General features: G+C 41.9%; 2 protein-coding genes across 4 annotated transcripts; one reads left to right on the top strand and one right to left on the bottom strand.

Moving 5' to 3' along the window:
- Window positions 1-26,141: 26,141 nt before the first annotated feature.
- RIBC2 (RIB43A domain with coiled-coils 2) lies at window positions 26,142-42,699 on the bottom strand. Its single transcript, XM_001488386.7, has 7 exons — window positions 42,214-42,699; window positions 41,397-41,478; window positions 39,099-39,443; window positions 35,451-35,569; window positions 32,133-32,360; window positions 27,513-27,679; window positions 26,142-26,319 (listed from the first exon to the last, which is right to left on the bottom strand). The coding sequence occupies exons 1-7, from the start codon at window positions 42,325-42,327 to the stop codon at window positions 26,241-26,243; spliced, it is 1,134 nt and encodes a 377-aa protein (XP_001488436.3). The 5' UTR covers window positions 42,328-42,699; the 3' UTR covers window positions 26,142-26,240.
- On the top strand, window positions 42,576-119,656 carry SMC1B (structural maintenance of chromosomes 1B). Of its 3 annotated transcripts, XM_023631544.2 has the most exons (25): window positions 42,605-42,775; window positions 55,462-55,650; window positions 58,851-58,963; window positions 59,053-59,256; window positions 61,721-61,959; window positions 63,275-63,533; window positions 64,740-64,880; window positions 69,416-69,498; window positions 70,112-70,319; window positions 73,157-73,342; window positions 75,015-75,194; window positions 89,607-89,753; window positions 99,041-99,178; window positions 99,483-99,599; window positions 101,008-101,114; window positions 102,393-102,534; window positions 103,573-103,718; window positions 105,071-105,224; window positions 108,773-108,871; window positions 110,699-110,855; window positions 111,351-111,505; window positions 112,493-112,644; window positions 114,538-114,607; window positions 117,329-117,439; window positions 119,029-119,656. In XM_023631544.2, exons 1-25 carry the CDS (start codon window positions 42,667-42,669, stop codon window positions 119,128-119,130), a joined length of 3,708 nt encoding a protein of 1,235 aa, XP_023487312.1. In that variant the 5' UTR covers window positions 42,605-42,666; the 3' UTR covers window positions 119,131-119,656. The 3 variants fall into 3 exon arrangements, 2 of the variants coding, with proteins under 2 accessions (XP_023487315.1, XP_023487312.1); XM_023631547.2 differs by lacking the exon at window positions 59,053-59,256 and having other exon boundaries at window positions 42,576-42,775; XR_011433695.1 differs by lacking the exon at window positions 111,351-111,505 and having other exon boundaries at window positions 42,607-42,775.
- The last annotated feature ends 1,390 nt before the right edge of the window (window positions 119,657-121,046 follow it).

The raw sequence follows: 121,046 nt of genomic DNA, 5'->3' as shown, positions 1-121,046 counted from the left end.
AGAGAGTGGGCGCCTTTTTCCAATTTGCCAAGCCCCACATGGGAGAGCGGGTTAGGGGGGCTTTTCCTAATTCACACCGAAGTTCTGAGGCCCCCAGGAGCAGTGAAGGGGAGTCATTCTCACTCCATTTTGGAGGGAGGGCTGGAAGCTAAGCAGACGCCTTGGAGTGGTGTTGGTGGGGGCAGGGGAGTGGATTAGGAGAGAAGTCCTCCCTTAGAGCCCCCAGGTCAGGGCCCCCTCGATACAACACACTTCCGGGAGCAGTTAGGTGCCCCATGGATTTCCGTGTTAAATTAAAATCTGCAGAACTTCGGAAGTGGATGTCCCACAGGTGTGTCTCCTCCAGCTCTAATCTGAGCATCGTGTTCAACACAGAACTTAGAGTCAAATAAACCTGGATTCTGATCTCCCCAGGCTCTGTGTCTTGACCGCCTAACGCTGGGTTTTCTCATCTAGAACATGGTGCGATGAGAACACATACACACAGCAGACAAGAGCCCACCGTGAACAAATGTGGGACAGCCACTAGCATGGTGCCTGGCACAGAGCAGACGCCCCAGAAATACCAGACTCTCCGTCCGAGGTGGGGAAAACACGCACGAATACTTTCCACTGACACCTAAAATACGTTAGAAGGTCGGATTTGTTTCAATTAGCTGCGGCAGGAAAAGTTGACTCAGCAATGAGAGGGCTTGACGATTTCCCCAGGTGGCAGGAAAAAACGCTAAATGACAAAAACAAACGAAGAAACATTCTTGGAAAAAAAAGAAAAGAGAGAGCGCCCTGTTACTAGCACTGCCTAAATATAGCAAAGTGTATTTTTGTAGACGGCAAAAATGGTGCCCAAGCTGTGGAAGAACATACTGCTTCTTCCCAAATTTTCCGTCTAGCAATTTCTCGAATCAAGGTGGCCAGCAACATCTGGAAGTGTCCAGCTGAGGGAGTATCAGTCCCGTAAACCTGGGTGCTCGGCACGGTCCAGTGCAGAGGGACAAGCCTTAACCATTTTCCAACCCACCCCGTACAGTCCAAGATAGCGGCCCAACTGCAAGGTCTCGCTCTTTCTCACCTTCAAGGGGCTTTTTTAGTCTGCAGTTTAAAGGAAGAGATGGACACGGCTGCACACAGGGCCCTCAGAGGCAGAATTTGGTCAAAGAGCTGTGCCAACAGACTCGAGGCCCCGAGCTCCTCAAGCGCCTAATTGGGAACAGGTTAGTGGAGGCGTCCGCAGGGAGTCAGCCATGTGGTCTCTGACAGCGGCCTTCCCACCGAATTCTTTTGTCCTGATTTCGACATAAACCAGAACAACACCATGCAGAACCAATTAAGCCATGCTCCGCAGAAGAGGCCGTGAATCCAGTCGGTGTGGCTGGGAGCGGGCGCTCTAGGATGGCCTCCTCTGTGCGAGGCTCACTCCACTGTCAGTTCTGTGATCTGCCTGTGCCCAGGGCCCATGCTTGCCTTCCCGAAGGAAAACCACGCATGATTTATCCCTAGTCTGCTGAAACGTTTGAACGACTCGTGGGTATTCAACAACTTGTTGGCCACGGAGCTGGCCTCTCGTAGGGAGGAGCAATAGACTCAGCCATTTGGAAAAGGGCGGGTGGGTCACTTTTTATATTAAACGAGTGAATAGTGAGGACTTCCCGTCCCAGAAATCAATTTACAGCTGCCCAAGGGCCTTTAGTACCAGAATCCAAAAGAGATGCTGCATGGAGAGGGCAGCAGTTGGAGGGGATGGGAGCTCTTGGGCGGTGGGGGCTGTTTGGTATCTAATTGAACGAGGCATCCATATGCTGTTCCAGCAAACATCTGTTGAGTGCCAATGTTGTCCAGACTTTGTTCTGGGCTCCGTGCACCACGGTCCCCTTAGTCTCTGCTCTGCAGGTGCTCACGGGCTCAGAGCAGGGTGGCCAGCTCATGTCTTTGCCCCAGCAGGGAGACGGCAGAGCAAGAGAATGTGCAACATGCAATGCGCTGTGCTGGAGCAGATGTGAAGGCAGCACCCATAACACTTCCCGTAGGTTCGAATCCAGGCTCCACCGTTGACTGAGCGTGCGGCCTTGGGCCTGTGACTTAGCTCACTGGGGCCTCAATTTCTCATCGGCAAATGAGCATAATCATAGTGTGTAGCTCACAGGTTGTTGTCAGGATTACGTGAAATAATTCAAGCAAAATGCTCAGGACACAGTAGGGACTCAGCAAGCATTAGCTATTATTATGATTCTTCTAGAGATACCGCCAAGTTGACAAAACCCGCATCGAGCTCTTGTTAGCTTTGCACTGTGGGGGTCTCAGGGCAGACTGGTAGCAGAGCTGTTTCAGGGAAATGGGGACTATGCATTCACCCAGCACATATTTATTTTCTGGCTGCTTCCTGAGAACAAAGCAAAGTGAAGCAAATGCATACAAATCTGTTCTTCATCAGAGCCCCCTGAGGCTGCGACAGGCAGGGCTCACAGCACCACAGAGACGCTGGCCCGGGCCCAAGCAGCCAAGCCCAGGTGAGAGGTGGTGGGGTCCAGGGTGGCCTTTGTCCCCATTGTGATTCCCAAGTACAAAGGCCAGGTGAAAGGCCACTAAAATTTGGAAAAGGGGTGTGGGAGAGCTCGTGGCCTACGTTATGGGTCTAACGCCCAGCTCTGCTCATCCATTGTCCTAATGCTCTGCCAACTTCTCCAGCCCACAGGCACCCGTCCAACCTTTTGACCTTCTCAAGGCTCAAGGTACTTCTCAAGGCCCTGCCCCTCCCTGACCCCTCCTTCCGGAAACTCTCCTTTCAATCTTTCCTAACTATCTATGCTTAGAGCCCCACCCAGCAGGAACTGCATCTGGGTCATCTCCATGTCTTGGGTCCTGCCAGAATCCTGCCACCAGACCATCAGTTCCATTACCCAAGATATGATGGGCATAGCCTCACCAGAGTGTCGCGGTTTCAGGGCTGTTCCCAGAAGGTCCCCCCTTGTACTAAATCCTAGACATGAGTTTATAATGTTGTTATTTATGTTTTTCTTGGAAGGTGGAGTTTAGGTGGAGAAACTGATGGATTCGGGTTGCAATTCAGTTCTTGAAAAGGACCATGGCCAAATGGGATCTGAGTTTTTCCAAAGATTACTTTGGTAGGAGGGTTGGGGAGTGGGCTGTCAGAGGCTGGCAAGAAGGGGCTGTTGCAGTGGTCCAGACTCTGCAGGATGACCCCAAACCAGGCCAAGGGCCAGGAGGTGGGGAAGGGGGACCAAATTAGAGAAAGAAGGGCCAGCACTTGACTGATGTGGGGGCGGCAGGGGCAGTGGAAGGGGAAGTTTGGGAGCGATTCCCAGAATCCCCACCCAGGACCAGGTGTGCCTTTCATCACTGTGGAATTTGCAGATAGAAGAGTGGGTCTGGGGAAAACAGTGAGTTTGCTTTGGGCATGTTGAGTTTGAGATGCCTGTGGGACATCCAGGTGGAGATGTCTAGTATCAGGAAAGGAAGGAGCTCAGAGAAGAGGTGAGGGCTGGAGGTTTAATTTGGGTTGTGGGATATTTACAAACTGGTGGACGCCTTCACCCAGGATGCTTCAGCCCAGTCTCCTGGATGTCTGGATAGAGGAGGAGGCAGGAGACCCAAGTGTTGCGACATCCAGAGGTGATTTATAGGGAAAACGTCTTACGTGTTTGTTTCTCAGTACTGCCTTCCAAGAGGGAATCTAAAACCTCACATTCTGATCCTCAGTGTAATTTCCAGTCATTTCCACTGACAACATTTGGTTCTTATTATCAAAAGATACTCACACAGATGTAGCATTAAAATCTTGGCTTCAATGGATAAAGAAAACAAGATAATCTAAAATATTGCAGCAACCCTCAGACATTTACGATTCCAAGAAATGGTTGTTGGATAACTCCTCTAGAATATCCATTTTCCAGTGTGTTTCTGGGTGGAAGAAAGCCAGCCTCTCGGTAAATTTCAGGCTCTTCATCTGAACTTTCAACCAGGAAGGCCCTAGGGCCTTGGGTGGTGAATTCCTGAGGAATAAAGACCTGGGCGTTTCCCTCTGGGGTCCCCAGCCAGGCACACAGACGGTGTTCACTAAGGGGTTGTTGACTGAAAAAAGAAACCTGAATGCCACAAGTCAGGACACACTAGGTTTTCTCATTTGACATTTCTTTCCAAAGATTCCAAGGGCTTATTACAGGGAGAAGTGGCTTCTCTAAGACAGAAATGGAAAAATATTTATATGAAACTAATGATTTGAACTTTAATGGAGAATTTTATCCTTCCCTCCGTCAAATCCTATATTAGTGGTTTTGGATCCTTTCAAATAACATTACTGGTATAGCATTCTTCACTCGTGAGCCCTGGATATCCCCAAAGGGTATTTTTTACATAACAATAACTGACATTTATGAAGTCATCCCATGTGCCAAGCACTTCAACGAATTATCTTAATTCTCACGACAATTCTGGGATGATGATATGCTTCTTACCCCATTTTATAGATGTGGAAATGCGGCCTTGGGAGATGCATTCCTCCATGGGTCCTTGGCTGGTGAGAGGCAGAGCTGGTGAGCCTAGGGAGTCTGTTCTCCAGTGCTTCCGAGCACCAACAGTGAGCCAGGGGTGAGTGGGATGGGCCCTTACGTACCTTCATCTACTTCCCCTCTTGGTAACCCTGAGAGATAGGTCGGTGTTATGAGCCCATTGTACAGCTGGGAAAACAGCCTCAGAAAGGTAGAGCCACTTGTTTGAAGTCACGTGAAGTGACAGAGCCTGAACTTGGGTCCGAGGGACACCAGCGTGCTCCTTTGCTCTTCCCTCCGCAGCCCCTGGTTCCCATCATTGCACGAGAACCACACGGGCTCCGTCAGACAAGAGGTCCCCATCAAGTCCACACAGGGGCGCCCAGGCTGAAAGGGGACAGCTTCAGTCCTGGGAACCTCCAGGACCCTCCCGGGCCTCTTTGCAATTGTGACCACACCAGGTGTGGCTCAGGGAACCCTGGAGAGGAGGCAAAAGAGAATGGACAGCGTGCAGCTAATTTCTCAAGAAGGAAGCCCAGATCCAAACACCAAAGCCTTCCTTTCCACGTCTCCAACACCATTCCTCTTGTGCGCACTGTCACATGAAAGAAATCGAGAGACTGGTTTGACTCTGTCCTTCTTCTGGGGCTTGCTTGCCTAGCAGATTTGAGTCAAGGTCAGGGAAGCCTCTCTCTTCCACCCTGCATGGTGCCTCTGTGACCAGCCAGCTCCCTGCCCCACCTCCCTGGGCCCAGCATGCAGCTTGCCAACTGGCAGCCCAGGGTCGAGGACTGGGCTCCCTGGAAACAGCCTCAAATCATCCAGGATGCTGCCAGCTGTGGAGCAAGTGCCCAGAGCCCATTCCTGCTCTCTGCCCTCGCCTCATCGTGGTGATCACGGGATCCAGGAGCTGTGGGTTATGGAGCCCCTCTGTGGACCGGGCCTCTGCCCATACATTGCACTGAATCCTCTCACAGGCCAGCCAGGCAAGCAGGCTGATCTCCAACTTACCGACAGAAGGCAGAGTCCAGAGAGGGCTTTGGGGCCAGATTCCCATCCCAGCTCAGTACAGCATGGTTTTGAGCAAATTTCTTCTCCTCTCTGAGCCTTGGTTTACTCATCTTATCAGCAAAATAGGTGCAACACAGGGCTTCTTCATCTTCTCAGGGTCCACAGGCTCCTGAGAGATCTGTGGTGGGTATTGGGGGGGGGGGTGCATGAAATAGGATAGGGAAAAGTCACCTCTTTATTGCAACCATCCTATAACCTAAATGTAGCATTTCCTTCCATTAGGAAGGTACAGAGCATTTCAGAGGCGCATTAGCAGCACCTGTGACATGTCATCTGTTAACAGCCATTGCTACTTCAAAATCACAGTAGTTATTAGACGTGTCCCCAGGTCTTGCTGCTCAATGCATTAATTTGTCAAAGCCCTTTCTAAAGTATATGTCCCAGAAGAGGAAGGGAGGCCTTGGCTGGGCGGTGGCGTCTGTCTCTACTCCTCAACTCCACCAAGTCCCTCGTGCACACAGCCCTGCCCGCCTGTCACTTGGTGTCTCTTGCACTGAGAGGAGCCACAGGGTCTGGAGAAAGGCTGACTCTTTAATGCCCAGTGCAGGCCCTGCCTGGTGGGCTCAGGCCAACATATCTTTTTGGAAAATGGCATCAATTTTTGTAACAGCAGAGAGAGATGTCAAGATGGCAGTGCAGGCAGACTCTGAACTCACCTCCTCCCACAGACACAACAAATTTACAACTACTCTGGGAACAATCACCCCTGAGAGAGAACTGAAAACTGGATAAAAAGAACCCCCACAGCCAGGGAGAGTCCTGACTGAGATGGAAGAGGCAGAAACTCCTTCCTGGAGAGAAAGAAGTCACCTTCACAGTCTGTGGCACCTCATGGCTGGCCAGGAGCAATCCTAAGGTACACAGCCTTCCCTGGAGGAGCAGGGAACCTGAGCAGGGGAGCGTTACTGCCATAGGCATATTTTGGATGCAGCACAACCAAGATGAATCTCATAATACCTGGCTTTGCTGGCTACTAACAACAAGGGGGAACACCCCCCAGAAAAGCTATCAGACATAAGGAAAAAAAGCCAGCTCTTAAAGGGCCCATGAACAGATTCACCTATTTCAGAAAACAACCTAAAATCACCTGAAAGAAAGGTACACAGTCCTTTGGTGAAAAAAGACTCATCTAATAGGCTCTGGGTGCATCTCGGTGAGAGGTGAGACGTCTCCAGTGATGGAGACATTGGCAGCAGCCGTTATTGTGACCTAGGGCTGGTGTGCTGACACAGACGCTGGCAGATTCCATTGGAGTTCTTCCCATGGCCAGTTAGTCCAGGGTCTGCCCCACCCACTAGAGCACTAATTTAATACAGCTCAACCAGGGCAAGCAGCCTGCCCTAGGGACTGGCCCCACCCAACGGCAGGCTCTTGGGCAACCTGTGGGCCTGTATAGGCTGGGTGCATAGACCCTCTGCAGCTGGGTGACTAGGTCTGCCTCTGTGGGGCAGGGTATGCACAAGGAGCGGGCAAAGTGTGTGCGGCATAGGTGGAGTATGTGGGGCCTCTGCAGTGAGGCAACTGGGTCTGCTTCAGGGGGTCAGGGTGCACACATGGGGCAGAACTGTGTTGACAGTGTGTGGGCCTGTGGGTGGTGGGACTAGTCAGCTTCAGAAGACTGGTGCTTCTCAAACAGCCACATAGGGGATTGGCCCCACCTTCCAAAGCCTGAAAAAATTGGGTGCTCCCATGCCTGGGGCCAGGCCCACTCAGCTACAATCCTGAGAGAGATAATAAAAGCCTTGCAGGCCAGAGGCCTACAGCAATTGTGAGCCCCCGAGCCTAGCAACCACACACGCTGGGGGCCTACTCACTTAACAGAAAAACTGCACCAGGAATGTGCTAGTAGACCTCAAAGTGAACTTTGCTGGGGCTCCCAACACCAATTAAAGTGACCGAAGGGTCCATAGCAGCCACCCATAGCTGAGCATTACAACCAGCCAGCCAGGGGGACAGCTAGCCTCCCTGGGCACCTGCAGCAAGAGGAGCCCTGCCACAACAGAAGGACACGTGTAGCCCACACAGGGGTCACTCCTGGAACATTTGGGACTGGTGACAAGAGGGAAGCACACTGTTGGGCCTCATAATGCATCTCTTACATAAGGATGCCTCTCCAAGATCAGGAGACGGAGATGAGACACCTAATACATAGACGTAAGCACAGAGAAAGAAGCAAAATAAATAGGCAAAGGAATACATTCTTAGTAAGAGAACAGGACAAAACCCCAGAAAAAGAACCAAATGAAACAGAAATGAACAGTTTACCTGACAAAGAGCTCAAACAAAAAGTCATGAGGATGCTCACTGATCTTGGGAGAAGAATGGATGAACTCAGTGAGAATGTCAGCAAAGAATTGGAAAATATTAAAAAAAAGGACCAATCAGAAATAAAGAATACAATACTGGAAATGAAAAATTCACTAGAGGGACTCAATAGCAGAGTGGGTGATACAGAAGAACACATCATCAAGCCGGGAAAAAAAGAGGAAAATCACCCAAAGAAATCACCCAAGCTGAACAGATGAAAAAAAAAAGGATAAAAAGAATGAGAACAGTCTAGGGGAACTTTGGGACAACATCAAGCACACTAACACTTCACGTTACAGGTGTCCCAGAAGGAGAAGGGAGAGACGAAGGGACAGAGAATCTGTTTGAAGAAATAATAGCTGGAAACTTTCCTAACCTAAGCAAGAAAACAGGCATCCAAGTACAGGAAGCACAGAGAGCACCAAACAAGAAAAAATCAAAGAGGCCCACACCGACACGTTATAATTAAAATGTCAAGAATTAAAGACAAAGAGAGAATCCTAAAACCTGCAAGAGAAAGGCAACAAGTTACATACAAAGGAAACCCCATAAGGCTATCAGCTCACTTCTCAGCAGAAACCATACAGGCTAGAAGGGAGTGGCATGGTATATTTAAAATGCTGAAAGGAAAAAGCATACATCCAAGAATACTCTACTTGGCAAGGTCATCATTCAGAATAGAAGGAGAAATAAATAGTTTCTCAGACAAGCAAAAATTAAAGGAGTGTATCACCAAGAAACGAGTTTTACAAGAAATACTAAAGGAACTTATTTAAGTGGGAAAGAGAGGACCACAAATAGGAATAAGAAAATTATCCAAAAAACAAAAAAGCAATAAAATCACTGGTAAAGGCAAAAATACAGTAAAGGTAGCAGATCAATCACCTATGAAGATAACATGAAAGTCAAAAGGCAGAAGGACTAAAACTACCAGTTCCCATGATAAGAGTGTAATGGATACACACACACACACACAAAAAGAGATTAGATATGATACCAACAGCATAAAATGTGGGAGGAGAGGAGTGAAAGAGTAGAGCTTTTAGAAAGAGGTCAAGCTACAGGGACCATCAACTTAATACAGATTGCTATATGCATAGGTTATTACATATGAACCTCACGGTAATCACAAACCAGAAACCTATAATTAATACACAAAAATTTGAGAGAAAGGAACCCAAACATAATACTAAAGAAAGTCATCAAACCATAAGGGAACAGAGCAAGAGAAGAAGAAAGGAACAGAGAACTATGAAAACACCCAGAAAAAAAGTAATAAAATGGCAGTAAGTACGGACTAATCATTAACTACTTTAAATGTCAATGGAATAAATGCTCCAATCAAAAGGCATAGGGTGGCTGATTGATAAAAAACAAGATGCATATATATGCTGCATACAAGAGACAGACTTCGGACCTAAAGACACTCACAAACTGAAAGTGAAGAGATAGAAAAAGATGCTGCATGCAAATGGCAATGAAAAGAAAGCTGAGGTAGCAATATTTTATCAGACAAAGTAGACTTTAAAATAAAAACTGTAACAAGACACAAAGAAGGGCACCCCCTAATGATAAAGGGAACAATCCAACAAGAGGATATGACACGTGTAAATATCTATGCACACAATATAAGAGCACCTAAGTATATAAAGCAATTATTAACAGACATAAGAGGAGAAAGAGACAGTAACACAATAACTGTAGGGGACTTTAACACTCCACTTACACCAAGGGATAGGTTATCCAAACAGAAGATCAATAAGGAAAAATTGGCCTTAAATGACAGTAGACCAGATGGAGGTAGTAGATATATACAGAGCATTCCATCCAAAACTGCAGAATACACATTCTTTTCAAATGCACATGGAACATTCTCCAGGATTGATCACATACTAGGCCACAAAACAAGTCTCAATAAATTTAAGAAGATTGAAATAATACCAAGCATCTTTTCTGACCACAAAGGTATGAAACTAGAAATCAACTACAGGAAGAAAATCAGAAAAGCCACAAATATGTGGAGATAAAAAAAAAAATGCTACTGAACAACTGTTGGATCAATGAAGAAATCAAATGAGAAATCAAAAAAAAACCTGGAGACAAATGAAAATGAAAATATGACATGCCAAAATTTATGGGATACAGCAAAAGTGGTTCTAAGAGGGAAGTTTATAGCAATACAGGTCTACCTCAACAAACAAGAAAGATCTCAAACAATCTAACAGTGCACCCAGAGGAACTGGAAAAAGAAGAACAAAGCCCTAAATCAGTAGAAGGAAGGAAATAATAAAAATCAGAGCAGAAATAAATGAAACAGAGACTAAAAAACAATAGAAAAAAGTCAATGAAACCAAGAGCTGGTTTTTTGAAAAGATGAACAAAATTGACAAACCTTTAGCTAGACTCACGAAGACAAAAAAGAGGGAAAGCTCAAACAAATAAATCAGAAATGAAAAAGGGGAAATTATAAGAGACATCTCAGAAATACAAAAGATTATAAGAGAATGCTATGAAAAGTTAAATACCAACAAATTGGATAATCTAGAGGAAATGGATAAATTCTTAGAATCATACAGCCTTCCAAAACTGAATCAGAAGAAGTAGAGAATTTGAATAGACCAATCACCAGTAAGGAGATCGAAACAGTAATCTAAAACCTCCCAAAAAATGAAAGTCTAGGACCAGAGGGCTTCCCTGGTGAATTCTACCAAACATTCAAAGACTTAATACCCATCCTTCTCAAACTCTTCCAAAAAATTGAAGAGGAGGGGAAGCTTCCTAACTCATTCTACGAAGCCAACATTACCCTGATACAAAAACCAGAGAAGGACAACACAAAAAAAGAAAATTACAGGCCAATATCACTGATGAACATGGATGCAAAAATCCTCAACAAAATACTAGCAAATTGAATACAAGAATACATTAAAAAGAACATACACCATGATCCAGTGGGATTGATTCCAGGGATGGTTCAACATCTGCAAATCAATCAACATGATACACCACATTAACAAAATGAAGAATAAAAATCACATGCTCATCTCAATAGATGCAGAGAAAGCATTTGACAAGATACAGCAACCATGTATGACAAAAACACTGAATAAAATGGGTATAGAAGGAAAGTACCTCAACATGATAAAGGCCTTATATGACAAACTCACGGCTAATATCATTCTCAATGGAGAAAAACTGAAAGCTATCCCTCTAAGAATAGGAGCCAGACAAGGATGCCCACTTTCGCCATTCTTATTTAACATAGTATTGGAAGTCCTAGCCAGAGCAATCAGGCAAGAAAAAGAAATAAAAGGGAGTCAAATTGGAAAGGAAGAAGTGAAACTGTCATTATTTGCAGATGACATGATTTTGTATATAGAAAACCCTAAAGAATCCACAAAATACTTTTATAAATAATGAATGAATACGGCAAAGTTGCAGGATACAAAATCAACATATAAAAATCAGCTGTGTTTCTATACGCTAACAATGAAGTAGCAGAAAGAGAAATTAAGAATACAATCCCATTTACAATTGCAACAAAAAGAATAAAACACCTAGGAAAAAACTTAACCAAAGAGGTAAAAGATCTATACACTGAAAACTATAAAACATTGTTGAAAGAAATTGAAGAAGACACAAAGAAATGGAAAGATATTCTGTGCTCTTGGATTGGAAGAATTAACATAGTTAAAATGGCCATGCTTCCTAAAGCAATCGACAGATTCAATGTAATCTGTATCAAATTTCCAACAACATTTTTCACAGAAATAGAACAAGGAATCCTAAAGTTTATATGGAACAACAAAAGACACTGAATAGCCAAAGGAACCCTGAGAAAAAAGAACAAAGCTGGAGGCATCACACTCCCTGATTTCAAAGTATACTGCAAAGCTATAGTAACCAAAACGGCATGGTACTGGCACAAAACAGATGCAAAGATCAATGAAACAGAATCTAGAGCCCAGAAATAAACCCACACATCTGTGGACAGCTAATTTTTGACAAGGGAGACCAGAACATACAATGGAGAAAGGAAAGCCTCTTCAATAAATGGTGCTGGGAAAACTGGGCAGCCACATGCGAAAGAATGAAAGTAGACGATTATCTTACACCACATGGAAAATTAACTCAAAATGGATTAAAGACTTGAATGTAAGATCTGAAACCATGAAACTTCTAGAAGAAGACATAGACAGTAGGCTCTTTGACATCAGCCTTAGCAGAATATTTTCAAGTACTGTGTCTGACTGGTCAAGGGAAACAATAGAAAAAATAAACAAATGGGACCACATCAAACTAAAAAGCTGCTGCACAGCAAAGGAAACAATCAACAAAATGAAAAGACAACCTAACAATTGGGAGAAGATAATTGCAAAGCATATACCGGATAAGGGGTTAATATCCAAAATATATAAAGAACTCATACATCTCAACAACTAAAAAACTAACAACCCGGGGCTGAGTGGTTAAGTTCACACGCTCTGCTTCAGCAGCCCAGGGTTTTGCCTGTTCATATCCTGGGTGTGGACATGACACTGCTCGTCCGGCCATGCAGAGGCTGTGTCTCACATAGCACAACCAGAAGCACTTGCAATTAATATACAACTATGTACTGGGTGGGGAGGGGGCCTTTGGGGAGAAGAAGAAGAAAACGGAAAAAAAAAAAAGATTGGCAACAGATGTTAGCTCAGGTGCCAATCTTAAAAAAAAAAAAACTAAACAAACAAATTAAAAAATTAAAAAATTAAAAAAAAATTAAAAAATGGGCAAAAGATCTGAACAGACATTTCTCCAAAGAAGATGTACAGATAGCCAACAGGCACCTGAAAGGATGTTTAACATCATTAACTATCAGGGAAATGCAAATCAAAACTACAATGAGATATCACCTCACTCCTATCAGAATGGCTGTCATTAACAAGACGGGAAACAAGAAGTGTTGGAGAGGATGTGGAGAGAAGGGAACCCTCGTATACTGCTAGTGGGAGTGCAAACTGGGGCAGCTACTATGGAAAACAGTACGGAGATTCCTCAAAAAATTAAGACTAGAACTACCATAAAATCCAGCAATTCCACTGCTGGATATTTATACAATCCAGCTATTCCACTCCTGGATATTTACCCAAAGAAGGTGAAAACACGAATGTGTAAAGATTCATGCACCCCTATTTTCACTGCAGCCTTATCCACAATAGCCAAGACGTGGAAGCAACCTAGGTGCCCATCAAGGGATGAATGGATAAAGAAAATGTGGTGTATATACACAATGGAATACTGCTCAGCCATAAGAAATGATGAAATCCAGCCATTTATGACAACATGGATGGAACTTGAGGGTATTATGCTGAGTGAAATAAGTCAGAGGGAGAAAATGAAATACTGCATGATCTCACTCATAAGTAGAAGATAAAGACAACGACAAACAGAGAGACAGAGACTGGATTGGTGGTTACCTGAGGGGAAGGGGGGAGGGAGGAGGGTGATGGGGTGACTAGGCACATGTGTGGTGATAAACCGTAATTAGTCTTTGGGTGGTGAACGTGATGTAATCTACACAGAAATCGAAATATAATGATGTACATCCGAAATTTATATAATGTCATAAACCAGTGTTACCACACAGACACACACAAACTTGGAACAGCAGCTCCATTCAAACAGTTGCTTGGTCTCCAAACCTTGGAGTCATCCTTGATGCCCCTTCACACCCCACACCCAGTCTGTCAGCATGTCTGCTCCATCCTTAACTTGGTCCTGAAGCTGATCACTGCTCCCTGCCTCTGATGCTTCGTCTGGGTCCGAGCCACCGTCGTCTCCCGCTGCATAACTCCCGCCGGCTCCCGCTACTCTCCCTGTTTTATCCTCACTCTGCTATGTCTAGTCTCACCACGGCAGTCAGAGGAGTCATTTCAATGTACAAGTCAAGTCATTCCTTACTCAAAACTCTCCAAAGGGACCCACCAGATTCCCCGTAAAAGTCAAAGTCCTTACAAAGGCCCAGATGGTCGCTGCCTCTCCAGCCTCCCTCCTACCTTCCGCCTCACGGCTCGGCTCCAGCCGCACTGGCCTCCTCACACTCCCAGGCATCATCCCTCCTCAGGCCCTTTGCACGTGCCGTTCCCTCTGCCTGGAAGAGTTTTTGCCCTCACGCCTTCAGGTTCTTATTCAACTTCTCCTTCTTGCTGAGGCCTTCCTCAGGGTGGTAGATGCTGTGCTGCCCACATCCTTCTTCAGGAATGAAGGACCCCTTCCCTCACCTGCTGGGAGGTGCCCTCAGCTCTCACCCTCTTTTTTTTTTTTTAACTTTTTTTTTTGGAGGAAGATTAGCCCTGAGCTAACTACTGTCAATCCTCCTCTTTTTGCTGAGGAAGACTGGCCCTGAGCTAACATCCATGCCCATCTTCCTCTACTTTATACGTGGGACGCCTGCCACAGCAGGGCTTTTGCCAAGCGGTGCCATGTCCGCACACGGGATCTGAACCGGCGAACCCCGGGCTGCCGAAGCGAACGTGTGAACCCAATCCCTGCGCCACCGGCCGGCCCTCTCTCACCCTCTTTGAGGACTGCCTCAGCAGAAGAAAACGACCTGTCCAAGGCCACACCTCCTTCCAGGGGCAGCCTCATCCAGGGGCTGCTCTGCACCGGGTATAAAGGTCTGATCTGAGCCCATTCTGATGGCTCATCTGTCTCCAGAGCCGCATGTCGGGCTGGCGGAGCCCTTTGTCAGGCCTTCGTGCATCTCTGCTCAGCTTCTCCTTCTGCCCAATCCTGCTCCCCAATCCTGATCCCAACTGCCCCTCCCAATCACAGCCCTGTGCGCTGATCTCAGAATCAGTCTCCTTCCCGGGGAACTCAGAGACGCCAGTCACCTGACCTACAGTGGCAGAACCCCCTCCTCAAACACGGGCTTGCTAACCACTTCCTGCCCGCTCGTCAGCACCCATCTCCGTCTACGTGCACGGATTTCCTTGTTCATCTTGTTTATTGTCTGTTCTCCCTGCAGAAGGTAAGGTCCCTAAGGAAAGGAGCATGTTTTGTTCCGCTTTGTTTTGTGATTCCGTTGCCCAGAACAGTACCTGGCACTTCGATTTGTTGAATGAATGAGCGACTGAACAGCCACGCCATCCTTGACTTGTGGTCTACGGAATCGTCCAAACGCTTTTCCCACGCTCTGTCAACTGACCTTCTGCGTTTGTGTCGTTGGTTCGGGGAACCTGATTCCAGATCTCGACAGCTTATACCATTCAATTCCAGTTTGCTGCACTCTAGACCGCGTGGTCCTAATTCTGGTTCTAGTCATCTGAGAATCCGAGGAGCATCGTTTTTAGAGCTTTCTCCGAGTCACCGTTAAAAAGATTGGAGAGAACAAAGTGGCTGTCATTTTCTTGGTAGCTGTTGTTTCCGTTTGAGTTGGTGTTGTCTATGCATTTATTTACCTCTTTATTTCTGTCACCCATAGCCTGCATGTCTTGTTAATTGCTGCAGCCCAGGGCCGAGCACTGTGCCTGGCACGTCATGGGTGCTCCTGTGTCAAATGAATGAATGGCTCTCCCCCTGACCCAGTGTGAGCTGTCTGGGGCAGAAGCCATGTCCCTGGATGTGACTCAGGTTGTGTGGCACTGGCCTCTTGACTCGGCCTCGCCCAGCTGGCCTCATCGCCCCTAGGAGGTGGACGTCATGCTCCCCACACCCAGGCCTGGATGGCCATGCTGACACCTCGGGTCACCTTTCAGGTACCACTGCAGGGTCTTGCTCCCTGGTGCCCCATGCCTCCCAGGGATGCTGGTCCCTGGACTTCCAGCCCCTCTCCTGCATCTCTGACAGGAGCCTCTTGGAGCTGAGCCACAGCGCTCTCTGTTCTCAACCAAGCCATTATAATTCAGACACACTGTGTGTGGACCATCATTTCCCCTAGGGTGAATTTTCCCCTGACATCTCCTCAATCATTGTACAAACAAGTTCCCAGCGGAATCATCCCACTTGCTCTCCTGACATGCCCTGAGTACGCCTGGACCCTGGGTGGACCGGCTCAGGCTCAGGAAATGAAGCTCATGCCACGTAGTTCATCATCTCATGCAATAAATATGTGTCATGCACTGTTCAAGGGTCCAGGAATAGCAGTGAATAAAGCAAAGTCCTTGCCTCATGGAACATACATTCTAGTGGCAGGGGATGACCAACGATAAACATACATATCAGGTGATGGATGCCAGGGAGAAAAATAGAGCAGAGTAGAAGAGTGCTGTGGAGGAGTGGTGTTGCCATTTTATGTAGGGATCAAGAAGGCCTCACTGAGAAGGTAACTTTTGAGCTGAGTCCCTAAGGAGGTGGCATAGTTGGTCACATGGATATCCAGAAAAAGAGCGTTTTAAGCTGAGGGAATAGCAAGTGCAAAAGTCCTGAGGCAGGAATGTGCTTGGCATGCTCAATGAATAGCAAAGAAGCGAGTATGATTGGAGCAGAGGGAGGGCAGGAGGAGAGGAGGCCAGGGAGACAATAGCAGGGAGTGAGGTCATATGGGCCTTGAAGGCAACTGGCTTTACTCCGAGTTAGTTGAGAGCCTCTGGAGGGTTTGAACAGAAAGACAGATAGTCTGACTTGCATTTTAACTTGGTCTCTGTGGCTACTATGTTGAGAAAGAATGTGGGCGAACAAGGAGAGATGCAGGGACACCGGTGAGGGGGCTAACGCCATAATCCAGGCAGGAGATGAGGGCTCGGACAAGGCGGTAGCCGTAAAGGTGGTGAGACTGGTTAGATGTTTCATATATTTTGAAGTCTAGCCAATAGGATTTACTGATGGATCGGATGTGGGATGTGCGAGAGAAACCCAGAAAGAATCCAAACTTTCGACCTGAGCAATCGGAAGAACGGGTTGCCCTTGACCGTGGTGAAGACGTTGGAGGAGCGGCTTTCGGGTGGAGCTCTGTTTAGACACAGCAGTTTCGACTGCCTGGCAGACATCCATGTGGAGCTCCCGAGGAGGCATTCGATGCTAAGCCTGGAATCCAGGGCGAAGGTCGGGCTTGAGAGAAACGCTGGAGAGTGGCCACCCACCTTCGCCACCTGGGGTTCTGCTGGCCTTTCCCTCTGGGCCCTCTGTCAGAGGTCAGTCTGCGGGACTGGGGCATCCACGCCTGGCTCCACCCTTAGCTCCAGGACCTTGCAAAAGTTGGTTCTTCTCTCATAGTCTCTGTTCCTCATCTGGGAATAAAACTGGCAGTAATACCTCACAGGTTTTAATCATATAATCACATGATGTATGCTGTGTCAGCTTTGTGCTCGGCTCGACGAGCAGTAGCTACAGACACTATTATATCTTGCCGGACCTGTTTATTGTTGCTGCAAGCCCACCACCCTTTCCGCCAGTGGTTACGCTCTGAGCCATATCCCCTGGGCCACAGCGGATGGGACCGAGGATGAGGCCTTCATGCACAAACTGCCCATTTTAAAGGATGACCTGGTCGAATCAGGAATTACGAGGAGCCTGGCCCATCAGCGGTGGGCCTGGAATTGAAAGGCCATTCTGGGCCACTTACCACGTGAGCAACCCAAGGACAGAGTGACCTTCAGTGAGAGACTTAAGGGTGACTGGCTTATCCCAGGGGGCCCAGATGGCCGTCAGTCCTGTCCTCAGGCTCTGTGAGGTCCCACTGGACATCCAGTCGACAAAGGCACATTTGTTGAGCCCAAGAGCCTCTGTGGGAACCTTCCATGGGTGATTAGTGCACAGCTCAGCCTGCTGTGGAGGACGGGCCTAGCCACTTCTTTCCCCAGTGGGCTTCAGAATGTTCTGTCCCCAATAATTGTGGATGATAAGGTTGGAAACCCTTCTGGCACTGTTAGAACAAGTGTGTTTGGAAAGCTTTCTAGAACTTCTGGTAAAAAGCAAAGACCCACTAAATCGCATATATTCCATCTATGTACATTCTCATCCATGGCCATATTCTGGGGCCGTAACCAGTATCAAGGATGGGTCTGGGGGCATCAGAGCCATCTTTCATTTGGTAAAGGAAAAGAAGGAAGGCAGACTGACCAGATGCACAATGGGAAAAACTGCCTTTGCCAGGTCTGGGCAGAGGGGTTGCTAGGTTCTAAGATGGGGCAGTGTGAGCCGAGGGGCAGAGTGAACAAGGCTGTGGGGCCATACCTGTGCCTTTGCTGCGTGGGGATTAAGCACAGAGCAAGGCCCCACCACGCAACTACTTTCTCCACGTAGCTCACGGTCCTGCTCTCACTTGGCTTCCTCCAGCTCCTTGTCATCGTTGTCTTAACATCATGGGGACACATTACACATGCTGGAGAAGATGCCTCTGTGGGAAATGTACTCAGGAGGCCCCTGCACCATTCTCTACCTTCCTCTCTGCTCTGACCTGTGACCAGGCAAGAAGGATAGGGACCAGTTCTCTCCCCACACTAACGCTCCAAGGTGACTGTCACAGTGGGTTTCACCCGCAGCCTCCTCCATCTGCCTAGAAGAGACCAGAGGCACACACAGAAACAAGACGGTCAGGGGCTCTGGGGCCCTGCAGAGGGCGGATGCCTGCGAGGCAGAAGTGCCACCTGCTGGTGGACATCGGCATGGCCGACAGCACCCCAGCTCACTCCCCACGAATCCAGGCATCTGCTAGCAGGTGTGTCAGGGCCCCTTCTTTGGGGCGGGGGTGGTTTCCATACATTTCCATCACTCCAAAAAAGTTGCCTCATGCCCTTTTGTGGTCAACCCCATCGCCCTGTTCCAGGCAAACGCTGATAGAATCGTTCCCTGATTCTGGAACTTCCCCCTATGTAGGATTGGATATGTGCCATCTTTTGGGTCTGAGACAATGTCTCTGATTCAACCCTTTTGGGGCGTATATTAGCGGTTTGTTTCTTTTCATTAGTAAGTGGTATGGGTCTAACGTTTGTTTATCTGATCGCTTGCTGAAAGATATTTCAGTTGATTCCAGTTTTGGGCTATTATGAATAAAGACGCTATGAACATTTCTATAAAGGTCTTTTGTGGACGTAGGTTTTCATTTCTCTTGGAATAGCTGGGTCCTAGGCAAATGTACGGTTAACTTTGTTAAATGTTAAAAGTATAGCTAAACATATGGTTAGGGATGCAGTTAACTTTGTCAAACCTGCCTCTTTCCCAAGGATGATGGACTGGCGTTCCAGGCGCTCTGCACCCTGCTCATGGCCTGATCTGGTTGCTCTTGTCAATCTTAGCCATTCGAGTGGCTGTGCAGTAGTGTCTCACGTGCTTTTTTAAAATTGAAGTATAATTCACATACTGTAATAATCACTCTTTCAAGGGGTACAATTCAGTTGTTTTTAATATATTTAGAGCTGTGCAACCATCACTACTATCTAATTTCAGAACATTTTCTTCACTCCCAAAAACACCCTGAAACTTTCAGTCCCTGGCAAAAGAATAACCTGCTTTCTGACTCTATGGATTTGCCTATTCTGGACATTTCATAGAAACGGAGTCATATAACAGGTGGTCTTTTGTGTCTGGCTTCTTGCACGTAGCAAAATGTTTTCAAGGTTCATCCCTGTGGTAGCATTTATCACTACTTGGTTCCTTTTTATAGCCAAATGAGATTCTGTTGTATGTACACACACACGCACACACACATTTTGTTTGTTCATTCACTTGTTGATGGACATTTGGGTTGTTTCCACCTTTTGGCCGTTATGAGTAATGCTGCTCTGAACACCCATGTACAAGTTTTTGTGTGCACCTAGGTTTGCAGGTGTCTTGGGTACACACCTAGGAGTGGAATTGCTGGGCCCTATGGGAACTCTGCTCCACAAATTCTGGCTGCCTCAGTTTCTCTGACTCTCAGCTCTTCCTCTTCAGCTCAGCGAGACCAGCGCACTGTGCTTGGGGTCCCGCCCTCTCCCAAGTACGTAATGCCTCCAGGAAGACGTCCTGGCTGGTAGGACAGCTCCGCTTGTGTCCCTTCTCTCAGAGATCACAGTCCTGAGCTGTCTGTTGTCTGATGTTTTGTTTATTTTGTCCAACTTTCTGTGGTTTCTAGCAAGAGAGATAGTCCCGTCCTAGTTCCTCTACTGAGGCTGGAAGCAGAAGGCCTATACACTTTAAAAAATACTGTTATATGGACACACAGGTATGGTGACGGATGGTAATTAGTCTTCGGGTGGTGAGCGTGACGTAGTCTACACAGAAATCAAAATATAGTGATGCGCACCTGAAATTTATATAACGTTATAAGCCAATGTTACCTCAATTTTAAAAAATTTAAAAACCCCTATATATGATAACTTCATTATCTAAAATTCTAGGGAGACTCAAATCTGGATGGTTGTTTCTACTGATAGAAACACAGAGTAAAAACACGGTTTCTACTGACAGAAATACTCACGGTGGCCTGTTTCCTTGTGTGTTTTGTGTGTTTGTGTGAGCTTGTCTTTGGTTGAATTTGACCTGGGAGAATCCTGAGGAGTCTAAATTGGGACTGATTTCATCCAGAGATTATCTGTGTTAGCTTCTACTAGGTACCATGGAGGCAAAATTAATCTGAGAACACTTAAATTTAATTTTCCTACTGGGATTTCCCTCACCTCTTTGAAAAAGTTGAAACTCTAGGGCTATATAAAAGTGAGAATAGGGCTGTGAATTCTCAAGGACCACTATCATCACCACCGCCATCATCACCATCATCACCATCACCGCCATCATCACCATCATCCATCACCATCAACACCATCATCACCACCATCATCACCATCATCCATCACCATCAACACCATCACCATCACCATGGTCACCATTATCGTCACCACTGTTACCACCATCATCATCGACTCTACCATCGTCATCACTAGCCCAGAGCCACAGGGAAGACTCACGGGTTTCCAGCAGTCTCTCCATCCCACCCTTTCACTAACAGCGTAGCCACATTCCAAGGTCCTGGATGAATGCAGAGCTCTAACATTTGATGCTCTGCCCTTTGAAGGGCCTCTCGTTTTTCTCCTGTTAATCCCCAAAGCTCCAGGTTCCTGCTGTCAGCCCATGCCTCCAGGGCAGCCCCAGCTTCTACTTCTTGTTACTGTTCACTGTTCTGGTTTCAATTCACTGTTCCTTCTTGCGTTAGTGTAACTTTCATGGTTTCCTTTGCTCCCTTGTGAGCTCAACAATGCACACAAAATGCTTGCTGTAATTTTTCCGGGATCTAGCTGAGTTGTAGGGGACAGACTATGTAGGAGATTCAATCTGCCATCTAGACCGTTCTGTTGGAAGCAAAAAGCCTCCACCTGGTGACTTCATCTGTGGAAAATGGAGACAATAATCCTGACTTCTGAGGATCGTTGCAAGGAACTGAGATATATGAAAGGAATGTACTTAGCATTGTGCTTGACCCGGATGGAGCAGGCACGCAGCATCCACTGTGATGCAGGAGGCAGAGAAAAGCACTAACTGTTACACAGAGCACCGCTTACTCCTTCGACAAACAGATATGCCACGTCAGGCCAGGTGCCCAGGGAAGAGCCCCGTCTCAGTGTGGGGTGTTCATGTGCCTGTGCTGGGCTCTGGGTGGGTCGATGGCCTGAGCACCAGAGTAGGAGTTAGCATGACCGGGTATGCATCCTTGCTCTGCTCTTCTTGTGCTGTGACAGCATGTTACCTCTCAAAGCCTCCATCTCCTTATCTGGAAGTCAGGCTAATAAGTAACCACCTGTCTATCCCACAGGGTTGTCGCAAGGATCCAACGGCATCATGTTGAGAGAATTCTGTCTACAATGACACAGCAGGTAGATGCCAGAGGTTATTAAGGATAGGACTTAGGCAGGGAGAATTGGAGAGAGGGAGATGGTTTCTGAGGGCACGCTCTGTGAACGGTGAGGTGTGTCCAAGAAATGGGGCTGGCTCATGGCAAGAACGGCAGGGACACTAGAGGGTTGGAGGAGGGGGTGATGGGGAAAAGCCAGGGCTGGGCTCAGATTATCTGGGTTTGAAACCAATTCCCCCATTACCAGCTGTGTGACTTTCAGCAAGTCGCTGACATCTCTGTGCTTCAGTTTCCTGATCTGTAAAATGGGGATAAATAGCAACCACAAGGCTGTTGTGTCGGGCTGATATCACTCCACGTAGCACACTTAACTGAGTTCCTGCCTGGCACACGGTAGGTGTTCAATGAGCAGGAACAGTTCCCATGACGGGGGACGTTTGAAAGCAGGAGGGATGTGGCACAAGCATCACTGGGCTGCCAAAGATTATGGAGAAGCATTTTACACGGTTTAAATGTGTGATCAGCATAACCTTGGAGACAGCGCTGCAATTTTAATATTTGGAAAACACACAAAGGCAAGAGAAAAACACTTAGAAGCAGCAAGATTCATTAAACGTTTTAAAAATAATTGCATGAAATGATTTCACACCAGACCCTTATGTTGAGAGTATGTGTTTTCCTCATTAAAAAATGCTCATTAAAAACTCTGGAGTGAGAATTTGGGGAGAGCAGATAATGTGAAAGGGCCAAGTTCTGCATGAAATGGTGTGGGCAAGAGCCGATGAAGTTTTAATTTTCCTTTAAGAGCACATTTGTTAGAGGGTACAGACAGGTGTACAGGTTCCACAGCTGAAGTCTGAACTCGAAGGAGGCACCAACACATAGAAAATGCTTCCAAATGATTTCTTTAGTCAATCTGCTCTTCAGCACAGCCAAAAATGCTGACCCCTGAGTAGTGACTAGTAATAGTAATGGAATTTTGCTAGGTTTTCCTAGAGGAGGGCAGTCCAAAGAAAACAGGCAGAGGAAGATACCAGCAAGAACATTGAGAACTAAAGCTCCTGGTGTGTGGAAAGACAACTAGTGAACACACAAACTATGCTGTGCTACATTCTGCTTCTATGACTTCGGTGGTAGGGATGTCCCTGGGGTGAGATAATGACCCAGGATTTAAACATCGTATTGGCCATTGAGACACTATGCAGTGGGTGGAGTCTTGCTCATACGAGGATCGCAACAGCCTCCACTACAGATAGGGGACAAAGCAGGGACAGAGCGGTGAAGCCCGGACAGGAACAAAGGTGCACATTTCACTTCTGTGTATTATGCACCCGTGAAACGCTGAATGGACCTTTTCCCGGCTGGGCCGTCTGTAAAGTAGGGATAAGAGGATGGAAACAAGGGAATTCAGCTTTAGGGTTATGCCCCAAGGCTGCAAATAAATGCATTTTGTACATCCTCAGCACTTTGTAACTACATAGGCTGAAGAACCACAAAGTCAGAGATATTACTCAACTAGAACCGGCTGGCGAGGCCAGGAGCCACTGGATACCTCAAGGGAGGATCTTTAAATTATGTAGTATAGGGATAATCCTTCATTTTTTGGGTTTTTTCCCTTCATTGTTCTGAATACTAGAACTTGAACTCATGATAAAAGTTATCTTCTTATTTTTAAACATTAGTAGACTTTATTTTTCAGAGCCGTGGTAGATTTACAGAAAAACTGAGGGGAAAGTACAGAGACTTCCCAAATAGCTCCCTCCCCAGTTTCCCCCAGTTTTAACATCTAGCATTAATGAGGTGCATTTGTCACAACTGACAAGCCAATACTGGTACATTCTTATCAACTATAGCCCACGGTTTACATAAGGGTTCGCTCTTTGTGTTGTACATTCTGTGGGTTTGGACAAAAGAATGATGACACCTATCCACAATTACAGTATCTTACAGAACAGCTTCATGGCCCTAAAAATCCTCTGTGTTCTGCCTGTTCATCCCTCCCTCCCTCCCTCCAGCCCCCGGCAACCACTGATCTTTTTAGTGTCTAAAAAGTTTGACCTTTCCCAGAATGTCGTAAAGTTGGATGGAGAGGGCCCCACATCTGGACCCTGGCTCTGCCTTCCAGCCAGGGGGAAATCACTTGAACTCTCCTCTCCTGTTTTCTCTCGGCAGGATGGCGATCATGACATCCAGCGACGTCATGGGCGTTTCCAGAAGCTGCCCAGCAGTGGGCCTGGGGCGCGGCAGCTTCATCACTGGGTTCATTTTCCCGCCTAACTACAGGGAGTGTGTTGTGCTGCTGGTCACCAGCAGAGGGCGCACCTAAAGCAAGCGAGGGCCGGAAGTTTTTGAGCCTGGCCTGCCTTTTGGAATATTTTTTATAACGATGCAAAATTCAGAATTAAAGCAAGCCTCTCCACGTTGGACCCGTGATTCCAGGCATATAAATGTATTACTGATGGCTGCAGCAGCCTCTGAGCGCTGTGTCCCTTCTCACCTGCGGCCATCAGCCCCATGTAGGATTCCACCTTGTGCTCCTTTGTGAGGATATAAAAGTTAGACCAGAGCCTACTAGACTGTGGGAGATCCTAGCACAGCACCCAGGGCTTGAAGAGCACTAAATGTGCCCTTCACCTCCCGTCTCTCCCTTTATCTCCCTGTCCAGTCACAGGAGGACTAACAATCTATATGGGCTGCCACTCATCCACCGCCAGGACCCTCTCCAAAGCATGGCTTCTACAGCCTGGGCACCAATGTTCCTAACAGGATTATCCTGGGAGGCAATGGAACCAGGTGCCCCTCTGTATTCCCCTTGTTATGGGTTGAAATATGTCCTCATCAAAACATATGTTGAAGTCCTAACCCCCGGCACCTCAGAATGTGACTTTATTGGGAAACGAGGTCATTGTAGATGTAATTAGTTAAAATAAGGTCACTAGGATGGGCTCTAATTCAATATGACTGGTGTCCCTATAAATTTGGACATAGACACACACAACTGGAGAATGCCATGAGAAGATGAAGGCATAATTTGGGGTGATGCATCTACAAGCCAAGGAACACCAAAGATCACCAGCAAACCCCCAGAAGCTGGGAGAGACACGTGGAACAGAATCTCCTTCAGCGCCCTCAGAAGGAACCAATCCTGCTGACACCTCGATCTTGGACCTCTGGCCTCCAGAACTGCGAGGAACTGTAAATGCCTGGTGTTTAAGCCCCCCAGTTTGGGGTACTTTGTTGGGCAGCACCAGGAAACGAACACACTCCCAACCTCCTTCCCCAGAGAGAATGTACTCATCGCTGTCAATCATTCAGGAACAGGCCACTCCTGCTCAAGAAACAGGGAGGTCCAGGAGGTTAGCAGCTGTGGCGATGGTGTAGCTTGGAGAACTGCATTTGTAATGCGTGAATATGGATGCCTCCACAAGAGCTGCCACTTGTGACTGGCCCTGTGCATATGGCCGCTCAGGAAACCTACACGGAGGAGGCAGAGGTAACTTGGCAGGAGCCACTCATCTTGGGCCTGGGAGCCCGAGACCCCAATACCGCTAGACATGGCCTCCCCGACTCCCTATAATAAAATGCCTCCCTTCGCCTCCCCTCTGGCAAATTTCAAGTCACTCTTCAAGGCTGCAGTAGACTACTAGTTGTCCCCCAATAGGTATTCTTCCATTTTTTATACCATTAGAGGATTATTGCCTGGTCACATGGTTAGCCAGCTCAGTTTCCAGCCTCCTTTGCAGCTAGGTGTGGTCACATGACTAAATTCTGGCCAATAGGATGTGAGCAGAGGTGAAATGTACAATTCTCATCTGTGTCCTTCAGGAAAGGAGCATGCTGTCTCTCCCTTCTTTTTCCCCTTTCTCCTTCCTGCTGGCTCGAATGTAACATGATGGTGGGGGCTGGAGCTGCACTCCTGAACCACAAGATGGGAGACGGCAGGGCAATGAAGTAGCACTGCTCAGTTTGGACTTTATCAGCACAAGAAATAAACTAGTGCTTTGTTGAAGTCGCTCTTGTTTGGGGTCTTTGTTACCAGGAGCCAGGGGTGTGAAGCGGTTGAGAACAGACTCCCCGGGTTCAACCCCAGCTCCACCACTGCCTATCAGCATGACCTTGGGCAAGTCACTTACTGTGTCTGAATCTCAGGCTCTCCACCTGGAGAACGTGAGTGATAAAAGTACCCACCACTGCTGTTGTGAGGATCAAAGTAGTTAATTCCACGTGAAGTGTTTAAACCGATGCTGTGCACATCGTGAGTGCTCATGAGCATTAGCCAGTGCAGCAGCTGAACCAGGGGCCCAGGCAACACACAGGCCCGCCTCGAACGTCATTCTCTCTCTAGAGTGGCCCTTAGCAGAGCCATGTCCGTTCCATCCCTGTATCCACAGTGCTCAGAGCTGCACTAGAGACATCACTGAGCTGTGCTGAGCAGAAACTAACGCTCCTCGTAGAAATACAAGGGAGAGGTTGAATTAATGTTTTGTCCACAGTGGAAAAATAAAGTTGAAGGGTACTTCTGGACCAAGGAGTGTATGTTTTTAATAAATGTGACTCTTGGAGATTCTCTTATCTTAAACATAAATGAGTCAGAGGAGAAGAAAATGTCCTTTTCATTAACGACTTCCTGTATTAAATTGTGCAAAATAATCTTCAGTGGGACGATTTGTATAGACTTCCTTCATGTATTTTTTCCTGATAATAAAACAAGGAGAAAAAATATCAGCAAACGCCTGACTTCCTAAATAGTCTAATCTTTTTCTACAGGAAAAAGGCTGCAAACGTTTTATCACTGTGTGATCCCCAGGAGACAGGATGCATTCCGGCCCCGTGAGCTCAAGGGCGGAGGAGAGGAGCATGTCATCATCCCACAGCGGTTAGACTGGGGACTGGCGCCGGCGAGATTTGGGTATATCTTAGAATTAAATCTCCATGGCATGACTTTAAAGACATTCACTCATCCCACTGGGTTTCCGTCAGATCGTCTCTTAACGCTCCATTTAGGCCCCCAACAGAAATGACCAACCACTGCCAGACCCAATGGTAAAGAGATGTCTCACTGGAGAAAACAGCAGCAGACCCTTCTGAGTTCAAGCCAAGAGTTTGATGAATAGAGACAAATAAGTAAATAAATGATGTGTATTTTAGCAACAAGTCTACCTACCGATCTGCATTTGGCATTTCCTGTAGCTGGAAGTCTGAGCTAATCTTGGGGCCTGTCTATATGAGGTCGAGACTCAGGCTTGTTCTTGGCAGACCAGGAGCCCCTCCCTCTGCCCGCAGAGTCCTGCCTGCAGTGGGAGGCTGGCACCATCCTCCTCCTCCACGTTCGAGCCACGCAGCCTCCTCGGGGAAGCTTTCCCAACTCCCCCAGGCCCAGTCAGTGCCCTTTGCCTACTCCATCACCTGCATCCATGCCTGAGCTCGCTGGGCACCCAGAGGAGGCCTGCCCACGGAAGGGGTGTTTACAGGATGAAGGCACAGTGGAATCTCAGATACCCAGCTTGTGTGGAGACCACGGGTTTCCAAGCACTTAACTTCTGGCTTCTTAGCTCTGAGCCCGTCTCCCCTTTCTCTTTGAATCCTTTGCCAGGAGGCTGTGTCATAGCCCAAACCACCGCTGCTATGGGGCCTCTGGTGAGATATGTTCTCACAGTCGTGGACACTTTGGGTAGGAAAGATTTGGGGAGGGTGGGCCAGGGCCCCAGGAAAGCTGGCTGCCTGCTCCAGAGGGGCTGCATGGCCTTCGCCCACCCTCCCCCCCACCAGCCTGATCTCCCCTCTGGTGCCTCCCAGCCCCATCTGCCCTCCCCTTGATCTTCCCCTGTATCCCCCATCCCCCTCCCTGACCCCTTCCCTCATCCCCCAACCCCCGCGCCCGCACTCACTGCAGAAGCTGCTCCTTGGCCAGGTTGAAGTTGCTGCAGTCCAGCGCCCTGCGCAGGTCGCGCTGCTGCCGCTGCTGCTCCCGTTCTAACAACAGGACGGAGCGAGCCTGCTGAACCCTCTGCTGGTCCCAGTCCAGGTCTCGCTGGCGCTCTTCTTCCTGAAGCCTCTGGAGAGAGGAGAGGGGACCCATCACCACCTGCCCCCAGCAGGAGAGCCCCAGGCGATCCACAGGGAGAAACAGCCTCTCCTTTTACAGATGGGGAAACTGAGGCTCAGAGAGGGGGCAGATAGGTGAGCAAGGCCACGAAGGAAATCAGAGGTGACCCCCTGCCTGCCGTCATTCCAGGTTGCCCAGCCACTTCCCACTCGGTTCCAACAGCGGCTCCCAGCCCTGAGGGGGCTCCGTGTGCAGAGCCAAATGTCAGGTCCTCTGCATCTGGGACGCTACCTGTGGGGCAGGCTGCTCCATGGGGCCCAACACCGGGATCACCTGGCAGCTTCTAGAATGTCCTGACACCGCAGCCCCACCCAGGGACAATGATGGGCTCACGGGTCTTGGGGGTGAATTTCTGCATCTCAGCTCCTTGCTCATTGCTTTCCAGACCCCTCTGTAAAGACCCCTGAGTCCTAGAAGAGGAAACTGGATGCATGCAGAGGGGAGGGGTCGCCGCCCCAAATGTGAGCGGTTTTGTCAGCTGTCCTGAGGGTGAATTACTTTGTCAGCTCACCCTGTCCCACAGGCAAAAGGAAGCAAAACTGGCGGGCTGGGCCTGAAGACGAGCACCCTGCTTCTTTCTGTGGGTTTTAGGGCTGAGCTTTCTCCCGCCCCGTGAGCAGGGGTACAGTGACGCTGGATCAGACCACCACCGGGGCAGACGGGCTGGCAGAGGCCCCGGCCCCCACCCAGGGACCGAAGGGCAGGCTGGGCCTGGCTTTGCCTCCTATAGGCAAGTCACTTGGCCCCTCTGAGCCTCAGTTTCCTCACCTGTAAGGAAGCGACTCACAGGTGCCGAGTCACGACACAAGATGCTTTGTCAAGAATAGTGAATGACATGGGGACAGACTTGCCTGGACTAAGAGAGGACAACCTAACTATTCTTTGCATGATCTCAACCGTCAAATTATCTCACACATAGAAAAGGAGGGGGGAAGAAAGGCCACCGAGAGGCATTCGGAGGCGAGAGGAGAGGAAGTATTCTGAGTGGTGAGATTTACTGTGGGATTTTTTTCCCCTTTGTGGTTTTCTGTCTTACTTTTCTATAAAGATTGAGAATCAGACAAAAATGCTGTTTTCAGGACAGACAGCCAACCTTCTTTGCCAGACGGTCGGGCTGAACTGCAGGAGTAAAGGACAGAGCAGGGCCTAGCAAGGTGACCGCATTCTCTATGTCACCACGCCAACCTCAGGGCTCCTCTCGCCTGGGGCTACTTCCTTGCCCACCCCCGGCTGCCCTCGGCTCCCAACGTCCCTGCAGCCTCTCACAGACGTTTGCGCCTCTGGACCTGGAGGTGAGCAGGCAGGTGAGCTGTGCCCGCTGCTCCCCATCTCATGGGCCATTGCCATTGCCCCGCCCCCTGCACCTCCCTGCTTGGAAGCTCACACTGACCACAGCACCCGCCACCCCACCTGTGCGGTCATCTGCCGAGCCTGGGGTGGCCCTGGCCACTCTTGGCAGGTTTGAGAACCCCTCTGAATCTCTCCTGCTGTCATCTTGAGCGATTTCAGTGCACAGAGACGACCCTTTCCTTTCTCTGACTTCTCTGCCTCCTGTGTAAAGACCTCATCCTGGGACCTGTCAGCTGTCACTCCCTGGGTACATCTACCAGTGGTCCTCAAACTCCAGAGGCATCAGAGCCCCTGGGGGCTTGCTAAGCACTGACCACAGCCCCACCGCAGGGTTTCTGATTCAGCAGGGCTGGGGCGGGGCCTGGGAGTCTGCATTTCTCTCAAGTTCCCAGGTGATGTGACGCTGCTGGTCCGAGAGCCCGCTTTGAGAACCTCCGCCCTCGTCCTGTCATTACCAACAATGCCACCCTCCCTCGTCTCACCCTCAAGGGTCCCCTTCACCACCATGCTGACCTGCCTCTTCTGCTCTCTCTCCAGCACCCTGATTCCAACAGCTATTCCACCCTGATGACATCAATCCACCGACAGCACACTTTTCCACTGTCCCTGGTGCTCCCGTGTCCTCATCGCCCTCCTTGTTCAGCCCAGCGTCCACACCTGACCCCGCCCCCCCGGCAGATTCCTTGCATCCTTGAGCTTCTCACTTGGTCAGACTTGCTGGCAAGCCCTGACCATGGCCCCAGCCAATTCTCCCCTTACAGTCAAGCGTGGCTGTGCTCAGGGGTCACTTCAAGTTCATGACCGCGAGCCTCCATTGGGCCCTTGGCACTGCCTGGCCATCCTGCCCCTTCCCCCAGGCCATTCCTTTCCAGCTACCCTAGATGACCATTTAGCACCTTGTTGTCTGTCCTCAAATCCCCAACCTGGACCCCTTAGCCTTCCCATTTCACCAGGAAATAGGGGCTCAGGAAGAGAAGCCCCACCAGCTGCCATGCCCACGTCCCTCCCCATCTCTGCTCGCCCCTGCTCCACCCCCACCGCCACGGCCACAGGTGATCAGTCTGAGCTCCTGTCCACGCCGAGCCTCAACTGGTGCTCTGAGTCCCTTGTTCTCCTGCCACCCCGGGGACGTGGCTGAAGCAAGTCTCTCCCCATCTACTGCATCCCTCTCGTGGAAGGACAAGCATGCTGTTATTTGTACAATCAGAAAAACAAACAACTTCCGCATGACCCACACCCCCCACCAGCTGCCACCCCATTCTCTGCACCCTTTATAGCAAAGTGCATTCAAAGCGTTGTCTGCATTTGCTGTCTCACTTCCTCCTGCCCCTTCTGTCTCGAGCCCATTACACAGGCTCCCACCTCCACCAAAGATGTGACTGCCACCGTGCTGGCTCCAGCGTCTAGTCGGCAGCCCAGCAGCGGTGTTTGACCCAGGGATCCCCACCCTCCTTCCAAAACGTTTCCCCTCGCTTGGCCTCCAGTCCCTCCCACCTCTCTGGCTGCTCCGTCTCAGGCTCCTTGGCTCTTTATAAATGGCAGGGGGTCCCAGGACTCAGTCCTCAGATCCCTTCTCCTCCGTCTGCACTCACTCCCTGTGTGTTCTCATCCAGACCTTGTTCTGAGCTCCAGACTGCATGTCCAGCTACTCACTGGGCTTTACTTGGAGGTTGTGGCAGAAAATATTACTTGTCCCCCAGTAGCCATTTTTCCTTCTTCCTTAATAAAAGAATCACTAGCACTTCAGAGCCTGGAATAAACACTACATTTGCCAGTCTTCCTTACAGTTAGGGGCAACCTTGTGACTAACTGTTGCCCAGTGGAATGTAGGTGGAAATGTCTTGTGAAACTTCTGGGAAGTGTCCTTAGTGTTCTTCCCCATTCCTTCTTCCTACTAGCTGCAGTATGCATGTGATGGCTGGAACTCAAGCAGCCATCTTGCACTAAGAGGTGGGAGCCAGGTGCTGAGAATGGCGGAACTTCAGTCAATGACCATGGAGCTGCCATACCAGCTCTGGACTGTTTTCTTAAGGATTTGGTCTACACACAGAGATAAAATTCTATTTTGTTTAAGATGCTGTTATGTGGGGTTTTCAACTGAATCCTAAGAGATATAGATGTCTAAAGAACATTGCACGCAGCATCCAAAATTGCACTTCTTTTCCCCTACCAACCTGCTTCTCCCACTGTCTTCCCACCTCTGTAAATGCCAACTCCATCCTTCTCATTGCTCAGCCAGAAGGCCTGGAGTAATCCTTAACTCCTCTGTCTTTCATATGCCACATCCAACCCTTCAACCAATCCTGTTGGCTCTACCTTCAAAACAGGTCCAGAATCCGACGACTTCTCAGCACCCCTGCTGCCAGCACCCTGGACCCAGCCAGCATCATCTCTTACTGGACCACTGCACCAGCCTCCCTGGTGATCTCTGTTTTTCCCCCTCGACCCTCTAGAGTCCACCCTCAACACAGTGGCAAGAGGAACACCAGTAAATGTAAGTCAGCTTGTGTCACTCCTCTGCTCAAAACCCTCCAGAGCTCCCTCTCTCAGTCACAGGAAAAGCCAAGGTCTTCCCCAGCAGCCCGCCAGCACCTCGACCCTCCCTCTCAGACCTCCTCCTGCCCCTCACTGCCCCAGGCTCCTCACTCTTCTCTGAACAGGTCAAGATGGTCCTGCCTCAAAGCCTTTGCCCCTTGCAGTCCACCCCACCTGGTCGTCCTTTCCTCAGATATCTGTGTGGCTGGCTCCCCCCCTCCTTCAGGTCTTTGTTGCAAGGTCACTTCTCAGTCCCCAGTGACCCTCCTCTGCCCAGCACTCTCCATGCCCTTTACCCGGCCTTCCTTTCCTCCCCAGCACTCACTATCCAGCTGCCTCATACACGGATGCGATTATCTGGCTCTTGTCATCTCCCCACTAGAACGTAAACTCCTAGAGGGCAGCTTCCAGGGCCGAATGTAACACTGGCTATAACTAGACGCGCTCGAGGAAGGCAGAGGAAGGTAGCAGGAAGCACACAGTCTGCAGGCTCTGTGAGGAGGGGTGGGGCAGGCACCAGCTTCTCCTGGACTTGCTGCTTCTGAACCAGGCGGATCTGCTCCAGCTGCTCCCGGGTCATGCCCTTCCAGCGGTCGGGGACCACGCGGTGCAGCCCGAAGGAGCTGGCTGCCTGCTGTGGGTTCTCGGAGAGCAGGTCCCCACGCAGGAGGTTGGAGATCTCAGCCAGGTTGTCCTCCTCTTCTTGTTTTTTCTCTTGAATTTTCCTTTCTGCTGACTCCAAGGCCTACGCAGGGGAAGACATTAAGGAAGATGCTCCAAGTGACCCCGGGGGGACTGAGGCACAGGCCGGCAAATCTCACTAGGGCCCTTGAAGGAAGAATGCCCTAAAGGACACCAGGGACAGGGTCAGGGGTGGTGGTAGACTTGTCAGACACGGATGTGGGGAAGCCCTTGGACCCCTGGCTGCTTGGATGATGCTGGGCTGAGGGAACTCCTACCTGTCGGTTGTGTGCATAGGAGCTGCAGCTCTTTGCACAGGCTTGGCAAAGCAGGGAGCTGCCTCCCCACCATTAGGCAGCCACCTCCCCTCAGCTGGACCTCACCCACCCCAAAGCAGTGCTCTATGCCCCTCCCTGCGGCCCTGGTCATCCTTGGACAGCTTCAGGCAACAAAGAACACCCGCAGAGTGATCCACAACAGTGGTAACTTCTAAAAGGTGAACAGGTGTTGTCGCCTCAGTGTTCCTGATGCCCATTAGCCACAGGCCCCAGGCACAAATAAATTCCTGGTCAAATCCCTGCTCAAGTGAGGGTGATGAGTGAAGGAAACGGGCCTTGGCTGTGTGACCTGCAGCAAGTCACCTCCCCTCTCTGGGCTACGGTAAAGTCAGGAGATAGAGTATAAGACATTTGTCGGGGTTCTCACTTCTCTATAGTAATGAACACACAGGGCTCTCTGCAAGGTGCTGGCCCCCTGCACGTGCTCGTGAGGAGGCCAGCTTGACTGTCACAGAAGCACCTGCTCTGCAGCTCGACAGGCCTAGAGTCACATACCAGATTTGCCAGTCAGTACTGGGGTGGCCTCAAGAGAGTGCCCCCTCTGAGCCCGTTTCTTCACCAGTTAATCATGCCCCTCTGGTAGGGTTGTCGAACACAGTGACTGATAAGAGCAGCCAATTGTTGCTAGGATTGAGAACAATGGCTGTCATTGATTGAGTCCTGATAACGTGCCGGATGTTCCAGCGTGTGTTTCGTGTATTACCTAGTTTAATCCCACAACAACCTTACGAGCGAGCGTGATAGCCATCACTGCTGGTCACTAAATGTGGCCAGAGCCACACTCTGCTGCCCACTTAGAGTGAGTGTGGCCATGAGGCTTACTCTGGCCAGTGAAATGTGAGCAGAGGCATTGGGACACTTCTGGGAGGACGCAGTGGGTGGGGGGGTTGGCCACATTCCTTCTCTGTTGTGGTGCTGGAGTCCTCCGGCTCGTGGCTGCTCTGTCCCAGGGCCTGGGCTCCAGGGTGAGCATGACGAGGAGCAGAGCCCCTCAGCCAACCCGTGATGGACCTGCAGCACGATGAACATCAACTTGGTGTTTTAAGCCACTGAGATTTGGGAGGTGTTTCCTACCCAGCACACGTTAGCTCATTCTGACTGTGACCACTACCCCTGCTCTGCAGGTGATAAAAGAGAGGCTCTCAAGGGGCTCTTCCAAGGCTGCAGACAAGAGCCTGGTCGCGCAGTCGGGCTCTAGAGCCCGCACAGAACCGCGACACCACAAGCCATCCCTAATGAATGAGTGCCCCTCGCCGAGAACCGGGGCCTCTCCAGTGGGTGTCTCCCCCTGCTGAGCCAGACTGACCTGCTTGGAATCTTCTTTCAAGGATAGTTATCAAGACCCTTGTCTTAACGTCCCAGGCTAATTAACAAAGCCTGTTTCCAGTCAGGAACAGGGCTGCAAAAGCCAGAGATGGCTTTCCCCAGGCAGAGGGCTCTCACAGCATCCTCATGAGGAGCTGGGGGACCCAAAAATGCTGGCACACAGTAGGTGCACACTAAAAATTTTATTGGGTGAATGAATAAATAAATCGATGAATGCAGTAACACAGCTTTGCAAAATACATACCAGTGCCCAGTGGGAGAGCTCAGTAAATATCTGTTGAATTGATAAATGAAAGAATGAATAAATGAATGAATGGATGACCAGCGACAGTGAGCAAAGGACCAAGAGCCTCATTCTGTCATTAATTTGCTGTGGGGCCTGAAGCAAAGGACCTCTCCTCTTGGGCCTCGTCTGTAAAGTGAAGGGAAAGGGCCAGATGACCTCTAAGACCTCCTGTCGCTTGCAGGTTGGTGACCTGGGCTCCAGGGGCCTCGGTCCTGCCCTTGGGTCACCCCTCCCCATCTCTGGCAATTTGCCCTCCTCGTTCCTCTCCCCTGCTGTTGAAGACCAACATTCTCCCTGGTCTCTGGGCCAGCTGCTCCAGGATTGTTGATTACAGACCCCCATCGGTAGAACATTTTTGAGGTTGTGTCTCCAATATATTAAGTTCACAATGTGGTACTATTAGACCATAAAAATAGCAGGTACCCCATAATACACACACACACACAAACATAGGAATTTAAAATGATGAGGTTAAAAATAAATATGAAGCAGAGTTCTAATCATCTTCCTGTTCTCCCATGGGTCCTCTTGCACACTCTCCTTTGCAGACCATGGTTCTGGACAACCAGCTAATCTGATCAATGAGTCAAGGCCAAGCCCTCACCCTGCCCAGGAAATATAACTACATTTGGAAAGAACACCTGGAGAGAGAGTCTAAACTCCAAAAGGAGTAGAGAACTTGAAGCGACTTCGGCACATGATTGCCAGAGAGAGCAGTGTTTGGAGGAAGTTGGGCAGAGTTTAAGGAGAAGGCAGCTGTCACAAGACTCTCAAAGTTTGTGTTATCATCATAGCAGTTGTTCCCTTTAATGGGTGCCTGTGGACCTGCTCTTGGTACGGAGGAACTCTGAGAGGCAGTAAAGGAGACTTCAAACTACGACCGGGCGTCAGAGCAGTGCTAGGTGGCATCCATCTAGGTAGACAGCACTGTCCTCGTGTTACAGAAGAACCCGAGGTTTGGAAAGGTGAACTGCCCCCCAGGTTGCAAGGCTAGTTTTGTCAGGCTTCACACCCAGATTCAGAGCTAAGGAGCAGGGGCTGGTTCTCATCCATCTCTGTAACTGGGCAGCCCCTGGCAGGGCCCCACTGGGGTTGGTGAAGTGACCTTGTGAATGGACTGAGCCCGGGACCCAGCAAGGCCGGGGCACCCCAAGGAAGCAGCTGTGTGCTTTCCTCCCCTCCAGACACTGAGCCCGGGGTATACCTGGCTCTTGTTGAATTCTTTCACAGCTGCACAAACCGCCTTTCTGGTGGCACTTTCCAGATTCTGTAAATGCATGGCTGTTTTGTCAAACTGCAGCCTTGTCTTCACATAGAGGTCCTCTGAAAGGAAGCAAAGCACAATCAAACCGAGTGTTCCCACCCAGAGCTCCTTCCCAGGCCTGCAGAGCACCCTGCAGGGTGTCCACTCACACATCTACGTATCACACTCTCATCCACAGCGTGGGGATGCCTTGGATGGCTGTTGGCAGACTCAGATGAGTTAATTCAAGTAAAGCTCTTAGATTGGTGCCTGGCACAGAGTGTGCGTGATCACTACCATGGATTGGTAATGTCTGCTTTAGATTAGTAATGTCTGCTGTGGTCCTGGGATGGGAGGCTGTGGGCTCCTTGCCATCCTTGATCTATCATCCTTATAGTGGGCAAGGGATGGTGGGAGCCCAGAAAAAAGAGAGCTCTGCCTTGGGAACCAGATGGGGCTCCCAGAGGAGCGGGTATCAGCTAGCAGATATTCATGGAGTGGCGGTAGGAATTTGCCAGGACAATGAGGAGGAGGAGAAGGGGACAAAGCAGTGGAGATGAACAGCAAAACACAAAGATTTGGAGTGAGACAGAGCAGCCTCCTATCCCAGCCCACACACTTCCCAGTTCTGCAAACCTGACCTATGACTCAACCTTTCTCAGCCTCCAGCCCTCACCTGTGGGGCAGGACAACACTTACTTTGCAGGCTGGTTACATTAAAAAAGTGTCATTGAGGGGCCAGCCCTATGGCCCAGTGGTTAAGTTCTGCTCTAGCAGCCCAGGGTTTTGCCGGTTCGGATCCTGGGTGCGGACCTAGCACTGCTTGTCAAGCCACGCTGAGGCAGTGTCCCATATAGAAGAACTAGAAGGACCTGCAACTAGAATATACTACTATGTACTGGGGGTGCTTTGGGGAGAAGAAGAAGAAGAAAAAAAAAGAAGACCGGCAACAGATGTTAGCTCAGGGCCAATCTTTAAAAAAAGTGTTACTGATCAGAGGTTCTTGTAGGGGGTTTGTGCCCTGTGGGTCTCTTCATTATCTCCAAAAACAAAGACCAAACTCTTGAGCAGTGAATTTCTGGCCTCTGCTCATCTTCAGCTGCATCTCCCACCTTTCCTTTATCCATCCACTCATTAAGCAGAGAGCTATCAAGAGCCTAACATGGGGGCCAGCCTGGTGGCACAGCAGTTAAGTTCGCACGTTCTGCTTCTTGGTGGCCCAGGGTTTGCCGGTTCGGATCCCGTGTGCAGACATGGCACCACTTGGCACACCGTGCTGTGGTAGGCGTCCCACATATAAAGTGGAGGAAGATGGGCACGATGTTAGCTCAGGGCCAGGCTTCCTCAGCGAAAAGAGGAGGAGTGGCAGTAGTTAGCTCAGGGCTAATCTTTCCCAAAAAAAAAAAAAAAAAGAGCCTAACGCGGGCTGCATGCTTTGCTGGGAACAGCCTACTTAGTGGTGGGTGAAACGCAAGGGGCCTTTCCTGCCTTCCTGGAACTTACTGTTTAGGAGATGAGACAGACAGTAAACAAACGAGGCCCGAAATAGTTACATTAACACAAATCATGACAGTGCTTGGAGGGAAGGATACTAAGAGCGAAAATGCTGGGAACACCTGACTTGGGTAGTGGGAGGTGGGTGTAAGAGAGAGCTTTTCCAGGAGGAAGCGACATTTAAGCTGAGGCCTGAAGGACAAGAGAGCAGGAGCAAAGGCTCTGAAGTGGGGAAGGACTGGTCGAGATCCAGAAGTGAAAGAAAGCCGGACTGGTGGGGACATGGTGAGTGGGGTGGGGGTGGGCGGCAGGTGACATTGGAGGGTTGAGCAGGGGCCCCAGTGTGCAGGGCCTTGTAGGCTGTGGGAGGCTTTTAATTTTATTCCAGATGTAACGGGAGGCCATTAGAGGGATCTAAGCTAGATGGAGGGAGCGGGGGTGACACTGCTCAACTCGACATTGTTTAAAATGTAGCACTCTGACTCCTATGTTGAGAATGAACCCTGGAGGGGCAAGAAAGAAAGTGGAAGTCAATTAGAAAGCCTTTGGCATGCTCCATCCAGGTGAAAAAGGGCAGTGGCTTGCATTACAGGGATGACAGTAGGGTTGGGAGAAGTGGACAGTTCGAAATATATGCAGGAGGTAGAAGGGATGGGAGTTGAGGATGGCCTGGAGACAAGTCGTCAAGAATGACTCCCACATTTCTGGCTTGATCAAGGGAAGGAGGTGCCATTTAGTGATGGGAGGAAAATAGAGGGAGGAGCAGATTCAGAGAGAAACACAGGCTAGTTTCCAGTGTGTGGTGAGATGTCTGGTTAGATGTCAAGGAGGCATCTCAAGGACCGAGTCTGAGGCTGAGACAGAGGCTCCCAGTCAGAGGTGGAAATGTGGAGCACCTGGGAGACGGATGAGATTTTTAAAGCCCTATGAGTGGATTATTTCAACAAATATTTATCTATGTGCCAGGAACTAAGGATACAGTGGTGAACAAGACAGATGAAACCTCCTGCCTTCATTGAGCTCAGGATATGATACTGGGGAGAGGGGTAAGAAATACACAACCACACAGGGTGTCAGTGATCAATGTTGTAAATAAAGCAAAGGAAGGGATGGGGGAGGGTAGAAGGTTGCAATTTAAAATACTGTGGTCATGGGAGGCCTCACTGATGACATTTTAGCAAAGACCTGCAGGAGGAGAGGGAGCCAGCTGTGCAGATATCTGGGGAAATATGTTTCCAGGCAGAGGGAACTGTAGGTGCAAAGGCCCTGAGGCAGATGTGAGCCTGACACACTCACCCTCTAGCAATAGTGAGGAAGCCAGTGTGACGATGATGAAATGAATGAAGGGCAGCAGCAGAGGAGGAGATAAAGTCAGACTGTGAAGGCCGTGTTGTTCCTTGAAATAAATTTGGTGTTTACTGAGTGAAATGAGGAGCTATTGGAAGGTTCTGAGTGAAGGATCTAGTTTAACTTTTAACAGCATCATTCTGGCTGCTGGGTTGAGAAGAGACTGTAGGGGGACAAGGGCAGGAACAAGGAAACTAGTTAGTGGCTACTGCAATCATCCAGTTGAGAGACGTTGATAGCTTAGTCCAGAGTGGTAAAGGCAGAGGTGGTGAAGGATAGCTGAAATTTGACATGACTTGCTTCTGGGCAGGACGTGGCGTTTGAGAGAAAGGAAGGAGTAAAGATGACTTGGGGTTGGGGCCTGGGCAACCAGAAGAATGGAGTTCCCATTGACGGAGGTGGAGGTCAGGCTTGGGGATGGTCAGAGCTTCTTACTGGACTCGTACTGTGGGCTAGACCTCTGTATTTCCAATTGTCTTCCCAGCAAACTGTGGGCACACTGAGGGCAGGGATCATCCTGAGTTACTCCGCGCTTCAGCACCCAACCGGAGCCCCGACACAGAGCACAAGCTCAGAAAACGTTCCCCGCACAACAGATGTGTGGCTGAGGATGTTTAAATCCTGGACTGCAGGCCCTGATGCCTCTCGCCCCACACGACCAAAGCAGCACGTTAGTAGGACTTAAAAGACAAAATGAAACAAGAAAAAAACTGGGGGTTGTTTGTTGAAGAAAGTATAGAGACCAATTTGTCTTCTTTGCCTTATTACCTGCACGTTTTTGTTCTTCGCGGGCATTCTTCCATTCACTTTGCTGTTGCAAGGACCATTCTCTGTTTTGTTCCTGTTGGAATTTCTTCCTCTCGCGGAAGTTTAAATCCTCTCCCATGAATTTCTGCATTCCTGAAACCGTATTCCGAGCATCATTATCTGACTGCCGGGCTGGAAGGTCTTTCTTAAGGGCAAGGGGGTCAGAGAGGTCAAATTCACGGCAAGTTTCTGGCTTCTGAAAGTTCTGCTGGAAGTCATTGATAGCTTTACACAGATCTCTCCTCTCTCTCCTTTCCCGCTCTTCTAATATGCATGCGATTTTGTCATTTTGCCTCATTTCAGCAGCTAGAAGAGACATAGCACATCCATAAGCTTCAGATTCAGTGGAAAAAAAAAATTTCAATCCACCTTAAAAAATAATTTTTTGATATTTTTGATTCTAAAAATAATTCGAAAGGTAATTAGAATGGCTAAAAGTAATTATGCACTTTCACCTTAGTAAAAGTGATTCTAAAAGTAATACCACCCTTCAAAAAGGTAACACAATCATTAAAGGATTAGTATCCTGAATATACAAAAAGCACCTACAAATCAATTTAAAGAAACCTGAATGATCAATAATCTTGTAAAAAGATGATCAGCCTCATAAGATGGGAAATATCCAAGGAATTGGCAAAATATTTAAAATGCTATTAACAGCACATTTTAGTAAGGATGTGGGGAAACAAGCGTTCTCATTCACTGCTTGTGGGAGTGTAACGTGGTATACTTATAATTTTGGAAAGCAATTTTCCAATATCTCATAAAACTAAAAACCTACAAATCCTATGACCTATCAATTCCACTTCTAGGGATCTCTCACTCACGTACACTGGGGACATAATGCATGGAGAATCATTGTAGCATTGTTTGTGGTTATAAAAAAACTGGAAAAAATCTAAATCAGCCATCAGTAGGGGAATGGATAAAGAAATTGTGGTTAAGTCATATAACAAAATATCATAAAACAATTAAAATTATATGTAGATCACTGAATAATTCCAAAAATACACTGGTGAATTTAAAAAAGTGTTATAAAAGGATCCATTCAATATGATACCGTTGATGTACAATTTTGAAACACATTGTCATGGATACACACACAAATAGTACAAGTACAAAAAACATGCAGGGGAGTGATGACAACACTGAGGAGGGAGGGCAAGGAAACTGATGAGGGCGGGGAGAGCTTTAGCTCTCTCTATATATAACATTTAATTCTCAAAAAGCATTCTTAAAATAAGATATCTAAAGCCAATTTGGCAAATGTTAACATCTAATCTGGTGGTGAGTATGTATGTGTCTGTCACATTGTTTTTGTTAAGTTTGAATTATTTTAAAACTAAAGTAAAAAAATGGTAAAAGGTTTAGAAAATATGGAACAGTCTAAGAAGAAAATAAACTTCACTCATCAGTCCATCACTTTAACATTACCACTGCTAACATTTTGGTGTATTTCCTTTCTGCCTTTTTTCTAAGCATATTTTTATAGTCATGTGAGGCATAATGACGTTTTGGTCAATGATGGAACACACATACGATGGTGGTCATAAGATTAGTACCATATAGCCTAGGTGTATAGTAAGCTATGCCGCCTAGTTTGTGTAAGTTCACTCTAGGACGTTCCTACAATGATGAAATCACCTAACAGTGCTTTTCTCAGAACCTATCCTCATTGTTAAGTGAGGCGTGACTGCATATATTTTTAAACTTAATCGATAACGCATTGCACAATTTTGTATCCTGCTTTTTTCTATTTTAAAAATCTTTGTTACTTAAAAAAAATAAGCTGAAATTGTTGAACATGACGGAGGAAAATGAAGCCTATTTGAAAATTTGATTTAAGAGCTCCAACACTATTATTTGAATCATATCCAGTCCTAAGTCCGCTCAGGGGGGTGAGCTCGGGAGAGTGCGTGGCATCTGTTGTACTCAGTTATCCCCACTAGCAGGTCTTGAACTTTTTGGGAGAAAATGTGTGTGTATTTAAGGTTTTTCATATCCAGTTTTTTTAAGAAAACAGAGAAAAACATACATTTAATCTCAATATATTTCCTACAACCCACATAGAATTCAATAGCTGTTTTGCTTTTAAGAGAAGATCCAGCGCATTGAGTTAATCGAGCACAAGAAATTGTGAAAATTTAAAAGAAGGAAGAGCATGAAAATGACAAGTTTTTACATAGGTGAAGAAATGAGGACTGGAGTCTAAAGGCACACAGCCCTAAATCGCTAGACAGGCAATCAGCAAACGCTCACCAAAGATTTCATCTCTAGCTTTTTCAGTTGCTTCTTTTATCTTCTGGTCGTGAACCTGAATATCCCAGGCTTTTGTGTCTCCCTTGGAATGGAAAACAAGAGGGGAGAGAGTTAGAGCCAGAGAGTTTTATTCAGTTGGTAACAATCCTACTTATCTTTTCGGCCTTGCCCCACTGTAAACGAATTGTCTTAGGTACACATCAGGTCTTTTCAGACTTGGATGCTTTTGCTTATAGTCGGTTCTTCAGCCTGTCCTCTTAACTTTCACCAGAGCTTCCTTCCCTTTTTCTCTGGGTCAACAGATACTCATCCTCAGAATGCTGCTTGGGCATCACCTCCTCTAGGAAGCCCTCTCTGATTTCCTTTCCTGGCCCCAGTCTGTGCTCCTCTCCCTCACAGAACTAACTCCACTGCATTTCAAGGTGACCATTTCAACGCCTGCCTCTCCGATGGGCCACCAGCTCTGCAAGGTCATTATTCTTCATCTCCTTATTCTCCATCTCCTGAGCTCAGCTCAGGCTTGCCACAGAATAGGAACTCCACTGGTGTTTGTCAAACGAATGGACTGGAAGGAACCCTTGGCAATGTAGAAAATCTGGCTCAGAGAGAGGAGGGTGCGTTATTTGGTCCGTTAGGGTCTCTCCCATCCGCAGCAAAGTCAACACATCGTGCTGGTTTTCCCCGCCAAAGCCTGGTGCCGTTCGCCGCTGTGCCTAGGTCAAAAGTTTCATTCCAAGGGCTCATCTCCTCCTCTCGCCCCCACCTGCGCCTCCACATTCCCTCCTGCCCCTTTCCCTTTCGGGCCCAAGGGTCTCACCCCGATGATCCTGTTCCTGGCGTTGAAGATCCGCTTCTGCCTGCACAGCTCCGCCTGTCTCCTCTTGGCCAAGCGAAAGTCCTGCTCCAGGTCCTTGGGCTGCACTATGTCCATGACTGGGAATCGCCAAGAGATTCTAAGAGGTTTTAAAACATGCGAGACAAAAAACAAAAGACAGCAACAGTGAAACAAGCTGAAGCCCAGGCGAGGCTGGCTCCTGGGGAGGCGGGGCCGGCGGGAAGCGAGGCCGCTCCGGGGCTTTCAGGCGGTCTCTCTCCCAACCGCCCCGGGTGCGGAGCCCGGTTTCCGCGGAAACGTAAACAACGCCGGTTGCTAAGGAACGGCGCTGCGCTCGCCGCGTTCTCACTCTCCTCTCGCGAGACGTCAAGAGGCACTTCCCGCGCTTTTCTCGCCGGCGTGTGAGGACGCGGCTGAGGCGCAGCGGGCGCCGCCATGGGCCGTTTGGAGCTGCTGCTCGTGGAGAACTTTAAGTCGTGGCGGGGCAGCCAGGTCATCGGCCCCTTCAGGAGGTTCACCTGCATCATCGGCCCCAACGGCTCCGGTAATGGGACCCAGACGCCTCGGCGTGCCTCGTTTTGCCTGAGGGGACGTGAGGGTGGCGGCCACGCGGCCCGGACTCCAGGCGGCTGCTGCCCGCGGCCTCGGCCTGCTCCTGGCCCGACCTCCGCCGCTGCCGCGCCGACCCTCTCACTGCACCCCCGGCCCTCTCGCCGCACCCCTGACCCTCTCCCCGCACCCCCAACCCTCTCCCCGCACCCCAGGCCGACCGTCTCCCCGCACCCCCAACCCTCTCGCCGCACCCCCGACCCTCTCGCCGCACCCCCGACCCTCTCCCCCCACCGCCGACCCTCTCCCCGCACCCCCGACCCTCTCCCCGCACCCCCGACCCTCTCCCCCCACCGCCGACCCTCTCCCCGCACCCCCGACCCTGTTGCCGCACCCCAGGCCAACCCTCTCGCCGCACCCCCGACCCTCTCCCCCCACCGCCAACCCTCTCCCCGCACCCCCGACCCTCTCGCCTCACCCCCGACCCTCTCGCCGCACCCCGGACCCTCTCGCCTCACCCCCGACCCTCTCGCCGCACCCCCGACCCTCTCGCCTCACCCCCGACCCTCTCGCCGCACCCCCGACCCTCTCCCCGCACCCCCGACCCTCTCCCCCCACCGCCGACCCTCTCCCCGCACCCCCGACCCTCTCCCCGCACCCCCGACCCTCTCCCCCCACCGCCGACCCTCTCCCCGCACCCCGACCCTCTCGCCGCACCCCCGACCCTCTCCCCCCACCGCCGACCCTCTCCGCGCACCGCAGGCCGACCGTCTCCCCGCACCCCCGACCCTCTCCCCGCACCCCAGGCCGACCCTCTCGCCGCACCCACGACCCTCTCCCCGCACCCCAGGCCGACCGTCTCCCCGCACCCCCGACCCTCTCGCCGCACCCCCGACCCTCTCGCCGCACCCCCGACCCTCTCGCCGCACCCCCGACCCTCTCCCCGCACCCCCGACCCTCTCCCCGCACCGCCGACCCTCTCCCCCCACCGCCGACCCTCTCCCCGCACCCCCGACCCTCTCGCCGCACCCCCGACCCTGTTGCCGCACCCCGGGCCCTCTCCCCGCACCCCCGACCCTCTCCCCGCACCCCAGGCCAACCCTCTCGCCGCACCCCCGACCCTCTCGCTGCACCCCGACCCTCTCCCCGCACCCCCGACCCTCTCCCCCCACCGCCGACCCTCTCCCCGCACCCCCGACCCTCTCGCCGCACCCCCGACCCTCTCGCCGCACCCACGACCCTCTCGCCTCACCGCCGACCCTCTCCCCCCACCGCCGACCCTCTCCCGCCACCGCAGGCCGACCGTCTCCCCGCACCCCCGACCCTCTCGCCTCACCCCGACCCTCTCGCCACACCCCGACCTTCTCCCTGCACCCCCGACCCTCTCACTGTACCCTGCCCGGCCGTCACACCGCACCCCCGACACGACCCTCTAGCTGCACCCCCGGCCCTCTCACTGTACCCCGCCCGGCCGTCACACCGCACCCCCGACCCTCTCCCCGCACCCCCGACCCTCTCCCTGCACCCCCGACCCTCTCACTGTACCCCGCCCAGCCCGGCCCTCACACCGCACTCCAGACCCTCACAGCGCACCCCCGACCCTCACAGCGCACCCCCGACCCTCACAGCGCACCCCCTAGGGCTGGACCCTTGCCGTCTCCTGGCTCCGTAACCTTCGGACAACACCCCCGGGCCGACCCTTCGCCTCCATCACCCCCTCCCTGGGGCTTGCCTCTTAGACCATACCCAGGGGAGGCCCCCGGGCCTCAGACTGCGCCTCGCGCTCCCCCGCACCCCAGGGTCCGCCCGCAGCCTCCTCCCCTTTGCCCTGGCTCCCCTGCTCCGCGGCTTCCCTGTCCTCGGGCCTAGTTGCCTCTTCCTCCCTTTCCCATCCGGAGATTGAGTGGGAGCGCAGTCTGGAGGAAGTAGTTGGTTCCAGGGATTCTGAACAACCATTTGGGTCCAAGGAACCTTCTACACAGGAATATTGTGATAACATCGTTCACTGAGCTTTTACCAAGTTTCTGGCACAGCTATTTTTGTTTAACTCTCACAAACGGGTGTTATCCCCACTTTATAGTTGAGGAAACTGAGGTTCAGAGGCACCTGATGACTTTCCAAGGTTGCCCCGTACTGGCGGGGCCTGGCCGGGCTGGCGGCTGCGCTGTGCGGGAAACCGGAGGGTGCCGACCCGCCGCGTGGAGCAGGGCCTCGAGTGAGGGTCGCCTTGAGATTTGTCCTAACTCTGCAGTCTTCCTTTTGGCTCCCTCAGCCCGGATTCTCTCTCGTAGCTCAGAAACCATATTTGAGTTGAAAGATAACTGTTGCCTCAATAAATTAATTTGTGTGACAGATGTGAATAGGACACTTAAATGTGTGCTTTCCTGGTATGCCAAATCTGGAGTATAATTGTAGAACTATTAGGAAATTTCTGTTGCCTTATCAAAATAGCTGCTGTTTAATGTTTTCTTTTGCTCTTAGTGTATGTGAAAGAATACCTGAGCTTAGAAATAGTCACGTATTTGGAAATTTCCTTGCCTCTTCTGTGTAATATATTTCCTCATTCACAATTTATTCTTTTATCAAAAAGACATTGAGAAGATAATTTCAATGTCTTTAATAAACACCTTTAAATAATAAACACTCTTACATTCTTACCCTAACTAATCTTCTCCACTCATTTGTCGGGAGGTTACTGTGCCCACCACCAGATGATTTTCACCTTTTAACTGGCGATTATATGAAGGGTTGCTCAATTATATATATATATATATTTTTTTTTTTTTTTTGAGGAAGATTAGCCCTGAGCTACCTACTGCCAATCCTCCTCTTTTTGCTGAGGAAGCCTGGCCCGGAGCTAACATCCATGCCTATCTTCCTCTACTTTATACGTGGGACGCCTGCCACAGCGTGGCGTGCCAAGTGGCACCATGTCCGCACCGGGGATCCTAACCAGCAGACCCTGGGCCGCGGAGAAACGGAATGTGCACGCTTAACCACTGTGCCACTGGGCCGGCCCCTCAGTTGTATCTTGTAACTCCAGCAGTGCAATACTTGGAATGACTATCCGCGGTCTTGAGCTTTGGTCAGCTTAAACTGCATGCCCATTACGTTCAAGATCCTGTCAAAATGGTGTTTTGAACTTTTTTAAACTAGTGCCAAGGTTAAGGTTCAAAATAATATTATTTATTTTCTTAAGTTAAAAATGCATACTGTGATTAACAGCGTATCTTAAGGTTACTGTGAAAATGCCTTGACAAATTCTCTTGCCCCTCCCTAGATCCGCAGGCCTGGAAGCTCAGTTCCCTTCTTGAGAGTCATTGGTGACCTAGAGACTGCTTGGTACCACATAAAGCCAGTCGTGGATTATTTCAGCATTGCCTTCAATACCATCTCTCCACAACAGAAATTTCTGGTTTACTTATTACTGCATTTTGCCTAAGCTGTTCACATTCTTCTTGCTATATAAAGGCCAGAACTCAATATGGTACTCATCCGTGACTAATTTAATGGGTGATATTTCATTTGTATTCATTTGAACGCTTGTTGGTAGATCATCATTTTTTCATCCTGCAGAATTACTGGCACATTCAGATAGACTTTGCTAAACCAATTGATAATTTCCTGCTGTCTCATTTCCTGTTTTACTTTAATTTAGTTAGCTGTTCATACTTTTTGTGATAATTTCCTATTGTCACTACCTGCCAAAACTTGACATGTTCTCATTTATTTGTTTTTAGTAAATCTAATTTTGGCTTTTTTTGTAGGTAACAGAACAATTTCATTTTTAATCTTAACCTTCTTGTTTTCCATTCAGATTCAGAAAACAGTTGTTGCATGTATATAGTATTGAGAGCAGAATATGTGCAGAATAAGACAACTCCTGCTCCAAAGGTGTAGGGAGTGTAAGAAAAGGACATACTAATTGAAACAGAAGGCCAAAAACACTTTATAAAACTTTAAACAAGGAAAATACTATATCGGATTTGGGGAGGCATGGACAGGAAGAGGTGAATATTAGGGAAAGTTTTCTAGAGGAGTTGAAATTTGAGCTGGGCTCAAAGAGTAAAGAGTATGTTTCCATAGTTTTATATATTTTTCCATGTAGTTCAAATTGACCAGAATATAGTGCCTCAGTTGGGAAGCAGTGGGATATAATTTTTGGAGTCCTATTGGGTAAGTCCTTGCCAGGGTGAAGAATTTGTATTTAACTTTCTGGAAAAAATGTTAGACTTTAAAGGACTTTTAGCAGGGAACTACCACAAATGTGCCTGAGTCTAAGACTCAGAGGCACACTCTCCACTTGTGCTTTGGATCCTGTCCCTTCCTCAATTCTTTGCTTTTGTAATTATCGTCTTTCTCTTTTGAGTTGTATCTTTCTCCCTTATTGGGTAATTTTCATTGGCATAAATACATACGTGCCTTACTAACATTCTTAGGATATTGAGGATAGATATGTGAAAAGCAAGTATAGTGCAAATAATTGTAGAATTTAGCGGTAAATGTATGGATTTTTACTATGAAATTCTTTAAACTTGTATGTTTGAAGATTTTATAATAAAATGCCTGGGGGAAAAATCCCTTGACCCTCACTGTCTCCTCAGGGTATTGCCCCATTTTTCTTATCAGTATAGTGAAACTCCTTGAAACAGTTGTCCATAGTTCCCTTCTTTTCCTAACCCTCTTGATTCAGTTCTCAGCCACAAACTCCACTGAAATGACACTTATCTAGGTCACTGTTGACTTATGTCTTATAAAAGTCAGTGGTCAGTTCCCTATGCTCGTCCTGTTTGACATTTCAGCAATATTTCATTCATTTAAAAATAATTGAGTGCCCACTCTGTGCCATGCACTTTTTTAGGTTGTTTGGGATTCATCAGTGAACATAACAGATAAAAATCCCTGCCTGTGTAGAACTTATATTTAAATGCAGAGAGACAGAAAACAAACTAAATATGAAAATTATATAGAATATTGAAGTGTTAAGGAGAAAAGTAGAAACAAGGGAGGGGAGTAAGAAATGCTGGGGTGTTTTTAAAGAAGTTGGTCAAGGGTAGGCCCTGCTGTGCAGTTGACAAGGTAGATCACATTTCATCTCTTCCTCCTTGAAACGCTTTGTTCTCTGGACTTTCTTGACTTCGCCAACCAGGTTTTCTCCTGCTTCTCTGGCCACCCCTCAGATGTTGCCTGTTTCTCCCCAAGATCTCTTAGGCACTGGAGTGCCCTCCGGGAATATGTCCTTTGTCTCCTCCCTTTGTTCTTTCCCCAGGTGATCTTATCCAGTCTCATAGCTTCAGATACCATCTTTATGCTACTTTCCAAGTTGTATTTCCAGCCTATAAAATCCAGTGTTTAGTTTGCTATTTCTAGTAGACATCTAAAACAGTATAATCAGAAAGAGTGGTTAATTTCCTCTCCCCCACCTCCACCAAACGACAAACATGTTCTTTCTTAGGTCTTTACCAACTCAGTTAAGGGGCACTGTTTACTCATTTATTCAGACCAGAAACCCAGAGTAATTCTTGATTCCATCTTTTACCTTCTACACCTCACTTCCTTCATCCACTCGTCTATAAATCCTAATGACTCTACCTCTGAAATACATCCCGAATCCAATTGTTTCTTGCCACTTTTTACTGCTATAAAGTAGTCGGAACTGCTAGAGTTCTCATTTGGACTATTCCTATCATCTCCTAACAGGTCCCTCATCTTCCTTTCTTGCCTTTCTGCAGTTCATTCTCAAAGCAGCCAGCGTAAGTGTTAAAAAAAAAAAAAAAAAAAAAAGTAAGTCTATAAATCAAAGCACTCCTCAGTTTAAAACTCTCCAATGGCTTTCCCCTGCACTTAGAATAAAATCTGTATTTCTTACCATGCTTCACAAAGCTCTTTATAGTCTGACTCCTGTATATTTCTCTAATATTCTCTTGCCCCACATTTACTGTGCTCAGGTCAAAATTGCCTTTTTTTTTGCTTTCCTTACATGGGCCAACCTCATTTCCATTTCAGGGTCTTAGCATTTGCTGTTCCTTGGATTTAGAATGCTTTTCTCCCAGGGTCATATGGCTGCCACCTTAAAGAGTTCTCCTTCATCCTTGATAAATTCTCCCCATCACAGCCAATACGTTACCAGTCATGCCAGTTCTGCCTCCTTAATAGCCTTGTCCTCTTCTCTCTATTCCCACTGCTATCACTTTATTTCAGATTCTCATCATTTCTTCCTTAGATTAATGCAGTAACCTTTTAGCTGAGTTCCCAGCCTTTGGTCTTACCCTGCTTAAATCCATGTGCCATACTGCTAACACAGTAATCTTCATTTGTTCCTGCAAGAAAGAAGATCCATTTTATTTTCTTGATAGATGAGGAAAAGGCATTTGACAAAATTCTTTATCCATTTCCATCAACAGTTTTCTCTGGATGATGTGATTTTTTAAAAATACTTTTCTTTGGGGGCCGGCCCGGTGGCGCAGAGGTTAAGTTCGCACGTTCCGCTTCTCGGCGGCCCGGGGTTCGCTGGTTCGGATCCTGGGTGCGGACATGGCACTGCTTGGCAGCCATGCTGTGGTAGGCGTCCCACATAGAAAGTAGAGGAAGATGGGCACGGATGTTAGCTCAGAGCCAGGCTTCCTCAGCAAAAAGAGGAGGACTGGCAGTGGTTAGCTGAGGGCTAATCTTCCTCCAAAAAAAAACAAAAAACAAACAAACAAAAAAATACTTTTGTTTGTTTTCCAAATTCCCTACATTGAACGGTTTACTGTTCTAATCAGAAAAAAAACGTTAGTTTTAAAAACCATTTTACATGATCCATAATGACTGCTAAATTCTTAAAAAATAGTATTTTATCACAAAAGCAGTATATATGTATTGTAAAAAATTAAAAATAAATAAGAGTAAAAAAGTAAAAACATATTCCCACAGTCCAGAGAGTACTGTTGTAATACCTTATGGCATGTCCATAGAGATCTTTTTCTATGAAAACTTTTTTTTAATGAAAGTGAGATCATACAGTACATAATGTTGATTAACTTATTGTTTTCAGACAATTATCGTCACCTTTCTTTTTCAGTTCACTTCGTCTGATGTACAGTTCAAATTCAGGTTTCCTCAATTGACTCTAAAATGTTCTTTGACCAAACCATTTTCCAACCCACAACTACATAAATCTGTATTAATTTAGCATAGAATAGTTCTTTTATTTATAACACTAACTTGTTGAAAAGACTGGAAAAATTTTCCTCCAAAATGTTTAAATGTGTCTCATTGCTTCCTTATGATGTCATTTAGTTTGTTCCTCCATCCCCTCTATTTTTGTGAACTGGAAGGTATATCTAAAAAGTTGACGTTTTCAAATTAAACATTTTGGCTAGACTCCGTCATAGGTGATGTTATGTACTTCTCATTGTGTTACATCACATAATGTCCGGTTGTTTTACCATTAATGATGCTAAGATTGATCCCTGGATTAGGGTGGTGACGGTGATCTCTGCATTGTACAGTTAGTTTTTCCCCTTCTAACTAATCTAGTGTTCTAGTGTTACTAGTGTTACTTTAGCATTACACAAATGTTCTTTGTCAACCATTTATCCAAATAGTTTTAATGCCAATTAATAATCTTACCTGAATCAGCATTTCATTAAGGTTTGCAAAACTAGATTTTTCTAATTCTGTCATGCTTTCTACACTTGTTGAATGGTATTTCCTGTGAAAAAAAAGAGTTTTCCTTCATTAACTGGGGCTATTTGATTAACCTGACATACAGTTGACTAGAAAAACAGGATAAATTCTTGCCCATTTTCTTTTAATTCGTATTTTCAAAGAAAAGAGTTTTAATAGCGCAAATGGTGAAAATGAGTTTTTCTTTCTATTGTTGTTAGTATCATTATAGACTCATGGATTTTCATTGATGCAGTGTGTTTTAACCTGCCAAAAACATTATTATTTTTGATGCTCAGATTGTCATAACTTTAGTCAGTGGGAGCTCCTTCAGGCTGCCTTCTGTGTCATTTGGACATGACTTCATTAATATTTGAAAGCTTCCTTGCTTTCTGACATAAGATGTTCCAGTTCCCAGGCTCATCTTCAGTTTTCCCTGCCTCAGACTTGGAGTTAGCCAGTTCTCCAGTGGTTTCTGGTTTATTTTAGAAGGGAAGGTATTAAAGACCGCTATCTGGGAACGAGAGAGACTCAAATGCATTTGGGTAACAGTGGTTCTGGGTCATTTCAGTGGACAGGCTAGAAAATATATGAAGTGCTTTTTCAGATTTGTTCTTTTTTCATAACAGCTGTATTAAGATATAATTTATGTACCATAAAATTCATCCTTTTAAAGTATATAATTCAGTGATGCTTAGTATACTCACAGAGTTGTGTAACCATCATCGCTATCTAATTCCAGAACATTTTCATTACCACGAAAAGAAACCTTATACCCATTATGTCCTCCCCCAGCTCCTGGCAAGCACTAATCTACTTTCTGCCTCCATGGATTTGCCTATTGTGGACATTTCATATAAATGGAATTGTGCAATAAGTGGCCTTTTGTGTCTGGCTTCCTTCACTTAACATAGTAGGTTCATCTATGTTGTAGCATGTATTAGTAGTTAATTCCTTTTTATTCCCGAATAATATTCCATTGTAAAGATTTACCACATTGTGTTTATTCATTTAGCTTTTGATAGACATTTGGGTTGTTGCCACTTTGTGGTTGTTTTGAGTAATGCTGCTATGGACATCTGTCTACAAGTTTTTCTGTGGATGTTTTCATTTATCTTGGGGATACACTTAGGAGGGGAATTGCTGGGTCATATGGTAACTCTCTGTTTAACATTTTGAGGAACTGCCAAGCTGTTTTCTAAAGCAACTGAACCATTTTACAGTCCCATTGACAATAAATGAGCGTTCAGATTTCTCTACATCTTCATCAACAGTTGTTATTGTCTTTTTCCTTTTAGCCAACATAGTCGGTTTGAAGTGGGATCTCATTGTGGTTTTGACTTGTGTTTCCCTAATGAGTAATATGATTTTAGCATCTTTTCATATTACAGTAATTTTTAAAAATTGAGCTCATGTTGATATTTTCCGTTCAGTTTGAACATAACTGTGTTTTCACTGTTCCTTGATTTTTGTCATTTTAAATATTTTTCTTACTCTGAAAGTCTTAATTCCTAACATCACTAATATAATTACTTATTTGCTTTAACCTACAATATAAAGAAAACTGTCTTAAACTACCAATACCAATAACATTATAAACATTATAAAGGTACTAAAGGAAATTTTAAATTCCTTTGTACTTCTTTTTGGTCCTTAGAATGAATCCCACTAAGAATGTACAGTCTGTGATCTGAAGTCCCTTGAAATAAATCGTTTCTCAATGTGGCTGTGTTACCAATTTAATATTCAATTAAGTTTACTTGTTTCTGATTGTTTTCATTTATGGGATTTTTAAAATTTAGGTTTTTTTAAAATTGGTAATGCATATGCATATTTCAAAGGTCAAAACTCTGTAGAGAGGTATACACCGAGAAATCTTGCTTCTACTCCTGCTCCCTGTGTCATTCAGGGTCCCAGCAAGAAACAAGTGGCACTCTCAAATTAGGACAATTTGAGGAAGATTTATTTACAAAGGGATTGATTTACCAAGGTGTGGGAGGGCTGTAGAGGAATCACAAGGCTGTCAGTCGAACTGTCACCACCCCAAGGCCCAGAGAAGAGGGAACCCAGAAGGAACTTTGAAAGGGCAGTGACCTGTGGAAGGGCACAGCCAGTCAGAAGCCCCCTCCCAGGGAGGGAAGTAGGGGAATAAATACCCTGACCTCACTCTTTTCCCTTCTTCCCTCCTGCCAGAGTTCCCCATTGGCCAAATCCAACTGGATGCCAAAAGGCATGAGAGTCTGTGGATATAGGGCCAAAGGCAGGGTGGAGAAGGGATCAGGAGAGGGAAACAGAAGGTGTCTAACTCAGTTTTCTATGTCCTGCTCTTCTTCGCCTTCTGTATATAAATATTAGTTTCTTGATTATCCTTCAGTGTTTCTTTTTGCAAATGCAAGTAAATATGTGTGTACTGTTCTTCCCAGCTCCTCACTTTTTCTTTAAATAAAAGTTTGTATTTAGTTTTGCTGTTATGCACTTTTCTTTTTTCATTTGCTACATCCTCTTTTGTTCTCTTCTGTGTAATTCTCTATTGTGTGGCTGTTGTATAATTATTTCAAGTAGTCCTTTAATTTTTGGACATGAGTTGTTTCCAGTCTTTTTCTCTTAGCAAGAACCTATAACAAATTGTGTAATTCTGTATTTGCCATTGTGTGATTGTGCAGATGTATCAGGGAGATAGATTCCTAGAAGTGAAATTGCTGACTCAGAAGGTAAATGGAGTTATAATTTGGTTAGCTATTGCCAAATTTCCCGTCTGTCACGGTGGATTCATTTTGTACTCCCAACAGCAATGAATGAGAGGGCCGGTTTCCCTCTTGCCTCATCAAAATGTGTTTTCAAAGTTTTGGATTTTTGCCAGTTTAGTAGGTGAGAAACAGTTGTCTAATACAGTTTTAATTTACATTTCTCTTATGACTGAGCTCATGTGTGTTTTCTTATGTTTAAGGGCCTTTTGTATTTCTTTTTTCTCTAATTTGCCTTTTCATGTCCTTTGCCCATTTTTATACTGGGCAAGCATTATTTCAATTATTCAATCTCCCGCAAAGCCTACTCAGAGCCTCCAGTAGTTACTGCTTTTCTTAAGTGATTCTATAGTTCTTTGTGTTAATTTTATCTTAGAACTTATTATAGTGGATTATAATTTCCTGCTTTTAGTGGGAAGAGTATAGATGTTGGCATCAGACACCTGACTCCAAAACGTATGATTTCTTTGACCTTGAGCTTCTGCTTCTTTATTTGTGAAATTGGCAAATTAAATACCTACGTTATATGGTTGTTGCAAAGACTGAATAAAATAATAGATGTGGAGTGTCTGGCACAAAGTGGTGATCAATAAAAATTGATCATATTCCCCACTGTAAGCACCTTGGGGGGAAATCCTACATATTATTTGTCTTTTTAGCATCAGTACTTAGCAGAATGCCTGATTAATAGGTGTTCAGTAAATGTAGAATGAATGAAAGAATTTGAGGAGGCAAGAGAGGGAAGGTTGAGGAGTATAGCTAGGAGGCACTTGAAGTAAGGAGGACTTGAATGAGTAGAGAGATGGTAAAGGAGGAGTGAAATGGAAGAGATATGTAGAGTTGGAATCAGAGGGGACTTAGCAGCTGGTTGAGTAAGAGGGCAAATGAATGGAAAATGTGGAGGTTTTGACATGGGACAGTGATAGTATAATTTTCCTATCTGAATATTTGGTTCATCTTCATCAAATCATGATAGCCTAAAAGATAACTCTTCTAGAATCATTACTTTTCTGATGTTGGTTTTGAATTATTTACAGCAGAGGTCCCCAATCTGACCATTACTAAACTAGACTTGGTTTATTCATTCATTCACTTTTTTTCAACAGATGGTTGTTATCACTAGCTGGCGGGTAGGCACTTGATAAATGTTTCCTGATCATCCCATCTGAAGTTGCCTCTCCGAGTTACCCTCTATTTCATCACTCAGTTTATTTCCTCATGACACTCATTATAATATTAATTTCTTTTTTGTTTATTGTCTGACTTTCTTAATAGAGGATAACCTTCATTAGGCAGAGATGTTATCTGTCTTTTTCTTTTACTCTATCCTTATGACTTGGCACACAATAGGTATTCAGCAAATGTTATTGGAATGAATGAATGTAGGTGGGGAAATGTTTATTTTAGGCAGATTTTAAATAAGGATTGACCAAAAACAGTTTCTGTTTAATTCTGTTACTGTCAGGCTTAATAATTCGAGTCAATGAGTGTTCATTTTGTCCTATATATGCACTGTCTTACGATAGCTCTCAATCTGCAAATTATCAATTAACCGAAAAAAGCCATGTTTCATACCTATTAACTGAGACTTAACTAAGTAAACTTGCAGGATTTTAACCACTTCTAGTTCTTTTTAGAAATATCACAAACTTCTAAAACTAAGTTGTATTTCCAGTGGCTGGCAGTATTCTGTTTATGTTACTTTTCCCCCTTCTGGCACTGGAAATGTAAATTGCTTGTGGAGATGGGGGAAGGAATATGAAAAAGAAGCAAATTTTAATAAAGATGGTAGTAGCCAAAATGACACTGTAACCTTATAGACAGGCCTTTCAAAGGATAGCTGGATTGGACCTGCTATATAACTTTTCTGTATCGCCAACTCATACCAAACGTAAATATTCTAGTAACCTTAGTCTAGTCCTTGGGGAAAATCTTGCGTGTAAGTTAGCCATTTTTTTGTGTGTGTGACATTAACTGTTATAAAATGGGGATAAATGAAATTCAGAGAAGTTAAGTAATTTGTCATGGTATACTACTTAATAATGGGAGTGAGCTGGGGTTTAGATCCAGATATTTCGATCCTTATATTTAGACTACTTAGTGCTCTACCATAGCTACATAGAAACAAGTGATCTACATAAAATTTTGAGTAGAGACAAGACAGTACTATTTAGACGTGTATTGGCTATATTTCACTTCCATTGGTGGCCTGGTTTCTTTGGCTCTGGGGAAGGATTTTTATCTTTAAGAATGAATAACTTTTTTCTCTCTCTCTTTTCTTCCCCAGGAAAATCTAATGTAATGGATGCACTTAGTTTTGTAATGGGAGAGAAAACAGCTAATTTAAGAGTGAAAAATATTCAAGAACTTATTCATGGAGCTCATATTGGAAAACCTGTTTCTTCTTCTGCAAGTGTAAAAATTGTATATGTGGAGGAAAGTGGAGAAGAGAAAACATTTGCAAGGATTATTCGAGGTAATTTTTTTACACGTTTACTTATGAGTCATTTGTTTTTTTCAAGAGTTAAGTTGGATTACCTGTTTATTCTTTCTTTGAAGTGTGTGATTTATTATGCCACTGGCATAGTGAACTAGAGATTTTTTTTTTTTTTTCTCTTGGATAGCAAATCTCAGAAAAAAGTAATGGAACCTGTTTGATTTTCCCCTAGGACTCTTTAGGCAGACATATTTGTTCAAATTCTCCTACTGCCAATAGCATTTTTCTACTTGGTTATTACGTTAAAATGAAGGAGAGAGCCTACCTGAAAGACAGAGAAGTCATAAACGTCCTTCCTGAGGTTCTTTGTGTATGTTTATCTGGTTTTCTTAGTGAGGAACTAATTGTATGTGTATTTTTGGTTTGTGTAGAAAGTTTTTTCTACCAACAAAAAGCAACCTGAGTGAAATATTTGAATTTGTACTTTGTGATTTATTTATGAAATTGCTGTGTTCCCTGAAGAAAGAAGGTTGAGAGTTGTTTATATATGTTTTTCTATCTATGCTAGCAGTTTACAGAGCCTCTATAAAATAAGTGTTTTTTGGTTTTGTTTTTTGTTGTTGTTGCTGTCTTCATTCTGGTCCACTAGAACATGGTTCTAATGTTCTAAGGTGTAAATACTCTTAATAACTTTCCCCAAATTCAATCACAGATAATTTTAGAAATACTTATTATTAGATACAGCACTTGTACCTTAATGTGTAATTTAAGTGTTTCACCTTTTTATCACGTAGATGGTTAGTTTCTTCACTTTCTTTGGGTTTTTACTCAAAATCTCCATCTCAGTAAGAATTCCCTAGCCTAGTCTATTTATTTATTACTCTATTTATTTAGTAAACCATCATAAATTTATTTTTCCCATATTTATTGAGGTATAATTGACAAAAATTGTATATATTTAATGTGTACAACTTTATGTTTTAATATACCTTGTGAAATAATTGCCACACTCAAGCTAATTAGCATACGTATCACCTCACATGGTTACCATTTTCTTATGTGTGTATGTATGTGTGGTAAGAATACTTAAGATCAAACCACTTAGCAAATTTGAGGTATACAATACAGTATTGTTAACTGTAGTCACATAGCCATACATTAGATCTCCAGAAATTATTCATCCTCCATAACTGAAACTTTGTACCCCTTGACCAACATCTCCCCATTTTTCCCTCCCCCGGCCACCACCCTTCTACCCTCTGCTTCTATGAGTTTAACTATTTTAGATTCAACGTGTAAGTGAGATCATGTAGTATTTGTCTTTCTGTGTATGGCTTATTTCACTTAGCATAATGTCCTCCATGTGACATCCATGATGTTGCAACTGGCAGGATTTCCTTCTTTTTTAAGGCTGAATAATATTCCCATCTTTTCTTTATCCATTCATCTGTTGACAGACACTTAGGTTGTGTCCATGTGTTAGCTATTGTGAATAATGCTGCAGTGAACAGGGGAGTGCAAATCTCTCTTCAAGATACTGATTTCATTTTCTTTGGATATATACTCAGAAGTGGGATTTCTGGATCATAAGGTAGTTCTGTTTTTACTTTTTTGAGGAACCTTTATACTGTTCTCCATAATGGCTATACCAATTTATATTCCCACCAACAAGGTGCAAAGGTTCCGTTTCTTCACATCTTCACCAATACTTGCCTTTTGTCTTTTTAATTCTAATAGGAGTGTATTGATACCCAGTTGTGGTTTTGATTTGCATTTCCCTGATGATTCCTGATACTGAGCACCTTTTCATATACCTGTTGGCAATTTGTGTGTCATCTTTTGAGAAATATCTATTCAGGCCCTTTGCCTGTTTTTAAATTAGGTTGTTTGGTTTTTTGCTATTGAGCTCCTTATATATTTTGGATATTAGTCCCTTGTCAGATATCTGGTTTGAAAAATTTCCTCCCATTCTGTAAGTTGCCTTTTCACTCTGTTGATTGTTTCCTTTGCTGTGCAGAAGGTTTTTAGTTTGATGCAATCCTACTTGTCCATTTTTGCTTTTGTTACTTGTGCTTTTGATATCATATCCAAAAAAATTGTTGTGCAGAGCAGTGTCAAGAAACGTTTTCCATATGTTTTCTTCTAGTAGTTTTACAGCTTCAGGTCTTACATTTAAGTCTTTAATATATTTTTAGTTAATTTTTATATATAGTGTGAGATAAGGGTCCAATTTCCTCCTGCACGTGGGTATACAATTTTCCCAACACTATTTATTGAAGAGACTATCTTTTCCCCATTATGTGTTCTTGGCACTTTGTTGAAGATCTGTTGACTGTAGATGCATGGATTTCTTTCTGGACTCTCTATTCTGTTCCATTAGTCTATGTGTCTCTTTCTATGCCAGTACCATGCTGTTTCAATTACTGTAGCTTTGTAATATATTTTCAGATCAGGAAGTGTGACGCCTCCAGTTTTGTTGTTCTTCCTAGCCAATCTGTCTTAGTCTGTTTGGGCTGCTATAACAAAATACTACAGACTAGGGAGTTTATAAACCGTAAAAATTTATTTCTCACAGTTCTAGAAGCTACAAGTCTAAGATCAGGGTGCCAACGTGGTCAAATGAGGGCTCTCTTCCAGGTTGCAGACTTCTCATTGTATTCGCACATGGTGAAAGGGACTAGGCAACTCTGGGGGGGTCTCTTTTATGAAAGCACTAATACCATGCAGGAGGGTTTCACTCTCATGACCGAATCACTTCTCAAAGGCCCCACCTACTAATACCATCATCTTTGGGGCTTAGGATTTCAACATATGAATTTAGGGGAGACATAAACATTCAGACAATAGCACCATTCTATTTAAAATTGCAATGCCTGTTCCCTATACACCGAAACTTTTGTACCCCCTTCTCAGCTCTATTTTACTCCTTAACGCTTAACACTTTCTCACATGATATTTATTCTACTTACGTATCTCATTTTTGTCTGTGTCCATTACTAGAATATAAGCTCCTTGAGATCACACTTTCATCTGTTTTGTTCACTGCTGTGGAATATTCCTTGGCATATAGTAGACAGACACTCACTATTTGTTGACTGATTAAATGCATTTATTAACATGTGTATTATTACGTAACTGGCCATTTCAATAAGAAAGATAATTTTGTTAAACTTTCAATAGTTGTTGATATATATCTGGTGTTTATACTTCCTATAATAGCCTTAATTCTTGTATTTTAGGGGGATGCTCAGAATTTCGTTTTAATGATAATCCTGTGAGTCGTTCTGCTTACATAGCAGAGTTGGAAAAGATAGGTATTATAGTCAAAGCACAGAACTGTCTAGTTTTTCAGGTAAGTAGGTGTAGTAGTTTATTTCATTCATGATTTTGAAAATTCATCACTATATTTTATATGTTGGTGTGCTTTACTGTTTTTAAAAGGGAACTGTAGAGTTGATTTCAATGAAAAAACCCAAAGAAAGAACCCAGTTTTTTGAGGAAATCAGCACTTCAGGAGAGCTTGTAGGAGAATATGAGGAAAAGAAAAGAAAGTTACAGAAAGCTGAAGAGGACGCACAGTTTAATTTTAATAAGAAAAAAAATGTAGCTGCAGAGCGAAAACATGCAAAGTTAGAGAAAGAAGAGGTAAGGTGTCATGAAGATGTAACCAATTAAGTGTTGAATACAAAAACTTTCTGTTTATTAGAATTACTAGGTATTGGCTTGATGTTACGAAAAATATTCTTTTAATAATAAAAGACAGATGAGGCCCAATATTCATTAAATATAAACTTTTTGATATATTTTCCACTGTTTGGGTTCTTTTTCACCTGACCTAAAAAAATGTCTGATTTTCCCAATTAAAAATAAGCTTGAAGGGTTTATATCTTATATGGCAGAGACTCTCAAACTCTTGGATCTTGTTCTCCAAGACAAGACAATTATGCTCTTAAAAATTATTGAGGACTCCAAAGAGTTTCTGTTCATGTGGGTTATATCTATCAACATTTATTGTATTTGAAATTAAAACTGAGAAATTTTTAAGTATATTTTAATGATGAGTGTAAAAATAATAAACTCATTACATGTTTACATAAATAACATATTTTGGGGGCCGGCCCGGTAGCGCAGCAGTTAAGTGCGCACGTTCCACTTTCGTGGCCTGGGGTTCACTCGTTCGGGTCCTGGGTGTGGACATGACACCACTTGGCAAGCCATGCTGTGGCAGGCGTCCCACATATAAAGTAGAGGAAGGTGGGCACGGGTGTGAGCTTAGGGCCAGTCTTCCTCAGCAAAAAGAGGAGGATTGGCAGCAGATGTTAGCTCAGGGCTAATCTTCCTCAAAAAAACAAAAAACATGTTTTTATGAAAGACAACTTCATTTTCTAAAACTAAATATAATTAGTCGGGTGGCATTGTTTTACATTTTTATAATCTCATTAATATCTGGCTTAATAGAAGACAGATGCATTCTTATATCTGCTTTTGTGTTAAATCTTATTTGTGCTGAGGCCTAGCAGCTTTACCCACCATTGATTTAGTAATATTATGAAAATAGTTTTGACCTCAGGGACTCAGTCAAAGGGTGTTGGGAATCCTAAGGAGGCCATGGCCACTCTTTGCAAATGCTCTTCTGTGGTGTTTCTTGGTGCCCTTCACAATGCCTCGTTTACTGCCTTGTATATGGTTGATAATTGTTTGCGTTTACAGTGATCTTTTTCAAATGTGAATCAATTTCTTTCTCTTACATAAAACCTCTTCTAGTACAGAGCTTCACACTGTGCTGAGAATCTCATCTCGCTATTCAGCCTACTAATCTGGCCCTCACTCACCTCTCTAGCTTTAACTTTCTCTAGTCGCCTACCACATTGACCTTTATTATTTATTGAACACACCACACTCCCTTCTAGCCTGGAGCTTTTGCTGTTTCCTCTGTCTAGATAGCTGTCTGCCTCATTTTTACTTGGCTGATGATTTCATTCAAGTTTTTGTAAAAAAGCCATTTTCTCAGGCAGATAGTTGCTGTCCACGCCCCCAGTCCAAATTACTACCTCCTCCCTGGTCCTTTCGCGTTACTCTGTTTTTTTTCCCTTGTGGCCTCTGTTGCAGTATGAAATGATCTTATTTATTATTTGTTTGCTTGTTTACTCTCTGCCTCCTCTTCTTTCCTCCCCCTTAAAATAACTCGACTGTAAGCTTACAAGAGCAGGCACTTGTTCCCCACTATATTCCCAGCACATAGAACAGGGCCTGGCACATAGTAGGTAGTCAGTAAATATTTGAAGAAATAAATGAAAGATGGATCTGTTCCTTATTAATGATGTTCCTCTGTCTTTTTATATTTTTACATGTGTGTGTGTCCTTGATTTTGTCAGTGGAAAGGGGAGACATCAGTGAAAGTCAGACTGTAGTACTTATACTGAAACAGCTTACAGAAATGTAGAATTGCAGAACTTTAAAAATTACAATGACGGTTTGAATACTCCAACTTCCTAATTATTTTTTGCAATATCCTGACAGATGGCTGTTTACCTGTTACTGGAATACTTCATTGATTAGGAGCTCTCTCAAGACAGCCCATTCTTTTATTCCTTTATTAATAGTACAAATGCTAAGGAAATTCTTCCATTTCACATATAATTTAGAATTTTAATAGTCCTGTTAGTTCTATTAGTAGGAAAGTTACATCCTATAGCAGTAATTTTACCTGGAATCATTGAATTTAAAGTTGCTAGAGACCTTACAAGTCATATAACTTCCTTCAGTTTACAAATGAGGAAGCAGATATCAGAAATGTTAATGGGCTTGCTAAACTCTGAAGTCAAGACAGAAATGGGACAAGGACCCAGGTTAGTGGGTACCACTTCATTATTCTTACCACTATACCACTCAGTGCACGAATATAAAGTTGTTTACCTGTTTCTGGTTTATTTTAGAAGTGTATCCAGGAACCTTCTCCAAATAATGCTACTTTGGGCACAAATACTGTTTCTTAATGACATAAATAAAAATTCATCAAACATCATTTGTTGGTACTATAGCTAAGTTTATGAAAGGTCAACTTAAGTATACTCCCTTTTAACTGTTATTGACATGTACTGTTTTATAGGCAGACCGTTACCAGAGTCTCCTCGAAGAACTGAAAATGAACAAGATACAACTGCAGCTTTTCCAACTATATCATAATGAGAAAAAAATCCATCTTCTGAACACTGAGTTAGAGCATGTGAATAGGGATTTGAGTATCACAAAAGAGTCTCTTTCTCATCATGAGAACATAGTTAAAACCAAGAAAAAGGAACATGGAATGCTAACTAGACAACTACAACAAACAGAAAAAGAATTAAAGTGAGTTTTAAAAAATAGATATTAACAGTTGGATTTTATATAGTTTGATAGAGAAAATAAAAATATAAGTGACACTTTGGAAGATGATTTTTTAAATAAACTTTTTACTTTGGAATATTTTAGATATACAGAAAAATTATAAAAATATTACAGAGAGTTCTCATATTCCTCACACTCAATTTCTCCTACTAATACCATCTTACATTATTAGTATGATACATTTGTCAGAATTAATGGACCAGTATTGATACATTACTATTAATTAAAGTCCATCCTTTATTCATATTTTTATAATATTTGCCTAATGTACTTTTTGTGATCCAGAGTACCATATTACATTTAGTCATCATGTCTCCAAAGTCTCCTCTTGGCTGTGACAGTTTCTCAAGACTTTTCTCATTTTTGATGACTTTGACAGTTTTGGGGAGTATTGACCAGGTATTTTGTAGAGTGTCCCTTGGTTGCAATTTCTCTGATAGTTTTCTCATAATTAGACAGGGTTTGTGGGTTTTGGAGAGGAAGACCATTACCAAGACCATTTTAACAAGAGGTAAAATGCCATTCTCATCACAGTGTATCAGGGATGTCAATGTAGCATATATATTATGTGACATATCATCTATCTAACATATCAACATGATGTCACTGTTGATGTTGACCTTTGCTTCCTTATCTATAACCTCCTATTCCAACAGTGAGAAACCTGGCTTCCACAGTCTGCCATCCATTTGCTTAATTGTTCAGTTCCGGTAATCATATATGACAATATCAGAATTGTTCACACATACTCTCATGGGAACTATCTCTGCCAACTAGAGTACAATGCTTATGTGTAGCTCCTTTTTCTTTTAGGTTTATAGACTCCACTCATTTCCAAAGTTACTTAGGTTAGCACCTTTTCCCTCTACCTCCTTAAGTAAGATTGTTTCATACATTTGTAATAGAATTAGATTCTTTTGTCACATTTTGTATTGCATTTAGGATCCCTTGGCCTCCTAAGTGATTTTTTAAAATTTGCATACGTTGATGTTCACTTTTGGTGCTGTAAAGTTCTGTAGGTTTTGACAAATGCTGATGTCATGTGTCCGCCATTATAGCATCATACAGAGTAGTTTACCACTCTTAAAAAATTCCCCTATGCTTCACCTGTTCAATCCTCGCCCCCAACCTCTGGCAACCACTGATCTGCTTGCAGTCTCTGAAAGTCAATTTTTAGAATTTATTTTTAAATGTATGATTTGATCAAAAGAACATTTTCCCTTTGTATATTATAAAGTTTAATTTCCTTTAAAGCAAACTTTATTTTTCTTTTTAGATCTCTTGAAGCACTTTTAAATCAGAAGAGACCTCAGTATATTAAAGCCAAAGAAAACACTTCTTACCACCTCAAGAAATTAGATCTGGCTAAGAAATCAATAAAGGACAGTGAAAAACAATGTTCTAAACAGGAAGATGACATAAAAGCCCTGGAGACAGAGCTGGTTGATTTAGATGGTGCATGGAGAAGTTTTGAAAAGCAGATTGAGGAGGAAATCTTACGTAAAGGGCGAGACATTGAACTAGAAGCCAGTCAGGTGAAAAAGTCAATATATGGGAAATCTTCTGTTTCTATTGTTTCAGCTGCTCCTTTTAGTTTGAAAAAAATTAGAGTGACCTCTGTTTCTGATATTTTAAGAGATTGTCTTTAGAATCTGAATTATGTGGATTTAAATATTCAGCTTGTATACAGAATCTAAATTTAATCTTTAGGCTATTTTTCTAAGAATAGATGCCATTATAACATTTATGAGTTAAAGTCATAGAAAATACTTCAACAAAATTATATGGTATTGTTTTGTAATAAAAGTTAGATAGTTGTATTATGTTTTTAAGGTAATCATTTTTTTGTCTCATGAATATTATAAAAACTTGAGAGTCAGATATATTTGGCTTTGAAGAAACATAATCGCTTAATTGACAGGAGGGAAATTATTACTTAAGGTGATTTAAAACGTTAAGTGATGAATTAATATCCGTTTTACTATTTAAGATTTAATTGTAATAAATTGATAGACATCCAAAAATTTGTAATTCAGAGTTTTTAAACATTCTCTTAATTAAATTTTATCATTTATCTCTTCCTTTTCTTTTTTTTTTGTGGCAAAGATTGGTGAGAAAGATTGGCCCTGAGTTAACATCTGTTGCCAATCTTCCTCTTTTTGCCTGTGGAAGATTGTCCCTGAGCTAACATGTGTGCCAGTCTTCCTCCATTTTGTATGTGGGATGCCACCACAGTATGGCTTGATGAGCATTGTGTAGGTCCACGCCTGAGGATCCAAACCTGTGAACCCTGGCCTGCTGAAGCAGAGTGTGTAAACTTAACCACTACGCCACCAGGCCGGCCCCTCTCTCATTATTTTTATGATAATCTTATATCACAATATATATACTAAAATAATTGTGACTATATAAATAGAAAAACTACATAATTTTCTCTGAACTCCTCTTGCTTTTGGACTGTTAATGCGTTTCAATCCCCTTTCTTTTTTAAGAATTTCTTACAGAGACCTTATAGAGTTGGTTTTGAATACCTTATTGATCTATCTAAATAAACGGTTTTAAATAAGATGTTCATTTTGTGTTCACATTATCTTACCTGTAGAATATAGCCAATTATGATGTAATTTATATAAAATGTACTTTTGATAAGTTTATTCATCTTTTAGTAAAGGCTGTCATATAAAGAATTTCGTCTCATGCTTCTTAAGAGAGTTAGCAATGTTTAAATCCTCTTTATATAGCTGGATCGTTATAAGGAACTTAAGGAACAAGTAAGAAGGAAAGTGGCTATAATGACCCAACAACTGAAAAAACTGCAGTGGGAACAGAAGGCTGATGAAGAAAGACTGGCATTTGAAAAGAGGAGGCACAAAGAAGTTCAGGTACCTTGGTTTGTATCGTAATGATTTAGAATTATTTTCAGTAAAATTTTGTTTCCCCTCTGTATTAGCTTTTAAATATGTAAGTGGATTTTCATCAGACATAAGCAATTAACAAAAAAATTTTGGATTACCTATTGCGCCACTTAGTATCATTTAGGTGCTCTTTCATGGTCTAAGATATAAATAGACAGTGCCTTCATTCATGTATTCAATAAGCATTTTCTGTGCATTTACAGAGTGATAGGCATGGGCAGGTGATACAGTCTCTGTTCTTACATGTATTTTAGTCCGGGGGGTTGGAGGGAGGATAGACAAAGGAAAAAAACAAATGAATATATCAACAGACATGAGCGCAAAGTCTTTTGGAAAGGACATAGACTGAGAGGAGCTTGATAGCCTACATGGGAAATTACCACCAAGACTTCGTAGTGTTTTGCCTGAGCGTAAGGCAGACCTGGCTCCCAGCCCGTCTTGTTCTCTCACTGACCTGTGTAATCTAGGTAAACAACTAATTTAACTTCTCTGGGCTTTGATCTCTTCATTTGTACAATGAGGATAGCTATGTCTACCTCATAGTGATGGGCAGGTTGAATAAGGTGAAAGTGAGTGTGATAATAGACCAAGCATCTGGTGTTTCCCTTTCATGTCCATGACCTTCTTTTCTAAAGACTGAGAATTGGGCTGTAAAATAATTATTATTGCACATTCGGCAGTAATATCAAATTATCATATTGTGGAGTCTATGGGCCATTCTGAAAATGTGACCACCATTTCTAATAAGAATTGTAAGGGGAAATTGTTCTGAATTATATATATATTTGATTTATAAATGAATATTTGGAATTTAGAGGAAAAAATGTTTATTGATTACTTTGCTAGGCACTTTACATTTGCTAGACTCCTTTACATCTCACAGCAATACTGTAGGGGCAGTCAGTCATACACTTCATCTGAGGTACAGATGAAGGAACTGAGGGCTGGGATTTCAAAATGAAATCTCTCTCTAGAAACGGATCTGACATTTTCCAGGAATAACAACAATAATATCACTATAATGTAGTGTTTATTTGTACATACCTGTATATACCATGTTTACAGCACTGTTGTAAACCCAATTAATCCTCAAACAACCTTATGAGTAGATATTAATATTGTTATGTTCTCATCCTGGTTGTTTCTCTGTTCTACTTTCTGCCTTGGTGATCAATAATCTCATAGCTTTGAACTATCCATCTGCTGATGACTCCCAAATTTGTATTTCTAGCTCAGACCTTCTAAACTCCAACCTTGTGTATTCAGCTGCTTCCTCAGCATCTGCATTCTGGATGTTGAATAGACATCTCAAACTTAAGTCCCAAACAAAACTTTTGATCTTCACACCCAAATGTGCCCCATGCACAGTCTGTCCCATCTCAGGTGATGACAATTTAATTTACTGGTTGCTCAGGCCAGAAACCTTAGAGGCGATCTTTGACTCTTTTAGGAAATTCTGTTGGCTCCATCTTCAAAATAATACCAAAAATCTGATCACTTCTCTCCTCTTCTACTGCTATCACCCTGGTCCAAGTCACCAACCTATTTGTTTAGAGCACTGTAGTATCCTACTGAGTTTCCCTGCTCCCACTTTTGTCTCTCCACAATAGTCTGAGCACAGCAGCCAAAGTGATGCTTTTATCTAAGTCAGATCTTGAAACGTGTTCTTTTTGAAGTCTGCCAGTGGCTCCTCATCGCACAGAAAGTTTAAGTCAAAGTCCTTGAGTGCCCTACGTGGACCTGCCTGATCTGCTTTCTCCTCCCACCTCAATTTACATCTCAAACCTCCTCCTTTTCTGTTCTCCCTCTTGTTCTCTGTGGTCTAGCTGTACTGGCCTTCTGGAACACATCAGACATATTTCTGCCTTAGGGCCTTTGCACTGGTTATTCCTCTGCCTGGAACATGCTTTCCCTACATTTCTTCATTTTTAACTCCCTCACTTCCTGCAAGTCTTTGTTCAAATGTTGCCTTCTCAATGAGGCCTACCCTGACTACCCTACTTAAAATTTTAGTCCCCACTGCACTTCTGCTCCCCTTACCATGGCTCTGTTTTCCCCGTGGCGTTTATCTCCTGACATACGATTTAATTTACTTACTGTAGTTGTCTGCCTTCTCCCTCTAGAACGTGAACTCCACATGAGCAGGGATGTTTGTCTGATTTGTTCACTGATGCCTCCCACACTCTTAGAATAGTTCTTTATCTAGAGCAGATAATCAATAACTATTTGTTGAATTAATGAATTTACAGATGAAGGAATTGAGGCACAAGATGGTTAAGTTAACTTGACTAAACTACTGAGTGAAGGAATTGGGATTTGATTCCAAACACTTTGTCTCTAGAATGAATCTTCTTAACCCCTATACTGTACTGCCCCTCATTTTAGTCTCTGATTTGGCAGATGAACAAAAACAAATATGAAAGGTGGAGTATATGATGATCTGGTAAGTAGAGGAGAGGACATTTTGTGGAGGGAGAAAAACAAATGCAGTAACAGCAGTAATTACTTTTACAACACTTGTATAATTTGTATCATTTTATACATATTTATGTATAATTATATATGTATAATATGTATAATTATAAAATTATACACTGATTTCTATGAATACTTGTTGCACATTGTTGCCTTTGTGCATGCTAATTTTGGAAAAATTTACTTATCTTTACATGTTAAATTCTGTAGTTACCCAGACCACAAAGGCTTCCCTGGCCCTTCTTTTCTCCCTTCCCCACCACAAAAAACCCCTGAAAATTCTTCCTCATCTAATCACTCTTTTTTCTTAATCTGTATCTATCTAAAGGCTTTTATCAGATTGGAGAAAATGTAGTTAATTGGTATAGCTCTACTAGACTGGAAGCTTCTTAAAGGCAGGATTCATAATAGTGTCCACTGTAAACCTTGTTCTTAGTAGATGTCAGTAAGTGTTGGTTGAATTGCTGTTGTCTTTTGAATACAAAAACGCTGATAGAGAAAGACCTAATGTGTCAGAGTGGAGAGAAATGGAGGAATCTGTACCTATATTCAGTTCCCCACAGGACTAGTGACTCCCTTCCCGGACAGGAGGGGCTATAACTTTCCACTGATCCCAAGATCGCTGCACAGTGTTTGTTTTCCCAGACAACTAGCATGATCAGCTGGCATCTCATATCTGGAATATCTGGTACCAAGGCAATCTGATTACTCACCATTATGTGTCCAGCAGTGCACCCAGGCCCTGACACACCTCCCTTTGGGATGATGAGAGGAAAGAGGACCTTCTCTCTTCTTGATCCTGGTCTTTTACATTTTCTCCAGTAAAGCCTATTCTTTGACCTGAGCCATGTCTGGAGTTTGTTCTGAGCCCCTTGCATAACTGGTGGTGACCCCGAAGAGACCTACCGGGCATGTTAAGTAATGATGACAAAGGGGCCCATCTGGCACGACACAAGCCCTGGGTGTGGCCACAGTAAAGGCAGAGGCAGGTGTTCCCACTTAACTTAACTTGCTATTCCTCCTTAACTAATCTTGTTTTTTCCTCTTTGAATAGAATTCTTCAGTGAGATAATAGAATTTCAATATGGGGACTCTAATTTCAAAATGTGTGAGTTTCTTCAGAAAAGGAACTATGTCTTGCTTATTTTGTAACTCTGGCCCCTAGCACAGTAGATGTTTGTTCAGTGAATTTGTGTGATAAATGACTAAAATGAGATAGTTATCCTCATGGAATATGTTGGTCATTTTCCACTTGAAAACTATGGTATTTCTTCTCTCCTGCTGTTGTATACTGAAAAAGAATTATGGTTTTTACTTTTGTACACAAATTTTGTAAATTTTTGGTTTTAGATCACTTAGTTAATGGAGTAAGACAGATTAATCTTGCTATGGTGCACAGGATGAATTAGACAAGGGAAAGGTTAAAGACATCAAGCCAATTGGAGACTACTGCAGTACTTGGATTTAGCAATAAAGTGAATGGAGCAAGACTTTTGTGAAGTGCTTCTCCCACAAGCCTAAAGTTGCCTTATAGGTTCCTAAACTATTATGGCACACAGCCGCTCCACTGAAATTACTTATTTAATTGTCTCTCCCACCAGATCTTAGTCCTTGAGGGCAGGGACTCAGGCCTGTTCAGTATTATTTCTCTAGTTCCTAGCACATAGTAGCCAGTGAATAAATATTTATTGAATGAATTCATTTGAGGGACAGATAAGAACTATGTATAGGTATTTGAAAATAATCCTCTGGGAGTTTGACATTACCGGAATAAACTTGCTGGAGATCACTTAAATTGTGGAGCCAGGATTTGAACCCTGATTCTTGTAACCTCAAAGCTCTATACCATACTGCCTTTTGAAAATTAAAATTTCCTCTTATGAGTATTTTTATATAGTTATATTTGATACATTTCAAATTTAGAACTTAACGATACTATAGTAAGTTGTAGGTATATAGTGAAAAATGATCAGTTTTGTTTGTTTGGAGTTGCTGTAATTGATTTTAAGTTTCATTTTTTGTTTTAGGAAAATCTAAAACAAGTAAAAGAACAAATAGAAGATCATAAAAAACGAATAGAGAAATTGGAGGAGTATACAAAAACATGCATGTATGTATAGTAAAAAAATTCCTTGCAGAATATTTGTGGTATATTCATCAAGGGTCTGGTATATTTGTGGTATATTCGTCAAATGACTGCTTCCACTATATTATAATGTTCTTGCTCTTCATTGTTTTTCATTTCATTGTAGATAGTTAAAATTCATACTTAACCACATAAATAAATAAAATATTTAAGTTTTGAAAATATAAATGTTTACCAGCAGTGAAACTTAAAACTTTCTTTTGGTATTGATATTTTATAAGAAAAGCCATGTCATGAAAGCTAGTACGACCTAAGTATTCTACCAATAAGAATTTCTTTTTGATTGGCATTTACTGAATCATTAAGCTCATAATGATCGTTCTGATATATATAGTGATCTATCCTTATGTTTTTGGTATCTAGAAATATGTATCTTTTGAATCAACAATGAATGATCAAAATCTCTTTTGCCCATGTTTGGTGCTAGGTTTATTTTATTGTATCTTTCCTCATTTAAAATTGATAGAGCTCTATTTCATTCCCCTGCAATGCCAGACAAGAGTATGTTGTATCTTGTAAGTTGTAAATTTTGATTTTTCTTTTTGCTATATAATTTGTTGTTGTTATTGTTATGTAGGGATTGCTTGAAAGAGAAAAAACAGCAAGAGGAAACCCTAGTGGATGAAATTGAAAAAGCAAAATCAAGAATGTCTGAAGTTAATGAAGAGCTGAATTTTATTAGAAATGAATTGCAGAATGCTGGAATTGATAGCCATGAGGGAAAACGTCAGCAAAAGAGAGAAGAAGTTCTGGAACACCTTAAAAGACTTTACCCAGACTCTGTGGTAATTGGAAATTAATAATTAATTGAAACAAAAAGGCTAAGCTTTCTTATTTGGGATTAAAAATTACCATTATTAGGAAGCAAAAGCAAAATTATTCAGAAATATTTTGAGTTTTATGTTTGATAATTTATATTTAAAATATAATAGTAAATAATTAGAGTTAAATGTAAATAACTTCCAGTAGTGTCTATAGATAAGTAATTACTGGGGAGAAACATTGACATGGACACATTGCCCAGAAAGTCCAAGTTATCGCCAGTATCCCCAAAGGACATAGGTGCCGTGAAGTAGTCTGGTCCCCCCTAGACACAAAGCCTCAAATTTCATATTCTTCATGGTTTCAGTTTTTTAAAATATTTCCAGCAGATATCGTTGGTATACTTTTGAAACAATGAAATTTTATTCTCTAAATCTGACTGTGCATCTAGTATCGCTGGTGTATTTTGTTAGCCCCAGTACAGCAATATCTAACCTGTTGCTTGGGGTGTTAACTTCACAGAATTATTCCCTTTGGTATTAGGGTCTGGCATCTCACTCTCTTGCCACTAACACCAGTGTACACTGTGCAGTCTTTATTTTATGAAGGCGTATTTTCAGCATTTGTCACTGTTAATCACTTGCACTTTTTGAAACACCTGTCCGCTGGCCTCCATGATACCATGCTTTCATGATTTTCCCCTTTCTTTCTGGCCACCTCATCTTACTCTCCTTTACATCATCTTTTTGACTTCTGACTCTTAAATTTGGTCTTGACCTCTAAATAATGATGGAGCAGTAAGGCTGGATCATAGAATCCTTCCCCCAGTAGCAGACAAAATGACAAAAACTAGTAAAAAACTAGTTCAACAACAAAACAAAGAAAAGGGCTCATACATCTAATGCCGTAAACTTGAGAAAATGTTAATAGTCTAGGACTTTTTTAAAAGATTGAAATATAGCATTGCTTGTTCTTAATTCTGCAGTAGGCAAACTGATAAATTGCTTAATTCCTGAGAAGTCTTACCTAATATCCTGTAATCAATCAAGAAGCAAGCTCATATGTATTTATTTCTTTTTCAGTAAAAAAATCTAATGAATCAGGGAACATGAAGCTCTGATGCTCTTAGATGGAAGTGAAGGCTCTAGGGCTTCTCATTAAATTGAGAGGCCAGTTCAAAGCCCTCTCCCCAAAATGGGATTTATCCTTCTCCCCTAAGGTAGAGGAAGCTTGATATGGGATATTTAATTAAAAGCTCAGAAGAAAAAGCAAAACTCAGGTGTTCAAACAAGCATCCAGAGCCTTAGCTCAGCTCTGACTTACCCCTGCCCTCCAAGCCCTTGGGTGGTAGGAGATAGATCAGAAAATACTTAGAAGACAGAACAGAAAATGCTTGTCTGTTAAACTGTTGCTCAGAGGAGATAACCGTCTGAGTTTTAGGTGAGGCAATCAAAACAAGCTATCCACCACAGCAAATAAAAGGTCTACAGAGCTGTTCACATTAAACATAAGCACGGTGAAAAGAATTGATATGGCAGCTGTAGGTACATATAATAATAAAGAGAAAGAATAAGTTAGAAAGCATTTATCTTAGTCTGGAAGAAGGTTACAGAACAAAATCCCCCATAAGTGTTTTATGCTATGGACAGTTTAATAAGAGCTTGAATTCATAAAACCAGATTCAAATATGAGCTAAAACAGAATAAAATAAAAAGGAAAATATAGAGCTAAGATAACAAATCAAGGGGCCAGCCCCGTGGCATAGTGGTTAAGTTTGCACACACTGCTGTGGATGCCCAATATTCATGGGTTTGGATCTCAGGCACAGACCTACACATCGCTCATCAAGCCATGCTGTGGTGGGATCCTGTATACAAAAGAGAGGAAGACTGGCACACATCTTAGCTCAGGGACAATCTTCCTCACCACAAAAAAAAGAAAGAAAGAAAACAAATCAAGAACATACATTATTACTGAGCTAATAAATGAATTTCAAGTAGCAAGGAATACGTGACACAGCTGAAAATGAAATTACTGACCTAGAAGTAAGGCTTGACTTAATCATGGGTGAATGGTGAAGTGAAAAACAAAAAGCAAGATAATAAATATTAAAGACAATGATGATCTATCATAAAGAAATTGGTATTCCTGAAGTAGAACCAAGCAAATGAACACAGAGTCTGAAGATATAAAATTGAATCTTCAGATATTCTAGGGAACATTGCTACAGGACAGTTGACATACTGACATTTTCTAGGAAACTTTTTGAACTTCAGTCTAATTAATTCTTGACCATTCTTCAGATCTCAGCTCGAATAACACTTCTTCGTAGGAAGCCTTCCGTGACTTCTCAGGTCAACCTGGTCCCTGTTATATACTCTCAGAGCACTGTGTGCTTTATCACAGTGTCTATTATAACTTTATTTTGTACATACTATAATTATTATTTCTGTCTTTCTTCCCTACTAGTTCTGTCAGGTCACAGAGTATCTTTTTTGTTCAGTAATCTTTACTCAGTTTCTAGCTCAGTGCCTGCATGTAGCAGGAGTCTCATGGATTCTTATTTAATAAATAAAGGAATGGATGAATACTGTTTAATTACTGTAGCTTTGTAAGATATTCTAATACTTTGATAAGGCTAGTCCCCCTCCTCATTACTCTTTTTAAATGAAGTGTGACACACCTAAATGGATATTTCATAATGAAACTTATGTCCATTTGAATGAGACTGTTGAATTATGATATTTATAGTCTTGTAAAATTAGTTTTTGGTCTCTGCTGCCTTGTTGTTAGAAAACAATGAATTGTATGTTCCTCGCTAATGTATTTCTTTTTCTCTCATTTTTTGGAACCTGCTAAGTTTGGAAGACTACTTGACCTGTGTCATCCTATTCATAAGAAATACCAGCTGGCTGTTACTAAACTTTTTGGTCGGTACATGGTTGCCATTGTTGTAGCGTCTGAAAAGGTAGCAAGAGATTGTATTCGATTTCTGAAGGAGGAAAGAGCTGAACCTGAGACATTCCTTGCTCTAGATTACCTTGATGTAAGAAATTTGTAATGTTTACTGTTTAGAAGTGATAAAATCTTGTCTTTTAAAGTATGTTTTTATTGCCTAAAACTATGGTAGTGATTGAAAAAAATCATAGCTTGGATGCCAGTTAGTCGTTTATTCAAATGGCTGGTGTTAATACAGTGGCAGGCAAAGAATAATATCAAGTGGGTGCTGTCTTTCTTGACTTCATGTCATTTCTTCCTAATCTAGTTTTGCCGTAAGTCTACCTTGATGACTTTCAGGACATTGCTCCAGCAGTGCACCTCTCTGCCAACTAGCTGGCAGTTTATTTTGTTCTATAGCAACATATAGGAGATGGAGGAGACATGTAGTCTGTCGGTGAGATGCCACCCCAGAGTCTCAGCTGTAAATATATGATCCAGCAAATATGTGTCAGCTCTTTATGGAGCAGGCTACATTTTGAGCCTTGAGATAGGTATTGAGAGGTCTTAGAGTATTCAGAATCTAAATTCCTGAGGCATGAACTCTGTCATTATCACAATTGATATCCTTCAGTGATTTTTTAATTGCCTCTTAAAGAAAATGTTCTCCTTGGTCCAGCTGTCAAGACCCTAAACTGCAGGCAGGTTGTATAGTGGTTAAGAGCACATGCCTCACAGTTAGACTGACCTGAGTTTGAGTCTCAGCCCCATTTCCAATTAGTTCTCACTAATTTGTTCTCAGTTTTTCTGAGCTTCAGTTTCTTCATCTGTGAAGTGGAGGAATTAGTCCTTACCTTATTGGTTTATTGCAAGGAGTCATTACATGTAGAGCACCTAGCACAGTGCCTGGTACAGAGGAGGGGCTCAGCAAACACTAGCTGGGTACTAATGGTCCGGACTTGCCTTTTGTACTTCCATACTTTTGCCTATACCCGCTGCCCACTAAAACTACTTAACCTAATTCATTTGCCTATTAAAATCCTGTTTTACTTATTTCATGCTTAAGATTTTTTCAAGGCACACCTATTTTTTAAGAATCTAATCTAATACAGAAGTGTATGAAATATAAAGGAAATGCTCCTACCCCTTCTCAATGCCCAATTCCTTAATCGTATCTACTTTAGATTGCTTCCATACCTACAAATTTACATAAATATATACTCCCAGTTATGTATATGTACACACATTTTGGTTGTATATAGAGCTCCTGCTTTTTTTTATTTTACAAAAATAAGATCATACTTGCTGTTTTTCAATAATGCATTGCAGACACTTTTTTGATCTATTTATAGACCCAACGTAAAAGTCATGTCAAAGAAGGTCTGAAGGCTTTCCTGATCATTTAAGCCTAAAATGATTTTTTGAGTTCCATAATGTTATGTTATTCTTTTGACACATATGTAAATAGATTTTGTCTCCTACTAGATTTTATGATTTTGAGAACATGGAGCACTTCTCATGCATTGCTTTGTCCCAACTAGTGACAGAGTTGAATCAGGAAATTGGATCTTCTGGCTTTTGATGAAGTGTACTTTTTAAAAATATTACATGAGCCAATGGTGGGATATAGTTCATCAGGTTCTTGTCAAACTTTTATTGTATATAAGTGCATACTATTAATCTCTTGCCGTCACACATTTTTTTTTTGAGAAAGAATGTACTGAGTAACTGATTTTCATTTTAATCTGTCTAATGTATCAAGTATTTTTTAAACCTTTTAGATCAAGCCAATCAATGAAAGATTAAGGGAGATTAAAGGCTGTAAGATGATGATAGATGTCATAAAGACTCAGTTTCCTCAGCTGAAGAAAGTAATTCAGTTCGTGTGTGGGAATGGCCTTGTCTGTGAGACTGTGGAAGAAGCAAGGCATATTGCATTCAATGGACCTGAAAGACGGAAAGTAAGAGGCTTAGATTGCACTTTTGGATAATTTGAAGCTGTATTTAGAAAACTAACATATCACACACACACAATTATTTATATATGCTTTTTAAAATGTTCCCTTTTATAAGGAAAACTTAGATAGAATCTAAGATGGTTATGACTTCAGTAGTTTTTATAATGTTCAGTTGAGTTTTCAAAATATTAACTTCTGTAGCATTTTCCAATATCATAAATTATATTTTGGAAATTAGATTTATTGTCATAAGAGCCTTAAGCAGTTAATTTTTTTTTTCACTTTATATGCAATACATGTCCTTGCTGAATCTCGGATTTTCCCTGTGTTTGCATATGTAATACATATGTTTCTGAATACTAGGAAAGACTTTAGGTGCTTATTTTACATTCTGGGTTAATTTTTCCATAGGTTAATGGAGATACTAACTGTCTTTTTATATATTCAAGGTTTTAACACATTTGAACTTATAGAAATAGCACAATTGAAATGAGGATACTGACTACTAATCTCTTGAGGGAATAATTTTGGTTTTGAACATAAATGCTATTTTACTCTCAGTTGAATAGAGTTTGTATTTAGTTCAGCAATGTTAAATTCCTCAAAATACCTAATAAAGTTTTTTTTTAGCTACATTTATAGTGAAGTGTTACATAGTGCCTAGGGGCATAAGCTATGAAGTAAGACCAGTGATGCTACTTAGTGATTAATTATGTAACTTCAGGCAAGTTTCTAAGCCTTTAATTGTAGTTTTATCATCTAAAATTAGGGAAATAATAGTACCTATTTCATAAGTTATAAGAATTAAATTACATAATAACATGCAAAATCTGTTATAGTGCCTAGCAAATAGCTCTCAAAAAGTGGTATTCATTTTTTTGTTTACTAATCAATTAACACATTTGATCTTGAATGTCTAGAATTGCACTTAACACAAAATAGGCTATTTTTATGAAAGGTAGGAATTTTCAGTGTTAAATGTATTGACTTGTGTAATATGATTAACTGCTCATACATTTTAGGACTTTTGTCAATAATAATCTTAATGATAATGCAGTCACTGTCTGAGTAATCACCATCATTGATTTCTACATATTAAATTTAAGCAGGTGCAGGCTCAGCTCTATGGCAGAGTGGTTAAAGTCTGTGTGCTTTGCTTTGGTGGCCTGGGTTCACAGATTTGGATCCCGGATGCAGACCTACTCCACTCACCAGCCATGCTGTAAGAGGCGTCCTGCATACAAAAAAATAGAGGAGGATTGGCACAGATGTTAGCTCAGGGCTAATCTTCCTCAAACGAAAAAAAGAGGAGGATTGGCAGCAGATGTAGCTCAGGGCAGATTGTCCTGAGCAAAAAAAAAAAGAAAAAGAAATTAAACAGGAGTAATAAGTGAGCTACTAAGGTATCTTATTTTGCTACCTAATTATGCTAAAGTTGACTTTTGTATATTTCTAAAATATATTTTATAAAATTGATTTTTGAAGTTTTGTGTGGTCAATTTAAAGAAGTCACATGAAGATAAGACTATTTATTTCTTCCTTCAATCAACATATGTTTATGATTTATATCTTGTTCACAGTAACATGCCTTACCCCTTTAGGCTGTATCTTGTTCTTACCATCATTTCAAAATTTTAATGAGCTTTATTTGTCTTACTTGTATCTTAAGGTATACTCCACGGACTTTTATCTCCTTCCTGTTATTATTATTCCACTTAAAGAATTTTCTCTGTGTTTTAGGATATGTAAAACATTTAGATAGATGTCACATTTTCACAGAATCATCTTTTGTCTTCAATTTGTGCTTTTGATTTTCTGTGGACTTGATATCTTTCCATAGACTTGATAGCATGTTCTAGAATTTTCTTTATTCAAACACTGCAAGTGATGTCACAAAATGATATATTGGTTAGTTAATAAGCTACATACAGTATGTATAAACTACATAGTATAAGTTATAGCAATTCTGGCTATAGTTTGGTCATCAAGATTTTTATGATAACTCAATTTTTAAATATTTTTGTAACAAAATTTTAAAACCTGGAATCTCTTTAAACACATGTGATTATTCCATCCATTTCCCTTGACCAGAGAAACAACAATTATTTGCTTCTTTTTCCCATAGACTGTATGGTGTTACTACAAAACATATATAGAAATATCTGTTTATGCTCTGCCCTTTTGCTATGGTGTAGGAAAAAACAGACCTAGAAAAATGTCATTAACTAGCTGGATAATTTGTGAAAAGATCGTTTTTCCAAAAATTACCCACATTAAACAAGAGAAAGTGAAAATGCAGAGTACAGTAAGTTGGAAAAATTGGATACCATCTGGAATAAATATAGTTGAATCTAAACTTCATACCTTATATCAGAATATATTCCAGATGGATTAGAAATGTAAATGTAAAAGTGAAACTTTAAGGGTACTAAGAAAAACCATGGGAAATTTTTTCTCAGAGATAGTGAGGCCTTTCCAATGTGACAAAAATCCCAAAAGCTGTAAGAGATGGGTAAATTAATATAAACATAAAAATTTGTGCATGGCAAAAGCCAGCATAAGCAAAATCCAAAGACACAGCAAACCAGGGAAAATATTTGCAACTCAGAGTGAAGAGAAAATTTTCCTACAAATCAATAAGGAAAAGAACAAAAATAAAGTGGAAAAATGGACAAAAGATTTGAATAAACTTATTTTCATAAAAGGAAATATAATTATTCATAAATATGAATGCTTATCTTCACTTAAAATATGGGAGATGCCCGTTAACTATCGTGAAATTGGCCATGTGCAGGCTGCAGTTGGGAAAGCACCATCACTCTGAGGGGCGTGTTGAAGAGGGTTTCCCAGTCCCAAGTCAGGGAAACGGTACTCTTTTTTGTTTGTTTGTTTTTTGAGGAAGATTAGCCCTGAGCTATCTACTGCCAGTCCTCCTCGTTTTGCTGAGGAAGCCTGGCCCTGAGCTAATATCTGTGCCCATCTTCCTCCACTTTATATGGGGGACGCCTACCACAGCATGGCGTGCCAAGTGGTGCAATGTCTGCACCCAGGATCTGAACCAGCGAACCCTGGGCCGCTGAGAAGCAGAATGTGCACACTTAACCACTGCGCCACTGGGCTGGCCCCAGGAGGAGGTACTCTTAAAGCCCTGCACCGCACCCACAGGAAGCTGCTTTAATGGTTAGGCCTACTTGGTACCAGGCTCTTAGCTGGGAAGGACTTTGAAGACCATTCGGTTCAACTTCTAACTTGCAGATGTGGAAACTGAAGCCCAGAGAGGGTATGCAACTTGTCCAAGGTTCCACAGCCAGTTGCATTTAAAAACAGTATGAATAGAGTAGTGACATCAGCACATTATGGTGGAGTGAGCTCTTCCCTTAGACTCTCCCTGCTAAGATCCAATGAAAAGGACACTCATAAACCAACAGAGGACATTCGCACAATGCAATAGATGTCTGAGAGATCCATGCAGCCATACGTCTGAAGGTGGAGGTGCTCAGCCCCCTGGGAGGCAGTGGAAGGAGGTAAGGGGATCTCCTTTCCCTCCCTGAACAGATGTAATCTAGGGCATGGGACCACATGTGGCTCTAAGAGGAGAGGGGAGAAAGAGCAACACTCTGCAGGAATGCCTCCTCTCTCAGAGTTGCCTCCCAACCCATGGGAAGGCTAAGCAATCACGGGGATGTCTTCACCAAGCCAAGCAGCCCAGGAAGGCAGACAGTGAGGACATAACAGAAGTGCCCCCAGGATCATACACGTGAAGGAAAGTGCCCCTCCCCCACCTGGCACAACAGCTTGACTGGTTGGCCAAAGCAAAGGACCACCAACAGAGCTCCTGTGTGCCTATATGTGTAAAACAGAGGCCAGTGGGCAAATGTAAATGGGCGCTGTTAGCACAGCTTCAAAAGGACAGGCACAGCTGCCAGGGATCACAACAGGCGCACAATACACAGCTCCCATCTCCTGCCCAGTGGCAGCAAGTGGAATCTGCAACCAAATACTACCACTATGCAACAACACAAATCCACCCCATCAAATAGTATGAAGAGGTATATTAATGCTCTAGACCATAAGGAAAATGACAAGTACCCAGAAATCAATCCTGAAGTCACAGAAATGTACAATCTAAGTGACAGGGAATTCAAAGTAGCTATCACAAAAACATGAGGAACCAGCCCCATGGCTGAGTGGTTAAAGTTCCTCACTCCACTTCAGCAGCCTGTGTTCACTTGTTCAGATCCCAGGCACGGACCTACTCCACTCATCAGCCATGCTGTGGAGGCATTCCATTTACAAAATAGAGGAAGATTGGCATAGATGTTAGCTCAGGTCTCATCTTCCTCAAGCAAAAAAAGGGAAGATTGCCAACATATGTTAGCTCAGGGGGAATCTTCCTCACCATAAAAACCTCAAAACAACAAAACCCTCAAGGAGTTGCAAGAAAACTCAGAAAGATAGTTCAATGAAATCAGGAATAGGATTAATGAACAGAGAATTCGTCACAAAAGAGACTGAAACTAAAAAAAATCAGAAATGTTGGAGATGAAAAACACAATGAATGAGATAAAAATCTGGAATCTGTAATAGTACTGATAGAGGACAGAATTAGCAACTTAGAGGACAGAAATATAGAAATGCTTCAAATGGAGGAGAAGAGAGAACTAAGACTAAAAAGAAATGAAGAAATTCTCTGAGAAATATCCAACTCAATTAGGAAATGCAACATAAGGACTATAGGTATTCCAGAGGGAGAAGAGGGAGAGAAAGGAGCAGAGAGCTTGTTCAAAGAGGTGATAGCGGAGAGCTTCCCAAACCTGGCTAAGGAGCTGGAAATACAAGTAAAGGAAGCCAATAGCACTCCTAATTACATCAATGTAAAAAGACCTTCTCCAAGGCATATAAGTAAAATTGGCAAAAGTCAATGATAAAAAATATTAAGGGCAGCAAGGCAGAAGAAAATAACCTACAAAAGAATCCCTATCAGGCTTTCAGTTGATTTCTCGGCAGAAAACTTACAGGCTAGGAGAGAGTGGAATGATATGTTCAAAATTCTGAAAGACAAAAACTTTCAGCCAAGAATACTCTACCCAATGAAAATATCCTTCAGATATGATAGATAAAAACTTTCCAGATAAACAAAAGCTGAGGGAATTCATCACCACAAGACCACCCTACAAAAAATGCTCAAGAAGGCCCTCATACCTGAAAATAAATAAATAAATAAATAAAGGGTTAACAGAGCCTTGAGCAAGGAGATAAATAGGCAGACAAAACCAGAAAATCACAGCTCTCTGTCAGAACAGGTTAGCAAACAATTATAACGTTAAAGATAAAAGAAAGGAAATCATCAATAATAACTATGATCACTTCATTTTAACCACAAACTCAACACAAAATGGAATAAGTTGTGACAAAAATAACTTAGAGAAGAAGAGAGGGGTGGAACCTGCTTAGACTAAGGAAATAAGAGGCTATCAGAAAATGGACTATCTCATCTATCTCATCTACAAGATCTTTTATACAAACCTCATGGTAACCATTAAACAAAAAATCAGAACAGAGACACAAATGATAAATAAAGAGAAAACTGAGAAAACCATCATAGAGAATCACCAAACTGAATTGGCAGTCAGAAATACATGGGGTGAGAAACAAGGGAAATATAGAACAACCGGAAAACTAGTGATAAAGTGGCATTATTATACCCTCACATATCAATAATCACTCTAAATGTAAATGTATTGAGTTCTCCAATCAAAAAACACATAGTGGCTGGATGTATTAAAAAACAAAACCCATCAATATGCTGCCTCCAGGAAACATATTTCAGGTCTAAGGACAGACAGTCTCAGAGTGAAGAGATGAAAGACGATACTCCAAGCTAATGGCAAACAAAAGAAAGCAGATGTTGCCATACTTATATCAGACAAAGTAGACCTCAAGACAAAAAAGGCAATGAGAGACAAAGAGGGGCAGTATATAATGATAAAGGGACACTCCACCAAGAGGACATAACACTTATAAATATATATGCACCTAACACAGGAGCACCAAAGTACATAAAGCAACTATTAACAGACCTAAAAGGAGAAATTAACAGCAACACAAGAATAGTAGGGAAACTTAACACCCCACTTACATCAGTGGATAAGTCATCCAGCCAGAAAGTCAATAAGGAAATAGTGGAATTAAACAAAAAACTTGACCAGATGGACCTAACAGATATATGTAGAACACGCCATCCAAAAACAGCAGAATACACGTTCTTCTCAAGTGCACATGGAACATTCTCAAAGGTAGACCATATGTTGGGAAACAAGGAAAGCCTCAATAGATTTAAGAAGCTTGAAATAATATCAAGTATCGTTTCCAACCATAATGCTATGAAATTAGAAATCAACTACAAGAAAAAAGCTGGAAAAGTCACAAATATATGGAGACTAAACAACATGCTACTGAATAACCAATGGATCATTGAAGAAATTAAAGGAGAAATCATAAAATATCTAGAAACAAATGAAAAGAGACCAAACAAACTCATATGGGATGCAGCAGAAGCCGTCCTAAGAGGCAAATTCATAGCAATACAGGCCCACCTTCACAAACAAGAGAAAATTCAAATAAGCAATCTTAAAATACACCTAACAGAACTAGAAAAAAAAGAACGAAGTCAGAAGTCAGCATAAGGAGGGAAATAATAAAAATTAGAGCAGAAATAAATGAAATTGAAACCAACAAAAACAGGATCGATGAAACTAAGAGCTCATTCCTTAAGAAAATAGAAATCGACAAACCCTTAGCTAGACTTACTAAGAAAAAAAGAGAGAAGGCTCAAATAAATAAAATTAGAAATGAAAGAGGAGAAATTACAATGGATACCACAGAAATACAAAAGGATTATAAGAGAATACTATAAAAAACTATATGCCAGCAAATTGGACAATCTAGAAGAAATGGATAAATTCTTAGACTCATACAACCTCCAAAAACTGAATCAAGAAGAAACAGAGAATCTGAATAGACCAATCACAAGTAAAGAGATTGAAACTAATAAGAAACTGAAAGCAATTCCTCTGAGAACAGGAAAAAGACAAGGGTGCCCACTCTTGCCACTGTCGTTCAGCATAGTACTGGAGGTTTGGGCCAAAGCAATTAGGCAAGAGAAAGAAATAAAAGGGATCCAAATTGGAAAGAAACAAGTGGAACTCTCACTGTTTACAGACAACATGATTTTATATGTAGAAAATCCTAAGGAATCCATTGGAAAACTGTTAGAAATAATCAACAACTACAGCAAAGTCACAGGGTACAAAATCAACTAACAAAAATCAGCTGCGTTTCTATACTCTAATAATGAACTAACAGAAAGAGAACTCGAGAATACAATCCCATTTACAATAGCAACAAAAAGAATAAAATATGTAGGAATAAATTTAACCAAGGAAATGAAAGACCTCTACAATAAAAACTATAAGACATTATTGAAAGAAATCTATGATGACATAAAGAAATGGAAAGATATTCCATGCACATGTCAGAAGAATAAACCGTTAAAATGTCCATATTACCTGAAGCAATCTACAGATTCAATGCAAACCCAATCAGAATCCCAGTGACATTCTTCACGGAAATAGAACAAAGAATCCTGAAATTCATATGGGGCAATAAAAGACCCTGAATAGCTAAAGCAATCCTGAAAAAAAATAGCAAAGCTGGAGGCATCACAACACCTGACTTCAAAATATAGTACAAAGCTATAGTAATCAAAACAGCATAGTACTGGCACTAATACAGACACACAGACCAACGGAAGAGAATTGAAAGCCCAGAAATAAAACTACACATCTACAGACAGCTAATCTTTGACAGAGTAGCTAAGAATATAGAATGGAGAAAGGAAATTCATCTTTTCAATAAACTGTTGGGAAAACTGGACAGCCACAAGCAAAAGAATGAAAGTAGACCATTATCTTTTTCTATACACAAGAACCAACTCAAAATGGATTAAAGACTCAGAAGTAAGACATGAAATTGTAAACTCCTAGAAGAAAATATAGTCAGTACACTCTTTGACTTCGGTCTTAGAAGCATCTTTTCAAATACCGTGTCTACTTGGCAAGGGAAACAAAAGAAAAACAAATGGGACTTCATCAGACTAAAGAGCTTCTGCAAGGTGAAGGGAACCATGAACAAATTGAAAAGACAGCCCACCAACTGGGAGAAAATATTTGCAAATCATATATCCATCAAGGGGTTAATCTCCAAAATATATGAAGAACTCATAACAATAACAAAAAACAAACAACTCGATCAAAAAATGGGCAGAGGAAATGAGCAGACATTTTTCCAAAGAAGATACACAGATGGCCAACAGGCACATGAAAAGATGTTCAATATCACTAATCATTAGGGAAATACAAATCAAAACTACAATGAGATATCACCTTAAACCTATTAGAATGGCTATAATTACCAAGACAAAAAACAGCAAATGTTGTCAAGGATATGGAAAAGGGAACTCTCATACAGTGCTGCTGGGAATGCAAAGTGGTGCAGCCGCTATGGAAAACACTATGGAAATTTCTCAAAAAATTAGAAATACCATACGACCCAGCTATCCCACTACTGGGTATTTTCCCAAAGAACTTGAAATCAACAATTCAGAGCAGCTTACGCACCCCTGTGTTCATTGCAGCATTATTCACAATAGCCAAGAAGTGGAAGCAACCCAAGTGCCCATCAACTAATGAATGGATAAAGAAGATGTGGTATAAATATACAATAGAATACTACTCAGCCATAAAAAAGACAAATCCCATTTGCAACAACATGGATGGACCTTGAGGGCATTATGTCAAGCAAATAAGCCAGACAGAGAAAGACAAACACCGTTTGATTTCACTCATATGTGGAAGACAAACAAACGTGAACAAAGACAACAGGTTAGTGGTTACCAGAGGGGAAGGAGGTTGGAGGGTGGGCATAATGGGTAAAGAGGCACATATATATGGTGAGTGACAAATGATGTATGACAGAAATTTCACAATGTTATAAACTGTTTTGACCTCAATAAAATAAAATTTTTAAAAAGCTACGCTGAGATACTCTTTTCACCTGTCAGATTGACCATCATCAAAAAGTTTGATAACACTATGAGGGGAAAGAGGCCCTTCCATTCACTGCTGTGGAAGTGTAAATTTGTACCAGCTCTCTGAAGGGCAGTTCTACCAGTTGTACTTTTTAGGAACTTTGCATACAGATTAATTCACATGTATATGAAATAATGTATATACAAGATTTATTCATTGAACCATTGTGTATAACAGGAAAAATTGTAAACAATCTGTAGAAGGCTAGTTCATTAAAACTATAATGCATTCATAGAATGGAATGCTGTGCATCCTTAAATAAGAACAAAGCTCTTTATGTACAAGTATGAGACAATCTCCAAGATACATTCAGTTAAAAAAAAAGTAGTATGTCGACTACTGTGTAATATGTTACTGTTTGTGTAAAAAGTGGAGAAAGAAGAGATGAATGCATGTATTTGTTGATACATAAGAAATTGATAACATTGATTACCCCTGGAGAAAGTAACTGGGCGGTAGGGGCCAGGGGTGCCAGGGAAAATTTTCACTCTTTGTTCTTTTGTACCTTTTGGATTTTGAACAATGTGAATATGTTACCCATTCAAAAATAAAAGAAAATGGTGAAGTATATTATTTTTCATACCAATGAAAGGCAACTTAAACAATATGTGTAGTCTGCCTAACACAAAAATTATAAGAGAATCTACCTTAGCAGCTTATAACACTGAAACAATATTTCTTGAAACAGTTGAAGTTGTTTCAGTGGAAAGGTTGGTTATCCCACATGACAAGTTTTTAACACCAAAGAATTCATTCTTTTTCTAGACCATACACTCTGGAACTTTTATTTAATGCTATTTAAAAATTCCTTCAACTCCTTATTTTATATGAGATCCTAGTCTCCTCAGCCAAGGTATTTTTCAGGAATGTTACCCCCAAAGTAGGCATGGGATTACTGCACTGAGCAACTAATGTAAGCTGTAAATTAAGGAAATTGCAGGCTGGAAATAAAAATTATAGTCCTTCCAGAACAGAAATTTGACTGTAAATCAAATGGAAATAGGTTATTTGAGACTATATTTACTTTTAGAAGAAATGAATTGTTTTAATAAGCCTATAAGCTATTGGAAAAAACCTGAGATCCATAATTCTTAAAATTGTTGCCTGCTACATTTTTAGAATTGAAGGAGGTATATAATACAGTGGTTAAGAACATGGACGTAGATGTTCGACCAACTTGGATTTTAGTCTCTGTGTATGGCCTTAGGCAACATACATAATATCTTTAAGGCCCAGTCTCTAAAATGGAAATAATATCTGCCTCACAGGGTTGTGAACATAGAATCAGATAGCTTGTATGTACTATTCCAAGCACAGTATGTGCAATAGTAAATGGTTGCAGTAACAACAGTAGCAGCCAACCCAAGCAATAAGGTGAAAAGAAAATCATACTTTGTACCCCTTGCTCAAAGAGGGTAAGTTAACTTGTCCTAGTATCATGGCTGGCAAGACAGAGGTGGCACTATAAGTCCATGTATGTTATGGCAAATAATTAGCTCAAAGTTCTTGATACACTTCTGTCTCCTCTCTCCAAGCCAGCCCCCATGGTTTTTTTTCTTTTGTATTATGTTTGGTTTTTATACATTGGAAATACAAGTTAAATGTTCAGTTTAGAAAATTTTGGAAAATAGAAGCTCAAAAAGGAAAACAAAAACTATCCCTAACTTGTCCCCTAGAATAGGATTGCTAGATAAAATATTTGGACATATGTACACTAAAAAATTTGTTGTTGTTTAACTGAAATTCAAGGTTATCTGGACTTCTTCTATTTTTATTTGCTAAATCTGGCAACCATTCCCTGGAAAGATCTGATGGGTATTATAGTATGTATATTATATTTGATAATCAGGTATTTCACTTTTAACCTTTGTAGGTATTGTTTTTACATGTATAATTGTGTCTTTACTATGAGATCAAATACATGTTTATTTAAATTTTCTTCATTTTTTAAAAGTGGTATCACTTCCATATTTTGATTTTAATATGATTCATTTTGATGTATATTGTTAGATGTAAGTATTAGCTTTTCCCCCTAAATGATTAATTACCTGTCCCAGTATCATATATTGAATAGTTTTCTTTTTCTGCTTATTTAATTGAATTCAGTGATTTCTCATAATAGCCTAAATTGTTTATTTTTTCACCTCGTGTAATTTATTATTTCTAGTTATTTGTGGCTATCTTATTATATATTTATTTTTATTTTAATGATTTTCATTATCTATAAAAGAATCTAATTTCTTTCTTTCTTATTTTTTTTTTGGTTTTGCTGGAAAACATTCACCCTGAACTAACATCTGTTGCCAATCTTCCTCGTTTTCTTTTTTCCCTCCCCAAAGCCCCAGTACATAGATGTATATTCTAGTTGTAAGTCCTTCTAGTTCTTCTATGTAAGCGGCCTCCACAGCATGGCTACTGACAGAGGAGTGGTGTGGTTCTGCACCCGGGAACCAAATCCAGGTCACCAAAGCAGAATGCAGTAAACTTTAACTGCTAGACCATCAGGACTGGCTCAAGAATCTAATTTCTTTTAGGAAATAGTCAAGATATACATTATAAATAAGTGAATAAAATATTAGCTCACAGGCCCTGTAAAATCAACGTCTAAAACTAAATTCATGTTCTTCTTTCTAAATCTTGATCTCTCTCCTGTATTATTCACTTCAATTCTTGGTACTACTATTGTAGCCAAATGAAATTCTGGTTTTCCTCAAGGATTTCCTCATAACATCTCTAATCCTTAAGCTTTTCTGATTATAATTCCTGAATATTTCTCAAATCTTCTTCCTTTTCTTCACCCTAGGTTCTATTGCTGATTTCATACCATCACCTCTGGCTTCCCTTGGACCAATCCTTTTGCCAAATAGTTGCAAGTGGTCTATTTTAAAGCTCATATCTAACCACTTCTCTCTGCTGTTTGCTGTCAAACCCGTCAGTGCTGCTTCCCCCAGCCCATCTGCAAGCCCCATCAGTTGTCAGTTGCATTTGATCCACATACTTCCTATGGATGGCATTACAAAGAGCTCTAGGATCTGGCCTGTCTACTAGCCTCATCTGAAAGTTAGTCCTTAACTCTCGCTTCTTTCTAGGAATTCCAAATTATTATGTTCCCTCTTTCCCTATTCCACCCCTGTGACACATGCACGCAAATGATCCATTTTATATATCCATGCCCACTGCCAGCATTCCACCACTGCCCTTTCCCTGGCTCCCTCCTACCTATCTGTTGTCTGCTTAATATCCTTCTCCCTTCCTTCCCTACTAACAGAACCTTGATCTTACTGTGTAACTATCCAGGAGGGGCTATTGCATCTAAGTAGCAGTCATCAGTAGGCCTGCCAGGAAAGTTACTTAATTGGCCCCTTTTACCCTTTTTCTCCCTTCCTTCCTTCTTTCTTGAAACACAGACACAATGGCTGGAGCTCTAGAAGTCATCTTGAACTACAGAATGACTTTGAAGATTGTCATATAAGAGACACTGACACACACATCACTAGTGACACACAGTGTAAATGTAAAGTAAGCTTTCTTGAGAATAACTTAAAAGCAGAGAAGCAGTGGAGCCTATGTGGTTCCTCAGCTTTCATTCCATAGAGGTATGCTTTGGCCAGACAAAAATATCATGAGCTATAAGTGTTCCAGGAGAGGGAAGCTGCCTCCATACCACTTTACATTTTTATGGGGCAGTCGAAGGAATAAACTGAGAATCTAACAGTGGGCTTCCTGGTTAGGAAAGCCGCCTTCCAGACCAGAGCCTACCCACAGACCTGTTTCCGTGCCACTGCTGTTGGTATCCCGTAGAGATCTGGTGTTCTTCCCAAGAGCCAGTTCAGACCTGATGGACAAACTCATTGCCAAGTTAACAGTTGGGAGAGAACAGAGGCCCCAAGACTTTCCAGAAAATAAAAAGACTTTCTCCCTTGAGGACTAATCCCAGTACTAAAGATGGTGGAGCAATGTTATGGAAGGAGTCTGGGTTTTTGTTAACTGTGGAGCCACCATACAGATCCTGGAATGCTCACTTCTGTAGTTGTGAGAGAGAAATAAACCAAGGTTTCTGTGTAATATAACTAACTAATTCTAACTAGTACCTCTGATAAGATACTGTGAAAGCCTTTACCTCTTCAGAAAGCCTTCTGTGGACTTTTGGGCTGGGTTGGAACCTCTCTGTTTTATGCTTCCAGATTACTCTCAGTATGTTTCTGTCTTCTCATCACTTTATGTTGTAATGATGTGTTTCTGTTTCTTTTCCGTACTAGCATGATTCCCTAAGGGTCAGTACCATATTTCACTCCCTTTGGTCACTCCAGTCCCCAGTATAGAATGTCTCAAGCACAGCAGACATGCAGGGAACCTTGGTCTGAATGAAGGAATAAATGAAACTCCTATTTGTTGGCATTTTTTTTTTCATCAACTCTCATTATATAATTGTAGCCCTCCACAGGTAGTCTCCTGCTTTGGCTGATTGGAAACATTTGCAAAACGTTGACAATTGTTCAGGCCAGCTGGTGGCGTAGTGGTTAAGTTCTCGCTCTCCACATCATCAGCCCAGGGTTCCCAGGTTTGCATACTGGGCACTGACCTAGCACTGCATCAAGCCACAATGTGGTGGCATCCCACATAAAATAGAGGAAGATTGGCATGGATGTTAGCTCAACAGCTATCTTCCTCAAGCAAAAAGAGGAGGATAGGCAACAGATGTTAGCTCAGGGCCAATCTTCCTCACTCACACACACACACACACAAATTGAGAATTGTTTTCATTTAGTCCATAGTCAAAGGACTATAAACTTTATGCCTTTGACTCCATTTTTTCTTGGTCCCAGTTTCATATCCATTTTGGAGAATGTAATATTTTTGTATCCTAAAGTTACTAAGGCTGTCTTATAATATGCCATTGACATGTGGTGTCAAATTCTTCAAAATACAGTATTAGATAATGCAAACTATTAGCTATTAAATACAAATATTATTGGTTTTTGCTTCTCAGTATTGAATGTGTTTGAAACTAATGTACAATTTATTTGAAGCTTTTTAGTTCCTGCTAATTTGTTGCCTAGAATTTCTTTGGGCCTTAGCAAAACTTTTGTATTTGAGATTTGTTTATTGGCTAGTGTCCCTTCATAAGCTAGGTATTTTATTAGTAAAGTTCAGTAAGTGGTTTTTCTCATCTACGAATTCTCAGCTGTAAAAGTTGCTATATTGTGTCCTATTTTTATCTTCTTTATGTACGTTTATCCAAGCTAAAATATTTTTAATTTTACAGACAGTAGCCCTTGATGGAACTTTATTTTTAAAATCTGGAGTGATCTCTGGAGGGTCGAGTGATTTAAAATACAAGGCTAGATGCTGGGATGAGAAAGAGTTAAAGAATTTAAGAGACAGAAGAACCCAGTTAGTCCAAGAATTAAAGGTAAATCCATGTTGTGAAAGTTATAGAATACTAAGTAGAATAACTGTGTTTTCAAACTAACTTTTTTGGTTAATAAAAGTACCATGCCTGTAGTTTTAAAAAATACAAATAAAGCAGAATGGAATACAGTGAAAAGTAAAAATCTTCCCCTTACCCATGTTTACATCTTGGTGTGTATTTGCTAAACACAGTTTGATGCATAGCCTCCAGAAATTTGCTCTGTATATACAAGTATATGTATTATTTTTTCTATTTGTTTTATAATAGACTTTTGCTAAATAATGTTTGCAGCAAGCTTTTTCATTTAATATCATAACAGGGACATGTTTTCATTTTAGCATATAGAGAACCACTTTATTTTTTTTTTTTTTTTTTTTTTTTTTTAAAGATTTTATTTTTTCCTTTTTCTCCCCAAAGCCCCCCAGTACATAGTTGTATATTTCTCGTTGTGGGTTCTTCTAGTTGTGGCACGTGGGACGCTGCCTCAGCGTGGTCTGACGAGCAGTGCCATGTCCGCGCCCAGGACTCGAACCAACGAAACACTGGGCCGCCTGCAGCGGAGCGCGCGAACTTAACCACTCGGCCACGGGGCCAGCCCCGAGAACCACTTTATTTTTAATGAATCCTTCCTGGTATTTCCCTGTATAGGTTTTGTTTATTTAACTAGTCTCCAATAATGGACATTTTGGTTTTTGCTGTTACAAATGATGCAGCACTAAACATTCTTTAAAGAGGGAGAGTAACATAGTACCTAAGAGTATAAATTCTGTAGCCACAATGCCTAAGTTTGAATCCTGGCTCTGCCACTTACCAGCAGTATGACCTTAGGCAAGTTACCTAACCCCTTAGTACCTTACTTTCCCCATCTGTAAAATGGGGATAATAAAAGTCCTTCCTCTAGGGTTATTTGAAGGATTAAATCAGATAATCCAGATAAAATACTTAAAACAATGCCTGGCGTATGTAAGCACTATATAAATGTTTATTATTATTATATCTTTACTTGTATAGCTATATCTCTAAGATGAATTCCTATATGTATAATTTCTGGGTCTAAGGATATGTGTATTTAAAATGTTGATAGATATTGCTAAATTTACGTCAAAAGAAAACTTGTAGTAGGGTGTTTATGTCCCTAGATTGCACCACTAGTTAGAGCAAATGTCTTAATCTTTGCCAATCTGATTGGTAAAAACAATGTAACCCAATTGTTGAATGTGCTTTCTTAAATTGTAACTGAGGTTGAGCATTTCCTCATGTATTTATTGGTTCTTCATAATTTTTTTTCTTCTTTGAACTGCTTATTTATTTCGTGTGTACATTTTTCTTTTAGATTATTTTATTACCTACTTTAAGAATTATTTGTATAATAAGTAAATTAGTCCTTAGTCATATACTAGTAAAATATATTGTTTCACTTTTTTGTCAGCTGTATTGAAGTATAGTTTATATACAGTAACAGTCTCCAATTTGAAGTGTATGGTTCAGTAAGTTTTGACAAATGAATATAGCTGTGTAACCACCACCACAATCATGATATAGAACATTTTCATAACCCCCCAAAATGCCTGTGTGCTCCTTTGTAGTCAGTCCCCTCCTCTGGGCCCTGGCAACCCAAAATGCTTTGTGTCATTATTGTTTTTCCTCTTCTAGAAATAGAATCATACAGTTAGCCTGTGTGTCATGCTTTCTTCATTTAGCGTAATGCTTTTGAGATTCATGTTGTTGTGTGTATCAAAAGTTTATTCTTTTTTATTGCTCATTATCTGTTTGACATTTGACTTTGCTTTTTTTTGGTCACACATGCATTTTTAATCTTTATGTAGCCAAATTTCTTAATCTTTTATAACTTTTGGATTTTAATGTCATACTCAGAAAGACCTTTTTCTTTTTCTTTTTTTTATATTGAGTTAATGATAGGTTACAGTCTTGTGTGATTTCAGTTGTACATTAATGTTTGTCATTCGTGTTGTAGGTGCACCATTTCATCCTTTGTGCCCACCCCCCCGCCCCACCTTTCCCCTGGTAGCCACTAATCTGTTCTCTTTGTCCACATTTTTAAATTCCTCATATGAGTGGAGTCATACAGAGATTATCCTTCTCTAACTGGCTTATTTCACTTAACATAATTCCCTCAAGCTCCATCCATGTTGTTGCAAGTGGGATGATTTTGTTCTGTTTTGCAGCTGAGTAGTATTCCGTTGTATATATATACCACAACTTCTTTATCCATTCATCTGTTGATGGGCACTTAGGTTGCTTCCATGTCTTGGCTACTGTAAATAATGCTGCAATGAACATTGGGGTGCATAGGACTTTTGGAATTGCTGACTTCAAGCTCCTTGGATAGATACCCATAGTGGAATGGCTGGATCATATGGTAGTTCTATTTTTAATTTTTTGAGGAATCTCCATACTGTTTTCCATAGTGGCTGCACTAGTTTTCATTCCCACCAGCAGCGTATGAGGGTTCCATTCTCTCCACAACCTCTCCAACATTTGTTACTATTAGATTTAGATATTTTTGTCATTCTAATGGGTGTAAGGTGATATCTCAGTGTAGTTTTGATTTGCATTTCCTTGATGATCAGCGATGATGAGCATCTTTTCATGTGCCTATTAGCCATCCATATATCCACTTTGGAGAAATGTCTGTTCATGTCTCCAGCCCATTTTTTGATCGGGTTGTTTGATTTTTTGTTGTTGAGTTGTGAGAGTTCCTTATATGTTATGGATGTTAAGCCTTTGTCAGATATATGACTTGCAAATATTTTTTCCCAGTTAGTGGATTGTTTTTTTGTTTCAATCCTGTTTTCATTTGCCTTGAAGAAGCTCTTTAGTCTGATGAAGTCCCATTTGTTTATTCTTTCTATTGTTTCCCTTCTCTGAGAAGACATGGTGTCCGAAAAGAAGACCTTTTTCTTTTTGAAGATCACAAAAGAAATTCAGTAATGCTTCCTTCTAGTGCTTTTGTGTATTCAACATTTATATTTTTTAGTCATCTGGAATTTATGTTGATGACTGGGCCTGCAGCTTTATTTTTACCAACAGACTTGCTGTTTTATCCAAGTGTCATTTGTGGAATATGATAATCTTCCACACACACTTACTTGAAACATCAGCTTTAACAGATACCTTATGAAGCTACATATTAGTAGGTTGTGGCCTCCCTATTCCTGAGTTTGGTTGAGTCCAGGGAGACCAGACAGACATCTTTTCCTGTCTCAGAGTGGAACACTGACAGTCTTCTGTTGTATTCACTGGCCCTTGGGTATAGAGAATGCTTGTGAAACAGCTGCCATTTAGGACACTTTAATACCCAGACCCGATCCACAGTGGGCAAAGAAGTACATAAATTCAGGTGAGGTGTTCTGGGAGCTTGGCAACAACGTGAACAAAACAAATAAAAGAGCGTTAATGAAATTCAGTGTAGTGTCAAAATACGCCCTGTACCCCTGCAAAAAAAGACTTTCTGGAGCTAAAAAAACGTATTTCTAAACTATAGAATGCAGTAGATGAATTGAAGGATAGGCGTGCCATTGTTGAGAACCAAATTAATAGCCTGGAAGGCCAAGTGGAAGAAGCACGTGGAAGAAGATTAAATGTCTTTAATCTGAGGACCCACCTGAAAGGACACATGCAGTTCCATGTAGGTTTGATGAGAAAAGGCACACGATAACACAGATTTTGGTGTAATTCCTGAAGTCCTAGGTTATATAGAAGCAGTCCTAAAATACCCTTTCTGCTTTAAAAAATATTCCTTAGAGATTAAAAAAAAATCTAGCTTGTATCAAACTACAAAACTGGGTGAGACTGTGGAATAATAGCTGCAGACAACTGAGGGGAAAGGACTACAGCTGAGGATATCATTTGCCTCTCAGGTATCTGCAGATAAGTAAATTCAGAGACTATGTCTCCACATACTTCGTGTGACAAAATACTAGAGAAAGTACCGTAAGCAACACATGAATTAGAACAGATGTAATATAATAAATTAATAGGGCTAAACTAACACAGCAAAACCTAGGAATTGGAGATGGAGAGAGAAGTAAGTGCTTTTCAAAGGTTTCATCTGTGAGGAGGTGAGGAAATAATAATATTCTAAAGATTGTATCTTGGTGGGTGGGGAGACGTGGGTAGGACTAGAGTGTTAAAAGTACATTAAATTAGGAACAAATAACAAACCAACAAAAATAATGCATGAAAATAATTTTTTAAAAGTAAGAGGAAAAAAAATATTTGTATATCGGTGATTACGGTAAACATGTGTGGATTTAAGTTTCCCTTTAAAAGACCAAGACATTCATGAGTTAAAAAGCAAAACTCAGCTAAATGTTGTTTGCAAGAAATTGTCTTAAAATTGAATGTTGGAAATAATGGGATGAACACCTAAAAAATGCAAATAAAAAAGAAATCAGGAGTGACAGTATCAGACAATATGAACTTTGAAGTTAAAAATCCTCACATATAGTAAGTTTTCAATAAATATTTATTGAATGAATTGAATAAAGAAGGACATTATGTAGTAAAGACAAGATCTCTATTTTAAGCCTGTTTGTAGCACATAGCACCTAATTTTTTTTTTTTTTTTTTGCTGAGGAATATTCGCCCTGAGCCAATCTTCCTCTAATATTTACTATGTGGGCCACCAGCACAGCATGGCTGCTAACAGAGTGGTGTAGGCCCGAACCCAGGAACAAAACCCAGGCTGCCAAAGCAGAGTGTACCGAACTTAACCACTCGGCCACTGGGGCTTGCCCAGAACCCAAATATTTAAAACAAGAATATTTAATAAAGGTGAAATTAGAATAGAACCTTTCACTATACCTCTTTCAAAATTGGACAGGTCTAGTAGACAAAAATGATAAAACTTAGAGGAATTTGTAACACAATCAATAAACTTAAATCCAGATTGTGTCTCTACCACATATTAGCGTGACTCTAAGTTACTTAAATACTTTTATGCTTTAGTTTTCTCATCAATAGAATGGGGATAATAACAGCACCTATTTCCTAGCGTTGTTAAGAGGACTAAGTATGTTAGTAAATGTAAACTTTGTAGAACAATAAGTGCTCAATAAATGTAAGACATTATTTAACATATCCATAAAACACTTATAAAAACTGGTCATATGCTTGTCCACAATGGAAACCTCAACAGTTTTTCAAAAGTAAAGATTTTTATCGGTTACCTTGATCATAATGATCATAGTGAAATTAGAACTAGTGATCAAAAAAATCTTTGTCTACATAGAAATTAAGAAATGTACTAGTAGATAGTTTGGGGACCAGAGAAGTAATCAAGAGGCCAATTACAAAATGTCTCAAAAGTGATGAATAGGAAGTCTTTGAGACACAGTAAAAGCTACATCAAGAGGAAAATACCTTCATTATTGAAGAAAGATGAAATATAAGGGAATTTATTTCCTTAAGAAACTAGAACAACCACAAAATAACAAAAACTATAGGGGAATTTTTTTCTAAGCTGAAATTAATTAAATAGAAAACAACTCAAAATAGAAAAGGGACAAATGAATCTAAAAACTGGTTCTTTTGAAAGACTAATAAAATAAACTCTATGCAACTCTAATGAAGGAAAGAAAACTTAGAAGCAGACAAACAGATCAGGAATGAGAAAATTAAAATAAGTTTAACAGACTCTTACATGCAAATAACTATATAGTGAAAAAAAATTGAAAATCTGGAAGAAATGGATGATTTTCAGAAAACAAATTACCAAGATTGACCAGAAAAAACATGGGACATTTGAAAAGTGAGGCAGCAGTGTAGTCGGTGGCCCAGTCCCCATCCACAACCCCTTCCTTGGTTGCCTTTTTTATAGTATTGTAAAAAACTAAAACAACTTGATTTCTCAAGTTTCCTTGTAGCTAGTGGTGGCTTTGTGACAGTTTTAGAGATATAAATGGAAGTGTTGGTATTATCTTTTGTGTTTTCTTCTTCCGGACTGGAGTGCAGTCAAGAGGCCTGGAGATGCGGCAGCAATCTTAGACCAAGAGACAGGGAGCATGAGTATAAAACCACTGCGCTGAGAAGCTGAAAGTTAGGTGCCTTTGTTGAGGGACCGCGTCACCCCAGGCTGCTTTTGTGAAGGAAAATAAACCCACAGTTTTTTAAGCCACCATTAATCGAGTGATCTATCATTCAAAAAAGACTTCAGGAATGTAAAACAGTATGGCAGCTATGGAAAACAATATGGTTCTCAAAAAATTAAAAATAAGATTACCATATGATCCAGCAATTCCACTTCTGGGTCTATACTCCAAGGAATTGAAAGCAGGGTCTAGAAGAGATACTTGTACACCCATGTTCGTAACAGCGCTATTCACAATAGCCAAAAAGTAGAAGCAACCCAGGTGTCCATCAACGGATGAATGGATAATCAAAATATCTATACATACACTGGAATATTATTCAACCTTAAAAAGAGAGGAAATTCAAACACGTGCTACAAAATGGATGAACCTTACAGACATTATGCTACATGAAATGTCAGTCATAAAAAGGCAAATACTGTATGGTTTTACTTATATGGGGTCCTTACATAGTCAGATTCATAGAGGCAGAAAGTAGAATGGTGGTCGCCAGGGACTGGGAAGGATAGGAGAAGGGAGAGTTGTTTAATGGGTAGCGAGTTTCAGTTTTGCAAGATGAAAACAATTCTGGAGATTGGTTGCACAACAATGTGAATGTACTTAAACACCATTGAACTGTACACTTAAAAACAGTAAAGATAGTAAATTGTATGTATATTTTACCACAGTTTTCTTTAAAAAGTCCCTGGGACCAGATGGGTTTACAGCTGAGTTCTATATAATATAATTCTAATGTTATTTAAGCCATTCTAGATCATGGAAAAAGATGGAAACTTCCCAGTTTATTTTATAAAGTTAGTATAAATTTAGTATCAAATATTATAAAGATACTACAAAAAATAAAACCAAAGACTGAATTCTCTTGTGAATATAAATGCATAATTTCTAAATTAAATATCAGTATAGAGAATTCAGCAAGGTAGTGAAAGAAAAATACATCAGACTGAATAGGATTTGTACCAAGAATATGCGGTGTTTCAATATTAAGTGATCAATCAACATAATCCATTACATTACCAAATTAAAGGCAAGAGAAAAAATCATGTGGTCATACGTAGAAAGGCATTTGATAAAGTTCAGCAGCTAGTCATAATTAAAGTACCAAGTAAAAGAGTGATTGGTGGAAATTATTTAAATAAAATAAATAGTTCTTATCCAAAACTAACAAATAATTGCTTAAATGTGAAACATTAAAACCATTTTAGTTAAAATCAGGAAGTAGACAGATATCTGCCCTATCATTATTATTTAATGTGGTCTTGGAAGAAAAAGTAAATACAGTTAGGCCAAAATGAAATAGTTTGTATAAATCTTTGAAGAGATGAGAAAAACTAACTTTTTGCTGAAAATAAGATTATAGTTTAAAAACTAGATTTAATAAGATAGTGGGAGTGCTATGTAAATAAACAAAACTATATTTTTCTCTATATTAAGAAAAAGCATCAAAAATGGAAAAATATTCTGCTGACAATAGGAATAAATGTCAATATAAAGGCACAGTAACTATTTTTAGAAAACTAAATCTTCTTGAAGGACACAAAACAAAGGAAAAATACTATATTCTTGGGTTATAATTCCTCCAATTAATATTTAACTTGAATGCAAGTTTAAAATGTTACCAAGGATTTTTAAATTTGATAAAATGATCTTGTAATTCCTACAAATGAAGATTTTCCTGAGACTACTCAAAAAATACATGGCAAAAGAGAATGAGGTGGAACTTCTCTTACCAGCATACAGAATACTGTGAAAAGCCATTGTAATCAACTTGATGTAGTGTTGGCATAGGAATGGACGGATTAATGAAACAGAATAGGAATTCCAGAAATAAAGCTCAGTATATTTGACCATTTAGTATACAACAAAGATAATGTTTTAGTTCAGTGGGAAAAGGATTTATTATTTAGCAAATGGTATTGCCACATCTAGAGAAAGTAATTTTGTGCCCCATATTATAACATATAAAGATAAATTCCAGATAGATTAAAAACTTGAATGTAAAAAAATTTTTAAATGAGAATAAAAACCATTGTATACATTAAAAAAAAGTTTAAAATGAAGACTAGGTTCTTTACTATCGAAGAACTCTTTACAAATTGACATGAAAAAGACATTATGAGAGACACTTCTGGAGAAAGGATAGGATTAGGCACTTCTCAGAAAGAAGAAATCTATGTGGCTAATAAACATGAAAAAATGCCCTATATAGGATCTAGTACTCAGGGGCATACAAATTAAATTGATTACTTCATATATACCAACAAGACTTGGAAAAAATATATATATATGCTAGTGGAGAGAGAAAGAAACACATACTTGTACATTAATTATAGAAATGTGAATTGTTACAGCCTTTGGGAAAGCTATTCGTACCAGCTAGTAAAATAAAAATGTGAATACCTTTGACCCATCCATCTCACCCTAGGGAATTTATTGCGTGGAAATAAAAACACCAATACTCAAGGGTTTACATACAAGTAGGTCATGCAGCATTGTTTGTGGTGACAAAAACTAGGAAACAAGGTGAATGCCCACCATTAGGAGAACAGTTGAATAATTTTGGTACAGCCACACACTGGAATAATATGCAGCCATTAAAGAATGAATTTGGAGCTTTATCAGCTGACTCTTGAGAGTAACTGAATGAGAAAAGCAGGAGACAGAAAAGCATGTTCAATATGGTTCTAAATTTGCAAAATGAGACTGAAAAAACCAACATATATAGGTGAATATGTATACATGTGTATTCGTATAAGGACTTGGAGTAAAAAACAGAAGGACATATACTAGGGAGTTAATTTGGTTGAATAATAGGGAGGTGAAGGGAGAAGGGATGGACGAGACAAGAATGACTAAAAGAAAGGCAGCATGTGTCATATGATCCCTTTTGTGCCGTTTATGAGCCATAGGTGGAACACGCACCCCCCATTCCTCATTTTTCATGTCTGTTTCCTGTTAGGAAGTGTGTTAGTTTTTTGAGGATGCTGTATAGCATCTTGGTTCCTCTAGATGGCTTGTGTACTTAATTGCCCAGTCTTTTACCAGAAGAAGGGAAGATGGAGTGTGGGTGTGGTTAGATGTAAAAATCAGTGAATTATGACGCATGAAAGCACTTTGAAAAGTGAAAGTATTTTTCTACTGTAAAATGTTATTATATTTTCTCTTCCTTTCTAGGATTTAATGAAGACACTTCGCAAGGAAGCAGATTTGAAACAAATACGCACTCTAGCACAAGGAACTCATACACGACTCAAATATTCGCAAAGTGAACTGGAGATGATTAAAAAGAAGCAGCTTGCTGCTTTTCACCGGGTACTATGGACTTAGATAAAATTTGATGGAAATTAGAACCAGGACATAGAATTTCAGAAATTACTTTTATATAGCATCATGTAATTTTTACACTTTTACCCGTGATTGAGATTATATTATGGTTACTATAGGGTATATTATAGTTTATTTTTATGGTTGTTAATTTTGTTATCCAATTGTACCTGAATTTGCCTTATCTCATGGATTCCTTTTTTTTCTAAAAGACACCTATCACGTTTTTGGCTTCACTATGTAAAGCTAAAATAGCGATGTTAAAAAGGCGTTTTTTCTCTTTTGTAATTAGGAACAATCTCAGCTACAAAGTGAACTACTAAATATTGAGTCTCAATGTGCTATGTTGAGTGAAGGAATCAAAGAACGACGACAAAGAATGGAAGCATTTCAAAAAAAGATAGATAAGGTTACGAATGATGTATTTTTTACTAAATGGCACATAGAGTATAGTTCTAGACAATACACTAGATTTAGGGCTTCTTAAATATATATTAAATCAAAATTTGATAAGTGCTATGTTTTACTGGTTTGCCAAGTTAATTTCCTGTATCTTTTGAGAGCCACTGTTGCGCATCTCAAGAGACAATGACCAGTGCTTAGTTACTCTCTTCTGCTCTCCAGCCTCTCCTGCCCATTGTAGAAGTTACAGCCTCTTTCTTTCTTTTTCTGCCCTTAACACCAGGAAGGAAGGAATTTTGTCATTCATGTTATCTTTTAAGGTTACTTATTCACTCAGTAATTATTTCTTGAATATTTAATGCATATTCTAGGCACAGTACTTGGTTCTGGGGCAGCAAAGATTTGGTCATCTAACCTCTGCTTACAAAATGATAGGAACTTTCTGTTTTAATTCATTCCACTGTGGCTTATATCTAATCCTTAGAAAGTTGTTTGTCATGCCATCACTCAATAACTGCCACCGTTTCTTTAAGTTTTGCCTTTTATCGCATGATTTGAAACCACACTTATGCTGCACCTTAATTATCTCTTTTCCAGGTTAAATACCCCTAATTCCTTAGTTATTTACATTTACCATGGATTTAAGACCAGTTCTGGTAACATCCTCTGGGTGCTCTGTTGTTTGTCAACGCCCAGAACAAAGCATAATGTCAAAATACTGTCTGATCAGTACAGAGTACTGTGGACTCTACACATAGAACTATAACTTTCCATGGTTTGGATTATCTACTTAAGGAAATCGTGGCTTACTATTGTATCAATCGTATTCATATTCATATTCAATTTATATTCAACTGAAACCTGAAAGTTTATAACATGTCCTGTTGTTAAAAGCAGTCTCTTATCCTATAATTGTACCTAAATGCAAGGCTTTAAAAATATGGAAGTTAAATGTTATTTTGTTGGATTTGACTCATTCTAGTTTTTCCAAATCTCTTTGAGCCTTAAGTCTATGCTCTAGTCCTCTTGGTTTTATACTGCTTAAGACTGTATAGTATTACTCATATGGAAAGAATATTTTATTTACTTATATAGAATGTTATATTTTGGTGTGGCTAATGTAAATGAAATACTTCCAGTTTTATATTAAATACTTCATAGAGCCAGGACACTTAAGGCCAGTTATGAGCTTTCTTATTTAGTTTTTAGGATAAGAAATTTGAAAATAGATGAACATAGTTTATGGAGTTAAAGAAAGAGAAAGCACTGACTCCTCAGAGTACAATGATGCTTGTTGGGATTAGTTTTGGGCCTAATCCGGGAATAACTTGGAGGGAAAAACTTAAATTTAAGCATTGTCTATATAGTTTCTTAAAATTAAGTATTAAACCAATTGTATTGAAATAATTTAAAAGGTTGAAGATGATATTTTCCAACACTTCTGTGAAGAAATTGGTGTGGAAAATATTCGTGAATTTGAGAACAAACATGTTAAACAGCAACAAGAAATTGATCAAAAAAGGTATTTTTACTAAAAGATGTTGGTAAGCAACTTAAAAACATAAATAAATGTAACTATTATTTCATAATTAAATTAATTCTGCCTGAGGTAAATAGCTAGTAAACATTCATAGTCTTATAAAGAGATCTAATTATTTTATTCCATAATTTTTTAAAGAGAGAAAGCATAAATAGACAAGATAAGAGAATGGGGACATAATTACACTCACAGTGGTTATTAAAAGAGTAATAAGACTAATTTACTTAGGGCTATGTATATGTCAATATATGTGGATAAAATTCATAATTTTCAAGAAATAATATATTACCAAGCAAATAATATACCCCAAGCAAGATAGAAAAATCTGAGAAGGCCACTTACCACAGGAAAGGAAAGTAAAAAAGCTTTTACTCACTCCCCCAAATTCACGAGGCATGTCTGGTTTCACACATGAATCATCCCAGCAGACTTTAAAGGCGCATGTAACTTCAATGTTTAAACAAATGTTCAACATTTAAACTGCTTCATAGTGTAGAAGAAGAAGAAACACATGTTTTTATGAAATGAACGTAATATTGATGCCCAGATCCAAAAAGGGACATACACATACAATAAGAAACTATCGGTCAGTTTCACCTGTAAATCACCAAATAAAATAAGGTTAAATAGAAACAAGCAATGTAACAAGAGAAAAACAAAATACCATTATGTAGGGAGGGAGGAGGGCAAAAGGGGTATTAGGCACACATGTGTGGTGATGGATTATAATTAGTCTTTGGATGGTGAGCATGATGTAATCTACACAGAATTCAAAATATATTATGTACATCTGAAAGTTATATAATGCTATAATCCAATGTTACTGCTATAAAAATTAAAATTTAAATTAGAAAAAAAGTTAAAAAAATAAAATTTAAAAAAAAGAATTCGCCAGAGTAGGGGTAAAAATACCATTATATAGTAGACTCCATACCAGAAATAAAAGGCTGCTTCAATATCAGGAGTTATTGCTATAATTTGTCATATTAATGGTAAAGGAGAAAAATCACATGATCAACTCTGTAGTTGATGAAAAAGGCACTGAACAAAAGACAGCATCCATTCTTGATTAAAAATTCTTAAAATGTGAGTAGTTAGATACCTGTGATATGAGAAAATACGTTTAATTCTAAACCAGCATCGTGTTTTCAGGGAGTAACACTAGAAGTGTTACTAGTGAAGTCAGAAACAAGAAGAATATTCAATATTAATATTCAGTATTAACTTTATTATTTCCTTCCTTCTACTTTATGATACTAGATTAGAATTTGAGAAACAAAAAACTCGGCTTAATGTCCAACTCGAATATAGTCGCAATCAGCTGAAGAAGAAACTGAATAAGATCAACACATTAAAAGAAACTATCCAGAAAGGTGGAGAAGACATTGATAACCTAAAGAAGGTAGTTAATACTGGGCGGCTGAATTTTAAGTCATGCAGTAAAAGAATTTTCATTTACTTTCTTCTCCATCCGACCTAACACCGGAAGTTCCTCCTTTACTCTTAGTTCTTAATTGTCACTACCTCTCCAATCCCAATTTTGATGTATAAATAAAGCCTTTCATTTATAATGTCAAAAAAAAACGATGGGTGGCTGAAGTGTCATTGAAATGATGACGTCCTTCATTGATAAACATTGGTTGAGCTCCTGAGGTGTCCTCATAGGATAGAAGGGCGGGGAGCAGGTCTGAGGAGTCCTTGAAGTAAAGTCAGCACAGCTTCGTGAATCATTAGCTGTCAAAGCTGTAGGGAGAGGGCAAAGGGGGGTGTCACGGATGCCTCCTGAGTTCTAACTTAGGCAATTGGTGGAGAGGAGGAACAGGTTAAGGAGAGAAAATTTTGAATCTGTGGAGCTTGAGTTGCCTATGTGCCATCTAGATAGCAATTTCCAGCAGCTAGTTAAAGATTAGGTAGGTGAGAGAAGTCTAGGCTGGTTTATGGGAGTAAATGGAAACATATCTGAAAAGTTGAGACTCCCAAGCAGAGAGGTAGGCAGTGAAGAGCAGTGGAGCAAGAATGGAATTCTGGAAGGAGTGGTCACCTAGGTGATAAAGAGAACCAGAAAGGGTGATAGCATAGAAGCCCAGAGTTTCAGGAAGGAGGAAGTGAGGAAAGTTGTCAAAAAGGTAAAGCCTGGAAAATGTGTTTAATTGCCAACTAAGAGGTGACAGTAGCAAACATTTTCATTGGACAATGGGAACAGAACTCAGATGGCAGCAAGCTGAGGAATGAATCCAAAGTGAAGGAGGAAGGCAGGTAGCAATTACCAATTTCCAAAAAATGTAGAACAATAGTGGGTCACCTTCTATGAGAGAGGTTCAAGCAACACACAGGATAAGGGTTTATCTCGGAATGACTAGTTTGGCTTATTGATAAGATGATCTGTTGACATTATTAGTGTAAAAGATGGTAATGCACAGTGCAAATCACCTCCATTCAGGCTGAGGAAGATTGTCTGCACATTGTAGATGAACTCATGGCGAAGCGGCAGCAACTTAAGGACGTGTTTGTCACTCAGAATTCCAACATTGAGAAAATCCAAGCTCAACTTGAAGAGGATCGGAAGAAGTTTTTGGCTGTTGATAGGTAATTAAGAAGTTTATAAGTTTGAAAGACCATAATAGAGTTTTAAAGATGTTTACCATCAATTCAAAATTTATTATAGGAAGTTTTGTTATTTGAATATGTACCTTTGTTGCTTTTGGTCCCACATCACACCTTTCAAGCATTCTACTTTGGGAGAAAACCAAGAGAGGTGGTTAGTTACTTACAGTGAATAGTTCTTTTTGGCAGATGAAAACATGGACCTGTATAAAGGGTCCCTTGCCCTAAATCCCCTGGATTCTGGTATCTTCCTGTTGTACAGAGTCTCCCTCTAGTCTGTGTGACAAAGCATAGCAGGTGAGGTATAGAATCTGGAGCCAGACTGCATGGTTCCATGTCTCAGCTCTGCCACTTGCATACTATGCCTTCATTTCCTCATCTGGAAAATAGAGATAATAATAGGGCCTACCTCATAGAATAGTGGTAAGGGTTAAATGAGTGGCTGTTCATGTGGCACATATACCTGGCACATGATGAGCATGTGTGTTTGCGATGATGACAATAGCATTTTGAATCAGCTGGCTTGTTGCACCACAATGTCATCCGCTTTCCTGTGTGATAGACACGACCATAAGTGAGCAGATGAAATGAGCACTCTGTTTTTGCTCAACCTTTTGACATTTTATAATTTTCCTCACTGTTCAAAGACCTTCAGTGTTTCAAGATACAGCCAGAAAGTTCTTTGGCTAAGATTTGTTGTTGTTGTTGTTTGGTCTTGCATTTAGTTTAAACAGAACCACATCTCTCTTTATCTTCATAGTCTTGAAAACCATATAATTCTTAATTTATTTTATTTTATTTTTTGATCCTGTTTTTAGGTCCTTTTTAAAATCCCACATTGTTTCAACTGATAGAACCCACAAGCCCTCATTTAATGTAGAAGGCATTGCGTTAGTGGTAGTGTTAGTAAGAAACACTTTGGCTTATTAGGTGTGTAATGACTTAATTGGTAAGGTATTTCTCTTGCTGAGAAACTGTTGCTCTTGGTTTGAGGTTCTAAAATGTAGAGCTTACATTGAGGGAGAAATGCAACTTGAAAAATTGTACAGATTTAAAGATAAAGTAACTAGAAAGCACTGTACTATTGGTAGCCTGATTAAAATAATAATGTTTATTACTGAAAAACACTCCCTCGAATTAACTAATTACAGTCATGGCCTTTGTCGGGAATGTTAAAGTTTAAATTACAAGCATCAATGAGATATCTCTAGAATTTATAGTACTCATAGGAAAAAATATTTATGTAAATTTATAGCACATACATTTTTCTTCCTTTGTACAACGTTACATAATGAGTAAAATATAACCATTTTTTCATATCTGTGTATTTACAGGGAAGTGGGGAAATTGCAAAGAAAGGCTGTAGTCATTCAAACGTCTCTGGAACAGAAACGGTTAGAGAAGCATAACATGCTGCTTAACTGCAAAGTTCAAGACATTGAAATAGTTCTTTTGTTGGGGTCGTTGGATGACATCATTGACGTGGAGGTATTCTAGCAAATGGTTTTAAAATACATGCAGTGGTGTGGAACTTAGTGTAACGCCCTTTGGTTGCTTAGTGAAATCCCAGCTCTGCAGATTCTCCCTCTGTTCTAAAGCCCCTCTAGAGGCAGAAAAGATATCTCCTCCTGCTAAGAGGGAGAGAAGGCAAAATGGTCATCATTACAGAGGACCAGGCATTTCATGCAGTTCTCTTCACTCTTGCTAATCCATGTTCTTTTAGCTCCACAGAATGAACCAGAGCGTCTTACCTATATATAGATACCCATGAGAAATCAGAGAATTAAAGCTGTTGGCACGTGAAACACTTTGGGGAGATGGTGTTAGCCACAGTGAACCGTAGGCAGTGTGCAAGCGGCAAGTGGCCCACTGGCATGAGCACTGCCCTGTACTCTTTTAACGTTGTACATGGTGTGTGGAGGGGTCTTGCTCTGCACCTTCACCAACGATTCGAGGTGGTTCTCAGAAGAAACATGCCTCACTGAGTCTCTCCAGGTGGCGAGAGTGCAGGGGGAAGCAAAAATGGACCCCCATGGACCCCCAAGGGATTAGAAGATAAAACCAAGGTCCACTAATGGTGAACATTTCTCTGTCTGCCTTTTTTCTTTCTTTCTCACCCCATTTGTATTACACAGTGCTCTTTACATTGGTTGGAAGTATACGCCCTTAGTTCTGTCCTTCATTTAGGAAAGATATGACTGTACATTCAGAAAGACTGTCTTACTATTAGCTAATGCAGAAGATGGTGAAAATAGTTATTTGTTTTGCCTCTCAAGTCATCTCTGAGCTTTTACTGCGTACGTTAGTATATCTCTTTTCTCTGCTCCCCCTGCTACGTCCTTCCTCCCCCCATTTCTACTCTGCCCTCAGACAGTCAGAAATCCATTCAGTTCCATCATGTTTTCCACTCCACAAGAAGTCTTCAGTCCTTGGATTGTTCCAACTGAAGTATCTATAAAACAATTTTTCTTTTCCTAATATTGACCACTTCTTATAGCATAATTCTAGTATAATATTTTCCTCAAAAAGTCTTTGTCTTTTTTCTCTGTTTTGGCAGAGATTACATTCCAGATAGGAGGTAAGGAAAGGAGAAAACCATTTCCGGGCCACAAGTGACATAAACCCAACTCAGATGATTCTAAGGCGGGTATTGGGGGAAGGGGTAAAGGGATAGGGCTGGAATGGAAGTGGTCTCACGCATGACTCAGTCCAGGAATTTGGGCACTGCCAAGAACTCTTTCTGGTTCGGTATATACTGGCTTTATTCCTTCAGATCAGCTTTCTCCATGAGGCTGCAGCTGTAACCACTAGCTTTGACCAGAGGGGAAAGAGAGCTCTCCCTCCCCTCTCTGTTAGAAAAATCCTGGGAAGAACTCGGCTTGGCTCATTCTGGGTCACGTGTACACTTTTGTGGGTGCAGAGAGAGAGTGAAGAGAAGGATCTGTTAACAGCAGTAGATGGGAGCGGAAAAACAACTCTCACTATACTATAGAAAGAAATAGAAAGTCTGTTTAAAAAGGAATGAAATTTTAGAAGAGATTTCTTATAGAATAGACTAGAGGAGGGAGCGATTTTAACAGCTGACATCTAAGTGAATGTTGTTGGTCAAGTATTCATGCTACTGCTTTGGTCCCATTTTCTTTCAAAAGTATATTCCAACATGCCTACCATGTTGTGAAATTGTTTACTTCTTTATTAGCATGAATGTGAAATTGTTTACTTCTTTATTAGCTTGAAAGACTTTCATATTCATGGTGGGGTATTTCAAAGCAGGTATTAAGACCTTAAGCTGGCTTAATAATGAATCATTGTCTAAAAAGAAAAAGTGGTAGTTCTGCTCCACTGTGTGCTTGTCAAGCCACACTGGAATATTGCATTCACTTTTTAAAGCATGATGCTTTTTAAGAGTAAAGTGTCTGGGATAGTGAAAAGGACCAGACCATACCGTGCTGAGAAGAGAAAGCTTGGGGAATATGACCATTCTTCTCCAGTAAAAGAAGTGTGTCATAGAAGGAGGATCACACTTGTTCTTCCTGGTCCTGAGGGGGATTCTCGGGTTCGTGGCATGGAGTGCACGGAGTCCGATTTATTTTGCTAGGGAACACTTTGTATTTGAAAGATGGAGGGCCTCTAGTGGTGAGTTCTCCGACTGGAATTGATTAAGCCTGTCAAGTAGTGGCTATGTAATGGGGATACTGTACAAGATATTCTATAAAGCCCAGAATAGAAAAGGCGTTAGGTATAAATTGTCTCTCTCCGGAGGGCTGAACAAGGATCGCTGAGTAGAGTTAATTGTCTGACAACAGTTGTTGTAGGCGTAATTGTCTTTCAACAATGAGGTAGAACCTGAGATTTCTCTTCCATTGGAGATACTCAGATAGAGGGTAAGTTACCTACACCTGCCAGTGTTACTGTAGAAGACTCTTACATTGTGGGGGAAACTAGATCACTGGTTCCCAAATCATACTATACACGTGAAGCATCTGGAGATCTTGTTGCCTAAGAGTCTGCATTTTTAATGGCTCCCAGCTGAGGCCCACTGTTGCTGGCCTGCAGACCACACTTTGAATAGCAAGACACCAGATGACTCATATAGAAGCTTAATATAAAATATGATGTCAAATTACATAAATAGGAATCGTGAGATTCAGGAATTCAGTGTTACATTTTGTGTCCAAGTTCAACTTCTATGTGAACTGTTTTAACATATGTATATTACATAAATTTAATTCCAAAAATAGTTTCACATGAGTTTGTTTCAGTTGAGACTATCTAGAAAGGAGTGAGTAACAAAGGGTTTTTTCCTCTTAATTTGTGAGTCTTGGTTTTTGGTATCAGCATTACACCAAAGGCCAGCCTACAATTGAATAAGTGCTCATTTATTTGTTCCTTCTCTCCTGTTCCTTCCTTCATGCAGAGTGATATATTGAAATTCAAATCTATGCTGTCAGTCATTGCACTTGGCACCGAGAATACAGCAGTAAATAAAACTGCCAAAAATCCCTTCCTTCACATTCTGGTGAGGAAGAGATAGGCACACAAACAAAATGGTAAACAAAAACAATATTTATGTATTTGGTAGTGATAGAGGCTAAAGAAAGAATAAAGCAGGAGGGGGAATAAAGAGTATCAGTGGTGGGGAGTTGGCAATCTTAGATGGAGAGGCCATGGATTGCCTGAGAGAAGGTAGCCGGTAAATAGAGGAGGAGAGAGATGAAGTGATGCAGACAGCTAGGGGAAGGTTGTCCAGGCAGAGGGCAGTGTGCCGGCCCTGAGGTGGACATGTGCCTGCTCTGTTCAAGGAGGCCAGTGTGGTTGGGGCAGAGTGAGTCCAGGGGAGACTGACGCAAAATGAAGTTAAAGGGGTGACAGAGGCTCAGATCCCTTGGGCCAGATCAGCATGGCCTTGCCCTTTAACGCAAGGATTTTAACTCTTAATCCGAGTGAGATAGCAATCAACTGAAAGGCTTGGGGCAGACGGATGAGTAGAGGTCACCATTTCAGATAACAAGGAAAGGGCTTCACATGTTTTTCAGTTGGGAACTGAAGCAGAAAGCACCCAGGCAACAATTGATATATATGAAAAAGAAGAAGCCATTGAGATAGACTACAGCTCCCTAAGAAAGGATTTGAAGGTAATTGAAAGATTTCTGTTGTTTATGACTAACTCACAGTAATATTGAATATTTAAATACTGCAGAATAATTTTTAGATGCTAGAGCATAAGTTTAGGGAAAAAGTAGATTTCCTAATGGTTTTTGGAGAAATAGTGTAAATAGGTCACTTCTTAAAATGTTTATATCAGTATTTCTTGCTATGTGTTCTGTAAAACGCTAGTACCGTGAAAATATCTTGCCAAAGAAGAAAAGTTTCTGTGATCAGCCAGTTTTTTGAAAGACTCTTTTCTTGGAGATTCACAATGAATGTTGAAGTCTTTGAGAAGTCCTGAAATAGACAAAAGTAGCCAAGATACTCTAGCAACCTGATTTTGCCCTGTCACTGTCCCAATGAGATACCCTCAGTAGGTGACAGATCCTTCACACCTGCAGAGCAGCCTTGGAATCCAGCCTCATGGTCTCCTTCATTTAGCAGTTCTGGCTGTTTCTCAGTCATCCACACAGCCATACATTTCTTTGTGTTTTGACTTCGTCCTTAGGCTGCTTCTCTCATGAGAGCAAAATGACCATAGCCATTCCACACAACCACAACCTTCAGAGAAGAGAGAAGCTGCCTTTTTCAGTGGTGCTATTCTTAAGATTGAAGAAAGAGCTTTCCCAGGAAGCTCCAGCAATTGTCCCCTCATCGCAGTTACCTGAATTGGCTCACATGTTCATTCCTGACCAATCACTGTTAGGGATGGGGGTACATTTGTCTTAGACCAAGCAGGCTATCTCACCCCAGGTACCTGGCACTCATGAGGCAGGAATGGTCAAACTTGGGCTCTGTTAGAAAGGAGGAAATGGAGAATAGATGCCGAGTAGCGATATTCACCACATATTTTAATTTCTTATGTTCTTAGTATATTTTATTAGATTTGTTGGGCTCTTTGATTGTATTTGTGGTATCTTTTGGCAATCAGAAAGAAGCTTTTGTCTTTTCTATAGTCTGTTTCGTGCTTTCATATTTAGAAAGTCCTTCCCCACCTCACTACTGAATAAATATTTTCTTCCTGTTTACAGCTTTCTTTTGTTTTCATTTATCTATTTGATTCACCTGAAATTTGTTTTAGTATATGTAATGAGGTGACATTCTGTTTTTTAAAAATTAGCTAAGTTAACCGATTTACTCAACATTTTTCAAATAATTCTCTTCCCATCTAAATCAAAATGTCACCTTTATCCTGTATTAATTAACCCCCTCTGAGAGGTCAAGAAAGTTTTCCTGGAAGCTCATGCCTATACCACTTTTTCCCTCCTTCCTCACTTAAGTTCGTTCTCTTCATCCTTCAGGTGTCAGCTTCAGTGTTATCCCTCCAGATGGGCTAGATCCCTTCCCCCTGCCCTGTAGTGCCCCTGCTTGCCTGTTAGAGTCTTCATACTGTCGTAAATGCCAGTTTACGTCTGACTTCCCTATGAGCTCTTTAAGGGCAAGGACAGAAGAGTTCTCATGATTGAATCCTCGGTGTCTAATACATAATAGATGACCAATATTTAATGAATGAGTAAATGAAGGTTACATAGGAGTCGTTGCTTTTTAGCCAGAATTAAGAAATATGGAGGTGAAGCATGTTCCAAGAAAGCAGCGTCTATTACACTAGAGCCATGAAAGAACACAGTGGAGCAAGAAGACACAAATAGTGTGGCCTCCCTGCATTTCAGACTCAGAGAGAGCTTCAAGGGAGGGAGGGAGTAGATGTGGAGGGAGTGGGGCAGGGGCCAGATCCTGAAGGCCCTGTGCCTAATAACCTTAGCAGTTTGGATCTAAAAGGCATGCCAGTCATTGCTGTTCTTTACCAATAATAGGCTCTACAATCCGATAACGAAATCGAGGCCCACCTTAGACTCCTGCTACAGCAAGTCGCATCCCAGGAAGACGTCCTGTTGAAGACAGCGGCCCCAAACCTGAGAGCCGTGGAGAACCTAAAAACTGTCAGAGACAAGTTTCAGGAGTCCACAGATGGTGAAATTGAGCTTTAGTTGTTAGCAAGATCATATGCATGGGTGTTAGGGGTTTTGATTTCTGTAACACTTACCAACAATCCCCCCTTGATTGTGCCTTTGTTTTTAATATAGATTTTTCTCTATTGTCTTATATTAATGCATACTTTTAATACTGAATGACTACTTGCTTTTGAAAAGTGTTCTGCTTTAATTTAAAAACAGGTGTATTGTTTATTTTAGAACAGGCATTTCTTCATAGAGCATAATAGGCATATTAGATACTCTGTCAGAACTTGTCATTATTACTTAAAAACTAACCCTTCTAGAAAAAGGGCTTATCAATTGTAAGAGCCATGGTCTTGGAATTAATCATAGTTGAGGTATTTTGAAGGTAGATTTTACTCAAGACAACCAAACTCAAAATCCAATTTATTAAAATATTTTATGCTTTAAAGCTGAAATAAAAGAAGCCCCTCAGTGGTCTCCAAAATAAAGAATATTGATTCTCTCTTAGCTTTTGAGGCCAGCAGAAAGGAAGCCAGAATGTGTAGGCAAGAGTTTGAACAGGTGAAAAAAAGGAGATATGATCTTTTCAGCCAGTGTTTTGAGCACATCTCAATCGCAATTGATCAAATCTACAAGAAGCTCTGCAGAAACAACAGTGCCCAAGTATGTATTTTTCACCCACAAATTTGAGTGGGAACATTGTGTTATCACTGGTAATTTTTTCTGGTAGTAAATAACCCACCATGTTGTTTGAGTGGCCCATTTCTGGGGCAGAGTCAGCTCACGAAGATTGGTTATCATGACCTGTGTTCTAGATCCCACTCACTCCACCGCTGGCCAGCCTGGACAAGTCAGATCTCTCTGGTCCTGTTTCTTCATCTGAAAAATGAGTGGGTTAGACATCTGGTTTCCAAGTTCTCTTCAGTTCTGAAATTGTGTTGTCTGGTACTAATTTGATTTTATAGAACTGCCAGTGGTCTCTGCAGTTAAATTAGGGTAATGAAGAGGATCTTGGGAAGTGGTTGCTCTGGGGTCTGTGGAGTTGACCAGAGTAACAAAGGAGAGGGAAAGAACTAAAGGCAGGAGTCAAATCCAGCTATATCCCTATGTGATAGTCTCTTTGCTGTGACCATTCCCCATTCCATTATCAATATCCCTAGCAAGTACTGTGGAATTGACTATGGAATAAAGATGTAGATCGGATCTTATATATCTGCTTTTACCTCTTTCTTCTGGTGGTCTTTTATGACTGAGAGGTGATCCTGGATCAGATATTTAGAATTTCACTGGAAAATTATTTATTTATTTTCGGACTAAAATAAACCCCATTAACTTCCTGAGGGTAAGATTCATCTCTGTAGCTACAGTACCTGGCCCATAGTAGGTGTTCAGTAAATATTTGATGAATGGACCAATGAGTGAATTGAATGAAGACTTTTTTTTAAGATTGTAGCGTGTGCTGCTGAGGTTTGAATGGCAGTCTGGTGGGAAGACCTGACCCTTGATGTCTGTAAGAATCTTTTCCCTCTTCTCCCACCCAGACAAGCCTGTTTTCTGTGATTACATGTAGAGCTAAATACATTATTTATTGATGTTTGAAATTTCCTAATTGCTTTTCTGATACTGCTAAATAAATAACATGTGTTTCAGGCATTTCTTAGCCCAGAGAACCCAGAAGAGCCTTACCTGGAGGGAATTAGCTATAACTGCGTGGCCCCAGGCAAACGGTTCATGCCAATGGACAATTTGTCAGGGGGAGAAAAGTGCGTGGCAGCTTTGGCTCTCCTGTTCGCTGTGCACAGGTAAGGTCACAATGGGCTGTTCGGTTCTGTATCAGGGCAGAAACCAAATGGACCTTCCTACAGAAGATTCGTTAATTCCTTGTCTTTAGTTATATTTAACTATGTCATACAAGACTCTTTCTTCAGCCAGGCAAGTCAGCTTACGCTTTAGGCCTATAAGAATTTAGACAGCAAATCTAAGAAAGAAGTCTTGGACAGGTTTTCATTCAATTTCTGTTATTATCAGTAGCTACTAATATTCCAGCTTTATAGAAAAGAAAGAAGAAAAATAAATATTTTGAATGGCCAGAACTGACATCACAATTGCCAAAAAACAATGACAAACCCAAATAAAACAAAAACATCCAACTTGCATATTATTTTCCTAGCCTGTATTCAGAGATCTGCTATTTAGTAAGAAATGTAAAGCAAAGTATTTCTTCTGAAAAAAATGTTTAGCCTCATTTCCACTGATGATGGTAGCACTGTTTGTTTGTAAAGTAAATCAAGAAATAAGAAGTTAGCTAAAATTAAGGCAATTAAATTTCAACATTCAATGCATTAGATGAAGATCTAAGGTGTAGATAATACTGCCTTTCTATTTTCATAATCAGGAAGATCAACATAACAGTTGTACAGCTAGTCTCAAGAAGGAAAAGGAATATGCCACTACAGGAAGGGAGAAGGAAATACCATCGATTCAGGGGAGGCAGGAGTCTAACCATGAGGCTGTCTTGAGTAAATCTTAGCAGAATGAGACTATTGCTAGGTGTTGTTTCCATCCATTTATTTAATAGATACTTATTAAATATGTACTATGTGTCAGATGGCATTATAGGCATTAGAGAGACAGCAGTGAACAAAACAACATCCCTGCCTCAAAGGTACTTCATTTTAGTTGGGGAGAAAGACGATAAATAAGATATATTAGTAAAGAAATTCTCCAATATACAGACTATTAGAAAGTGACAGATGCTAAAGAGAAAAAATTAAATCAGGGAATGGAGATAATAAGTAGCAGGGAGGGGTTTGCAATATTAAAGAGTCTTCCATGAAGGCCTGTTTGCGAAGGTAACATTTGAGCATAGATTTGAAGGAATTAAGGGAACAAGTCATGGGGATAGCTAAGGGAAGAAAGTTCTAGACTTGAGAAATACCAAATGCAAAGGCCCTGAGGCCAGAGTGAGCCTGGACTTGTGGAAAATAGACTGCACACAGCAGTGGCAGGCACAGGGTTAGGAAGCCATTGTAGCAGTCCCGGTGAAAGATGGTGACGAGTGGGACCAGGGCTGAGTCAGGGATGACTCGGTGAGTTTTGGCCTAATCGACTAGAGTGATAAGAGCTGCTGCTACCTGAGACGGAGAGGACTACAGGAGGGAAGAGCTTTGCAGGGGCAGGTGAGGAGTTCGATTTTGGATGAGTTTGAGCTGGTTATTAGACACTCACGTGGAACTGAGTAAGCCGTTGGATGCGTGAGGCAAGAGTTCAGAATTGTCACTGGAAGCGTGGGAGGCATCAATATACGGATGGCGTTTAAAACCTTGAGATCACGTGAAATCGCAAGGGAGCTAATTAGATGGAGGAGCACTCTAAGCATTGAGCCTTGAGGGCACTGCAGTGTTAAGAAGTTAGAAAGATGAGGAGGAGTTGGCAGAAGAGACAAGGAAGGAACAGTGGGTAAGATGGGGGAGTGGACCCTGTCATCCTTGATCTCAGAGGACCACCTGCAAAGGTCATGGGATGCAGACTGAGAACTGAGCACTGGATTTAGCAACACAGAGGTCATTGGTGACCTCAACAAAAGCATCCAAAGGGACGTATCTTATTCGTTCTGAATACTGTTAATCTTGTTGTCCAAGTCTTCGTAAAGCAAATAGAAAGTTGTAGCTTACTTGATTGTAATTTTTTTCTAGTTTTCGGCCTGCTCCATTCTTTGTTTTAGATGAAGTGGATGCAGCCCTGGACAATACTAACATTGGCAAAGTAAGTTTCTTTCTGCATTTAATTTCTAATAGAATGTATACAGTTCAAGGATCATGTTGTGGTCAGAAGGCAGTTTACCCCGAACAGAGAGTTTGTTTGATAATTGCTGATTAAAAAGCAAATCTAAGTTAAATGACTAAAAACCAGATGATTCAGGGTAGTAATTTTCATTCAAGGTTGTGGGGACCCTGCACGAGTTGTTGGGGAATTGATACTGGGAGTCAAGTGAGGATCACTGTACCTGATCCACAGCATTGCTGCAGGGCAGCTCGCTTCTCCCCAGAATTAGATACTGGGACCTAGAGAATCTCCAATGGTAAGCACCCAGGCAAACAGGACCAAATTAGTTGTTTACAAAGTCCAAAACTACCATCTCTAAATAAAATTCCAAAGGAATTAGAGTTCAAAAGTCTGCCCCCCCATTCATTTATTAAAATTTATCCAGTCATTTACAGCACTTGTACGTGGTCCTGTTTTCAGTATTTGAAACAATGAGGCAACTAAGGAAACAGGTTAACTCTTGAGAGTTCAATTTCGAGTCAGCCTTAGAGATCAATGCCTGGCTATACCAGGCTACTGGGAGACGGGCTCTCAGGCTGGCCACATATCTTGACTGGAAATTTTCGACATGAGAGTGAGGTCAGCTACGGAAGCATGACCAAAGGACGGAGGCAAACACTGGCAGTGCCCATCACTGCCCAGGGGTGGGACAGCTCCTGCCTGCAGATTCCCGGGGTCGTGGTCCTCCTGCCAGAGCCATCCATATTTGGAGATGGATGAATTTGACTCCTGGTTCTGATTCCAGGCACATCCATCTTCCAGAAATGACTGGGCTTTGCATTTACAGCTGCTTACAAGGAGGCTGCTCTGGTCATGATGACAGAAATATTTCTCACTATTAATTGGTAAATTGGCATTCTGGTTTATACCCTAGTCTTATGAGCCTGGGTAACGAGCCCGCCCCTGAGAGATGCATTCACTCTTGGGGCGCCGCCCTGGCAGGTTCTATTTCTGGAGCTGACCTCCCTGATTTCTGACTCTGTTGAGTCTCATGTGAAGTACCTGGGAGTCAGGGAACTTTCAGCAGCTTTACCCTGAGGTACCTTCTTTTGGCTTGAATGTCATCTTTCAACATTTCCCAAATTGTATTCATCTAACCCAAATCTCTCTCAGACCCTGCTTACTGAGCATGTCACAGTGTTGAAAATTTAGCACATCAACTCCATATCCACAAAATTTAAAAACAAAACAAATCCCCAGGCCCTTGAACATTGTAGAGGACGGGCAAGAGCCACATTCTGTGAGCTGCCAGAGACTTTCAGGTAACTGGGGGAAGGAGAAGAAAACATAGGAACAAAAGAAAAGCTTGATTTCCCTCTTCTGAATGTCAGCCAGTATGCGTCAGCTAGCTGGACTCCACGGCCCGACTCACTGGGGAGAAGTCTCCCCTAGGAGGCTAATATTGGCCCTTTGTAGCCCGTATTCTCTGTGTGCTGCTGGGGGAGGGATCTGTCTTTGTGGACTGGCTCTTTTCTCAGTAGCATTTAAGGTATCTATATGTTCTAGAAAAACTTAGATGTTTGTATTAGTGCCATCTTCAGGTACTTGGTCTTAAGACTCTTCTCCATTGGCACCCATCCTATGTATTAAAAACCTAACTTCTGGCTTCCCTTTGAGATTTATATTCCTGGCACTCTATTGCTGAATTAAGTATAAGCAGTTAGGTAGTATGAGCAACGATGCAGTAGCGTCCACTCCCTCTTGTGATCAGGTGCCCAACATTTATCACGGTAAACTCTCCCAGCAAAATGCATGCCTTCCGTCTTTGCTTCTATACATCTTCCATTCCTATCATCTCAAGACTGTTTAGTCCTGTATCGTAGCGGCTACTGCTGCCTCTAATGCCGGATCCCTTCTATGAATTCAGCCTCTTAGCCACAAGCAGCTTTCCTCCACTCTCATCATTCACCTCAGCCAGTGACTCATTTCTCAACTGAAGCTGCCATTTCTGCTTCTGAAGTTTGTGTCCTTAGTATCTTGGGTGCAGTCAGGACCAATCCACATGGAGAAGACCCACTCCAGGCCTGCAGAGATTTAGGGGGTTGGCAAGTATCTTGTTAAACTGTGGTTTGAGTCTAAGTTCTCTGTCACTCTCCAAGTTCTGAGTGGGGCCTGTTCGCCAAGACCCATTCCTGTCCAGAACCCAGTTTGTTCTTCTCATTCCTTGGAACTGAGCTTCCTGAAGGAGCCATTGAATTCCCCTTTAACCAAATGACTTGATTATGGATTATGAACATATATAACTGCCATATTCTTCCCAGCTTCAGGCTGTGAGTTGGCAGAATAGGAAGTTGGAAGTTTAAACACCAGTCTTTCTTCACCCTCATGAAATATTTGATTGTTCGTCTTTGTTTTATCTTGTGATAAACGTTGATTGTATAGTCATGATAGTTTCGTAAATTAAAGCTTTATTCTTAAAAATAGTCAAAGTTTTAGATCATAGATTTAATGAGGCTTGTCCTTTTTTACTAACCTCTTATTTTAGAATCTGAGCTATTTCCATTTCTGCAATTGTAGTGGATTTGCTGCATTACCAGAAAGGCAAGTTAAGTGCCTTGTCACCTAAAATGGGCGGGTTCAGAGATGCAGAAGCACTGTCCCCAGAGCCCAGAAACGAGGCCTTTCCTTGTGGTGAAAGGTGTGCTTTTTCTGTCTTTGCAGGTATCGAGTTACATCAAAGAGCAGACTCAAGAACAGTTTCAGATGATAGTCATTTCCCTGAAAGAGGAGTTCTATTCCAAAGCCGACGCGCTGATAGGCATCTATCCGGAGGTGAAGACCGGGGGAAGGGAACAGGAGTCCCGAGGCGGCCGCACGTTCCAAGGGGGTCTGCGGATACTCCTTCATTTCTGCAGTGGATCAGTATAGGCTTAAGTGATTTTTTTAAATCAAATAAGATTTAAAAGTAACTCAAATATTTTTCTATAGCAGTACAGAGATTTAAGATATATTTTAAGTGAAAAAGCAAATCTAAAATTGCAGAACAGTAAATTGGATAGTTTTGTTTGTAAAATAATAGTACTCATGAACTGACCCAGAATGACTGTTACCACTGCATTTCCTATTTCTGTAATGTTTGACTGTTTTAGGCAGAAACAAATGCACTGGGGAAGAACTAACAAGGACCATTTATCTTCCAAAAGTTCCAGAAGAAAAACAAATTGACTAGAGTTCCAAGTTGTTCAGTAACTTTTAGAATTCGAACGCACCTTTCTTAAGCTGTTCACCTTACTCGAGCTAATGGACTAGGGCAACTAACTCCAATCATTCAGTTTTTGGACAGTTAGGTTTCACTTTCCTTTAAGCTAAGATAAAAATTAATTTCCCTTTCTGTGCCCACAGAATGTTAGGGAACCACTGGAATATGCTGCAGGAGAGAAACAGAAATTCTCAGACCAGTGTAGGGGAGGGAAAAATCATTTTCCCTCTGGCCATCTTAGGTTCTCTGGCTGGGGCCCTGTCAATGAGACTGGCAAAAGACAGATTAGCAAGAGAAAAACAGACAGTAATTTTATTAACACGTGCATCACGCATGGACACATGGGCGCACCCAGCAATGAGAAACCCAAAGGGGTGGCTAGAACTCGGGCTTATATGCCGTGTTAGGGTAAAATAAGAAAAAGGGTTTGTGGCTTCTGAGGGGAGGCAAGTGATGGGAAGGTGACCAGGAAGAGTTTGATACGCAAGGGGTGTTTGTCAGGTTAGCCGTGCAGAGTCAAGCAGGTGCCTCCTCCACTGACGAGAGTGGAGGAGGGTGTCATCTTTTACATAAATGTAAATCTCCTTTACAAAAGGAAGACTTGTGCCCAGTTTTTAGAGCTTTTCCTGCGTCGGCTGGTTCTCAGTAGTCTTTAGCTCAAAGCAGTCTAGATGCCAAAGAGGTGTATTTTGGGGTGGCATATACTGGTACCCTTCACCAGATAATACAAAAATTAATAAATAAAACTGGTGTAAATGCAATTGATATACCTTTTTAGATGGCTGTAAGGTTTTTTTTTTTTTGAGGAGGAGGATTAGCCCTGAGCTAACTGCTGCCAATCCTCCTCTTTTTGCTGAGGAAGACTGGCCCTGAGCTAACATCTGTGCCCATCTTCCTCTACTTTATATGTGGGACGCCTGCCACAGCATGGCTTGCCAAACGGTGCCATGTCCGCACCCAGGATCTGAAGCGGTGAACCTGGGGCTGCTGAAGCAGAACAGGAGTGGAACATGTGAACTTAGAACCACTGTGCCACCAGGCCAGCCCCAAGGAGGTTCCTTGTTAAATACAAATCCAGACTTAGTAACAGCCATTATTTTCATTTAATAACATTTTTTTCCTAAGTAGAGGAAGTGACTTAACCGTCTTCTCTCCATTTCAGCAAGATGACTGCATGTTCAGCCGAGTTTTGACCCTAGATCTTTCTCAGTATCCAGACACTGAAGGCCGAGAGAGCAGCAAGAGACAGCGCGAGTCCCGTTAGGACCTCAAGGGCCCTGGCACAGCTGCCAGCTGTAGGAGCCAACAGGACAGTCACATAGTGTCAGGTGAACCATTGTTTAGTACTCACGTTAATGTTCGAACAGCTCTTCAATAACAAACTCCTGGAGCGAGAAGACAGCCCGTGTGCCGTTACAGCGTAATGGTTACCAGCCAAAGATGCTGCGGCTCACTTCCCCGGAAGGGAGTTCAGACCCCGTTCCAGTACGCCAAGTTTCCTGTGAGAGTTAGCTTTGAACGAGTTTTTACTTTTCATTTTTTTTTAAAAAAAGGGTACAATTTTGTGCCATAGTTTTAACTTCTATTTTGAAAGCCAGTCAGAAAAATTTTGACTTCCGCATCTTCTCCCTGACCTTGCCTTGTACTTTTAAGTAATCTTTAAGGGAAACTCTTGGTTTCTAAATATACTAGTTATAGGGTGTTGAACCTGAGTTTTATGGGAAATTATTTTAGAGAAACTAATGTTAATATTGAAAGTATCAATAAAACATAAATATTCTGTTTTCAAATGTCTCCAATCTAAAATTTTAGAAACTAAAAAAATTTTAAAGTGAAATTGAATTGTCTGCTTCAATGCAATCTAAATTTTTCTAAATGGAATTTCCGTTAAGAAGGAAATATTGAAGAACACAGGCTTTCCCAAGTAGCAACTGAGTTCTTCCCTAAATACACTGTTAGGGTAGGAAGGTAAGCTGGCGGCTTTTCCATGCTACTTCATGTCCGTTTCCCAACGCAATGAAAACTTCTAAGGTGCCGGCGCTCTTGTACTTAAGACGGCTTTGGGCCCAAGTGCTAACCAACGAGGAGCCTCCTGAAGTAATGGAATTGCTCTTGAACACTCATTGTTTCAGGTAAAGAAAATGCACCCTAAGAAACAGATTAAGTCACAGAAGCCTTGCCCCCTGCCCTCCCCCAGCTCGTCGCTATGAACTGTAGATAGCAGAAGCCACTGTCGTTATCCTTTGTTCCTTTTTCTACTCCTGCAGTCCCATCTAAATCACCAACTTCCTCTGCCTCAAAAGACATCAACTTAATATTGAAATGTCCCTTTAGTGCCACATGAGCTCAGTGTAGACCCTTATCTCTGCCTGGGCTGTTCTCTCATAACTCGGACTCATATGTTGTCACTGATCCTTCCAAGTAGTCAGTTCTATTCTAACGCCACACACCTGCCTTCCTGAAAGCACCATGCCGGGCACAGGCACACAGTGAAAACCAGAGCGCCCAGGGAGACATGGGGTGGGGGCCACGCTCCAAAGCGAAGACAGGAACCTAATAAAAACAGCCGGCTTTACACACGTTAAACGGTTGTTAAAAAATGTACAACTACAGTAAATATGGCGCTTTATCTCAAACACCCTGACGCTGGCTTGTGAAGTGGGCATGGCGGGGTGCAGCCTGCGGTGCTCGAGCTGGGAGGGTCGTCCCGGGGAGCTGGCGGGGCTGGCGCGTAGTGGGCTGGGTGTGTCCGTGCGGCTCCTTTCGGCGGGGCGCAGCAGAGCGCCTTCACCTGGGGCAGGGCCAGCGAGCATTTCAGGCCTTGGCGAGGCGGCAAGGAGGCTCTGGGGTAGGTACCTCCAGGGCTGCGTAGAACGTGACCACTGAAAAATGTAAACACCGCGCTAGCCTGAGGCAGTCGGCAAACAGCCATCCTTTGTCGCCGCGGACCTAGTGTTTCTCAGACAAAATGAGACATAAACAAAGGAGTTATACTCAAATCGTTTCTTTCTCTTCTATCAATCATCGGAATAATTTGCATTTTAAAACCAGCATTACAGCAAAACTGACTATACACATATTCATTCATGACAGCAACGAGGCCTCCGCCCCTTCAGCACGGCACTCAAAGCTCATCTTGAACTGGTTCTGCTTTCCTTTTCCAGTTGTATATCCTGTTCC

The sequence above is a fragment of the Equus caballus genome, chromosome 28 (genome assembly GCF_041296265.1).
Source record: "Equus caballus isolate H_3958 breed thoroughbred chromosome 28, TB-T2T, whole genome shotgun sequence".
Taxonomy (NCBI): Eukaryota; Metazoa; Chordata; class Mammalia; order Perissodactyla; family Equidae; genus Equus; species Equus caballus.
This window is presented reverse-complemented; position numbering and strand designations above follow the sequence as displayed.

What these genes read in the sequence shown, in the direction of transcription:
- SMC1B (XM_023631544.2), top strand. Translation starts at nt 42,667, where the DNA reads ATGGGCCGTTTGGAGCTGCTGCTCGTGGAGAACTTTAAGTCGTGGCGG. An exon ending in ATTTGCAAGGATTATTCGAG is followed by an intron (nt 55,651 to 58,850) that starts GTAATTTTTTTA and finishes CTTGTATTTTAG; the next exon opens with GGGGATGCTCAGAATTTCGT. An exon ending in TTGAACTAGAAGCCAGTCAG is followed by an intron (nt 63,534 to 64,739) that starts GTGAAAAAGTCA and finishes CTCTTTATATAG; the next exon opens with CTGGATCGTTATAAGGAACT.
- RIBC2 (XM_001488386.7), bottom strand. Translation starts at nt 42,327, where the DNA reads ATGGACATAGTGCAGCCCAAGGACCTGGAGCAGGACTTTCGCTTGGCC. An exon ending in CCAGGAACAGGATCATCGGG is followed by an intron (nt 41,479 to 42,213) that starts GTGAGACCCTTG and finishes TTCCATTCCAAG; the next exon opens with GGAGACACAAAAGCCTGGGA. An exon ending in AGCAAGTCCAGGAGAAGCTG is followed by an intron (nt 27,680 to 32,132) that starts GTGCCTGCCCCA and finishes TCCTCTCTCCAG; the next exon opens with AGGCTTCAGGAAGAAGAGCG.